Source organism: Orcinus orca, chromosome 10 (assembly GCF_937001465.1).
Source record: "Orcinus orca chromosome 10, mOrcOrc1.1, whole genome shotgun sequence".
Classification (NCBI taxonomy): domain Eukaryota; kingdom Metazoa; phylum Chordata; class Mammalia; order Artiodactyla; family Delphinidae; genus Orcinus; species Orcinus orca.
This window is the reverse complement of record NC_064568.1, coordinates 65,874,969-66,014,972: the sequence shown is the minus strand read 5'-3', so window position 1 is coordinate 66,014,972 and position 140,004 is coordinate 65,874,969. Positions and strand designations below refer to the sequence as shown.

Sequence of the window (140,004 nt, the reverse complement as noted above, 5' to 3'; positions counted from 1 at the left end):
CCTTTGGAGCACCCAAGGCCTATGTGATGTCCCTCAGGGCCCAAGTCTCTGGGCAGAATCGCATACCCCTGTCCTCCCCAGAGCAGCCTATCCCAAAGGCCCACTAATTAGGATACACCTGTTCAGCCCAGCATGCTCCCCCGCCATCGACGTGCTCACACACCCACATCTGGATGCTCACCTGCACCCGCCGGCATGCACACTCACACGCATGCACACTCACACACTCTACTCACACTCATACATACACACAAGTACACACATGCACACACTCACATGCATGCACACTCACACTACACTCACATACAGCCTGAACACAGCAGCATGAGAACAAGAAGTGTCAGCAGAAACAGAAAAGCTAACAAGAGAACGCAAGAGAAAAAAAGAAAAACCAGAGACAGAAAAAGCCAGGACAGCCCAGGTAATAACCGACAGGCAGGAAAAGGAGGGAGACGGAGAGAGACTGTGGAGGGGATCACGCAACGGAGGGTGCTTCTGCTCTGAGCCTTGGCATCCTGGCCTGTAAAGTGGGGCTCCTCACACAGAGCGGGGGCAGTGGGTAGACAGAGTGGTCTGCACACTTGTCTTGGAGGCTCCCACACGACCAGGGAGGGGAAAGGGGAAGAAGGGGAGGGTGGTGTGCTGAGCCTGGGTGCAGCAAGTGGGAGGAGGGGCTTTTGCCAGAACCTGGGCAGCTCAGCAGCTCAGGCCACCATGATGTTTACCCTGTGGGAAGAGGGTGGTGACATGTCCTGGAACACAGAGGGTTGTTGTTGTCTCTAGAACAAGAAAACTGGGTCATGAGGGGAGCTGCTAAGGAAGGATATCACAGTGACCAGGCCAAGGACTCCATGTCCAGGGCCAGGAAGAGAAGAGGAAATCCCCGAAGGCTCATGACTCCACACACCTCCAGCTGTGAAAGCCAGAGACCCAGAATGAGTTCATGCATTCATTCATTCATCAAACACATACTGGGAGGCTGGCACTGTGCTACATGCTGGGGACATAGTGTGAAACAAAATGAGCCAAGTCACTGTCCTCAAGGAAGGGAAACACACAGGAGCAAATAATCACACAAGTAAGAGTGAGACCACATCTGGGATAAGTGCTTCTAAAGAAAGTTACTGGGTGGGTGACAGTGTTGGAGAGGTCAGGGAGGGCTTCCTGGTGGAGGTGATGCTTGAGCTGGCATCTGAAGGGTGAAGAGGAGTTAACCAGAAAGAGAGGTGAAGGAAGGGCATCCCAGGCAGACAGGACAGCAGATGCAAAGGCCCTGTGCAAGGTGTGGTTGGACCACAGAGGCAAGATGGGGCTGGGGAGCTGGGCCCTGGGAGGCATTTGGACTTTATTCTTAGGACCAGGAGCCACTGAAGAGTATTAAGCAGGTAAATGACATGATCCAAATTGTTCCAAAACATCAGTCTGGAGAGAATGGCTTGTGGGAGTTGAGGAGAAGGGAGGACAGCAGGAGGAGCTACTGAAGCCATCGTGCCAGAGACAGCAGGGTGGTGGCCACAGAGATGGAGCAAAGGGGACCAGCTTGGGACGTGAAATCCACAAGATGTGGAGTTGGATGAACTGGTGTGGAAGGCAGCAGTGCAGGGATGGGGGTGGGGGTGTCCTAAAAGGTCAGTCGAGTCTGTGGGGGGAAAGGTCAGGGAGGGACCAGCCCACCCCTTTGCCTTGAGGATGGGCCCCAAATAGTTGGAGTGTGCTTATGAGCCCCAGGCATTTTCTGCCTTCAAATGGTGACATCTGAGAGCTAGTCTGGAACGTTCAGTGCACGGAAGAGCCTGGCTGCTGGTCAGGACTGATTTCCTGGAGGAGAGATAAGAGCCAGACCCAGTGTCACAGGGTCCCAGACGGGGTGGCATTGGAAAAAGGCGGAGCAGCAGGCATCTTGCAGGGGAAGCCAAGCTTCAGGGAAATGACCATGGAGAGAACTTGGCTGCAGTCAGAAAACAGAAATAGAGCAGCGTATCCAATTGCGTAACAGAAAGGACAAGATCATGGGTGATTTTGTTTACTGCTGTGTGTTTCGGATCACATACTGGGGGCTCCAAAATGTGAAATAAATGGGTGAATGAGAAGTCAGCGTGGAATCTTGCTCTTTACAACCGCAAAACAAAAACAGAAACCAGGTACTGGAAGGTGAGCCGACCCTCCTGAGGCCCTGCGTCCACCCAGCATCTGCCCCTCACCAGCCGTCTTGGGGGGAGGTCCCTTCCCCGCTGCCCCACTAAGGGCTTCCCGATCAGCCTGTGGTGGCTCTAAGTTTCCCAGAACAGGGATCTGAGTCCAGCCAGCAGGGAGAGGGGAAGTGGGGGAGGGCTGGGAGGAAGGGAGGTCACGGCCAGGTAACCAGAGCCCGGAGCATAGCTGGGCAGTGAGGGGCCAAGCACGCTGGAGGCTCAAGGGGCAGCCTGACCGTCTGCTTTCCCTAGTGAAATGGGATCGCCGGCCTGGGCCGGGCAGCAACTGGGGGTGCACGGGATCCTCGCTCCACTTTAAACCAGGCCTCAGGGCGCCCTGGGAATCCCTGTTCTGTCCTGCCCTGTCAGGGGGAGGACCCGTGGCGGGAACGGGAAAGGAGGCTGGCCACAGGAAGGGCAGCTGGGCTGTGGGCGGCCAGCCCCAGGCCCCTTCTTTTGCCGATAATACATGTATTGAGCATCACGTGCTGTACCAGGCCCCAGAGCGGGTGCGGTGGGCACTGAGTGGACAGTGACCTAGGGCACCTCTGGGACAGGGACCAGGAGACCAGGTTCTAGTCCTGCCTCCTCTCCGTGCTCACCTGCTCCGTGAGTGAGCAGTGACGGAGAGACTGCCCCGAGTGCGTGCTCCATGGACGCGTGGAAACTCGGGGAGGGGCGGGGCAAGCCATGTGCCTCAGTGCTGCAGCGACAGATCTGTAGGGCGGGCGGGGGTCCTTGTTAGACCAGGGGGTGGGGGAGGGGACCCTGGGGGATGCGGCCCAGAGTCAGAGAGAGGCCGGACGCCCCCAGGGGGAAGCTGGCAGAGCGGGCCGGGCAGAGCCTCTAACCCCAAGGCTGCTGCAGAGCCTCTGAAAACCGAGCACCCACACATGGAGAAGCCCCGAAGGGACAGGCTGGGGTCAGGGCAAGTGGGCTGCACAGAGCCCAGAAGAACGGCGGCCAGAGGTGTGGGGTAGCTGGAGTCACCTGAAGGGCGGACGCAGACCTTCCTTATACTTGGCCCAGAGTCACTGAGACCTGAAGCTTGTCCCTTGCTGAGTCTCTGCCCTTTGCCCCCACCCCGCCCCATCTCTCACTCGTCACCAGACCTTGTCAAGCCTGCCTTCTCAACACCTCAGGGACCTGCCCGCTCCCCTCCACCCCACTGCCCACTCTCCGCACCAGGCTGGGACTCACCTGGAGGACAGCACCTGGGGCCTCATCACCTGCCTGCCCACCTGTGATCCACTCCTCCCCAGTCTGCTCTCCTCAAAGCAGAGCAAGCCCTCTAAGCACACACCGGGGCCCCGACCCTCCCCCCAACCCCCGGCATAAAGCCCTTGAGGGCCTCCCGAGAAGCTGAAGACAGAGAACTGTGAGGCCCGCCTCCCCACCCCCTCCCACCCCCTAGCCTCATGTGTCATCACGCCCCACTCCCTGCCTGCTCCAGCCACCCTGAGTGCCTCCACCTCCCCACCCCCCACCTCCACCCCGGCTGCCTCTGGGCCTTTGCATGTGCTCTTCTCACCACCCTCCCCTGAACCAAACCTGGACGACCCTCCTTCTCCTTCAGGTCTGCACAGGTCACTTCTTCCAGGATGCCTTCCCTGCTTCCCCCAGGCTGGTGAGGGGCCCCCCTAAGCCCACTGTCCTCCCACCAAACACTTACCCTGGAAGTGCCCTTTGACTTGCTGAAGGCCCTGACTGTAATCTCCCAACAACAGGCACTGTTCTGGCAGGTTCCTGGGTCAGCCTAGCAGAGTATCGAGCACCCACAAGGGTCTCAAAAAAATGCTTGATTGCCCTCAAGCTGATTGTTGATTGAACGTCTTGCTGCGAGACTTTCCTTCTCTCTGGCAGCCACTGCTTGGGACAAACTGGCAGTGAGGTTGTAGGGAGTGGGGTGGGGGCAGGGAGACAGGGCAAGGGAGAACATGACCCCTACCCCAGCCTTACCCCCTGGACAGGGAATCAAAAACTAACCAGGGGCCTGGGGCAATTGGCTCTCAGTGCACAGGGCCTGACATCCATCCAGACAGCGGGCAGAATACCTCCTCCTCTTCCTCCTCTTCCGCCCCACACCCTCCCACTCTCTGGCCCTGCCCCAGAGCCACCCAACACCAGCTGACAGTTGGCCATGCCAGCCAGCCCCTGCAGGCCCTTCCCGAGGGTCAGGTGACCTCTCCTCCCCAGGCCTCTGCAGCCCAGCCCTCTGGGCAGACCTGAGTCTGGGCAGACCTCTCTACCAGTGCTATAGTGGACGGTGACTTCTCCACGCTGGGACCCTGGGAAGGGCCTTTGCCCAACACCACAGACAGCAGGCACTGAAAGAGAAGATTACTTTCCACCGGACCCCCTCTTCCACACATTCCCACAGTCCTGCCACTAGTGAGGCTCTGGTGAGTTCTGCCGCGGGGGATAGGGATGGGCAGGGAGGGCCCTGATGGCGCCTGAGCGAGGGGAGAGAGGGTCTCACGGCCACAGGACCTGTTCAAACCATGGGGACCGAGGGGATGGGCCTCATCTCTGTCCAGGACCCCATGACTAGGGCTCCGCTCTGTGGAGGTGCCGGTGTGTCTGTGTGTGTCTGTACTTTGGGGCGGGGGGGGGGGTGATGCTGACACAGTTCAGCAACACAGAAATTCTGTCATATGCTCTTCCCCCGTCTCTCCGCTTCCTAGGATGTTCTGGAGTCTGGAACTTTCACTCCTGAATGAAGGTGGGAGGGCCAAGGCGAGCCGGGACTATAGGGGAAGCTGTGGGGTCAGGTGCAGAGGTTGCAGCCATCCTTTCCACGCCACTCTGGGTTTAACCCTTCACAGAGGCAGCTGTCCCAGGAGAACTGGGCAGCATGAGCACTGGGAACGGCATGTCTTGTCCCAGCAGCCCTACCCTTCCGCCTGAGAGGGGCCATAGGGCTAGATGATGTCAGCACCTGCAGGCAGCGCCTGGGGCCTGGGTGCGGGCGCCCCCAGTGGAGGGAGAGTGTGGACGAAGGCCATCAGAGATGTGTCACCACTAGGGGCCCCCAGTGCCCTGGGCAGTGGCAGAGTCTTTAGGGTCACCCTCCCCATGGGCTCTTCTACCCCCCCTCCAGTAAAACAGACTTGAACTTGAGGCTGCCAGAGAGTCCTCAGACTCTCTGGGGGCCTTGAAAACATCCATGGTGTGCCCCTCCCCAGGGATTCAGATCGCACAGGGCAAGACCTGGGCTTCTACAGTTTTTAAAAGCTACTGGTTTATTTTTTAGCCTTTTTACTATGAAAGACTTTAAGCCTACAGGAAAAAAGAGGGAATGACACAATGAAATTTGCATAATCTCAGTCTGGATTTTCACAGTTGTTTGAGTTTTGCCATATTTGCTTCACTGTATTCTCTAAAGCTAAAGTATTTTGAAGTAATCTATGGACATCACCGCATTCCCCTCAAAGACCTCAGTACGGGTCCTTACATAACCCCAGTGTCTTACCCCACTGACAAGATGATTGGCTCTCCAAAGACGGCCACATCCAGACCACATTCCAATTTCCCCAATTGCCCCCTAAATAGTTTTTAATGCTTTGGACCAGGATCCAATCAGGGGGCGTCAGGTCGGTGTGTCTTCTGAGCCTCTTTCAATCTGGTAGCATCTCTGCCAACCTCCACTCTCCGCTCCCCCATTCTCCCTCCACCACAATGACTTGCTGAATTGAAAGGCCAGCTGTCCCACGGGAGGGTAAGAAGAGGGCTGGGTCAGCAGCTCTCACTACAGAGAGTGAAACTGAGTCCCGGAGAGGAAGGGATGGGGAGTCTAGGCAGAACCGCGTCTCCTGCCCCCACTGTGCAGTTTTCCTGCACCCTTGCCCCGTAGTGCTCCCACAAAGCCGGCTCCTTATCAGGGATCTGAGAAACTCCTCTTCTGCAAAGGGGCTGTGGTCCCTGGGGCCGTCCCAGCGCTCCGTCCCAGGGCATCCTGGGGGCGGCAGGCCAGGCTGAGCCCACCCATGGCCGGCAGCCTGCCCCTGCTTCCTCCTGCTCTGAGCAGGGTCCCTAAGGAAATCCTTCCCATGTGGCTGCTGTCTTGTTCATCAGCGGCCGCCAAGGGAACAGCAATCAAGTTTGTGAGCGTCAAGCATCGGCTTGTTCAGGGACCTGGGGGAGGGGGAAGCTGGCCCATATGGCCAACGAAAGGAGTGTGGGGTCCACCCACCCCCAGGGGAGGAGCTGGTGGGTTGTAGGTGCTGAAGACCACTTCCGCTCTGCTCAGATGGACCCTCCATCACCCTCGCCCCACCTCCTCCGCAAGCCCCTGTCTACGGTTTTGGGGTCCCTCCCCTGTGAATCGAAACAGGCACCCCACTCCTCACAGTGTGCCTCACCCATGTCAGGAAGCTCCCCGGCCCCTGCCAGACAACCTTTAGAAAAAGCAGGCAGGTGACAGGAAGAGACGGGATCGTGGGGGGACGTCCACCTTGATGGTAACTTCTAAGCTCTTTAAAAACAGCCATCTGGGAAAGGCAGGGGCACTTCAGCCACCGTGCAGGCTCTCTGAAGACAGGCCTGGCAAACCCAGGGCAGCTGGGGAAAGCGGGCCCTGATCGCTGGCCCAAGGGCCACCTCTCTGGGAGGTTCTGGCCCGTCTGCTGCTGCCCTCTGCTGGGCAAAGGCTCACCCTTCAGACTTGGCCAGCTCAGCCCCGTGGCCTCTGGTGACCACACACTCCCAGACAGACAGACAGACAGACACACACACACACACACACACACACACACACACGCTTCTCCACCCCACTATTGTGTTTTGACCTTAAAAAGCTGTTTTTTCTTAGAGTCCTAAAGATGCCATACTAACGACTGGCAAGACCGTCTCTCTGGCTCGTAAGGCAGGTGGCTGGTCATGTGACTTAGAGAAAGGTGTGGGGAAGGATATCAGAGGCTGGGAAATGTGCAGGTCTGGGTGTTTAGCAGTATCCAAGACCCTGGGCACAGCTTCCAGGTGGAGAGGTCCCCAGGAGCCAAGCCTGCCCGGGAGGGGCTGTTGGAGTTGTCCCCAGCCACGGCCAGGGGGGGCCCAAGGTCCCAAGGTGCTGTCATGAGGTCTGGCTCTGTCGGAGTTGGGAAGGGAGAAGCCCTCCCCCGGAGCAGCCCTTCCAGGGCGCTCGGCTTTTGAGTCATTTTTACACCGTGCGTCTCCCGCCCTGACAGCAAGCTCAGAACATCACTGCTGCGGCTAAGGGCATTTGTCAGGAGCTGAAGGGCTTCTAAACTAATAATCGCTGTATTAAAATCGCATTTGGTCCTCAAGCTGGAGGAACATTGGAAGATTTTAAATGTTAAGAGAAAAGGAGAGGGGGAATAAAACCTTCCCTCAAAGGATAACATCAGCTTGGAAATAAGTCAGGAATATGAAGTATTGCTCTGTGATTCTGGAAATCAAGCCTTCCCCAGGAAACAGATGCTCTCCAAAGCCTCATCTTTCAGCCATGGCTGAGAAGGTGATGTGTGAATTCCCCCAGCGTTCAGTATTGATCCTACCAGGCTGGGACCGCACAGATGGAGGGGCTCTCCACCCCACAGCCCTTGAGTCATTCATAGGATGGATTTTAAAACTTGATTCCCCCCCACCCCAGAAAATAACCTTGTGCCTTCCAGGCCCTGATGGCCCCAGATGATACACAACCCTCTGCCCTATGAGAAACTCCAAAATTCTCCTGCCCATTACGACCTCGGCAGTTTTAAATGGTTTTCTGGTCCTCTCGTCTCTAATAGATTAAAAAAATGCTCCCTTCGGCATCACAGATACACTGAATGGTACTTGTACCAAACCTCTGGCTCTGAGCTACCTGCAAAACGTACCTTAGAGCTTCAGAGGCGAGAGGGCAGGCCATAAACCATGCTGCTTCTGAGTCTGCAGCCCAACACATTTTATTTTGCAGTCTTCTTTTGCTGCAAGCCGTTTCTCAATTATCTCCTCCCCAGAACGCACCCCTCCCCCTCGGATGTACTGGGATGCGGTCCCGAAGGCTTCCACACCTTGGCGATCTCAGGCAACCCCCCTCCTGCCTAGACTGATGAGGGGGCCAGACAGGCACCTCCGGTCCACGTGGCCCGACCTCCTCTGCACCCACTCCGTGCCCAGACCCCCAGCAGCATTCACCTCGGCCTCCCCACTCAACCCTCCCTCTAGTCCCGTCTCCCTGCCTGTCCTTGCCTTTCCCTGTTGCTCCCTGCACACACACGCCCCCAAACAGGCCTTCCTCAAGTTCCCCCAGGCTGAGCCTCCACCTCTCCCATATCAGACCCCTTCCTGGACCCCTCACTCCACCCCTGTCTTGGCCGACAGCAGTATCTCTTCTAACCTTTTCAACTAGGACTCATTTTTCAACATAATTTGTTCCCTATGAGTCCCCCTGCAATACTCATTAGACTTTTAGTATCTGTTGATTGAGAAAACAGATGATGATAAAAAAAAAACTACTAGGAACTCAATAACGCCTTTAAATGAATTTGTATTTTGGTAAACACCAAAGCATTTAGATACATTTGAGAAATGATCGAGCTCCGTGGGTATTGCTTTTCTAGTCTGCAGTTAATGCTGGCGGTGGTGACGTGGCTTTCGGTCAGGGCTCAAGAGACCCACGGATGGGAGCCCTCCACCCATGGCACGTGAAGCCACACGACCCCCCGAGGGTGGCGCTCCCGCCGCCCAGTCAAGGACAAGTCTCCCGTTCCTGATGGGCACAGCTGAGACACACAGCGTAGAGAGGGCCTCAGACAGGACCCTGGCCCCCACTTAGGGCTCAGGACTCCCAGAAGGAGCCAGAGCGCCTGCCCCTCCCTTACAAGGGAGACCGCATGTTGGGGGCAGAACAGGCATCGGCTTTAGAATGAGACAGACGCACTGTGGCTGAATCCCAGCACCAGTGCTCACTGGCTCTGGACCCCAGGAAAGCTCTTCTACTTGTCTCCATCTGAAAATTATTCTCCTGAGAAACAGAGATGGGCATTGTAAGGCCAGTGGTCCATAGTTGATGTTTCATAGGAGTAACTATGATCGTAGAGGATATATTTGTGCAATGAAATATTGGAGTGCCTGAGGTTGCTCCATCCAGGGTATCTGGCTGTGAGTTGGTGAATTAGTCAGGATGGACTAGGTTGAGCTGCATAACAAAATACCCCCAAACCTCAGTGCCTAATATAGCCCAGATTTTTTTCTCTGTCATGCATAGTCACTCAGGAAGTGACTGTGCTTCCAAAATTACCTTGGCCAGGGAAGGAGAATTTAGGACACTGCTTTCTCTAAAAGCTCCCACCAGAAGTGGCATATGTCACTCCCCTCCATGCGATGTCGGCCAAAGCAAATCACACTTTGGCCAACGTACCTTCAAAAGGAAGTGAAATCATACCACGTTCCCGTAGGAAAAAACAGAATATTTGTGAACGGTCTTGACAATAACCACAGTCAACCAACTAGTTTCCAGATATAAGGAGCTGACAGCCTCTGATAAGATAGAGATCATGACTCATTTAGTCCAAGCTGAACCCTTACAAGTTTGATTTGTGGTTTCACCTGCCACCTTCCCTAAAATGGGAGAGGCGAGTTCTAAAAGAGGTGTATCTTCCGTAATTTTTAATGAACTCTGGTTTAGCCTGTGGGGAGAGGTTGTATATACAGAAAGGATCTCAGGAAGAGGAGCTAAAATGTGCCGACTGGTGGTGACGAGCCTTCGTCAAGACTGTGCCTTCATTCACCTCAGCTTGATGGGTGACATCTGTCACTGTGCCTGACGTCACTGGTACTGTCACCCGTCCCCACTCTGGGAGCCAAATACCACTGCAGGCCCTGCTGTCCGTGACCCTCCTTTCAAACCAGGGAGTGTCTTGCAACCCAGCGCAGGCTGGCTGTCACTCAGGCCCTGCAGGGCTGCACTGACACAGACGGTCCAGGGCCTTATTTAACGACCAGCTTGATGGCCGGGCCCCATCAGAGAAATTAGCCCTTGAGTCTCCTGGGGTGAGGCCCAGAGTCATTTCATTCGGGACTTGGCAGGAAGGATGGGATGAACGGAGGACTTCTCTAGCTCAATCCCACAGCAACAGACAGGAAACCTCAGCTTCCTTGGGAATCCAAGGTCAGCATCAGTGCCAAGGGGAAGCCGCAGAGTGCTTCTCCGAGCAGCAGCAAAACCCACCTGCCTGCCTCAGGCAGGTACCCCGAGGGCTGAAGCCACTGCCCATCCGTCCTCCTTCCGCCCCTTCCCACAACCTGCCTCAGAACCTCAGACCACACAGCTCAGGAGCTAGAGGACCTTCAGATATCCCCTAAGCTAGACCCTAAGATGACCCTTGAGTGGAAGGGCCTCACTTTCCCCAGATTCAAGTCCAGCTTTTTTTTTTTTTTTCAGTATGCGGGCCTCTCACTGTTGTGGCCTCTCCCGTTGCGGAGCACAGGCTCCGGACGCGCAGGCTCAGCGGCCACGGCTCACGGGCCCAGCCGCTCCGCGGCATGTGGGATCTTCCCGGACCGGGGCACGAACCCGCGTCCCCTGCATCGGCAGGCGGACTCTCAACCACTGCACCACCAGGGAAGCCCCCAGCTTTTTTAAAAGTACAAACTGGTTACCCAGCAGACACCCCACCACTGCCAACCCACACCAAGTGTGGGGCAGGAGAGTTTACGTTGCTGTGTGTGAGCCGTCTCAGAGGCCTGGGGCCTTCTGGCTGATCCTGGCTCCCTGAGAAGGTTTGGCCAGGGCTCCTGAGAACACCAGACCCTGGGGGTGGCAGGGATGGGAGGCAGAGGCACTAGAATGACACCCCCCCAGACAGAAAGCCCCAAGCCGGTCAATACCAAGGCCCAGCTCCGGGGGGCCTCACCTGACCCCTCACGATGGTTTCTGCAGCAGTGTGGATCCCAGCCACCACTAGGACGTGCACTCACTGTCATCAGGTAGCAGGAGGGCAGGCCAGGGGGCATCAGGGTAGGAGAACTCAGGCCTGAGGACAAGAAAACCTGAGTCCCTGTCCCAGCACAGCCAGTGACTTGCGGGTGACTTTGGCCAAGCCCCAGCCTCCTTGGGGCTCAGTTTCCTGACTCTCAAAGTAGAGAAACAGCAGACCCCAACCCCTCTGCATCACGGCAGGGAAGGGTGCTCTGAGCTAGTGTGCCTGGGTTCAAATCCCTGTTCTCCCGCTAATAGCTGGGCACACACACGCAAGTTACTTAACTTCTTTGTGCCTCATTTTCCCCACCTGTAAAATGAGGCCGATAACTAATAACCTCGTAGGGCGGTTGTGAGGCTTCCATGGGTTCATCTATGTAAAACTCCTGGAACACTGCCTGGCTGTGTGTTTGTTACCATTTATTGTTATTTTCTCCCCATGCCACCACTGGTAGGTGACATCCGTGTCCTTAGAGCTCCTCGGGGGGACAGGGGTTGTGGGGAAAGAAGGGTGGTGGGCCGCCCAGCACAGCAGCACGAGGGCCGGACTGGGACTCCACCTGGACGCCGCCAGAGCTGGGCTTGCAAGGGTGAGGCCAGGCCTGGTTAGCGCCAGGCGCTGGGGAGACAGCGTGGTGCATGGGGCCTCGGCTCCTTCCAGGAGTGGCTATAAATGAACTTTACAACATGGCTGTCCCTCTGCTTACCAGAAGCGCCTCTTCCCCCCTTCCCCGGGGACAGGTGAGCTGGCAAAGGCCGACACACAAGTGAGCCCGGCCAGAGCAGAGGTGTCGGGCTGCCCTGGTTTTTCTCTTCCTTCCTCCTCCTGCTTCGGCCAAGTTTACAAGGAGGATTGGGTTTGCCAAGGAACTGTGATGTCTTGTCTGATAACCAGACTGAAGGTATCAACTCATCCTAGGGCTGATTCCCGATTTTCCTCGCATCTAGATGCCCCCCAACTTCTTTCCTCAGCTCCTGGGGGCAGATCCCAAGCAGGGCTCACCTCTGGGTGGACTCAGAGCAGGGCTGGGGGGAGCCCCTCGCCATCAGGCCCCAGTCCTCCTCGCCCCAAGGCCTCGCCCCAGCACCCACAGCCTCCCCAGTCATGCTTCAGCCACGCACCCGGCAAAGCACATGCACACACCAGGCAGAAGCCACCCCCTTTCCCTTCCTAAAGGGGAGCTCTATGGCCTGCCAAATAGTAGTCAATTCGGGAGCGGCGCCGTGGAGGGGAGTGTCGGGCCAGGCTGAGGCTTTCAACTCCGCCTGGTGCTGGAGATCCAGGTGGCTGGTGGGAGCTTCTCTGAGCTGGAGTCCTGAAGCAATTGACAGGTACTGCTGTGTGTGGAGCCAGCCAGCCATGCCCATGGTCTGGAATGAAGGTCAACAGAGGGTTAATCATGCCCAGCACTGCCTAGCCTAGTTGCATCCTTGGCCGGCCGGGAGTCCAGCAGAGGAGAGGGTATTAATAACTCCGTGGTGACAGGCACCGCTGCGGGAATGTCCTCTCGAACAAGCTGAATACGACCACAAGAGCCTCCCCTTGCAGTGTCTCCTTGGCACTCTCCTGAGACAAAGTCAGGATGTCTTTAGGGGCCATGTTTCCAGCCCAGAGTTCCAGCATTTGCCTGAGGTCCGGCAGGCCCGCTCTTAGGGAGGGTAAAGGATGCACACGTAGTGGGGGACCAGACGAGGAGCCCCCGCTTAACTTCTGCCTGTGCTCCTGGCCTGAGGTGGGCCCCAGCAAGCCATTGAAGGCCTTGCTTTCCTCATTTGCAAGCAGGCAGTGATAAAGCCGGCCCTCCCAGGGCCGATAGGAAAATATGACCACCATGGCAATAATGCTAGAAATAATCATGGTAAATCACATTTATTGAGCACTTAGCTCCGGGCACTGGGCTAACCTTTTCATGGGCTTATATCTTATTTCCCTTTTTTTTTTTTTTTGCGGTACGCGGGCCTCTCACTGTTGTGGCCTCTCCTGCTGCGGAGCACAGGCTCCGGATGCGCAGGCTCAGCGGCCATGGCTCACGGCTCCAGCCGCTCCGCGGCATGTGGGATCTTCCTGGCCTGGGGCACGAACTCGTGTCCCCTGCATCGGCAGGCGGACTCTCAACCACTGCGCCACCAGGGAAGCCATGGGCTTATATCTTAGTTCTGAACCCTAAGTCCACGAGATGGGTATCATAATTATCCTGTTCTATGGATGGGGAAACTGAGGCCCAGAGAGGTTTAGTAACTTCCCCAGGTCACACAGCAATAATGTTGTGGAGTCATGATGGTGCACAGCAGATGTATATGCAATATCAAAATGAAGCATTCCTATACCCCTCCAGCCCCTGCAGGATGGTAAGTCCCCACCAGCAGGGACTCTGCTCTCTTCTCGTTGGGTTGGGATCAAAGTTCCCAAAGAAAGGCAGGCAACGGGACATGAGAAGTTCAGACACACTCACTGCACTCTGAAAGCTTACAGTTTTAGGTATTGTTTTTTGAACGTTTTAATATTAAAATTCAAAAGGCATAAAATGGTATTTAGTGAAAAGTCTCCATCTCAGCCCTGCTCCCCAGAGGCGGTAACTGTTACCAGTTGCTTGTAACAGATTATTCCAGAAGAAATCGATGCCTATTTAGTCTTGTTTAACTACCTGGGGGTCGTGGCTGGCGACTTCAAGTGCTGCCCCCACCAGCACACCACCTCCCTCACATCTTTTCCCCTCCTCCTCTGCTTTCCAGGGAACCCCACCAAGAGCCCTCAGCCAGGAAGACACCTGTGCTATGACAGCGACAAAGGCCAAGAAGGAGAAAGTTGAGGACTGCTGACAGCCCCGCCTTCTGTCCGGGAGCTGCTACCTCGACCTCAGGCCCTCCCTCCTCTTGTGGATTTGCGAGTTGTCCCCTTCCCACGCTGAAGCATGGTGGTGCAGGACAGCATGGACACCCCTGGCGTGCCACTGGAGCCCTTCCTGCACCAGGTTGGAGGTCACCTGAGCGTACTGAAGTATGATGAGTACACGGTGTGTAAGCCCCTCATCTCCCAGGAGCAGAGGTTCTACGAGTCCCTGCCACTGGCCATGAAGCGCTTCACTCCGCAGTACAAAGGTGAGTGTCTGGGAAGTCCCCTGTGCTCAGTATCCCCGCATGGGGCCAGCACGGGGCGGGCGCACACACCTGCCACCTCCTCCAGCACAGTGTGTTGAAGTGTTGCCATGGAGACCTGCCCCTCTCCACAGCCCAGCTGGCCTTCACAGCCCCAGTTTCTCTAAACTCTTCGAGCCTCCAGGCCTGGAGTGTTATGCCATTTGGCGTCCTACAAATTAGCTCAAGCCATCAGGCTTCGAGGAACTGAGAATGGGATAAAGTGATTGCCCAGCCCCACCCCGCCCCGATGGGGCATCCCGGTCTGTGCTTTGGGAGTGCCATGGCTGGGTCCTGTGACTGTGGTTGGTAAACACAGGACAGGTGGAGACCTCCTTCACCTCCCTCAGGTGACCCAGGTGCATGGCAGGAGCCTCGGGTCTGAGACAGGTTATGGAGGGGCTGGTTCACAGTGTGTTTGGGAAACCAGAATTCCCACCCTCATCCAAGGGCAAAGCCAGGGCATTTCCGCAGTGTAGCTGGGGAAACGGTGCACGGAGCAGTGTGTGTTCCGGATCTGAGCACAGAGTAGGTTCTGGGGAGAGAAGGCTGGGGTCGGGGGGGAGGGCTGCTGTGTGCTGACCTCCAGACAGGGGCACTCTGTGGGCCGCCAGCATCCGCGGAGCAGGCTGTTTTGTTCACATCCAGCCTTCGGTAAAAGCGGTTCACAGGGCTCAGGGCAGGACTCTGCCAGCCGCGGGCCCACAAAGGGATACATACTCAGAGAAAAGACCTCCTTTAGAGGATTTTAGACCTCTAATAAGTCAGTTAAAAACTTACCTGCATTTCAGTGATGTGGATAACTGGGAAGGATAGGGCCTGTCTTCATCGGTGTTTCTCAAAGTGGGATCAGCCAACTTTACCAGAATTGCTGGTGTGTGTGTGTGTGTGTGTGTGTGTGTGTGTTTAAATGCAGGCTCCCAGGCCCCATTCAAGACCTCTGAATCAGAATCCCTAGGGTCAGGGCCTAGGAATCCGTATTCAGCCTGCTCCAGATACAGACCCACTGAGAGGGGCCCAAAGCCTTGAGCCCTGGGCATTGCTTCAGTCATGGGCTGCCAGCACCTCTGAGAGTCTGAGATAAGACAAATGAGAGACAGGGGCAGATGGCTGGTGTACAGCCTTTGCAGGCCTCCCCGGGGGCCCTCTGGGGCCGCAGGCCGGTGTTGCCCATCAGCTGTGGATCACTGCCCATCTTGTCTGAGCACCCACTGGAGCTAACATCTGGCCCTTCACAACTGAACTCAAGCCAGCAAAGGGGCGGCAGGATCTCGGGTGGGGTGGCCTCCTGCCCGCAGCATTTCACGCTGGTTTGACACAGCTCTGGAGCTGAGACAGGCTGCCAGGGCAGCCCCAGGCAGCGCGGGGAAGTGAGAGAGGCCAGTGGGTTTCCAGGACCACATCCCGGTGCCCTCCCCGTTCCCTGTCTGCACAAGCCATCCTCCATTTGGCGGGGGGCGGGGGGGCGCGGGGGGGTTAGGACCGCACCACTCTGGGGAGTCTTGGGCACTGTCGACTCTCCAGACCCCTCCTCTGCCCTGCTTCCCTCTCAGGTTGGGCCCATCCTGGTACCACCGCCTTGGGGCCCTGCTAACTTGATACATTAATCTGAGGCATCACTTCACGCATCAGTCTTTGCCTGGGGCTTCATTCAGGAGATGATGTTTGCAAACAAGTCGGGAGGGGCCGGGTCAGGGAACCACAGGACGTCTCGCAGGTGAGACCACGCAGCCTGGCTGAGGGTGAGGGTGAGGCAGAGCCCATGGGCTGGCGTGACACCCAAACAGGAGGTTTCGATGATGCAGAAACGCTGACTCCCTCGCCTGCCCGAGCACGGCCGGCATCCAGGCGCCACCCAAGGAAGCGCACGTCTGAGGAGACATGAGAAAGGCCCAGAACTGGGAGCCTCAAGCCCTCAGACGCCAGGGCCAGGGAGCTGAAGTCAGGTTTGGGATGGGAAAGGGTCCCCCGAAGAACCTCAGGCTGTGCGGACATCTTGTTTCACCAGAAAAGAAAAGTAATATCGGCCAAACCTTAGTGTTCACTCAGTGCCAGACACACTGGAAGCAGTTTCCATGACTGACTCGTTTAATCCTGACAACAGTCCTCTGAGGAAGGTGTTTCTATCATCCCCATTTCACAGGTTAGCAAACTGAGGCACAGAGAGGTTACCCAACTTGCCTCAGGCCACACAGCTAGTGAGGCAGAGCCAGAATTCAAGTATGGCTCCCAAGTGTGGGCTCTCAGCCCCCCAGGCCGGCTCCACCAGCGACTATCACTGAAGAGACAACTCCTCAGATGCCAGTGCTCTGGGGTCACCCAGCCCAACGCGGGAGGGGATGTGACTTGCCCAGGGTCACTCAGCTAGTGACCTCAGGTCAGGGGAACCCGAACACCCACAAGGCTGCCACAGGGGTCTCCCTTTTCTTGCTGGTGGGAACAACCCAGAAAGAGAGGCTGTTCCTGACGTGGCCGCCGCACGCCCCAGAGCCCACCCTCTTCCTTCTCACTCCCTGCACGGTGACGGCAGCGGACTGCTGGGCAGGCACGTCATTCCCAAGGGCAGCTTCCCTGTGCCAGGAGCTCATCTTGGACCTTTTGCTGGGTTCCTTGGGCACGACAGCGTCTTGAGGCTGTGTCCGTCTGCCTCCTAGTCTGCCCATCGGCTTTGGGTGAGTGAGGACATACTCCTAGGTCAAGTTGGTAGTGGATGAGCCAGATTCATATTACAGACGGCGGCAAATAAATGTTCTCATGAGCTTAAAAATAAGTACATGACGGAATATTCATGGAAGCTGCTCGGCCAAATCGAAATTGCTGAGATGCTCTGGGCACGTCAGCCAAGGCAGCGAGCACTCCTGTCTGCCCAGCTGACATGGTCACAGCGGAGGTGCTTGGGGGGACTGGTGAGCAGGCAGACAGGGCCGGGGTCCCCCACTCTCCTGGCCAGGCAGGGGCAGCAGAGTGTTGGGAGCCCGTGGGCCGCCAAGTCCCCATGGACACCCAAGGCAAGCACAGAGACCAGCCAGCTCCCCCTCTTCTCACACCTGGAGGGTAGGCTCTGGGGCCTGGGGGTGGTTCCCAGGCCAGTCCTCCTCCCTGGAACAAGCACAGTGACCCTCCCGCCAAGAAGTCTAGGCTGGAAATGTAACACCGTATCCTTGGGCTTCTTGGCGCTTCCGGCCCTCGGCACTCTCACGAGGTGGTGGCATCGTAGCCTCTCCGTTCGCTCCTGTGGAACAGAATGACCAGAACAAATGTGACTGGGGACGCAGCAGGAGTGTGCCTCGTCCACACACGGGTAAACATAGCGTGATGACACAGGAGTCTCCCGATTAAGTCCCAGGCTCAGTGCGACAGCCTGTTGCGTCTCCCACATTCACGGCTGGCGTGGCCTCCATCCCTTACCAGCTGTGTGACCTCGGGTGAGTTATCAATCTCTCTGAGCCTCAGTGACCACAGTCAAGTGCCTTGCAGGCTTAGTGACCAACAAAATGCACATAATGCTGGCACACAGTAGGTGTAAAAGACCAAGCAGTGGTTATTACCACCGTACTTGTGTCCCTGACCTGCCATCAGCCCCCTGCTCTCATGAGCAGGACAGCCCTCGTGGGCTCGGTCTAGGGATGCAGGCTACTGTCCAGGTAAACTACAGAATCCTCTGTCATGATTGCTTCACGGGACACTGGGGCCTGGGATGAGCTAAGGAAGAGCAGAGTTTTTTAAGGAACTGGAAGGAACCGAAGGTCACGCTCAGGCTGCAGAATTAGGGCACTGGGAACCTGAGATGACAGGCCTGGCCCAGGGAGACCACTGAGCTAGGCACAGATGGGCCTGGAGCGTGCCTCACTGAATTATAGAGCAGCCCTGAAAATGAGTGTCTGCTCTGAGCAGCCCAGGAGGGCCGGGCAGGGCCGCACGAGGGGAAATCAGCTGCCTTGGCAGCTGGTTCAGCAGAAATGACCACTTAAACGCTGAGAAGGTGACCAAGTGGCCGGGGGAGGAAAGCAACACCTGGGAGGATGTGACCACAGACAACCCTCCCATCTGTCAGGGTCCCAGCGGAAAATGAGCAGTACATGCCAAGGGAGTTAAATAAGGAGAATTTGTCAAGGGACTATTCACAGAATTGCACACAGGATTAAGGGAACAACTGGGGAGACTTCCCTGGCAGTCCAGGAATTAGGACTCCATGCTTCCACTGCAGGGGGCATGGGTTCGGTCTCTGGTTGGGGAACTAAGATCCCACATGCCATGCAGGGCTGCCAAAAAGAAAAGGGGGAAACAACTGGGGATGGTGAGGCAACCAGGGAGCGGCACGACTGGAAGACTGTAACCAACCCCAGGCCTGAAGGGCCAAGGTGAGGGCGTGGTGGAGTTGAGCAAGAGGGAGGCTGCAGAGAAACACAGCCACGGCAGAGCCACGCCGCAGCAGGGAGGGAACAAGTGGGATAAAGCCCCAACCTTTCTCCTCCCCTCCCCCCATCTCCAGCCAGTGTCCCTCATTGGCCCAACTGTCAGGCAAAAGAGCCATTGGTGCAGGCTTCCCTGGTGGCGCAGTGGGTGAGAGTCCGCCTGCCGATGCAGGGGACACGGGTTCGTGCCCCGGTCCGGGAAGATCCCACATGCCGTGGAGCGGCTGGACCCGTGAGCCATGGCCGCTGAGCCTGCGCGTCCGGAGCCTGTGCTCCACAACGGGAGAGGCCACAACAGTGAGAGGCCCGCGTACCGAAAAAAAAAAAAAAAAGAGCCATTGCTGCATGCCAGAGTCAGCCCCCAGGCACAAGATGGATGGTGAATGGGTTGGTAGAAGAAGGAGCAAAGAGAGGGTCCTCACGGCATCAGCTGCAGGAAGAACAGGGAGCAAAGGACTCTGTAGAGAGCCGGTTCTCTCAAAAACATTCGTGTGGCCGTCTCCCGGGCCACGACCATGAGTATCTTCCACCTTCACCAGAACTCTGGCGAGGCTGGGCACCCACAGAGGGAGGGCTGGACCCTGCCACCAGAGCGAGAAGTCCAAAGAACACCAGAGAGCCATTAACGTACAGGCCAGAGCCAATGACCTGACCTGGTCAATGTCCTAAAGGAGAAGCTCGGCTAGCGCATGGGTTCAGTGGGTGTCCTCACATCCTTCGCTATCACAGCCAGCGACTGGAGTAGGACGTCATGCCTGGATTACAAACACCGGTGGTTAGGAGGTATCATTGGAGAAATCTCACACGCCTTCTGTTTTCTATCAAAGAACCACATTCTGTCCATAATCTTCACGTGCTGTGCGTCTAACCGAAGGCAATGGCGAACGTCAGTGTGAAAGCCAGGGATGGGGGGAGGATGAAAGAAAGGGCAACCCGAGCACCAGGAGGCTGTTAGAGGAAGGTTTCCTGGAAGAAGCTGCTCAGATACAGGTTAACAGAGGGGAGAGCCAGGGTGTCGAAGGAGGCAGAGGACAAGGGGCAGGAATGAGAGGAGGCCCCGGCTTCCCTCACTGCCACTCAGAGGCGGGGGCCCTCTTTGCAGAGGACCAGCTCGGATGCCCCCAGGTTGGGCCCCGGTGGGGTGCTGCGGGGTGCCTGGGTGGTGTGCTTGCACACAGAGGAGTGGAGATGTGAGGACAAAATGTACGCAGCTGCTTTGTTTCAAGCATGAAGGGGCAGGGAGAGGTAACGAAGCAGAAGCTGTACCAGCATCCACACGAGGCCATTTCCGCAGGCTCCGCAGCTCTGGGCTCATTCTGGAACAGGATTGGGTTGAGGCCAGTCCCCGTAGCTCTTCCTTGAGAGACGAGCTGGGGAAGGGGCGCAGTTGACCACTGCCATTAAACTATAGTTCAGAAGGACATCACACTGCATCCACTCCGTAAATGTCATCTGGTTTCTCCATCCCTCCCCTTCTGCAGGCACCATCACCGTGGACCTCCGGAAAGACAGCCGAGGCCATCTCAGCCTGGTTGCCAACCCACTGAAGGAGATCCGGGGGCCCTTCCAGGTCTCCACGGAGTCAGCGGCCGTGGCCATATGGCAGACCCTCCAGCAGACCACCAGCAGCGGCGGTGCCCTCCCCCTCCCCCAGTGGCAGCACACCCAGCTGGCACACTCACTCAAGGAGAGGTGAGGGCCACTTGGCAGGATGACAGAACCCGGGCAGCACGTCCCTAGCAGGCACCAGCACTGCTCCCACCTGTGCCCAGGCCGATGGCTCCCCCTTAGGGCCAGAGCCGAGCAAAAGAGAAATTCAGATGAAGTCTCTGTCTAGAATAAGCCACGTGACCAAAAAAAAAAGGAATGCATTTTCTTTGGTGCCCCTTCTAGAGGGAGGATTTCAATGCATTTCATCTCGGAAGTGGATGCACACACCGAGTCCTATACAGAGCAGACATGTGTATATTTGTTTCATTAAATACCTGTTTCACTGAGACCATGAGGTGTCTCTGGAGGGGGAAAATGTGCAGAGCAGAAACCCCAGAAGAGTTGACATAAAGGAAAAGTGGGGCTAATGCCTCTCTAAAATCATCTTCTGTAGTGGTCAAGACTGGAGAGGAGAGAGGTCAACTGCAGTGCTCCGTGGGGCTCAGGATGCCCAAGGTCCTTGGAGAGTTCTCAGATTAGCTGACCTTTCTCAGATGAAAAGGATCCCTGGGGATTTTTTAAACTCTTATGGGAAACAAAAGGGAGCTAATACAATGAAAGTACCTCCCTTCCCCAAGGATCTAATTAAGCCTCCTGGCTTGGCGTCAGGAAGCGGTGCATATTATCTCCATGTTACAGACGGGGAAGCCGAGATGCAGAGGGCAGGAGAGGGTGGACCAAGGACCTATGATTCTTCCCCCCATGGCATCTGAAGCCACAGTAACAGCCTAACCTCCAGCCTTCAGATTCCAGGCAGGGTCGCCACCTCTATACTGTGTTGCCTCCAAAGGGAGGTAATGACCCAGATCATTTACAAGTGAATTTAAACCGCCTCAGCACCCTGAGGAGGTGACATGCTCCAGTGAGTTATTCCGGACTTTATAGACCCCTGCGAGGCCTGCAGCATGGCCTGATCTGGTGCCCCGGGGCCTGAGCAGGGCCGGCAGGGCACTCCAAGGTCCTGCAGGCATCCTGAGAGTAGCCAGGGAGAGTCCACATCAGGGTTCAGCCAGGAGAGCCCAGCCAGTCACAGGGGCCCTGACTGTCGTGTGCTCCCCTCGCCCGCAGCCCAGCCACAGCACTCCTGATGTCCGAGCTCCACCTCAAGGCCCAAGTCCCCTCCCTGGTGGAGGATGTGAACGGGAACCAGACAGAGAGGAGAAGCTTTAACCCGTGGGGCCTGCACTGCCACCAGGCCCACCTGAGCCGCCTGTGCGCTGAGTACCCTGAGAACAAGAGGCACCGTATCCTTGCCCATGACCCGCCCGCCCGCCCAGCCACCACTGCGCACGGTGCTGTCAGGGGCGCGGGGCGGTGAAGGGAGTGATAGACAGACGTTTCGGGGCAGGGCCAAGGGAGGTGTGGGTAGGGAGAGACAGCCTGATGTGAGAGAGAGTGGGAGGCACAAGCCCTCCCACCTGGGACCTGGGAGAAAGCAGATCTCTCCAAAAGAAAAGCCAGAGGCTGGGGAAGGAGGACTGCGGGAAAAGCTGAACAGAGTAACCCTGTTTGGGCCACTGGCTGTGTCTCTGCCACCTGGGCAGTGGGGATGGACAGGGCTGGGGTCTCTGTGGGCAGATAGGAAAGATGACTGCCACGCTGGGTGGGGGTAGGGGTGCGGGTTCAAAGGGAGGGTGGGTCCCTGCACCCATCCTCCCTTTTACACCTCCCACAAACTCAGTGAGCAAATTCAGGCTTGAAATGCCCCCCTTTTGTCACCTCTGGGCTCCTTCCCGCACACCGGTGGCTGGTTTCTCTGTATTTACTAAGACACATCTGCAGCCCTCATCCCTAAGAAGCTTTTGCAGGATAACTACTCCGCTGAAATTAATATTCCTGCAACTCATCTCTGAAGCTAATATCAACCCACTTCTCCCCAAAAGGTATTGGCCCATTCAGTGACTCGAGGTTTTAGCCTTATGATTTTCTGCCATAACATGTAAATTGGGCATGGCCTGCCAGGGATTTCACTCCTGAATTTAAATTACAACCTCAGAGCAAAAAGGAAAAGGAAAAAAAGCTCACATCCTCATCAACTCCCCCTAAATAAATGGACTTATGAAAGCAGCCTGCAAAGTTAATACCTTGAATTCTTCACAGCGACTGACAGGCTGGTCTGTAATGAAAGAAATGGGAGTGAAGGGATGGGGCTCAGAGAAGGGAACCTCCAGCCAGCTTCAGAGGCCTGCTAACCGCCTCCTGTGGGGCAGTGGCCTTTATGTCCTCAGAAGCCTTCCTTAAAGTAGCATGACCAGGGTTCCTGCTGCTGGAAAATGTCGTGTCACAGTACAAGCATCCCTGCATCTTAGACCTGAAGATGGGGACCCGGCAGCACGGGGACGATGCGTCGGAGGAGAAGAAGGCCCGCCACATGAGGAAGTGTGCACGGAGCACCTCGGCCTGCCTGGGCTTGCGCATCTGCGGCATGCAGGTAGGTGGGGGACGTCTGCGGGGCTGGGCATCCTGGCATGTCCGCTAAGGGCAAGGATGTCTCCCATCCAGATGCTGCTGCCCCCCGCAGGACCCTTCATTTTGTGGGAGCAACAGAGACGGCGGCCAAGCACCTCTTTCACCAAGAAAACGTGTATCCTGGTCTAGGACACACTGGGTTTTTTAAAGAGTGCCTTTCAGGATAGTGATATCAAAACCCCACCATTTTGGGGGAATGTAAATTGGTGCAGACACTATGGAAAACAGTGTGGAGGTTCCTCAAAAAACTGAAAATAGAATTGCCATGTGAAAAAAAAAATTAGAATTGCTATATGATCCAGCAATCCCACTCCTGGGCATATATCTGGACAAAACTGTAATTCAAAAAGATACATGCACACCCTATGTGCGTAGCAGCACTTTTCACAATAGCCAAGACATGGAAAGAACCTAAATGTCCATCGACAGATGAGTGGATAAAGAAGATGTGGTATATATATATATACAGTGGAATACTACTCAGCCATAATAATGCCGTTTGCAGCAACACGGATGGACCTAGAGATGATCATACTAAGTGAAGTAAGTCAGACAGAGAAAGACAAATACCATATGATATCACTTATATGTGGAATCTAAAAGATGACACAAATGAACTTCTATGAAACAGAAACAGACTCACATAGAGAACACACTGTGGATGCCAAGTGTGGGGGGAGGGATATATTTGGAGTTTGGGATGAGCAGATGCAAACTATTATACATAGGATGGATAAACAACAAGGTCCTACTGTATAGCACAGGGAACTATATTCAATATCCTGTGATAAACAATAATGGAAAAGAATGTATATAACTGAACCCCTTTGCTGTACAGAAGAAATTAACACAACATTGTAAATCAACTGTACGTCAATAAAATTTAAAAAACCACCATTTTTAAACTCATCTCAGGATCTCTGGCAGTTGGAACTTTCCATGTGACCACGTTGGTCCTGCCCATGTTGAGAGCAGACCTTTGATGACAGTGTGCGGGCAGGTCTGGGAGAGAACTGAGAAAAAGCTTCTCTGCGTGCTCCGTTGGTTCCTCGTTCTCTTGAACCATGAAGCTGAACCCTCTCCTTCTCAGATGCTGGCAGGCAATCTGCTCTTTGAATCCTTATTGGCCATCTCCTGTTCTTTCTCTGCTTTTTCTGCTGCTTCTTGCTACCTCTTCTCGTTAACGAAGTGGGAAGGTCGTAACCTGCAAAGCCCAGCAAAGGAATGGTTAATTTTTTATTGCCCCGACTCCACACTTCATTTTTGCTGTTCTGATGTGGCTTATAGCCAAGGCTGCAGGAAAACAGGAGGAAATAAACTTCCTCCAGTGGCTCACTCTTAGAGTCTATCTACTAAAGCAAAACCAGACACGGATTTGATGGTAATCGTTATAGCTTTCCTTAATTGAAACTGCCACCCCTTGAAGCTGGAAGTTGAGTCTATAAATGTGTGGCACAGATGTCCCTAGGAAGGCTTGGAATACAGTCCTCAAGAGAATGGAGTGTGACAATTTGTGGAGTACATGGAATCTCTCTCTGGACCTCAAACCTTCTGAAATTGATCTGATTTATTTACAAAGAGATGCCTGTCTTGTGCTTAGGAAGGCTAATTGTAACAGCTGATCTCCAGCCCTCCAAAGGCAACACCAAGTGATGGTATCTTTCTGATTTTTTTTTTTTCAATTCCTGTTTTCTGTAAACATATCATGTAATCTGAAGGCAGGGAAGACCTGAGAAACTGTCTTGGTCAGGTACGGGCAGCCCTTCCCAGGTGTGCCAGGCAGAGGTGTGCCAACTCACCCTCTGGCCATGCCAGCCACTGACCTCCGTTCAGCCTCTGCCCGCCTCTGTCATCTGAATGAAATGGGAGCGGCTGCCACTGTCTCCCCCCTCGGCATCTCTCCTCCATCTGCTCCCTTCCGGTGGCCAAGACGTGACAGGGGAGGGGAGAAGGGCTGATGCTAAAGAGAGGAGCCACCAACCCCGCAGAGCTGCTGCAAACCTTCCCTGCTCCATCCAGGCTCCCCTCAACCTCACTGGCTGCCTGAAAACTCCATCCACACCTGATCTAGCCTGTCTTTTCATCTCCAAACAATTCACCCCACTCTACCCCCAGAGCCATTACGGTTTTCTTAGAATCTGCAGAGAAAGGACTTCATAAACTTTGTTGGGGGAAATTTTAATCTACTTGGCTTTCCAAGGCCATTGGCTGTGATTTCAGATTCCCACTAAAGCTTTCTCGCTTGGGTTTGCTAATATTTAAAGAGGGCCAGAAGCCAGGGTTTAAATCATGGTTTGGAGGTTGACATTGGAAATTCACAAGAAAGGAGATCCAAACCTTTTCCTGGTGGGCGGAGGGTCACCTTCATAGGATGAAGGATCTTTAGACCTTGGATTCCTATTAAAGGCTTGCACAGAAAGCATTTTAAAATGTAAAAGTTACACTGGTGCTTGATGAAAGATCATCTTGCCAGTCATTGCAGCCATTCTTGCCCTGCATCTCTAGAAATCTGTTTATATATTAGGTAGTTTGTGATGCTGCCACTGTAGCAGATGTGATTTTTTTTTTTTAAGTTTGCAATTCTTCACATTTTCTATCTTCTTTTTAATGTAAGGTTTATCAAACCGATAAGAAGCACTTTCTCTTCAAAGACAAGTACTACGGAAGAAAACTCTCAGTGGAGGGCTTCAGGCAAGCGCTTTATCAGTTCCTACACGATGGGACCCGGCTCCGGATGGAGCTGCTAGAGCCCATCCAGCGCCAGCTCCGGGCCCTCCTCTCAGTCATTAGGAGCCAGAGTTCATACCGGTTCTACTCCAGCTCTCTCCTCATCATCTATGATGGGCAGGAGACTCTGCAGACGCCCCACGGCAGCAATGTCGTCAAAGTTGACATCCGGATGATCGACTTTGCTCACACAACATACAAAGGCTCCTGGAATGAACACACCACCTACGATGGACCAGATCCAGGCTATATCTTTGGCCTGGAAAACCTCATCCAGATCTTGCAGGATATTCAAGAAGGAGAATGAGACTTGTTGGGTCCATCCAGATTTTTCTGGAGGATAGCTCTCCAAAGGGGCCTGTTGGTAGCTAGGGTAGTCTACACACCCCTGAGATGTGTCTGTAATAATTATACCTACACTCAAAAGCCATCTCTATACATGGCAGGCTATACTAACAGCTGCTAAGGAAACCAGCTCTGGAGGTGATTCACGTAGCCTGGCATCTTGCACTCATGCCAGTCGTCGTAGGCTGCACAGCAGGATGAAATGGTGCCTTTCTGGAGTAAAGGGTGGGGTGCAGAGGAGTTACAGGCCAGCATTACAGTGAGATTCTGGAGTATTTGCATTTAAAGATGCTTTCTTTTTGTCATGCTGCAGTCTCACAAGCTGTAAGGCAAAAAAAAAAGAAAAAAAAAAACCTTACTTGAGGAAGCCTGGAAGAATGAGTTCCCTAGTTATCGTTTTTCTGCTCACATGGGCTGCTGGCTCCCAGGGCAGACAGAGCTAACGAATGTCTCTTACCTTCCTCAGAGGCACTGTTGGTGGGGCAGGGTGAACTGGGACAGATCTGACCATCTCACCAGCTTTGTCCCCAGGTTCTGAATGGACAAGGACAATCCCAGACACAGTGCTGGCAAACCAAGACCCCAGCTTCCCCATTTTGGCCCGTGGAGAGGCGGGTCCTATGGGAAGTGATGATTTTGTCAGATTCTGACCATGAAATGCAGCTTCCGGTGGGGGTGAACACATAAGGAAGATGTGAACTTCTACTCTCCAGTTCTATTTATTTATTTAGGGGGTGGGGTGGGGGAGTCAGAAGAGAGGAGCCTGGAGGACCCAAGAAATCAGGTAATGTTTATGAGACGGGTAGACAAGTGTAAATACTTGTTCTAATTAATTCCTTCTTCTGCAGCGTGGAAACCTATTATAATGGCCTGGAGTCAAGCCTGAGATACATTACCCAATTAGGGAAATAAATGTGTTAATAAAATTGCTGAGGTCACCAGTGATTATTTGGTGTGCATTATTACCCTTTCTGTTTGTTGATTCTGATCATCATACTGTATGGTAATTCCAATTTATGGGTGATTAAAGTATACACAGCAAGAACACTTCACCGATTTCCTTGTAATCCTTCAGGGAACCTGGGTGAGAAATGGTGGCTAATAAAATATCTGCGTGTATCACAAGGCGGGCACCATACCTGAGAAATAAGTGGTCCTTTCACATGAACCTTATACAGTGCAAAATGAAACCATTTTTGTATTCTCATAGCTAATTATCATCAACTTTCAAAAATCCGCACCAGAAAAAAAAAAAAAAAAAAAACCACACCAATAGAAGGAAAGAGTGCCTGCACAATAAAAACTTTTGTTTAATTTTAGTTTACATTATATGGATTTCCAAGCAAGGTAACTTGCCTACTCATGTTTGGCCGAGGTAAAGATGTGAGTGATTTGCATGCCCTGCGTCCACGGTGGAGAATTGAGTCAAAGCGCGCTGAGTGGCAAAAGGAAGTCAGCCGAAAACAAAAGATTTGCTCATGATGAAAGGGAGCCCGACATACTGCTTTTTCTGGGTCACTTCCTCGCTTGAGAACCTGGTACCACATCAACCAAGTCCAAAGCTCCCTGGCTGAGCTTCTGATTTCTGTCCCCATTCTCTGCCTTTTGTGCTGTGGGAGCTGCCTGAGGCTGAGGGGAATGTCAGCTGGAATCTAAGTCTTTTCGGACTGGCCACCCATGTGGCTAGCCATGCGGCCACTGCTCTCCGTGGCTGGCTGCATCTTCCTGCCCATGTGATGACCCGCTACCCCTTTACCCCACGGTGCCCTTCACGGGCAGCCTTTTTCCTCCTCTGCAAATCTTCTGAGGTTCAGCCCAAATGATTCTCTCCTCCTCCTGAAGATATCACCAACAATAGTGCAGTTTGCTGCAAGGGACAAAGTTGGCTACCGTTTTAGACTGTTCTTCCTAGACTCCTGGACTCAGAGGGGCAACTGTGGTCTGGAAGCTTGTGTGAGGCTTTGTAGATTCAGCAACTTGGCTGAATGAGTCCACCCAAGTATTGCAAATCTGGGTAGAGGGAGAAGAACAGAAAGATTCAGAGAGAAGAGAAAGTGATGGGAGTGTATGTGTTTGCTTTCCAGTCTGAGTTTACTGAAAAATGGCCAAAGGGTGAGGGAGCCCCAGGTATCCAGCAATCGGTGAGCACAGCCCTGTCCTGCTCAGCTGTTCCCTGCTGATCTCTTTGCTAAGTGCTACGGATGACCCAGCTCTTGGGAGCTTAGATTCTAGTTGAGGAGGCAAGAAAAACACAAATGAACTGACCACAAACCACACAGTACATACCCAAGGATACAGCGGATTAATCCACATGGTACAGATGATCAATCCTGTAATAAAGTTGAACAGGTTTGCGGAGAGCTGAGTCATCATGGAAACTTGGAGGAGGTGAGACTTCATCTGGGCCATGAAAGGTGACAGGAGTGGGAAGGGGCTGGGGCGTTGGTGAGGGGAGGGGAATGGAAGGAGGGAAAAATCCAGCAGGCTCGTGAGTCTGGCGACAGACCAGCGCAGTCAGGGTGGGGGTTTTGTGGCTGGGAGTAGAAGTGAGCAAAAAGATGGAGTGAGCCCAGATGGTGGAGACCCTTGGAAATCTGGCCAAGTATCTCATTCATTTGTTCGCGATTTCATTCATCTGTCCTTCCTTCCTTCCATTCATCCACCCAACAGATATTTTCCGAGTGCCTGGTGCCTGACGCACGGTGCCAGGGCCTTATAGGAAACCAGGAAGTGTGAGGATTGTGATGTTATCCTTAAGAACCTTATGACTTAACAAGAGAGTAAAGACCCTCATGTGAAAATATCACGGGTGCTTCAACAGGGGATGGGGCCCGTTTGCTTAGCAGTGCAGAGTGCTACACAGGAGAGCAGAGGCAGTGAGGACTCCCTGCACATGGGGTGATCACAGAGGTGAAGCTGAGCCTTGAAAGGGAGGCAGGTCTGAAAGGTGATCAAGAAGGGCGGGTGTTCCAGGAAAAGGATCAACAACTACAGGAACGGGGAATCAAGCATTCTGCTCAGGGCACAGCGAGTGGCCTGTGTTGACCACAGAAGGATGATGTACGGGGCACCGAGGGAGATTAAGATGGAAATGGAGAAACCCCAGAATGTGAGAGTTAGAAAGGGCCTCTGGGGGCTTCCCTGGTGGCGCAGTGGTTGGGAGTCTGCCTGCCGATGCAGGGGACATGGGTTAGTGCCCCCGTCCGGGAGGATCCCACATGCCGTGGAACGGCTGGGCCCATGAGCCATGGCCAGTGAGAGGCCCGCGTACCGCAAAAAAAAAAAAAAAAAAGAAAGGTCTCTGAACCTTCTACCTCTCTGCTAGCTCTCACCTGGAACACTGCAAGAGCCTTTCTTCCCCAGACTGGGGAGCTCTCTTCTTTTTTGAACTGAGAAACACACAGGTAGTAGTCAGAGGAGGATAACTATTTGCAGACAATCTCCAAATATCAGTGGCTTCACATTTCGATCCACTTGGGTTGGCAGAGAGTCTCTGCTCCACACAGCCATCCAGGGATCCAGGATCCTTCCATCCTGTGACACCACCATCTTCAACCACAGTCCTGAAATTTAGACAGCATGGAGAAGGCAGACCTCACATCCCATCCTGTGGCCCTACCCAGATGGAGTCGGGGGGCTGAGATTACTTTAATTGTGTGCACAGGATGAGGAAATGGGCTTGATGAGAACCTAGCGTGTCTCTACTGTAACCTTTCTCCATAAACTTCACGTCAAATTGATACCTGACTTATGGGGGGAGAAACAGAGACATAAAGAGCAAGTGGGGGGCGTGTGGGGTTAGCAGGGGACTGTTAGCACCAGAACTGGGGGTTCTGACTCAGATCCTCCCCCAGGCTGTGTCCTCACACAATGAGTGTGCCCAGAGTGCTGGCAGGTTGGCTTAGCCTCTCCCCAACCTCAGTTTCCTCATCTGTCCCACGGGACCTCTGACTCGGTCCTCAAGACAAGTGATGGGGAGAAGCAGCTGCTCCTGACCCCCCCACACACACCGGCTGGGGTGCAGGGACAGGGGCAGCCTGGGAGACAGTCAGCCAGCCCCACCTCTGTCCCTCTGGAGTCCCCTGTGTGATTGAAGAGGAAGCTCAAAAGCAGAGTGTTATTACAGCTTTTCCATAATGCAATGTCATCAGGAAGGCCTGGGCCTCTGGGCAGCACCCTGGCAGCCCCATCACTCTTCCCAGCTGCACAGAGCCTTTTAGACCATGCTGGAAAGGGCAGGAAGCAGTCTAATAAAACACATGGCAAGGCAAGACCACTCTCAGCATCTCTTCAGAATGATCTAAACTTTGGACTTTTGATTTAAATCTACATCCTCTGTGGCCAAAACATAAAACAGAAGATGAGGGAAAGAACAAAAGTGGAAGTGTGGGTGCCAAGAATCAGAGGGGAGGGAGGGAGGGAGGAAAGCAGCTCTGGGATGACACCAAGTCAGGCGCCGGACAGACAGGCTGACTTGCACCCAGGTTGGCTCCTTTCCATTAGGCATTGCTCAGAACCCCCCCCCCTTCTGTCACTAAGCTGCCCTGAGATGGGACAGGAAGTTTGAGAGCTCATCCTAGAACAAACTCCAGAAATCTACCCACCCCCGATTTGCCCTTCACCTTTCTCCCTCAGACCTTTAAAGAGGGGGTGGGAATGTTCATTGCAGCTCTATTTACAATAGCCAAGACATGGAAGCAACCGAAGTGTCCATCGACAGATGAATGGATAAAGAAGATGTGGCACATATATACAATGGAATATTACTCAGCCATAAAAAGAAACGAAATTGAGTTTTTTGTAGTGAGGTGGATGGACCTAGAGTCTGTCATACAGAGTGAAGTAAGTCAGAAAGAGAAAAACAAATACCGTATGCTAACACATATATATGGAATCTAAAAAAAAAAAAAGGTTCTGAAGAACCTAGTGGCAGGACAGGAATAAAGATGCAGACATAGGGACTTCCCTAGTGGCACAGTAGTTAAGAATCCACCTGCCAATGCGGGGGACGCAGGTTCGAGCCCTGGTCCAGGAAGATCCCACATGCCGCAGAGCAACTAAGCCCATGTGCTACAACTACTGAGCCTGTGCTCTAGAGCCCGTGAGCCACAACTACTGAAGCCCATGAGCCACAACTACTGAAGCCTGCGTGCCTAGAGCTGGTGCTCCACAACAAGAGAAGCCACTGCAGTGAGAAGCCCTTGCACCACAACGAAGAGTAGCCCCCGCTCACTGCAACTAGAGAAAGCCTGTGAGCAGCAACAAAGAACCAACACAGCCATAATTTAATTAATTAATTAATTAATTTTAAAAAAAAGATGCAGACGTAGAGAATGGACTTGAGGACACGGGGAGGGGGAAGGGTAAGCTGGGACGAAGTGAAAGAGTGGCATAGACTTATATATACTACCAAATGTAAAATAGATAGCTAGATTCCATATATATGTGTTAGCATACGGTATTTGTTTTTCTCTTTCTGACTTACTTCACTCTGTATGACAGACTCTGGGTCCATCCACCTCATTACAAGTAGCTCAATTTCGTTTCTTTTTATGGCTGAGTAATATTCCATTGTATATATATATATGCCACATCTTCTTTATCCATTCATCCGATGATGGACACTTAGGTTGCTTCCATCTCCTGGTTATTGTAAATAGAGCTGCAATGAACATTTTGGTACATGACTCTTTTTTTTTTTTTTTTTTTTTTGCGGTACGCGGGCCTCTCACTGCTGTGGCCTCTCCCGTTGCGGAGCACAGGTTCGGGACGCGCAGGCTCAGCGGCCATGGCTCACGGGCCCAGCTGCTCCGCGGCATGTGGGATCTTCCCGGACCGGGGCACGAACCTGTGTCCCCTGCATCGGCAGGCGGACTCTCAACCACTGCGCCACCAGGGAAGCCCTACATGACTCTTTTTGAATTATGGTTTTCTCAGGGTATATGCCCAGTAGTGGGATTGCTGGGTTGTATGGTAGTTCTATTCGTAGTTTTTTAAGGAACCTCCATACTGTTCTCCATAGTGGCTGTATCAATTTACATTCCTGCCAGCAGTGCAAGAGTGTTCCCTTTTCTCCACACCCTCTCTAGCATTTATTGTTTCTAGATTTTTTGATGATGGCCATTCTGACCAGTGTGACATGATATCTCATTGTAGTTTTGATTTGCATTTCTCTAATGATCAATGATGTTGAGCATTCTTTCATGTGTTTGCTGGCAAACTGTATATCTTCTTTGGAGAAATGTCTGTTTAGGTCTTCTGCCCATTTTTAGATTGGGTTGTTTGTTTTTTTGATATTGAGCTGCATGAGCTGCTTGTAAATTTTGGAGATTAATCCTTTGTCAGTTGCTTCATTTGCAAATATTTTCTCCCATTCTGAGGGTTGTCTTTTGGTCTTGTTTATGGTTTCCTTTGCTGTGCAAAAGCTTTGAAGTTTCATTAGGTCCAATTTGTTTATTTTTGTTTTTATTTCCATTTCTCTAGGAGGTGGGTCAAAAAGGATCTTGCTGTGATTTATGTCATAGAGTGTTCTGCCTATGTTTTCCTCTAAGAGTTTGATAGTTTCTGGCCTTACATATATGGAATCTAAGAAAAAAAAAAGGTCATGAAGAACCTAGGGGTAAGATGGGAATAAAGACACAGACCTACTAGAGAATGGACTTGAGGATATGGGGAGGGGGAAGGGTAAGCTGTGACAAAGTGAGAGAGTGGCATGGACATATATACACTACCAAACGTAAAATAGATAGCTAGTGGGAAGCAGCCGCATAGCACAGGGAGATCAGCTCGGTGCTTTGTGACCACCTAGAGGGGTGGGATAGGGAGGGTGGGAGGGAGACACAAGAGGAAGGAGATATGGGGATATATGTATATGTACAGCTGATTCACTTTGTTATAAAGCAGAAACTAACACACCATTGTAAAGCAATTATACTCCAATAAAGATGTAAAAAAAAAAAAAGAGAGAGGGTGGGCACAAGTAGGCTGGGAGACCTCGGTTTATTCTAACGTCCTTTCTCTTCAGATTCCTTTGGTGAGAGATGACTGGTTGCCAGGGCCTGTTGTCAGATAGTGACTAGTGCTTGGAGGGAAAAGGGGACCAAAACTGAGAGGGCTGCTACTTTGAATGGGGACCAGGGAAAGCCTCTCTGAGGTGGCACTGAGTAGAGAGCAGAGTGAAGGTGGGGAGGCAGGTCCCTGGGGCAGATGACAAGATATCTCAACAGAGCTGAGGGGTCTGGATGTATTAGGCTGAAATTTAAGACCCCAGCGTCTCCCAGCACACCTCCAGCACATACGTATCTTGAAAAAAGCTCACCTCCAGAAAAAGGCAGCAGTCTGCTGCCAGCATGACCCTTCCAGGGGCATTAAATGACTAGGTCCTCCAGTGCAAGTCCGGACCCACTTTTAATGGTAACATATCTGGGTACTGCAGCCAATCATTTCCTCCAGTTGAAGAAGCTGAAAGAAGAAAAATCAGGCAATCGTGCCCCACAATACAGTTAAGTATTTAATTCGGTTTTAATGTTTACATTATTAACAGCAGCATTACAGAATGATATTTTTACTTTCAAGCGATTTAAATGTGCGATTCGGTGTTTCAATGACTGGGATCATTATAATTTGAAAAACTGAAGCAGCGCTCCCTCCCTCCACTCTCCTCCCCCTGATGGTGCCTGGTTTCTATAAAGAGCTGGTAGGGCTCCATAAAGCCCAGATACCCATCCTAAATGGATCGGGAGGTGCAGCCCCGCTGGAGTTTTTCAAGGAGCCAGGGGAGGCTGCATTCAGTGTGGAATGAGCGACAGTCAGCAGGTGGGTGTTAACATGGTCATCGACTTCCGGAGGGGCTGGCACTGCCAAGCCACATTCCAGGCGACGCCTATTAACGTGCACAGAATGGCACCCGGTGACTGACAAGCCAGTGAGCCCAGACTCAGGCTCCAATCACCCGCAGGCATGGGGGGGCGGGGGTGACAAGGTAAAACAAGGCCAGAGATGCCCGCAGTGCCCCCTGGAAAAATACAGAAACACACCATGCATGCAGTTCACAATGATAATGCTGCGCGGAGGCCTGAAGAGGCATCTGATGGAGGGGTAAGTGCACGGGCTCTGGAGTCAGTCCGCTGGGGTCCAGGTCCAGGCTCTGCCACTTACCCACCCGGTGACCTCGGCAAGTCCTTGTCCTTTCTGTGCCTCAGTTTCCAACTCTGTAAAATGGGGATAAAAGTGGTACTTTTCTCTGAGATCCATTGTGAGGACCAAATGAGTCAATAGGAAGGCCTTTAGAACAGTGCCAGGCACACAGCAAACACTCAGTACGTGTCAATTTATCATTATAATTCCCATTTTAAGATGACGAGCTGAGGCTCAGAGTGATTAAATAGCCCACCCAAGTTTGGCTGCTCCAAACGCCTTTGCCTTTGCTGCCGCTCTACCTGGAAGTCGCTTTTGCCCCTCTTGTGACTCAGGTCTCTCTCAAACACAAGCGCCTCCAGGCCACCCGGGCCCCACCCCCACCCCATCACTGTGGATGTAGCACCCTGACTTGACCCCTCCCTGGCACTTATCACATATGAAATTATCTTGTTCATTTACTGAAGGACTGAATACGTATAAAGCATTACGATGATTATTGTTATTGTTATGGTATGTTTGCTTGGTTGTCGTCTGTTTCCTCCCACTTAAATGTAAAACCCGTGGGATCAGGGCCCTCACCTGTTTTGTCCACCACGTGGAAGGAGCTCAGGGCTGGCTTCGTGCGTTTGTGATCTGAAGGCAACCCCCCGCCCCTCGCCCCCGGGTTAATGCTCTGCTGTTACTGTCTTGAACTTTTTCATAATTTTTAATAAGGAGCTTCACATTTTCATTTTTCATTGGGCCCCCACAAATTGTATAGATAGTTCTGGATGAATGAGCGAGTCCACATTCCAACCCACGTCTATCAGCCTCCACAGCCTCACTACTGAACCATCAAGTCAGACAAGCCTGCAGTGGGGGGAAGAGAGGTGGGCGACCACAGGCTGATCCGGAAGATGCTGTGCTGGGGAAAGGAGAGCCTTAGACAGAGGCACTGGTTCGGGTTTCCCCTGCTCCACTTGTTCTTCTCAACCTCTCCTTGTGCTTCCGCTTGTGCCTCAAGTTAGGTGAAAGCCATGTTACTCTTTCTCTTGCTGAAGACAGAGGGACCTCTGTCCCTGCCTCCCAAGACACCTGTTGGCCAGCCAGGTGCTCTTCAAAGCCACAGCTGTGATGGGGCCTCAGGCAGACCGACAAGGCCTTGGGGCACCCAGCACAGCCCTAGGTGCCTGGAGCTTGATACTGATAGTAAATAGATATAACCCTCCTCTTTGGGCCTCCGGACAGCCATCAAAACTATGTGGTTATAAATATGTTACCCAGTCCAAGCTCACTGCACGACAGGCCAATAAATCGAGAGACGAGTTGTTGGGGCATGGAACAGTGACTTCATTCAGAAAGCCCGCAGACTGAGAAGATCATGAAGTAGTGTCCCAAAGAACCACCTTCCCAGAGTTAGAATTCAGGCTTCTTTTATACTAAAATGGGTGTGGTCGGTTGCTGCAAACTTCTTGGTGCCGGAATCCTTTGTTCTTGCAGCAGTCCACATCGGTCCAGTAGTAATGCTCCTGTAAACCTCCAACAAGACAAATGGTATTCTCTGTTCTGCAACTTTTTATCTCTGTATGAATGGAAAGTGTTATACCTTTAAAGGTCAGAGCCTTGAGAATGGGCTATCCTGTATATCTCAGGCTATAGGCAACACTCTTGTAGCAAAAGCAATAGATACAAAGGTTAAAGTAAAAGAAACAGATCCAACATGGACTCAGATTTGTTCTTCCCCATTACAAATACAGCTGTGGTGAGAGTGAAGCAGGTAGGTACTGTTGGGCTGGGAATGCGTTGGGGGTGCCCTTGAGCACCTTGTTTTCCACTCCCCCTGAACTCACCTCAAGTGGGCATCACACACCCTGGGTCCCCAAAGGTTCTCATTCATAGGTCTTTACCCTTAAGGACTTCAGACAGTTCAGAGCTGTTCTCTGTTAAAACCACCCACTGATTTTTCCTCCTCCCTCTTCCACTCTCCCATTCTGCCCCAGGCCTGGCTCTTGCTATGGAAGGGATGTCCCTCCATTCCCACTTATCCAAATTCTAACCATCCTCAAGGCCCAGCCCAAATGCTATCTCCTTCGGAAGCAATCCCTGATCTTCCACCTCCTTATCTCCTGAACATCTAGAAGTACTAGTTCTTTCTCCAAACTCCTAGTATTCCCTAACACTTCAATGAAAGCCCTTGTCACTTTTAACTTTGTGTTTTGGTTATGTATTCACTTCCTGACTCAGGGCAGGAGTCTCCTGGACTTATGAATTAGGCAAGGTGAGAAGGAAGAGGTTTGCGGGAAGCCAAGTGTGTGCACAGGATGGTCCTGGCTAAATTCAGGCAGTAAAGATGCAAAAGGGGGCTGAGACTTTCTTAAGGAAAATCTGGAAGGTGGGGGTATCTTTTGAAAAGAAAAATCAGAGCATCCCACATGATATGCAGCTGGAGATGTAGAAGAGAAGGCTTGGTAAGACAAGTTTTTCCAGGCTGAATCAACCCAGATGACGTTGCTCAAGCAGGGAAAAGTAGCTGGCTTGGGGAGGGGGCGCTCCAAAGGATACTGAAAGAAGCTGGGGAAAGAGGGACAGAGCTGAGTAGCACTAAAGAAGGAATTGTGGCAGATCACCAAATGGTAGCGACAGGTACAGGGACTGTGAGAAAGGGGAGGGGGGCTGCGAACCACGTGTGCATGCTACGTGATTAAGTTCAAACACATCTTCATCGAATAACCACTTGTATTTACATGCAAATGTAGTCGCTTATGCAATTAGCAGAGGTCTCAGAGGAGGGTTTTTTAGTCTGGAGCTTGTGCAGTCACTGAAAAAGAGAAGCAAGCTATCCCCGGTGTACTCCACGACTGACTTGCCCCTGGGAACCGGGCTGGTTCCAGGAGGACGAAGACTGAATCAGTCGGCCCTGCAGAGACAGGGGAGCAGCGACCCCGCCCGGAAAGCGGCAAGGCGCCGGCCAAGTGGCGCATGCTCACTCCTCCCTCCCACCCCACCTCTTCGGGAAGCCGGCGATGCTTAGTGCGCAAGCTCCACCTGTCCCCGCCGACTCCTCCCTCAGGGGTGGAGACAAGCAGGGCCCAAAATGGCGGCTAGCCGCTACAGGCGCTTTCTTAGACTCTGTGAGGAATGGCCAGTGGACGAGACCAAAAGAGGCCGGGACTTGGGCGCTTATCTGCGGCAGCGGGTAGCGCAGGCCTTTCGGGAGGGAGAGAACACCCAGGTGACCAGACTGTGGGGTCCGCCTGCGGCGGGGAGGCGGTTGGGGCGAGGGGAGGAAAGGAGGAGGCAGGGCGGGGCCCACGAGCGGGCTGGCGGCGGGGCCCCGCGCTTGCGCGCGCCTTTCCTCCCTGGCCGCGCGTACCCGGGGACCCTCTTAACGCCCGGGGAAACTGCGGAGAGCGGTGATCCTATCCGCTACTCAGTACTTTCACCTGGCTGCGCGTTGGAGGTTCCTGAGGGGCTTTTTAAAAATCTGGATACCTGGGACCATACGACCTTATTGAATCAGAATCTCGGGGGGTGAGGCCTTGCCCTCAGTGTTTTTAAAAGCTCTCGATGATTCAGGGTGCAGCCAGGGTTGAGTCCCACAACACCAGTCCTAGGTGGTGACAGTCATAGGCTTATTGCTCCCCTGACACGATGCCATTACCTCGAAGTGTTGTGCAGTGATTGAGCTGATGCCCAAGGACCTATGCAGGGTCCCCGCTAAGCCTTGGTGTGCTTCCTGGGCCCTTGTAAGCCCGTGCGGCAGGTTTGAGTCCTCACCCCGTGCCCATGTGTGTGAGTAGTAGACCTGTGTTCTTGCTGTCCTCCAGGTTGGTGCTGCACTTCTGGGATTTGTTCATTCGTACAGCACAAACTTACGGAACACCCACCATGTGCCAGGAACTGTTCCGGTTGCTGGGGAGACAGTAGTTAATTAGATGAGGTCCTGCCCACATGAAATTTAAGTTTACGTCCTAGTTCAGGACACAATAAGCAAGTAGACACACATAGGGCAGTGCAGAGAAGTACTATGATGGATACGAAATAGAGGAGCATGGTAAAAGGGTAATACTAGTTATGATAGATAAAGGCTTACTGAGGAGGTGACACATAGATGAGACCTAAGGGAAGACGATGAGCCAACAATGAACACTTGGTGTTCTTTCAGGCAGTGCAATGGTCCTGAGGCAGGAAGCAGAAAGAAAGCCCAAGTGGCTGAAGGGTAGTGAGTGAAATGCCGTTTTCTGAGAGTTGAGTCAGAGGAGGACAGGAGTCAGGCACGGTAGGGTTTTATAGGCAGGCTCTGGTTAGGGGTTGGATTTTATCATAAGACCAGTGAGAAGCCTCTGGGGAGGTTTAGTCAGGGGGCTGATGTGACCTAGTTTACTGTTTTTTTTAAAAATCACTCTGGCTGTACCAGTGAATGGATTATAGGGAGGCAAGAATAGAAACAGTCACTCTGGTAGCCCAGGCAGGAAATGGTGGTGGCTTGGATGAAGATGGCAGCACAGGAGATGGAAGTGGCCACTTTGGGGTTGCAATGTGAAGGTTGCATCAACAGGACTTGCTGACGTATTGGATATAGGATAAAGGGAAAGAGGAACCAAGGATAACACCTAGATTGTTTTGGCCTGAGCAACTCGGTGCAAGGTGGTGCAGTTTACTGAGATGGGGAAGACGAGATGAGGAACAGGTGGGGTGTGGGAAGAACAGCTTTAGTTTGGTGTTAAGACATGTTAAACTTGAGATGCAAAGTGGATTTACTTCCAAGTGGAAATGTCAAAGTAGACAGTGGGATATTTGAGCCTGGGGCTCAGGCAAGAGGTCAGACACATGAGATGTGACACATACACACACAGCCTGAAGAAATGACTTTTGCGAAATTTGGCCACAACCTGTCAAAGCAGGAACATGGCTTTTTGGCAACTTAGCCCAACCCAGACCCAAAGCAGCCCACCTAATGGAGCAAGGACAACATGCCCAGTGGCATCATTGAAACCAAGTGCTGACTGGGTGGTGGGCATGGACGGAGTGTCTGGCTCAGGGCTTTGTTGGGGGGGTTTGGGGTGCCACACAACACTGAGGGCCTTCACACTTCTTACAGTGGTCTTCACTGGCCCGTAGTATAAAGATCTTGAAGGCAAGAGTCATAGTCCCAACTCTGCAAATCCCATAGCCCATAGACTTTCTAGGGCTATGCTCCCTTCACATTTTCAGTGTGAGCTTCCTGAGAATAGAGACGGTGCTATTTTTATCTTTCTCCCCACAGTGTCTAGCATAGTTCCTGGCACATAAAAGACACTCGGTAAATGTCTGAATGAATGGGTAAATAAATGATTGGTTATGGCTCATGAGACAAAAATCATTTGAATATAGTTGCAGATGTAGCAGAACTAGATGGAGAGAAGTAGTGAAGAGTGAGAAGGGAATATGTCTGTGCCCTGAGTGGTGAGAATTAATTTGTGAGCTTACTCTGTGTGGGGAACTGCAGGAACTACAGAAGAGGGACATAACCTGGTCCTTACCACCAAGGAGCCTACAGTTGGACAGACACGTGACTTGCTTTAATGAAATTCGAATGGTGAAACCAGCCAGCAGAGAAGCTGACAGAGGCTAGATCCCTGGGGAGGTGAGAGTATGACATTCACCTGCTTGACTGTTAGTGTAAGAGGAGCCAGAAAAGGAGGGTAGAGCTTTCTCTTTTGCAGTTGTCATCTTTTGTCATCACCTAGGCAGATAGTTCTGATGAGTAGAAGGCCCACACGAATTTGAGTCATGGCTGCAGATGCAAGTCATGGCTCGGTTGATGGTTCCAGAGCAGCTCATGAGTGCATCCCTGGTAGAGTGAACCAGTGCATCATGATGGCAGCAGGCACATGACTCAGGACCACCGTTGTGGTACCTCATCCTGATGTCGTCCAAGAATGCACCTGGGCTTAGTAAATCTTGGTGGTAATTTTTAGAAGGAGCAGTCCCTTGCTGGAATTGAGAACAGTGCTGTGAGTCACTCCCACTGACACCCCCGGATCATTTATAAAGAACTTGAGAAAGCTGGCAGCCAGGGGCAGGCACTCGACCCAGTCAACTGATCGATGCGGAGCTCCCCCTCGGTTATGCCATGTGCCAGAAAGACAGGACTAGAGGGGGAGGCAGCTCTCCTCCGCTGCGTGTTTGTTCCTGTAGAGGAGAGGAGCAGGCAGTCCTGCTCTCAGCCTTGTGGCTTCCTGCATCTGAACAATAACGCTGAACGCGTGCATGACACACTTGCATGCATGGTCTCATTTAGTCTATTCCTTAGTGCAGCTGAGTTGAGGTCACCATCGCTGTTCCCATTTTACAGGTGAAGAAACAAAATCTGAAAAGAAAAACAACTTATTCGGGGTTCCCCAGGAGTTAAATGGCAAGACAAGTGAGCGTTGTCTTCTTTGTGCCTGAACTATCCTCAGCTCCCATTCCTCCCAAGTTATTTCTTCTTGTTAGAAAGGCCTCTTGTTCCGTGAACTTCAAGCCCTCCCTTCCCCTCACTTCCTGCTCAAGACCTCTTTGGACCATGGACAGTTTTGGCAAAGAATTAAACATCCTTCTGTTTACCCACCTGCTTTTCTTTGGCCCAGCCCCTACCTACCCAGTGTGGATGGGGAGAAAGATGGTCCTCAGGTGGGACACCAGCACAGAAAAGCCAGAACCACTAGAAAGCAAATTAATCATTCAGACTTGAAACCAGGGTACAAAAATAACTGCCTCCATTTATTCCACCACAGATTGCCCTTTGGGGAGTCTCACAGTCCACCTAAACCCACCAAGAAGGAGGTGGGAAGCAGAAACACACTAAACACCTCTTACACCCTCTATCCTATTGTGCAGTTTTTTAAAGCTAATGTTTATGGATTTTGCCCCCTTTCAGTTCAGCTTCCCTAAGAGAACGCATGTTCCCTGCAGCCCCAAGAGCTTAATAAAAGAATCACAACACGGAGGAAGGTGGCAAAACAACAGTAACTGTTGACTTAAGTACAGGGGAAGGTGCAAACTCTTCTAATGAGTTCATGAGATGCACAGGCAGCTTCCTAAAAGGTCCGTGGCAGCACCCACTTATCCAGCGCAGGGCACAGCTCTGAGGAGCCACCCAGGAAGGGGCTCGCCCACCAGGGAGTTCTTGTATTAAATACCCAGGTTGAAATAATATCGGCCCCGTTTGAAAGGAGTTGAACTTTGTCTTGGATTGGCAGTAATGTACGTGATACGTCCAACTCCTCAGAGGGGAATTCAAAGGTTTTCTGTGATTCTGTTTTCTCAGTCATCCAGTCGGGGCCTGGTCTGTGGCTCAGTGTGGCGGGTTGTAGACCTGTGTGTGTTGGCAGTGGTGATGCCATCCAGCGTTACCCATCCCCGTGTGTGGGTCCTCTGAAGTCCAGTTATTGAGGAAGGGCCTGAGAACAGATTATGTGATTTTTTTTTTTTTCGGTAAGTGGTCCTGTCACTGTTGTGGCCTCTCCTGTTGTGGAGCACAGGCTCCGGACACGCAGGCCCAGCGGCCATGGCTCACGGACCCAGGCACACTACGGCATGTGGGATCTTCCCGGACCGGGGCACGAACCCGTGTCCCCTGCGTTTGCAGGCGGACTCTTAACCACTGCGCCACCAGGGAAGCCCAGATTATGTGATTTTTAGTTGTAATATTGAGCCCACTGCAAAACAGCCATTGTGAGGAGAATCATGTCAGAGAGGGAATGCAGGCATCTCCATCTCTTTTTCTCCCCCAGTTCCGGATGGAGCTGGAGGGAGTTAAGGTAGTGTTTAGACCAAGGCATGGCAGTTTTCTAGGCATGTTTAGAGATGTAGGTGCTCCTCCTGGAGGGCTAGATTATCCACCACTTTCAGTGGGTTACCACTTAGAGATCTTTGGGTCTGCCTGTTGCCTTCTGGAGTAATGCAGCTTTGTGAGGCCTTCACTGTTGTCTAATCCAGCCTGTGTCCCGCCGCCTCACCACACTCCAGCGTGTGCCCCAGCCCCAATGAGGGCTTCTTCTCATTGCCTCCCAAATTGGTCATAATGTAAATGGTTCTTTTTTTTTTTTTAAGTATATTTGATTTATAGTGTTGTGTTAGTTTCAGGTGTACAACAAAGCGATTCAGTTATATTGGGTTGGCCAAAAAGTTCATTCAGATTTTTCTGTAAGATGTTACCTGTTACCCCCTTTATACTATATATAAACTATATATGTATATACTATATATATGTTCTTTTTCAGATTCTTTTCCATTATAAGTTATTATAAAATAATGAATATAGTTCCCTGTGCTATACAGTAGGTCCTTGTTGTTTATTTTATATATATTAGTGTGTATCTGTTAATCCCAAATTCCTAATTTATCCCTCCCCTGCCTCCCCTTTGGTAACCATAAGATTGTTTTCTATGTAGGTGAGTCTGTTTCTGTTTTGTAAATAAGTTCATTTGTATCATTTTTTAGATTCCACAAATAAGTTATATGATATTTGTCTTTCTCTGATTTATTTCACTTAGTATGATAATCTCCAAGTCTATCCATGTTGCTGCAAATGGCATTACTTCATTCTTTTTTTATGGCTGAGTAACATCCCATTATATCTATGTACCACATCTTCTTTATCCATTCATCTGTCGACAGGCATTTAGGTTGCTTCCATGTCTTGGCTATTGTAAATAGTGCTGCTATGAACATTGGGGTGCATGTATCTTTTCTAATTAGAGTTCTAGTCTTTTCCAGATATATGCCCTGGAGTGGGATTGCTTGATCATACGGCAATTCTATTTTTAGTATTTTAAGGAACCTTCCTACTGTTCTCCATAGTGGCTGTACCAATTTACATTCCCACCAGCAGAGTAGGAAGGTTCCCTTTTCTCCACACACTCTCCAGCATTTGTTATTTGTAGACTTTTTTTTTTTTTTTTTTTTTTTTTTGCGGTACGCGGGCCTCTCACTGCTGTGGCCTCTCCCGTTGCGGAGCACAGGCTCCGGACACGCAGACTCAGTGGCAATGGCTCACGGGCCCAGCCCCTCCGTGGCATGTGGGATCTTCCTGGACCGGGGCACGAATCCGTGTCCCCTGCATCGGCAGGCGGACTCTCAACCACTGCGCCACCAGGGAAGCCCTATTTGTAGACTTTTTGATGATGGCCATTCTGACTGGTGTGAGGTGACCCCTCGTTGTAGTTTCGATTTGCATTTCTCTAATAATTAGTAATGTTGAGCATCTTTTCATGTGCCTATTGGCCATCTGTATTTCTTCTTTGGAGAAATGTCTATTTAGGTCTTCTGCCCATTTTTCGATTGGGTTGTTGGTTTTGTTGTTGAGGTGTATGAGCTGTTTGTATATTTTGGAAATTAAGCCCTTGTCAGTTGCAATGTTTGCAAATATTTTCTCCCAGTCCATAGGTTGTCTTTTTGTTTTGTTTATGGTTTCCTTTGCTGTGCAAAAGCTTTTAAGTTTGATTAGGTCCCATTTGTTTATTTTTTCTTTCATTTCTTTTGCCTTGGGAGACTGACCTAAGAAAACATTTGTATGATTTATGTCAGAATGTTTTGCCTGTGTTCTCTCTTCTAGGAGTTTATAGTGTCATGTCTTATATTTAAGTCTTTAAGCCATTTTGAGTTTATTTTTGTGTATGTTGTGGGGAGTGTTCTAACTTCATTGATTTACATGAGGCTCTCCAGCTTTCCCAACACCACTTGCTGAAGAGAATGTCTTTTCTCCATTGTATATTCTTCCACCTTTGTCGAAGAGTAATTGACTGTAGGTGTGTGGACTTATTTCTGGGCTCTCTATTCTGTTTCATTGATCTGTATGTCTGTTTTTGTGCCAGTACCATGCTATTTTGTTTACTGTAGCTTTGTAGTATTGTCTGAAGTCAGGGAGGGTTATGCCTCCAGCTTTGTTCCTTTTCCCCAGCATTGCTTTGGAATTCTGGGTCTTTTGTGGTTCCATATAAATTTTAGGATTATTTATTCTAGTTCTGTGAAAAATGTCATGGTTAATTTGATAGGGATCACATTAAATCTGTAGATTGCTTTGGATAATATGGCCAATTTAACAGTTTTAATTCTTCCAATGCAAGAGCATGGGATATCTTTCCATTTCTTTGAATCATCTTCAGTTTCCTATATCAGTGTTTTATAGTTCTCAGCATATAAGTCTTTTACCTCCTTGGTCAGGTTTATTCCTGGGTGGTTTTATTTTATATATATATATTTTGATGTGATTTTAATAGGGATTTTTTTAACTTTCTCTTTCTGATATAGAGAAATGCAACTGATTTCTTTATGTTAATATTGTATCCTGCTACCTTGCTGAATTCATTTATCTGCTTTAAAAGTTTTTGTGTTGAGTGTTTAGGGTTTTCTGTATAGAGTATCATGTCATCTGCATATAATGACAATTTTTACCTCTTCCCTTCTAATTCGGATACCTTTTATTTCTTTTTCTTGTCTGATTGCTGTGACTAGGACTTCCAATATTATGCTGAATAGAAGTGGTAAGAGTAGGCATCCTTGTTTCATGCCAGATTTTAGTGGGAAGGCTTTCAGTTTTTCACTGTTGAGTATTACGCTGGCTGTGGTTTTGTCAAAAAGAGCATTGATTATGTTGAGATATGTTTCCTCTGTACCCACTTTGGTGAGAGTTTTTAATCATGAATGGATGTTGAATTTTATCAAATGCTTTTTCTGCATCTGTTGAGATGATCATGTGGTTTTTGTCTTTTCCTTTGTTTATGTGGTGTGTCATACTGATTGATTTGCATATGTTGAGCCATCCTTGTTAACTTGGGATGAATCTAACCTGATCATGGTGTATGATCCTTTTTATATGTTGTTGGATTTGGTTTGCTAGTATTTTATTGAGAATTTTTACATCTATATCAATCAAAGATATTGGCCTGTGATTTTCTTTTTTGGTGGTGTCTTTGTCTGGTTTTGGTATCAGGGTGATGGTGGCTTCATAACATGACTTTAGGAGTGTTCCCTTCTCTTCAGTCTTTTGAAGAAGAGTTTGAGAAGGATCAGTTTAAGTTCTTTGTATGTTTGGTAGAATTCCCTAGTGAAGCCATCTGGTCCTGGACTTTTGTTTGCAGGGAGTTTTTTTTTTTATTACAGATTCACTTCTAGTGATCAGTCTGTTCAAATTATCTATTTCTTCTTGGCAATTCCCTGGCGGTCCAGTGGTTAGGACTTGGCACTTTCACTGCCATGGCCTGGGTTCGATCCCTGGTCAGGGATCTAAGATCCCGTGAGCCATGCAGCGTGGCCAGAAAACCCCCAGATTATCTATTTCTTCTTGATTCAATTTTGGTGGGATGTATGTTTATAGAAACTTGTCCATTTCTTCTGGGTTGTCCAGTTTGTTGGCATATAATTGTTCATAGTATTCTCTTATGGCTTCTTGTATTTCTGTGGTATCAGTTGTTATTTCTCACTTAGTTTATTTGGGTCCCCTCTTTTTTCTTCTTGGTGAGCCTAGCCAGAGGTTTGTTGATTTTTTTCTTTCAAAGAACCAGCTCTTGGTTTTATTGATTTTTTTTCTTTTTTTTTAAAATCTCTATCTTATTTATTTCCTCTCTAATCTTTATTATTTCCTTCCTTCTGCTGACTTTAGGTTTTGTTTGTTCTTCTTTTTCTAATTCTTTTAAGTGGTAGGTTGGGTTGTTTATTTGAGATTTTTCTTGTTTTTTTGAGGAAGGTCTGTATTGCTATGAACTTCCCTCTAAGAAATGCTTTTTGCTGCATCCCATAGATTTTATATGGTTGTATTTTCATTGTCATTTGTCTCAAGGTATTTTTTAATTTCCTCTTTGAATTCGTCATTGACCAATTGGTTTTTTAATAACTTGTTTAGTCTCTGTGTAATCGGTTTTTTTTCTCATTTCTCTTTCTGTGGTTGACTTCTAGTTTCATGCCATTATGGTCAGAAAAGATGCTTGAAATAATTTCTGTCCTCTTAAATTTATCAAGGCTTGTTTTGTGTCCTAATATGTCGTCTACCCTAGAAAATGTGCTATGTGCACTTGAAAAGAATGTGTATTCTGGTTTTTTTGGATGTAGTGTCCTGAAAATACCAAATTAAGTCTAACTGTTCTCTTGTGTCATTTAGGATCTCTGTTGCCTTATTGATTTTCTGTTTGGAAGATCTGTCTGTTGATGTCAGTGGGGTGTTAAAATCTCCTACTTTTATTTTATTCCCATCAATTTCTCCCTTTATGTCTGTTAGTATTTGTTTTATGTATTTAGGGGCTCCTAAAGCATATATTGGGTTCATACATGTTAATGAGTGTAATATCCTCTTCTTGCATCAATTGTTTTGTCATTATATAGCATCTCTCTTTATTTATGGCCTTTGTTTTGGGTTTTGTTTTTCTTTTAAATAAATTTATTTATTTATTTATTTTTGGCTGCGTTGGGTCTTCGTTGCTGCACGCGGGCTTTCTCTAGTTGCAGCAAGCAGGAACTACTCTTCATTGTGGTGTGCGGGCTTCTCATTGCGGTGGATTCTCTTGTTGCGTAGCATGGCTCTGGGCATGCTGGCTTCAGTAGTTGTGGCACACAGGCTCAGTAGTTGTGGCTCTTGAGCTCTAGAGTGCAGGCTCAGTAGTTGCGGCTCATGGGCTTAGTTGATCCATGGCATGTGAGATCTTCCCGGACCAGGGTTCAAACCCATGTCCTCCGCATTGGCAGGTGGATTCTTAACCACTGTGCCACCAGGGAAGTCCCTATGGCCTTTGTTTTAAAGTCTATTTTGTCTGATATGATATTGTGACCCCCCCACTTCTTGTGATTTGTGTTTGCGTGAAATATCTTTTTCCATCCCCTCATTTTCAGTCTGTGGGTGTCCTTCGCCCAAAAGTGGGTCTTTTGTAGGCAGCGTGTTGTAGGCTCTTGTTTTATTATCCAATCTGCCATTCTATGTCTTTTGGTCAGAGCATATAGTCCATTGACATTTAAGGTAATTATTGACAGGTATGTATTTATTGCCATTTTAAATCTGGTTTTCCAGTTGATTTTGTATTTCTTCTTTGTTCCTTTCTTTTTGTTTTTCCTTTTGTGGTTTGATGGTTTTCATTTGTATTACACTTGAGTTCTCTTCTTTTTGTTTTTTGTGAATCTGTTGTATGTTTTTGATTTGTGGTTTCCCTGGTTTTCAAGTATGTTAACCCATTACTGTATCTGCTTGCTTTAGACTGGTAGTCATATAAGCTTAAACACATTCCAAAAAATCTACATTTTCTTACTCCCCTCTCCCAAGTAAGAACAATTTGATTCTGATGTCCTATTTTACATTTTCATGTTTATCCTTTTGCCATTCATTGTAGTTATAATTGCTTCCACAAATTTTTTTTGATTTTTTTTTTTTTTAATGTATGTTCTGGTTTATTTAAGTGATCTACAATCCTTTCATATATTTGCTTTTCCTATTGTGATTTTCCCTTTCCTATAGATTCTTTCTTCTTTTCTATTTAGAGAAGACCTTTCAGTATTCTTTTTAGGTTAGGTCTAGTATTGCTGTATTCTTTTAGTTTTTGCTTGTGTGAGAAATTCATTATCTCTCCTTCTATTATAAATGATAATCTTGCTGGGTAGAGTATCATAGGTTGCAGGTTTCTCCCTTTCAGGACTTTGAATATATCTTGCTACTCCCTTCTGGCCTGCAAAGTTTCTATAGAGAAATCAGCTGATAGCCTTATGGGGGTTCCCTTGTAACTTACTCTTTGTTTTTCTCTTGCTGCCTTTAAAATCCTCTCTTTTTAACTTTTGCCATTTTAATTATGATATGTCTTGGTGTAGGTCTGCTTGGGTTCATCTTGTTTGGGACCCTCTGTGCTTCCTGTACCTCAATATTTGTTTCCTTCTTTAGGTTTGGGAAATTTTCAGCCATAATTTCTTTAAATACATTTTCAATTCCCTTTTCTCTTTCTTCTTCTGGGATCCTTATTATGCCTAGATTGGCACGCTTTGTGTCCCATAGGTCTTTTATATTGCTTTCATTTTTTTTTTTCATTTGTCTTTTTGTCTGCCGTTCTGATTGGGTGATTTCCATTATTTTGTCTTCCAAATCACTAATTCATTTTGCATTATTTAGTTTTCTATATATTGCCTTTAGCTCAGTTTTCATCTCGGCAATTAAGTTGTCTGATTTTGATTGCCTCCTCTATAGTTCTTAGTTGCAGTGATCTGCATTGCTGTCGATGGCTTTTCTTAGCTCCTTCAGCATTTTTGTTACCTTCTTTTTGAACTCAGCGTCTGGTAGACTGGAGAGGTCTGTTTCATTGTTTGTTTTTTTAGGGGATTTCTCTTGTTCTTATAATTGGGAGTGGTTCCTCTGCTTTTTCATTTTACTTATATTACTCTGACTCTATGAATTTAGGGGAAACATTATCTACTGTGGTCATGGAGGGCTGTTTTTACGTGGAAACACCCCTGTGTAGCCTGTGTGAGTCTAATATTTTTGGTGCAAAGGCTGTTTTTGGTGTGGATGCCTGCCATGTCTTTCCTCAGGGTGTGCTGGCCCTTCTCCCCTTGATAGGGGGTGTGATTGTTGTGGGGACCAGAGCCTGCACTGGATGTTGGACAGGGCCTCCTCTTTGCTCTGTGGTTGTCACAGCCCTATCAGGGGCAGGGTCTGCTCCCCAGTTGTTGAAGTAGAAGCCCCCAGATCCGGTCCTAAACTGTGGTGTGAGGTAGGTGGGACAGGAGCGCTCCCACTGCGAAAGGAGCTGCTGTGTATTCCTCCCCAGGAGTTGTCTGCCCGGACATGCACTCTGTAACATCTCCTGTCACCTGGTGTGCGTGCTCAAAAAGTACACTGTTGTTGACACTGCCTTCGGCCCCACCTCTGCTGTGGGAATACCAGTAATCAGCTCAGATATCAGCCGTGCTTCTGCGTGTGCGTGCCCACAAAGTTTGTTTTTGCTGGCCCTAGACCTGCCTCAGCTGGGGGAGTGCCAGTAATCAGCTCAGATGTCCTGTAGACGCTGCCGCTGGCGTGAATTTGCTGAAGTCACGCACCCGCCAGGAATCGGTTCAGATTTCAGCCCTACCTCTGCGTGTTGGCAACCCACTGGCGCTTGTGTGCTCCCAGAGCTCATAATGGCGGAGCCGTGCCTGCCGTGAGCACCCAGAGAATGAGGCCGCTGTGGTGGGGTTACGCCCCGCCCGCTTCACACGCACGTTGACAGTAGACCTGGGCTCCATCCTGCACACAGCACCCCCAGCCTCGCCCCGGACCACACTCCAAGCACTTCAGGCTGTCTCTGCGCAGCCAGAGTGAGTCCTCTGAAGCCGAAGTTCCAGCCCCCAGCCGCTCCGCACACCAGCAGGCATGTGTCTTGGGCTGGGAAGTGCAGCAAGGTAGCGTGGACTGTCTGTGCTGGTCTCCCTCTGTCCTGCCTGCCACAGGCCGGCTGCTGTGCTCTCCTCTGAGGCTCCCTATCTGTCCAGTGGACCTCCCAGTCAGTGAAGGGGGTTCCCAGGGTAAAGGAACCTTTCCCCTTTGAAAGCTCCCTCCCGGGGCACAGGTCCCGTCCTGATTCCTGCTTTTTTTTTTTTCTTTCATCCTATCTGGTTATGTGGTGATCTTTCTTGCAGCTTTGGTTGTATGAGATCTTCTGCCAGTGTTCAGTGGGTATTCTGTGAGAATTTTTCAACATGTAGATGTGTCTTTCATGTATTTGTGGGAGGACGTGAGCTCCACGTCCTTCTATTCTGCCATCTTGATCTCTGCTCCCAGGTTCTTAACCTTTGAGAACCTAGTGCACTGTGGACCAAAGCCCAGACACAGAACTTGTCAAGAATCTGGTGGCTTCCCAGGCCTTGAAGCACTCCTTGGCGCAGCTTAAGACCCTGCCTGCCTGGACCATCCTTGTCCCCCTGCCTTTTCATGCCTCTTCCTCCCAGTCCCTCCTCTGATCCCCATTCTGCCCAGCTCTGAAGTCTACACTCCTCAAAGTGAGAGACTCTGACTCCCCATCACTCTGTGACCTGTCACTGCAGTGAAACGCAAACCTGCCCTGTAAGGGAACCACACCTGCCATGTGAGCCAGGCCTGGTAACTAGCTCCTGCTCCTGATCTCCTGTAACTCTTGGCACTCAGTTACACTCTGTCCTGGTCATTTTTTATTTTCCATGTGTGTGTATCTTCTTGTCTCAGCTTGATTGCCAACTTCTCTGGAGCCGAGGCTGAGTCTTTATGTCCCCTCACAGCCGCCTAGCAGAGCTCTCTACATAGTAGATGCTCAAGAAATAGATTTTCAGTTGAATTCAAGGGAATAGACTCCCATAATGGAATGAACTCATTTCAGAAGTTCATTACCAAGTCATGAAAACCTTTCCTCATAGATCCTTCTGGACTGAATCCAGCTGTACCTTAATTAGCAAAGCAATTTGCAACACGTTCCCAAAAGTGCTTATGCATCCCTTTGTGTGACTGGAATAGGGGCCACTGTACCACCCAAAATTCAATTTTGAAAATCAAAATCAGTGCCTGCGGCAGTGATGTAGATTTGTATGTATAAAAGTTTAATATGGTAAAGAGAAATTTACTGACGACTGAGCAGGGGAAATGCAAAAGGAGCCAAAAGAGAGCCGAAAAGGACACTTTGTCACTTGAACATCTATTTTATTCAAATTTAGGGAGCAGAGCTGAATTTTTCATAATATCCCACTGCTGCCTTTTTTAAACCCAGCTTTGCTATTAGTCCTAAAATGTCCATAATCTCATTAGGTGTGAATGCAAAATCAGGTAGTTTAAAGCTTGTATATAAGAATATTTCTAAAAGTGCACAGTACACTTCATCGGGAAAACTGTGTATTTCAAAATTCAGCGATGTTTGCGCTGGAGTCTGTGAATAGAGTGTAGGATGTAGGTATGTGGTGAGGCTTCCGGAATTAGACAAGTATTTCTATTGATGTACTTTTAAGTAGTAAATAAGACAATTTTGTAATTGCTGAGCTTGGATTGGGTGTGACTAGGAACCCAGAACTGGCTTAGGCAGTAATAACTTGGCTTGAAGTTGCCGTACCTCAAACTCTCATCACCTCCACTGAGCTACTTTTACAGCCTCGTACAGACACCTTCTGACCTCAGATGAGAAATTGGGTGACAAGGTCCTTTTTTGGTGATTTGTTATTTATAGGTGCTTCTCAGATTATTCTTTGAGGCTCCAGGCTTTATGGAAAGTATCTGGGAGACTGTCTCTTTAATACTGAAGGACTTTTGAGAGGTTCAGGGAACACAGAGGGTCACTTTGGTTTTTGAGTAATGCTCTGTACGGTGACCCCATCCTCTCTCTCTGTGTCCCTCCCCTCTGCCCTACTTTTCTGTCGGAGGTGGGAAAAGCTGAGCAGGAAGGAGACACCCTGCTCGCCCCACCGAGGGTACAGACGGAGGTGGCTGAGCAGCCCTCCGGCCAGCTCTCACCGTTAGATTTGGAGGAAAGGCAGGAGGGGACTCCTTTTGGCAGCATCTCTGAAGGTGAGGATCTGGTGGGAGCGCGGGTCTGGTGAGGACGCGATGTGTTGGTGGTCTGCCGGCAGTGAGGGAGCCCGGGAGAGAGGCGCTGGGCAGAGGCAGTGCTGTGAATGCCTTTCTTAATTAAGAGCTGGGTTGGGAGGGTGGTCGGTGGTGGTGGGAGGGGAAGGTCGGGTTGCACGGCCATCAGGTGGAGGACAGGTGCTGCAGAGAGCCACTCGCTCAGCAGAGACCAAGGGTCAGTGCGTGATCCCCACCAAGCTGATCATGAAACACTTGGGGACCACTGAGAGCCATCAAGCTCAGGGCCGGAGGTCCAGTCAGGGACAGAGTGAAGCTTCGGTGATTTTCCATCCATCACTTCACCTCCAGCCATACCCGGCAGTCACACCAGCAGCACTGATCCGCTGATGTGTCCTAATTGCTGTCCCCTGGGCGTGTGCATGAGCTGGTCCTGTGCCTGGAGAGCCCCACGTCCTACTGGTAACTTCCGCCCACCCTCGCCGTGACCCTTGGCAGGGCTTCATTGGCTCCGCTGATGGTGTCAGGGGCCCTCCACGCACCCCTCATTCCGCTGTCACCGGGATCGTCCTGAAGTCTTCTTTCGCCTTGTAGTTAGTGCAGTAAAGGCCTGTGTTTACTATAACTATTTACTACTAATAGTAACCAAGACTAATCCCTCACATTCATCAGTGTTCCTGGCCCTGAATTCAGAGCAGTCCAGGCATTACCTTACTTATCCTCACATCGCCCTCAGAAATAGGGACAATTATTATCTTTTCTTTTAAAAGAAAAGTTAAGTTGGGCAGTATGTTTCAAAAATGTCAATGCTGGGAAGACAAAGGCCGAGGAGGTGTCCTGGCTGCAAGGAGAAAGAAATGTGACAGGTAGTGCAGGAGGCGATCCTGGGCCTAAAGGACTGTTTTTTGCTATAAAGAGTTTTACTGAGACAATTGACAGAGTTGGAATATGGACAATGGAACAGATAGAAGTGTTGTATCAATGTTAAATGTCCTGAATTTGGTCATGGAACTGTGGTTATATGAGAGAATGTCGTTCTTAGGAAACATACTGAAATATTATGTATATATAGATATAGAGAAGGATAAAGGAAAAGTGGGAAATTTTTTTTTAAGTGTTGGGGGCATTGGGAGATGGAGTGATTTGCCCAGTACCCCTTAGCTGGTAAGGGATGAGATCCAAATGCAGGCAGTTGGACTCCACAGCTCCCCACAGCTATGCACACCTGCTCTTACATGGGCTGGGCACACTGTAGGTTCTCTTAAATTTATAAGCAGACACATCTGTACAGGTATGAAGAGGGCAAGCAAATGATGAAATGCACAATTATCTTTTGATAATCTACATAATATTCTTTAAAAGTTTGGCTGGTGTTACCCTCTTTTTCCTTTTGCATCTTGTGCCTTCTGTTCGTCTATCGTCTGGTTAGCTCTTAGTTTTGCATGCCCTGCTGAAGACAGAACATTCAAAACGCTTTCCCCCAAAGTGTATGCTGCAGAATTATGTTCCAGCTGGACTTTCCTTGGAAGCGCCGCCCGATAGGGAGTCAGACTCATGTGTTAATATCCGTTCTTCTTTTTCAGCCTTTAGCCCCAGTGCACTCAAATAATGCCTTTGATCATTAGTCAACAAACACTGGCTGCCTCCTCAGCCCATCACCCTTTCTCTTCTGATGTGGCTACCTGGGCGTTCTCATGATGGGTGGCCTGAACCTGGGGATGGATTGAGTGGAACTCAATGACAGGATTGTCTTTTTTGTTTGCTGTAAAGTGGGGACCTTATTTGACATGCACACGGAGGCAGAAGTGGAGCTGCCTATTAAAATGCTTAACTACTGATGTATTTATGCTCTGCCTTCTTCGAGAAAGGATTTAAGTTGGAAAAATCCATCATTTGAATTCTGGGAAAAAACATTGAAGAGAAAGTTTCATCCTGGGGAGCTTTCAGAATTCTTGGCAGAATAATATAAGGAACTGTAGCTAAATAGTGGCAAAGGCAGAAGGAAGGGAAAACTTTCTAAGAGGTATGAGAGGGAAAAACCCACCTCTCATCTGCATGTTGCCCGCGTTCCCTGGAACTTCCAGCAGGGCCATCCGGAGTATTGCTTTCTTTTCCCCTTTCTATTTGCAAGGCTTCCTAACAGGACCTAACTGGATTCTCCCTCTTGGTTCTCCTCAGTTCACCTGTTTCATCCTAAAATACTACTTTCTTCATGTTTCTTTCCTTGTAAAATTCAACAGCTCCCCACTTACCACAGATGAAAGCTCAGATGATTTTTTTTCCTTTCATAAAAGAATCTTTATTTAATACATTTCATATTGAAGGTTTAATTCAAAAAGCTCTTTCTTTTTCTCCCACCCAGGCTCTTTTACCTGCATGTTCAGGCCCTCAGCCAGATGGTCTGGTGTGAGGCATAGGTATAGATAGCATCCCTGCCTCCTCTGCCCTGCTCATGCAACCGCCCCCACCAGGAAGGCCCCCTCCACTCTCCCCAGCTCCTGTGCATCCTTCAGAAACCAGCTTAGTCTCACGTCCATGATCCGCTGACCTCCTCTGACTTCTTGTGGCCCACATTGCCCCTAGCACTCCTGGAGTGTTGTGTTTTTACCGCAGTGCCTCCCACCGCGGTGGCTTGCTGGTTCACAAGTCACAGGTGTTCAGCAAATGTTTGTTTGCCAGTTGAGTTTTCCTGCAGGTTGGGGAGCTGCTGAGGTGGAGCCATTATTCCAAAAAGGTGATTTCTGACCGTGGGACCTGTGGTCAGAGAAGCCAGCTCTGAGCTGCAGGCCTGCTTCCTGTCCTTCCTGGAGGCATACGGTACAGACCCGTGTGGGGGCAGGGCTCATTTGCTCACTTTCTTGGAGGTTTTGTTTTTCAGGTTTCAGAGCCTGAGGCCTGTGATCAGATGTACGAGAGCTTAGCACGGCTCCATGCAAACTACTACAAACACAAGGTGAGTGGGCCAGTCTTTTGTGTTGTCCCCAGCCCTCCGACTGGAGATGACCAATAAGAGTGAGTGAAATCTGATTATACGATGTTCTGTAAAGAATTGTGGTTTTGCTACTTTCAAATGTAACCAGTAATTTCAACCAAGCCGACTAAGGCACCTGGTAGAGGCTTTTAGGTCACCTAAATGAAAGCCGTTTTTAATTTTGAAGAAAAGCCATGTGTTTTATATGCCAGTGGATGCTTCCGGGTGTATCTGACAACTCTTGGATCTCACACATATTTTCCCACCCCCTCTGACAGAACTGGTCTTCCCCACGCTCCGGTGATAAAGATGGGGTGACTGGGAAAGTCCTGTCAGACAAAGCTGGACCTCTGCTCGGCCCTGACATGATTGCTGCCAAATTCCGTTTAGTGTGTTTTTTCCCCAGGCTTGAGAAATGTGCTCAGTAACCACAGATTTACACGGCCAAATGCCTAGTCTGTATGAAGAGGGGATTTCTTCTAAATCCTCACTGCTCAAAGTGTGGTCTGTGAGCAGCAGCATGGGCACCACCCGGGGGCTGGTTAGAAATGCAGAATCATAGGCCCCACCCAGGCTCCCGAGGCCCAGCCTGCATTTTCCAGAGGGTTCAGGTGCGTGTTCACGTCAGAGCCGCCTCTCCAGACCGGACTGGTTTGGCCTCCAGGTGGCGTTGCGCTTCTCCTTCTGGCCTCCAGACACCCATGGCCTGTGAACTGCAGTTAGAGCGTGGCTTCTGTCCAGGATCATCTAGTCCCGGGTGTGCTGCAGAACTAATCTTCTCTCCCCTCCCTCTCTCTTCCCCTCTGCCCCGTGTGACCAGTACCCTCGCCCCAGAGACACAAGCTTCAGTGGTCTGTCCCTGGAAGAATACAAACTGATCCTGTCCACAGGTATGGAAAGCACAGCTGCTGCCCTTTCTGGTTGGTTTGCAAATGAGTCTTTGTGTTTGAGCGGCCAAGGGGAATTGTCTAATAAGACAGTTTTGCCTGATGGAAAGTCTTGTGGAATAGCCCACAGGAAATTCTGAAGCTACAGGGCTCATGCTTTTTTGGCCACAGAACATGGAGAAGGTCAAAGGCATTATTTAAAAAAAGCAAATCCATCTTTAGAGCTTTTAAATTCAAGGCTGGGCAGCAGGGAACAGGGGAATATGTATTTGCCAAATGGAAGTAGTTGAAATCAGGATGGAAGGAAAATAATTTTATCTTTATGGCCCTAAGGGGGCTTTATAAACATGAGGGTTTTAATTAAAACAAAAAGCCATTCAATAGACGTGTATGGGGATATCCGCCTAAGAGTTATCTGACCCAGGGGACGTGGTCTGTGGGTTAGATATGGGTTTAACTAGGTATGGTTTGGAGTCCTTGATAGACCGATTAACAAGAAAGGAAAAACCCTGTCTAGCCCGGCCCCTCCTTACTTCCCCATCTCCATTGTCACTGAAGGGGGACGTGGCGGGTGGTGGCAGGGGAAGCCTGGGTTGAAACAGGCAGGTTCTGGAAAATTATTTTTATTGCCAAGGATACCACATATAAAAATAGGCTAACCTTTTCTGGGAGGGCACGGCCCTGAAACATTGCCTCCTGGTACTCTAGAAATTTCTCTTTCCTATTCCTCTGGCAGCCTTCAGCAACTAAGGTTTGAGAATTTAGGCTTCCAGAAAACTCTTAACCTTCTCAACAGATTAAAACCTGGTGGTGTCATCTGCTATTGTATGTTGACTGATACTATTTTTATATTTACTCTCTGGAAAACTGGGGTAGAGATATTTTGGCCAGGCAGAATCACTTTATTGGCAATTTTTTTTAAAGTGTGTATGTGTGTGTGTATACACACCCACATACACATATATATAAACAAATGGTACCCCCATGTCCCTGGGCTCATGTAATTACCAGCATCGATGCACAGTGTCATTGTGAGGACCCCGAAGAGTTTGAGCAAAGTTTGAACTTGAAATTAGAATGGAAAGAAGTTCCAGAGGCTCAGCCTCTGCCTCTTGGTTAACTTCGGGACGTCTGAGTTCGGAGACAACGGGCCATAGCCAAGGAGGGGGAGATGTACGACTCCCCACCACTGGCCTGTGCTGCAGCTTGTCGTGGCTGGGAGTTCAGCCTTAGGAAATTAGCTGATAATTTGCTTTCACAGCAAGCCTCTTATTTTTGTTGTGACTCTGTGGAATAAGCTTACTGAGTGTTTCCTCTGACAGGGCAGGACACCTTGCAGTGTTTGTCATGAGGATTTGAGGGCCTGGCAAGTCAGAAATGTGGCCGCAGTCTAGGTCCCGAGTGTGTCCATCCTGGCTTGGGGTCCCAGGAGTCTCTGAAGGAGGCCTCGGCATCCGTTTTGTGCCCCACGAAGGAAGCTGGACTTCTGGAAAAGTCCCAGGGTGGAATGCTGGCCGGGGTACAGTGCATGTCCTAATTTAGTCAAGAGCCCACTGACAATAAATGTTAATAGATGATGTAAGTTACCTTTTTGTTCAGAAAAGCTATTCTTTTTCTCCAGAAGTTTTATTAAGAGATGAAAATCCAGGCTATGAAATTTAAATAATGTGAAAATCTAAACTTAAAATACAAGTAAAATTAGGTATCATAGAACTTTAGCCCTGGACAGACTTTATACCAGTGGTTCTCAACCCGGGAGCGATTTTGTCCCCCAGGGACCTGTGGCAATGTCTGGAGACCACTTTAGTTGTCACAGCTTGCGGGGGAAAGGGCAGTTTGCTACTGACATCTAGTGGGTAGAGGCCAAGATGCTCCTGCAGTGCCAGGTCAGCCCCACAACAAAGAATTATCTGGCTCCAAATGTCACTGGCCTCAAATGTCACTGAGAAACCCTGCCTTTAGGGGGGAGGGGGGAGGGGTGGATGTATGTTTTTAAACAGAGGCCCCACTGGCTCCCACCAGCTCCCGCTGCCTTCACGCCTGTGAAGATGGCTACGTTTTCTTGAGTGTGGGCCAGGTGCCAGGTACGTCACCTCCATTATTTACTTTAAGACTCACAACTTTTGAGGCAGGTGTTTTGATCTCCACTTTGCAGATGAGGAACCCGAGGCTCAGAGAGTTAACTGATTGCTTGAGGGGACCCAGTGTGGAAATGGTGGGCAGGGATGGGGGCCCAGGTCCAGCTCCCTCCCGGGTGCCTGCTCAACTCCACAGCGTGGGGTGGACCCAAGTGTCTGGGGTCAAATCCCAGCTCCACCACTTCCTAGCCGTGTAGCCTGCTCAAGTTCCTTAACCTCACTCTGCCTCAAGTTTCCACATCTGTAAAATGGACAGTAAGGTCTGTGTGGCTCAGGCCAAGTTTTGAGATAAGCCTCTGGGCCTGTGCGTTGTGTAGCTGATGCTACAGCGCCTTTTCTTTGCTCACGTGGAGCAGAGCGGAGAGGGCCCTGCTTAGATGGTGAATGATAATTGGATGTGAACAGAGGCCACTGTAAGGACGGTCTCTGGTACACAAGTGCTCATCCACACTTGCATTTATTTGTCTGTTACCCTGCCTGATTTGCTGATCAGAAGTTGGGGCTACACTTCCCTTTCTTAGGAACATACTGTGAAAAGCGAGACATGCCTGTGTGGCGAAAGCCCTGTGGGGCCAACCTGTGTAATCATTTTAGACTTCAGCCTTTTTTCGTTGTCTTCTCCTTTTGCAGATACCTTGGAAGAGTTTAAGGAGATGAATAAAGGCATGTGGAAGAAACTGCAGGAGAAGTTTGCCCCCAGGGATCCCGAGGAGAAGCATAAGGCCTGGGCTCGGGCCTTAACACGCCCACATACCTAAGCGTAAAGTCGTGGACGTTGCCATTATCAATAAAATGCCCTGATTTCACTTTCCTTGTAGTTCGGGAATCTCATCTGGCCTTCACAAGAAAGGAAGCCCTTGTTGCTGTAAAGAAAGCTCTGGCCTGAGGAGGGACGCCAGTTGAGCATCCGCCCGCCCACCAGTCAGGCTAGGATGTCCTCCAGGAGAGGAAGTGCGGGTCTCCGTCTGGGCCTGAGAAGGGATGGTGACGGGCCCTCTGGGCAAGGTGCTTCCTGCACGGCCACAGGAGCCCCACCTGCCAACAGAGGTCTGGCTGGCTCCTGGCAAGATTCACAGGCTCTCTTTTGTTTTAGGAGCTCCTGGGAGAGAGCCAAAAATAGCATTCAGTACTGAAGAAGGCGTCCTGTTGCAAACAGAAAGCAGCAGGAGGTGTATGACAGAGGGATGAGAAAAGCCTGCTTGGCCCTCCTCCCCACTGACTCAGAAGGCCAGAGCTCAGTCCTCTGCCCCTGACCTTGCAGAAAAGCCATGTTCCAAGTTGGCTTAAGGGGCAGAGTAGAGCTACCAACAGGCCAGGCAGGGCCCCGGCTTGAGTCGGCTTCAGCACTCGGGGCGGGTTCTGTGGGAGGCCACATGGCAGGCCCCCTCCCCTGGCCGGGGACACGCACAGGGTCACCTTATTACTCCACGGGACCTTAGCTCTTACCAGTAGATGTTTACATTCCCTACTTCAGGTTTCTTGTCAAGAACAGAGCTGAGAGAAGGGGTAGGGCAGGGCTGACAGCACCCCTTGTTGGGAAGAAGTGGAAAGGGTTCTTAACCTCATTTTACCTGGACTCCTCACTGTGTTTTGAAATGCATAAAATAAAATTCATAGGATTATGATAGAAACCAGTTATCCCGTAGTACAGTTCTGTCCCGGAATCGCTGCAAGACAGGACGGCATTCAGCATCTCCCAAGAGCCCAAGGTTAGGCCAGCAGGCAGGGCTCGTATTCTGTCCTCCGCCAGCGCCACGTTACCACCCACCCCAGCCCCTGAGGAGCACGGGAGCCAGCCTCCCTTTCTAACGGACTAGATTTATTAATTTATTTAAGGTAATTAACGTATTAGTTGTCGGGCCAAAGGATTTGTAAAACATTACACCAAAAGGAGAAAACACAAGCAGTCAAAACCAGCCCCTGTTAACACGCCCCAGCCCTGTCACCTGGGCTTGTGACTTGCCCAGGAGGTGCGGGAGGAGGCAGGTCTTAGGACCAAGCCTGTAGTCACCAGTCCAGCCAGGGCTGTGCGGAGGGGGTGGCGTGGACTTGGACACTGAGGTCTACGCACTGTATACGGCAGTTCTGAGGCACAGGGGGGCTGCACGGCCCTGGCCAGGGCTGAGCCTGGCACCGTGAATAAGTTAAATAACAAAGCCCTAAAATCACTAGCGACAGCATCACCGCGCCCCTCCAGAGGCGGCAGTAACCAAAATGTAGTGCTTGGAATAAAATGGAGACGCCACTCCTAATCACCCACCAGGAGGAATACAAAGGCACGTCTGTCATAAGGGACAAAGCAATAGTCCTTTAAGAGGACTTAGGCATTAAGGTACGCCGAGTCCCACTGAGTTTCTGAGTTTTTTTTTAAGAGCTTGGTCTGGGCAGCACTGTCAGCTCTAGTTTCCCCTCTAAGCTGTTCAGAGTCTATGTTGGCCCGGGGCGGGGTCTGGCAGAGGTGGAGCTGGGGGTTGGGTGGGGACCTGGCCTTGAGGGGCGGTGTTCCCACTCTCAGCTCTCCAGTGTCGCATGTGGCCTGACGGGCCTTCCGTGGCTCCACTCAGCGGCTCATGCAGTTCTGGACATCCACAAAGCCCAGGCGTTGCCTGCGTTTCCGCTGCTCCGTCATCTAGATTTAAACAGATGCCGTCAGGTTGGATCAGGCTGCCCAGAACCCCCCCTCCCTCCCAGCTGCGGTTCAGCCCTGGCGGCAGGCCAAGACGCCCCCAGGGTGTAGCAGGGATGTCAGCCCCAAACTCTTGTCCTCAGCGCGTCACAAACCACTGATTTGGTGCAGCTGGGAAAGCACCCCACCTAAAAGAGGGGCTGCCGATTTCATTTAGTCACAGCCAGATGGAGCGGAGGATGCTCTGGGCAAGAGGGGCTCTTTCTTGAGAAGCGGAAAGAGGTCTTACCCTGCCATCACCAGTCAACGCCTGAGGGGGACTCGCTAAAGCAAGGGAGGCCCCAACACTGGCACGAGGTTCCACTCAGCCCTGTCTTTCTGGGGCGCAAGGATAGGGGCCACGACCCCGTCTAGCTTTCCACAGAGGGGAGAAGTGTGTTTGGAACATGTTTTCCACCCCAGACCCAAGAACAGGAGCCAGCAGGAAAGGGGGCAGGGGAGGCGTGAAGGCCCCAACATCCTCCCCCACGCCACGAGGCAGGCCCTGAGGCTGCCGGTGTCCTGCCAGGACAGGGCTAGGGGCACACCTGCTCCTTGAGCTCGTTGAGCTGGGCAGTGAGGTGGGACACCAGCTTCATGGTGGAGTTGAGCTTGTCCTGAAGAATTCGGATCTCGTTCTGCTCCCCCTCCCCCTCGTTGCTCACCAGTGACATGGCCCGCATCCGGGGGAACCAGTCCAGGTTCTTGTTCTGAAAAACATCACCAGTGGGGTGAGCGAGCTTGGGTCCAGCCTAGGAAGGCCTTGTTTAGAAAAGCAGTTGTGTGGGGGGAGCCTGCTACCACACCCTTGGCCAAATTACTCCCCAGGGATGTGTCACGGGAAAATCTGAATTGACCTGTGTCCTCCCCGGGGCCAGAGTGAGCTGGCAGTGACCCTGAGGGGGCGGGGAGGCCACAGCAGAGACAGGCCAACCTCCGTTAGACAGCCCGAGTCTCCCCCTGGTACCAACACCACCTGCTTACTCTCCTAACACCCTGCGAGCGGTGGAAGGCAGGCCTCTGCACCCAGACCCTGCCTCTCCTCCCTCCCTTCCTTCCTTCCTTCCTCCCGCCCCGACAGCACACCCCACACCCCAGGAAGATGCCAGTCAGACAGATGGTGCGTTGAGGGAGCAGAGCTCTGCTGAGGGTGGCTGGCATCTGACACGTGAGGCAAAGCCACGTTTCCCGGGACAGAGGCAGAGCGGGAGGGGACACCGAGCAGCTTTCTAGTTCCTTGTGGCAAGCTCTGAGTTCTCAGATCAACAGATAACACCTGCGCTCAAAGACCAATCCAAATACAGACTCAAAAGACGCATAGAACCTCCCCCCACACCTTTCTTTCCTTTTAGGCTGCATTTTCTCTAATGTGCAATAATCTTAAGATGCACTACATCTGATGGGACTGATGGCATCCTTTACCCTCAATGCGCCCAGACCTTTATTACTCACTGCCTTCACTCCCTTCGCTCCTGCATTGGAGTGACGGTTGATTTCTCCTAAGTTTGACAGTTTATAGTTCATCCAGACGCCCTCTTGGCCTGCGACCACCCAGGCTTCAGAAAGCTGCCCTCCCTCTCACCCAGCTAGAAAAGGCCCCTCAGAAAGGGCCACCGAGCAGCCGCCACAAGCAGGGCCACCTCGCCTCAGGCACCCACGGGCCCCGGACGCCATGCGCGTCCTCTGGGGGCTTTTTTCCGGAGGCACCCCTGCAGCACAGCAGCTGGAGGGGCTCCTGAGTAGCCGAGGTCGGCTCCAGCTGTTCCTTGTCCCCTGCTGCCTGTTAACAAGTGTCCACAGCTGTCCTGACCACCCCCCTCCCCGGGCCCACACCTTGATCATCTGGGCCACGTAGCTCTCGGGCCCTGTGTAGTCCGTCTTATTCTTCACACGGACCAGCACAATGAAGTACAGGTAGTTCCACATGTTGTGCTCGAACTTGATGTGCTCCTCAAATGACACCGTCTTGTTGTCAAACTTGTCCCTCTCCAGACCTGCGGAGGCAGGAGGTGGGGTGAGGGTACAGCAGGCACGGCCTCCCGATGCACTGGGGACGTTGTTCTTGGGCTGAAAGTTCTGATGAATGCAGGCGGCAGCCCACTCTGGGCTCTTTAGGTCACTTCTATTTAGAGCAGCAGCCACACAGCCATGGAGCCCCCGCCCTGCCGCAGCACAGAGGGGACCATGGGAGCAGACGCCAGGATCCCGGGGGCCGGGGAGCCGGAAAAGCTTGGATGAGGGTCCTGTCCTACAGGGGCCCACCTGCTTCTTTGCCTGCGGTGGCTGTGAGGGGACCTGCACCTCATACCTAGGGGGTGGGGAGAAAGGCCCTGGACTGAGACCAGAGGTTTGAGGCCACTGACCAGGCTCGTTTCCTCATCTGAGACCCAGAGAGTTTAAAGGGAGGATTTCTGAGGCCCTTTCCCACTCCCTTCTATGACTCCAAGTTCGGGTAGGGTCCTGTTCTCCCCAGTTCTGGGATGAGAGAACAGCCACCAAGCCGTTGGCCCCAGGGCAGGGCTCCCCGGCGGCCACAGGAATCTGGGAAGGGCCAGACTGAGGCCGACAACGACGGCCACGGCCTCCTCAGGCAAGAGCCCAGCCTCACCACAGATGAAGCACGTGGTCTTGAGAATTTCTTCCTTCTTCTGCTTCTCACTGCGCAAGTCGGCAAAGGTGTCGATGATCACCCCAAAGATGAGGTTCAGCACGATGATGATGACAATGAAGAAGAACAGAAGGTCATAGACCACGCGGGCCGGGAAGAGAGACTCCTACGGGGGGGAAGGCAGGGAGGCTGGGGTCAGCAGCCCCCATCGGAAGGGAATAAGGGCATCTGGCTCCCAGGGCCCTGAAGACGGCAGAGAGGACCCAGCCTCACCACACAGAATGAGAATCACAATCAGAGGCCCTGAGTGTGGATGAGGACTCAGCGGCCGGGATGAGGCCCTCGAGGAGTCTGGCGTGGGGAGCCAGGCCTGCGGGCATGGCCCACCCCTGACTGCTGGTTAGGGGAAGAGCAGCTCTGAACTCCTCTGCCTGCCCTCAGGACACCTGGTCTCACTCGTTCTAGAAACCCTCTGGCCAAGGAGAAGCTTCTCACCCTTGTGCCACTAGGGACAGACTGACATTCTGAGAACGTGGGGCTGCCCGAGCCAAACCCTGAGGCCTCCTTATGGAGCCAGCCCGGCTTCCCCACCCTGCCTACCCTGGCTGCGGGCCAGGGCTGCCTCTCAGATGAAGCCGCTGTGGCCGGGGACCCGCCCGCTGCCTGACTCACGGCTTCCCTAGCCGGGGAAAGCCGGGTGCCAAGGTCTTTCCTCAGAGCGTCTACAGTGAGCTGGTGGGGATGCCTGGGTAGACAGGGGCCTGGATAGCTCAGCTACACCGTAACCGCACGGGACTGGGCGGGACAGCGGGGAGAAGGGGACGCAAAGGTGCAGGGACTCGCAACCCCGAAGATGGAGGGAGGCCAAGCTGCTCTGCTGGCCATGACCTGAAGGCAGGGCTGGGCCCCCGTGGACTGGGGAGGGGGCAGGGGGCGCTCACGTCTTTGGAGGGCTTGCGGAGAATGTCGCCCACACCGCCACCATTGCGCAGCCCGTGGTTCATGACGGTGACGATGCACATGAGCAGGGTGTCACAGGCCCGCTCCGTGCTGTCCAGCTCCTCATCCTCTGCAAGCAGGGTGTGTGCTCAGCCCCGGGCCAGGCCACCTGCCTCTGCCCCCACCGCACCTGACTCCCAGGACGCACTGCCCTCACCTGCCAGGACCTCGGGCACCACGACCCCTGAGACACAGTCCATGTTGTCCCCACTGCAAGTGTCCACAAATGTGGCAGCTCCATGTGGCATCCCCAGGGGGCTGGCTGGAGGGGACAGGATCAAGATCAGGAGGTGCAAGGACTGTCCTCATCATCTCCCCAGTTCTGGGCCCAACATCACATCCTCCAGGAAGCCTGCCCTGATCCTACCAGTTCCCCACTGCCTGGCTACAGTGAAGGGTCTCCATGTACCTGCCCCCGCCGGGCTGTGCTCCAAGGACCAGGAGGGGGGTCTGCACCCCTAGCCCTGGCGCACCGGCAGCTCCCACAAGTACCGAGTTTAACATGAACCACAGGATCTTCAAACAAGAGCAACCCAAGGCGCTCCCACTCCCTCAGTCTGTCCAGGGAAGAGGGAGGCAGTGAGCTAGACCCCCACCCAGAACCCAAGAGGAGAAACTGAGGCAGGGGGCCTGGTGGGATAAGCTTCCAGGCCCTGGTCCCAACTCCAGCCACTTGTGCAGGCCCCTCATCCCCACATGCCCGCCCAGGAGAGGCGCCCCCAGACCTCTGGAGTGGTTGCTGGGCAGCCGGTCGACCTCGAGAATGAAGTCATCCTTGAGGAAGAGGAAGCCAACAATGGAGAAGAGGTAGACCAGGATGAGGGCCAGCAGGGCGGTCAGCAGGATGGAGCGGCCGTTGCGGGTCACACTCTTGATGACATTGAACAGCGTCTCTTCGCGGTAGATGAGGTCAAAGAGCTGCAGGGCAGAGATGGGGCCGCCGCTGGACCCACGGGCTGCCTGCCTACCAGTGGTTCCCCCCGCCTCCCCCAGCGGCATCTGCTCTTGGGCAGGCGGAACCAGGCTGGCGGGCCTGTTGGGGCCGTCGTCTCTGAGGAACCTGGAGTTCCAAGGCCCGGGAAACGGAGAGGTCCAGGAGAAGGCTAGAGGGTGGAATGGCCAGCGCATACCACATGCAGCAGGAGAAGGATGGCCAACACTTACGGTGTGCTTGCTATGTGCCAGGACACACTCTACACAACTGTTGTGTGTTAGCTCACTTCATCCTCACAGTTATTCTAAAGGGCAGGTGCCGTTAATTATCCCCATTTTACAGATGAGGAAACTGAGGCACGGGCAGTTAAGAAACCTGCCCAAAGTTACACAGCTAGGAGGGGCCACACTGGGATGTAAACCCAGATGGTCTGGCTCAAGAGTCCAGGCTTGGACCCCCACTGTACAGGGAAGATGGGGCCATGAGTAGATATCAGGGCCTTGAAGGCCAGGCTGGGGTCCAGCGGAGGAGGACACTGGAAATCCACTCCTCCCAGCCCAGCAGCAAGAGGCCTGGGGATGGGGAACTGTTAGCAACTGGCAGGAAGCCCCAGCTGCCTGCCCCTGCCCCTGCCCAGCCCCACCCACGCCTCACCAGGATGCTGTAGAAGAGCTCATGGGCAAAGAGGCCCAGGACACTCGTCAGGATGTAGCCCACGTGGTACAGGAACTCCATGTCCATGACCATGGCCTTATAGCCCCGGATGAAGGTGCCACGGTTGCCCACGAAGCTCACCACGAACACGATCTTGTTGGTCAGCTGTGGGCAAGTGCAGGGCATGGGGGTCAGTGCCCTACCACCCACCCTGAATCTCTACCCCTGTTGCCAGGCCCAGCCGGTGCCTAGAGCAGAGGTGAAGGCTGGGTCTTCAGGGGAGTGGATCTGAGCTGGTCCTGCTCATCCTGGCAAACACAGCCTTAATGAAAATGCTTCCTGAAATGCATCTGGGCTTCTGGGACTAGAATAGAGGAGAAGCCCCTTGGGTCCCCAGCTCCAGGAAGAAAGTGAGATGCAGATAAACGAGAATGGGTCAGAGAAGACCGTCCTTAGCCTTTACGGTGACTAGACAAGTTAGGAAAAGGCACCCCCCACGTGCTCGAGACACTTTATTTCTACCTGTCAGGAAACTGTCATAACACATAAATCTTTGATGTCCTCAATATGCCTTCAGGCAGTGCACAACTAACACTGGGAACCCAGCAGCCCTGAAGCTGGTGCTCCAAAGCGGCTCCCGGCTGGCTGGCTCTGAGTGCCTGCTGCCCCGAGTTGTCCAGGGGAAAGAGGAGACAGAGTGGTCCCAGCCTCGGGTCTATAATGAGCTTGGGATCCCAACACAGGGACCAGGGGGAAGGGGCAGAGCAGCAGGCCAGCTTCGGGTCCAGCTGCGTGACAAGCCCAGGAGGGGTTGGGGGTGGGCGGTGGGGGCCCTCTGGCACTCACGTTGAGGGCACCCAGGATGTTGAGCGTGGGCCCAATGCCCAGGTAGTAGATGGAGCGCAGAATGAGCGCCACGATGAGGGGGCGGATGCTGTAGCGCTTGGTGAACAGGGCCGCGATGGAGAAGCAGATGAGGATCCAGAACAGCAGCGAGATGAGGGGGGAGCCCAGCACACCTGGGGGCAGGGAGCAGGGACAGGGCGGCTTGCTCAAGCCCACCCACCCAGCAGACCCCAAGAAGCCACCCCTTTCTGGGAGCCTTCCCTGTAAGTTCCTGCTCACCCGGCTGTAGGGCCCCGCCCATTACACCTGCATCTGGAGGCCTAAGGTAGGAGGCCCTCTCCATCTGCTGCTACCGTAACTGGTCTCTGCCTTGTATGTGTGTGTGCTGTCTCCAGAGGTCAAGGACCCTATCCATCCCCGCGATGAGGTGCAGAACCCAGAGGCCAGTGAAGGGGCTGCTTCTCCCCACTCTGCATCCAGTCCCCTCAGAGCCTGGCCGGCTCACATCAGAGGAGGGAGCATGGAAGGCTCAGGGCCGCCACCTGCCAGCCCTGTGGCCTCACCTGTGGATGCACCCTCCACGTAGGGGTAGAAGAAGGCGATGATGATGTTGATAAAAACCGCCAGGTTGAAGGAGATGCTGCCCCACAGGGTCATGCGGCGGGAGAACCAGTAGATGAGTGGCATGCCTGGGGGAGGAGGTGGCAGGGCCAGGGTAAGGGGGCACCTGATTAACACCATCTGCCCACCCCATACCAGGCTGCAGAGCCTGCACGAGCTCCAGGCCCCACTTCAGGAGGAAAACGTGATCGGAGCCCTCCTTGGGGCAGGGGTGGGACCCCCACCAGTAGGCGAGGGAGGCATCAGGGGCATCGGTGAGCGGCTCCAGCGCCCCACCCCCGCCCTCCTGCCGGCCCGCAGGGTCCTCACTGCGGAGCTTGCGCTGCCACTCCATCTCGTTGTGCAGGAAGGAGGACTGGTCGAAGAAGTCGCTCACTTTGCTACCCTGCTCATCCTGCTCGGTGGTGGTGAAGAGCCGGTGCTTGGTCTCCTCCGTCAGGAACTGGCAGATGCCAGGCACCGGGAACACGATCTGCTCCATGCTGCGGTCCTGCCGCACGATCTGGACGCACATGGGCACCTGGTCACATCTGAGCTGTGGCCCCCAAGGGCCCAGCCCTCACTCACGGCCCCCAGCTGTTCTCAGGTCCCACCTCTATCTGAGACGTGTGGTTCTCATAGTAGGCCAGGGGGTCCTCCTCTTCCTCCTGTGCCGGTGCTGAGGACTTGAGCATCTGTGACAGCTGCTTGTTGTTGAGGCTGAGCTGGGGGCGGGGGGGGGGGGGATGCCGAGGTCAGGCCCACCCCCACCTCCATGCTGGGGCCCAGCTCTGAACTACACCCCACTGAGTGACCCCCAGCTAGACCAGATCCAGCCCCAAAGTGGGAGACAATCCTATAGGACAGTCAGCACCCTCCACAGTCCTGCCCAGGTGCACCGGTAGGTCCTGCTCCAGGCTGCCAGACGCCCCAGACCCACACCACAGCCTTGCTCCCACTCCTCTGTCCCAGTGACATCCCTGGCCACCAGGCCGGCTCCCACCGGTCCTCAGCCCCGCCCCCCAATTCTGAGCTGGCTCTTTACTCAGGTTCAAGCCAAGGCCTTGGGCCACAGGTCTGCCCTAAGTTCCTGGCCCTGCCCCCAGCCTCATCCCAGACTCCAGCCAGGATCTGAGGTCTCAGCTCTGCCCTCAGCCCCGCCCCCGAGTCATAGCCACGCCCTCCAACTCCTAGCCGCACCCCCAATACTATCCCATCCAATCTCCCACCCAGCCCCGCCCCTAGATCTAAGCCCCGCCCCACACCCAGCCCTATCCTCTGGGCCCCCACCATGGAAGAGATGCCCTCAGCCTCCTCCTCTTGGATGCGCTTCACGGGCTTCAGCAGGTGCTGCAGCTGCTTGTTGTGCCTGGAGAGCTGAGTGAGATGGCAGCGCAGAGTCACTGGGTCGTGGTTGCTGGTGGGAGCGTGGCCGCTAGGGCGGGGCCGTGGGGTGGGGCCGGTACCTGCAGCGCCAGGATGTAGATGTTGTGGCCCACTTCACGAGGGCTCACGTCCGAGTTCTCACGCTCCTCCTCCTGCAGGTAGGCCTTCTTGATGACGTCCACCTGCCGGGGCAGGGGCTGCTGAATGCCCTCTTCCTGGGGCGTAGGGCGGGCTGGGCTCTGATCCCCAGCCCCGCACACCCCACCTGGTCCGCCTCCCCACCTGACCGCCAGCCCAGCCTCACCAGCTCCTGGGGCCGCAGGCTGATGAGGATGCGCTCGGCGTTTTCACTGTCGTGCCGGCTTTCCATCAGAGCCAGGAGCAGCTTGGAGGCGTTGTCCTGGGGGAGAGGAGGGAGGGACAGGCCACAGTCTGAGGGCCCCCGCCACCGCTCCACTGACTACTCCGTAACAGCCTCTCTTGGCCCGTAAGTCCCATGGCCTTCTTGTTCCCCACTTATCCCCAGGGCTTGCTGTGACAAGGATGCTGCGTATCTAGTCCACCCACAGGCCACCTTCCCCCACCCTGTGCACCCCCCAGACAGCAGACACGGACACAGGAGGCCCTCGGATAAACCCAGAACATGTCTGCTTCTAGAGCAAGTGTACATCCAACACGTTTGCTCACACATGCACTTGTGTGTACAAACATGCACACATCACACAACTGCACGTCACCCATGCTTGCACACGTGATGCCCAAACTGCGCGCGCGCGCGCGCACACACACACACACACACACACACACAATGCTAACATCACACACACCAGCATGTACACTCAACACGCGCATCACATGCACACCCACGCATGCTCACGTGGGTTGCCAAGGGCCCCACCTTGAGTTGCAGCACCAGGTCCATACGGTACTTGCATAGGGGACTGATGTCATTGAGAATCAGCGCAGTGATGATGTCTATGCCATTGGACTCGTGCGTCACGATGCAGGTCTGGCGGGAGGCAGGGGTGGCGGGTGACACGGGGCCTGGGCGCCCTCAGAATCGTGGCAGCTCCAGGGGCCTCGGTCTGTCCCCTGCCCGGCCTGCTCCATCCTCCCCCATGTCCACGCTGCCAGGCGCCACTCCGACGGCTCACCTGGTTCTCGTGGCAGGGGCCCTGGCAATACTCGGTGAGGGTCTCCAGGGTCTGGATGACGAGGCCCACGTTGTCCTCGTTGATGTAGAGCCCCAGCAGCCCCAGACCGCCCGTGGTGCTGCCGCACATGATGTCCAAGAACTGCAGAGTCTCGCACACCAGGTTGTAGTTGGTCTTGTTGTTCTGGCAGCGCAGGAAGTTCTGAAGAGCACAGGAGGGGGGGGCGTGGCATCGCTGCAGCAGGGAGGGAGGGGCCCGCCTGGGGACCGTGATGCTGCAGGCTGCAGGGGTGGGGGCCTTGCCAGCCTCAGAGCAGTGGTGTCCAGGCCGGATGCGGGGCACAGAGTATGGGCGGGGTCGGGAGGTGGGGCAGGCCCGGGGAGGCGGGGCAGGTGTCGGGAGGCAGGGCCGGGAACAGGGAGGCGGGGTCAGATGGGGCAGGGCCTCACCTGCAGGTCCCGGTTGTGGTTCTCACACAGCAGCTGCAGAAAGCGCAGGATGGGCTGCATGATGAGCACGGACGTGCCCATCTCGTTGCTCTGCACGCGCTCGCCCACCTCATGCCCCTGGCGCAGGCTGGGGCCCAGCGAATAGCGGGATGAGGAGCTGGGCATCCAGAAGGAGGCCACGCGGCCTGCAGGGTGAGGCCTGGTTAGGCTGGGGCTGCGGGGAGCCGCCAGACCCTCACCCTCACCCTCTGTTCCCACCCTCAGTCCCCAGCCTTGTGCCCACGTCCTCATCCCTGGGGCCCGTGACTCCACTCACCCTGCACCCTCTGAGCCTGACCTTTGGCGGTGGGGTCTGCTGGCTCCCGGTCCTCGCGCGGCTGGCTGCCCAGGTCGCTCATGTTGACGGCCACCGTGGACTTGGTCTCCTGCTGGGCCCGCTTCATGCGGTCGTGCAGCACCTTGAAGAAGCGCTCTGACTTCTTGTCGCTCGTCATCAGGTTGTAGAAGGATTTCTGCGGGTGGACAGTGAGACGGGGGGCAGCCTCAGCACCAGGCCTGGCTCTAAGCAGCCCTCGGCGAGACCCGGGGGGCTCAGTCCTGTGCTGCAGGGACAAGGTGGCGGAGACAGAGACGCCCCTGTGCCCTGCGCCTAAGGCTGGGGTGGGGGGCAGTCAGGACCAGCAGAGGTGGAGGAGGAAGGGCCAGTGATGCTGGAGGCCTGCACTAGCTTCCTACCCACCTGCATCTGCCCTTGACCTTCCGTCAGTTCCCCACACAGCAGCTAGAGGGGTCTCTCTGAAGTCTAAGTCACGTCCCTCCTCTGCTCAAAACCCTGGATCTTCCCCAGGGGCAGGCCTGGGCCCACAGTGCCCACGAGGCCACGTGATGGCCTGCCACCTCCCTGACCCCAGCTCCTCCCATTCACCCCTCCTCCACCCCCTCCAGCCACATCAGCCACTTCCCCTTCATGGCCTTCTGCTGCCGGCTCTGCCCCGTGCGCCCTGCCCCACTTCACGTGCTCACTTCCGGGTCCTCATTCAAACGGTCCCCTCTCAGGGGTCTTCCCCATCACTCTTTCTGAGATACCCCCTGCCTGAATTATCACCATCCAGCATGCTCTCCGTATTACGCAGGGATTGCAGTTAGGGACTGCTGTCCCCACTAGGATACGAGTACCAAGAGAACATGGGTTTTGTCTCTTTCCTTCACTGCTGAATCCTTAGCGCCTAGAACACTGCCAGACACACAGAAGGCACTTACTAAATGCAGACTTATGGGAAGGATGAATGAGTGAGTAAGTAAATGAAGGGAGATAAAATAATCAGAGAGGGCTTTTGGAGATAGTCGGCCTTTACTTGGACACCAAAGGCTGAGGATGTGGAAGAGGAGGGAAGGAGACCTGAGCAGAGGCTGAGAGGCAAGAATGGTGGACTAATAGGGGGCGGGATGGTGGGCGACAGGTCCAGGCCCGGCTGGAGCAGGGCGGGGGTGTGGGATAGAAAAGGGCCACGTGACCCGGGGGCAGATATGGGAGGCAGAGCCTCCCATGCGTAGCCGGACTCGCACTGGACGCCAGCACCCAGCCCTGCAGCCCCACCCCCATGGCCTGGGGACTGGCACACTGTCCCCCTCCTGAGCAGAGGGCATCACCCAAGGAGGTGAGCCCCCCGCAGCCCGGCCCCCCTCCACACCTGGATCTCGGTGTTGCCACCGTCCAGCAGGCGGATGGCCAGGCCAATGCTCTCCTGGAAGATCTTCTCGTTCTTGGTGCTGGTGATGAGGTCACACACCAGCTTGGTGGCCCCCTCCTTGTCCAGCCGGCACTGGGTGGCTGCGATCGCTGACCAGTCTTGGTCCAGGCCTGGAATGGGCAAACTCGCTTAAGGGGGGAGCAGGTGGAGGGAAGGGAAGGAAGGGCCCAGAGCGAATGGGCCTCCCGGAGGCATAGCAGGGGAGACGCGGGACTGACCGGTGCCCATGGGGTCTGGAAGGTCCCCCCGCGAGCTGGACTTCCGGTTCTGGAGGTAGTTTTGCAGCAGCATTTTGCGCAGCTGGTTGCCCTGCAGGGAAGGGAGCAAGGCCTACGGTGGCCCATTTCACCCTCTACCCCCCAGCCCAGCGGCCCTGGTCCTGAGGCCCTGGACCTCGTGGCCAAGCCCGCCCGGCATCCAGCCGACCTGGGCACTCACCCGGTCCCCATACTTGGTCTTCTTAAGCAGCATTTGCTGCAGCGTCCTCAGCACCTTGACACACAGCTTCTCCTCCGACTCCATGAGGTCCTTGGTGTGCTGGATCAGCCTGGCCGGCGGGGAAGGAGGGCACACTTGGGGCGGACCCATCCCCCCTCCAGCTGCTGTTCCTGACCACGGCCCTCTGACCCCATGGGCTTTCCCCGTCCTGGGCCGCTGTGCCCCTGCCACCCCCATGCCCCGGCCCCGCATCCCACTCACTTGGACAGGAAGCCTCCACTCTCACAGCGCTGGTGGGCCTCACTGCCCTCCAGGAAGAGCAGCTCGGGCCAGTGCAGGACGTCCACCAGCACGGACAGCTCGGCCTGCACTAGGGGCTTCAGCCGCTCCTCCAAGGCCGTGATGATGTCCTGGGGTGGGTGGCGTGGGGAGGGCAGGGTCACCGCTGGGCGAGATGCAGGCCACCCAGGCCCAAGGGATGACCAGGGTGTGACTGCCGTTCCCCCAACGCCAAAGCGCCCCACGGACTGGCCTGTGCCTGTCTGAGGGGCCCTGGGCCCACGGAGCCACCCAGGACAGAGCATGATGTCTGTCTGCTCAGAGGCCCTGGGCATACCCTGGCTTTCCTCCCATCCCCTTCTCTAGCTCTGTGTGACCTTGGGCAAACCCTTTGCCCCCTCTGGGCCTCGATTTTCTGCCACATGGGGATAGTAACTCACCACACCCCCTCTAGAGGCCAGTGAGACAGTGGACAGAGTGTGTTCTCTAAACACAAAGGTGCTGTTGGGAGCGAAGGGTGTACCGGCCCCCTTCACGAGCACCAGCCCTGGAATGGTGCCCCTCAGTCCCCTGCCCCTAGCAGCCCCCAGGAGTGGACGAGCTGACCAGCCCCTTCCCAGGGAGCGTGGGCAGCACAGGGAGGGACACTCCCCAGCCCCACGCCCACCTGCAGCTTCTCGATGATGTTCTTGTAGTCCCACTGGTTGGGGGTGGGTGTGACGCGGGGGAAGGCCCGCGGGGCCGTCTTGTAGTTGGAGACGTTCCGCTGGGCGGTAACTGTACAGCTGGCGCCACTGCTGAGCAGCGAGCTGATGTGGGCATCCAGGTCCATGGGCAGCGAGATAGCCCGGCCTTTGGCTGAGGGGAGAGGGGACGGGGCGCTGGTGGGGGGTGAGGGCTCAGCCAGAGGGGCCAGGCTCAGGGTCTGCTGCACTGGGGGACAGGGCCTGGGGTGCAGGGGCCCCCACTTGAACTGAGGTGCCCTCTTCCCTTTTTAGGGTAAAAAGAGGGAATTTTTGCCTCTTCGTTTCCAGCCTGGCTCCACTCTGACCCCTCACCCCTCCACTCTCCCGCCTCCCCTCTCCCCTTCCCTAACTCTCCCTAACAATCTACAGCCTCCCTCCTGCCTGAGACCATCTGTAAGCCCAAGAAACTCTGCTCGGGGGATGTCACCCAGCACTCTCCTCCAGGGAACTGCCTCAGAGGAGAAAACAGCCTTTCTCAATTGCCAAGACGCCAGTTAGACACCAAGAAGGACTTACTGAGCACCACCTAGGAGCAGCTGATGGGCGAGCTTCCGGATAAGGTGTTTACTTTGAGGGCGGGCATCCCGAGGGAGGAGAGAGAAGAGGAAGGGAGGAGAGAGAAGGGGAGGGGAGGGGCTGGCCAGTGCCCCAGCACACTCACCCACCATGGCGAGGGTCCGGATGCAGGCCTCCACGGAACCCTTGTGCTGCTGCTGCAGCCATGGACACTCAAGCAGCCGTGTGGTGGACTGCAGCAGCTGCACCACGATCGTCTGGTGTGTCTGCAAGAGGCAACGTGCCTGCTGTCGCAGCCCGGCCCACACTCCACCCTGGGCAGCCCCAGGCTGGTGACCAGAGCCTACTGAGTCTGGGCGTGGGCGGAGGGATAAGGCCTCCAATAGCTACCATGGGCTTTTGTGCCAGTTGGAAAAAGGCACCTCCTTTCCTCTCAGCAGTGCACAACCTGCGCAACTATACGTGGCAGCCCTGTGAGAACTCCCCAAGGTCCAGGCCTGGGGCTTATAACCCTATTGCTGACCCTTTTCTTCCTTTAAAAAAATTTCAGATAAATTAATATTGTGGAAAGGGGATATATTTACATGGTTCAAAAACCAAAAGGTTACAAGAAAGAATACTTCAAGAAGTCTTGGGGACCTCCCTGGTGGCGCAGTGGTTGAGAGTCCGCCTGCCGATGCAGGGGACACGGGTTCGTGCCCCGGTCCGGGAAGATCCCACATGCCGTCCAGAGCCTGTGCTCCGCAACGGGAGAGGCCACAACAGTGAGAGGCCCACGTACCGCAAAAAAAATAATTAATAATAAAGAAGTCTTGGGACTTCCCTGGTGGTCCAGTGGAAAGAATCTGCCTTACAAGGCAGGGGACGCAGGTTCAATCCCTGGTCAGGGAACTAAGATCCCATGTGCTTCAGGGCAACTGAGCCCTCGCGCCACAACTACTGAGCTCATGTACCTCAACTAGAAAGACTGCGTGCCACAAACTACAGGGCCCACGTGCTCTGGAACCTGCGCGCCACAACTAGAGAAGGGAAAACCTGCACTCCACAACTAGAGAGAAGCCCGCGCGCCACCACGAAAAATCCTACACGCCTCAAAGAAGATCCCAAGGGCCGCAACTAAGACCCAACACAGCCAATAAATAAATAAATAAATAATAAAATCTTAAAAAAAAAAGACGAAGTCTTGACCCCGTCACCCCCATTCTCCCATGCTCTACCCTGTGGCTAATGAGAGGTGGGGAAAGCTGATACACATCACCAGAGTCCCAAAGGGGTCCCAGGGCCCAAACACATATGTGTCAAAACAAGCCCATCCTGGCTGGGAGGGCGGGACCCAGTGTTTTTTCGCTCAGAAGCACTATCCCCGCTCCACCCTCAGTCCCTCTACCTATAGGCAGCCCTTTGATTGGTTTCTTGTGTGTCCTTCCAGTGTTTCTTTATGAATTAGGTGGTGTAGCAGGGTCCTTCCTCAAGGGAACCTGGGTCTCTTCCTTTCAAGGGGCTCTGGGCTGTGACCTGGCTCAAGTCTGGGAATTTGGGGATTGAGGGGCTGTGACTCTCAGGGATTCAAGTCCAACACCCGTTCACAGCCTAGAGCTCTTCTGCCTCTATGGATAAGAAAGGCTTTAAGAAGACTGTCTACCTCTTTCAGTTCTAGGGACACCACGACCAGCTAGCCAACACTGATGATTCTGCGCGTCAGATTCTCCTGCTTCGGCTCTGCCATCCACTGCAGTAATCGCCACACGTTGTCTTCAGTGCATAAGGGCTGCCAGGTGTCCCCGGCTACCCTGGGACCCATCGTACCAAGTGAATTTAGGAATTCCTGTTCTATGGTAATTTCCCCTGTAATTCCCAACCCACGGAAACTGTGAGATAATAAACGTTTGTGGTTTTAAACTGCTATATTTGGGGATAATTTGCTACACAGCATTGATAACTAATATATGTTTATATTCTTCTGCTGTATCTTTATAAGCTACAAGCAAATACGAATATATATATTCTGACTCCCGCCCCACCCCTGCCCACACAGAAGCCGCCAGCAGCTGGAGCTCACCTGCAGGGAGGTGCTGTTCTCAGAGAACGGGGAGCTGAAGAAGGCGTTGATGGTGTCCAGCACGACGGTCAGCACATACTTCTCCAGGGTGGGGTCAGACAGGCGCTTCTCACGCTTACTGCAGACCTGGGGTAGGAGAGGCTGATGCCTGGGGGCCCCTCCACTCCCACCCCCTGGAAGACCGCTGGCCCCCCGCCATGGTCTGTCTGCCAGCCCACACCCCGACAGGCACGGACCCGAGCCATGTCCAGGGTGAAGTTCTCAAAGAGTGTCCAGATGTGGTTGCTGGTATAGATCTCCTTCATCTCCACCTCCGTGTCCACGTAGCAGTGGTTCACAAAGTTCACGTAGGCCATTTTCACCTGGGCAGGCGGGGCCGGGAGGTCAGGGCACGAGCCGGGTCTTCCTCTCTGCGCTTCCCTGATTCCTCCCGACCCTCCCCTTGCTCCTCTGCCCGAGTTCCCACCACCTCCCCACCTCCCGAGCCCTGTCTACTTCCCCCACTTTCCCTCCCTCCCTCCCTCCCCCTGCCCCACCCAGCAGGGCTGAGGGGCTGGCTCCCCACCCCCGCACCCTCCCCCAGCCCCCCGGGATCCCCATGTGCACACAGGCCCCACCTCGGTGATGCAGTCCTCGTGTGTCACCACAGACACTACATCCTCCAGGGGCAGCAGGGACGTGCACTTGATCTCGGTGTAGACGTTCTTGCCCTCGGCGCAGGCGGCCAGCAGGTCCACCAGGGAAATGTGGTACATGAGGGGGCTGTGGTCCTCCACGCCGTCCCGGGCAGTCTTCATCATGTCTAGCAGGTGGGCCAGCGAGGCCTTGTCGTTGTAGAACACGACCACGTCGTCACCTGCGTTGGTCAGCTGTGGGTGGGAAGGGGGCACATCAGACCCCCTCAGTCCAGCAGGCTTGGGGCCCCAGCCCTCTCCTGTGCTTCCCAGGGAGAGACTGGGACTCTGGGACTCTGATTCCAGCCCTCACCCGACACTTAGGAAAACCCTCTCGTGCTTGAGTTTCTGGGGTTCCCTGACCCTTGGGACATCCCTGCCCGCTGCCCGATGTCTCAGGCCCTCTGCTGTTAGCTAGGACACCGAACCCCAGACTCAGGAAGTCCCCCCTCCTCTAAGGAAAGAAATCCCACTTGGGCTTGTCTCAGAGGCGCCTCCTCCAGGAAGTCCTTTGTAATCCCCCCCTCTCCCGGCTCACCCTCTCTCTCCCCTGTGCTCCCATAGCTGTAATTTAAACCCTCGAGGAGCATACACTGCATCCCTCTGGTGTCGGCGATTAGGTTAGTCACGGTAATTTAATAATAGCAATTAATAATTGACACTGCACAGCACTTCCAGACACGACGTCTCATTGATAAGTCCCTCATCTCACTTGAGTGTTTGCTCCTTTCTCTCCCTGCTTCTCCCCACTCTGAGGTGCTCCAGAGCAGAGGGCATGTCTGTTCCAGATTTAGATTCAGCCCTTCACCCCTTGTTTGCTGAGTACCTACTATGTGCCAGACCCTGGGGCCCAGCAATGAGCACAAAAGCTGTGATCCCTGTGCCCCCGGCACACTGCCCTCGGGGCTTTCATTTGACTGATTTTCCCCAAGGATACTTGGTCCTTGGTACATAGCAGGTGCCTCATGATTTGTAAATAAACGACAACAAATGATAAACGACAATAAATGATAAATGAAGGAATGAGTTCTCTCAGGCCCGTTATCTGAGTTCTACAAGGCGCCTAATTTCTCCTGGGCCTTGCTTGAGTCCTGTTAGGCCGCAGCCCAAGTTCTGCTAGACCAGCCTCTGTGTCCTCAATTCTCCCCCAAGTCCCCTCCACAGCCCAGCACCCCAAGGCCTCTCTATGACCCACTGTCTGACTCCTCCAAGTCTGGGTCCTGCCTGCCCGCTGCCCGAGTTCCCCGAGCACCCCTCGGCCGCCCTCACCTCGGTCATGATCATGTCCTGGCACTTCTTGACGTACTTGCCCTCGGCCTTGATGACGGTGTGCAGGAAGTCCAGGTACTGCACGTGGCGCCCGTGGGTGGCCAGCAGGTGCACGAAGTGCTGCAACACGGGCTCGCCGATCTCAGAGCACAGCTGATAGTTGTTCAGGAAGATGTGCTGCATGGTCTCCGCCTCCAGCAGCTGCAGGGGGGCAGGACGTCCGTCAGAGATGGGGATCCCGCAGCCCAGCCCTGCCCCGGAGCCCCGGGCCCCGCGCCCTCACCCCTGGCGTGAGGAAGAGGTGCAGGTGCTTGTGCAGCAGGGCCTGGTTGCCGGTGTTCCCAGCGCAGAACTTCTGCAGGAACTGGTGTGTGTAGCGCAGGATCTCCATCATCTTGGCATCGCCCTGGACGCAGACAGGAGGGGAGAGGGTGCTGGGACCACCACAGGGTGAAGGCCGGGCCGGGTCTGGGGCCAGAACGCAGACGGGTGTGGGGGTGGGTCAGGGCTCAGGATTGGGACCCCAAGGTGGCCAGGTTCAAGGTGGGTCAGGATATGGAAACGTGTGAGGGACTGAGGGTCAGAGGCTGAGATGAGGCCGGAGTCGGGGAGCAAGGCTAATGGGTCGGGATCAGGTGAACACTGAGGGGGTGTCAGGGTCAAGAGTGGGGTGAAGCTGGAGAAATATCAACATCAAGATCAGTCAAGGGGAGGGGTCCGTGGTGGAGATGAGGCCATGTCTGCAGTTACGGGCCAGGGTGGGCATGGGGACAGTCAGGGTAAGAGGTCAGGGTGAGGCTGGGGTACAGAATCCAAGTCATGGGCCAAGGAGACTGGAGTCAGATTAGGGTTAACATAGGTCAGGGTAAGGAAGTTGAGGGTCAAAGGTTAAAATGATGCTGAGAGTATGAGGATTAGACCAGAGAGGGAAACAGAAGCTGGGGTCAGAGTCAAGAATCAGGGTGAGACTGGAGTCAATTCAAGGTCAAAGTGGATCAGGATGAGGGGTGGAAGGTCAAAGGTCAAGATGACACTAAGATTGGATTCAGGGGTCAAGGTATGTGGGGCAGGCCAAGGTAAAAGGTCAGGGTGAGGCCGGGTTAGGTCAGCATCAGGGGTTAGTGTGTGGTTTGGGTTGGGTCAGGGTTCAGGGTGAAGCTGCCCCGGGGAGTCAGAGGTCAGAAGTCGGGTGTCACCTTGTCATAGGGGATCTGCAGCAGGTCCAGCATGACCTTGTGGGCATCCATGTTCTTGAGCAGCCGCTGCTGTTTCTTCCTCATCTGCTCCCCGACGCCACACATCTTGTTCAGCCGCTCCAGGATCTGGGGGAGGGGAGGGTGAGCCCAGGGCCCCTTCCCACTTCCTCAAGCTTCCCCTCTGCCCGACCCACCCCTCAGCCGACCACAGCCAAGCCCCAACTCACACCGGGGACAGGAAGAGGGAAGGAGGCCATGGCCGCTGAATCAGATCCCTGCAGCAAGGCAGGAAAGAACTAAAAGCCCAATTCCACCCATCAAAGCTAACACAACAACATGACTGTAAGATGGAATTTCATTAAGTTCCTTCGGCTTTAAAATAATTCCATCTGGACCTTGGCAGAGTTGTTTTCAACACTCAAGGAAAGCTGGAGGATATCTTCCAAGGCAGCGGGGAGCGGAGGCGGAAGAGGCCGGCCCGCAGACCCACGCCCAAGGACCCGGCCACTCACGCCCTTGACGATCTGGTAGTTCTCGCTGCTCTTCTCCCCAGGCGGGTGCAGAAAGCCCTCCTCGTCCGCGGGCCGCTGGGGGCACAGGGAGCGGGGTCAGCCAGGCCCAGCCCTCGCGGGGGCCCTGCCCCCACTCCCGCACCCCGCACACCTCCTTCTTGTCTTTGGCGGCGCCTGCCTCCACCTCCTCGCCCTTGCCGCTGCCCTTCTTGTCCACCCACAGCTCCGACTTCTCCACCATGGTCCGCAGCCGGTCCAGCTCCGACTTGATCACCTTATAGTTCTCCACGTCCTGGGCTGAGATCAGCAGCTGCACCTGAAGGTCAAGGACAGGCGTGCCTGGTGAGAGAGCACCCCCAGGTCCACTGCCTCATAGAGACTCCCAGCGCTGCACTATCCCGGCCTCTCTGCTCCCGGCATCTCCACTCTACAACTGCTCCTCTCCACCGAGCCAGATCCTACTCGGAATTTATGACTCTGTTCTAAGTCCACTGCTTCCAGGAAGCCTTCCCTGATGGCCACAGGCTTCCCTGCACCCCCGGTCATGAGCTGCGTCATCAGCTGGCTTCAGTTATTCACTGACTCGTGGCACGTGCTGCTGTGGCCTGTCAGTTGTTCACGCAAAACCTGAACAGGGCGGGGCAAGGCATACTGACATCACTGCATGCTGGGAACTGAACCCTGACTCCTATCCCACCTTACCCGCTCTGGGTCAGTGGGTAAGGGAAGAAAGCTAAAGCCCCCTGGGCCTCAATTTCTCCCACCTGTAAAACAGGAATGAGAGTAGAAACCACGCTGTCGGGGCTGCTTGGAGAATTACATGAATGCAAGCCCAGGGCTCAGTGCCTGGTACACGGCGCTCGCTCATTAAATACCACTCCCCTCTCACAGGGAGCGGTCGAGACCACATGACATCACAGTGACAAAGCCAGTCCCCTTGGTGAAGGCTGAGTGCGCACTAGGCATGATTCAAAGCACTTATTAGCAAAGGTGCACGTGATAGAGTGTGCCATCTGTAAAGTGCTGTCCACCTCATAAGACATGACAGGCCTGGAGCCAGGCTAAGAGGAGACTGAGGTGGCCAAGACGCAGCTCCCCCTTTAAGGGGCTCGGCAAGGCCAAACACCCCAGGGAGGCATCTCGAGCTGCCCCGGGGCTGTGAGCTGCTCCGTCCTGGCATCCCCACCTAGCGTCCAGTCTGCAGCCCACCTGCTCGGTGCCTGCTGGCTCCCGAGAAGCCCCCTCGGGCCTTCCTCCCACTCCCCAAGGGCCGGGCGCTCTGGCAGGGGAGCCAGCACCTGCTCGAAGGTGTGCATGGCCTCCTGGCGCTGGCTGAAGTGCTTGAAGAGCAGCTGCAGGGCCCCCGAGACCAGGGGCGCGTAGTCGTGCATGGTGAGGTGGATGAGCACACGCAGGAACATGCGGCCACCCTCGTCGTCCACCTCCAGCATGCTGCTCGTCCTCCTGGGGGGGGGGGTGGGGAGGAGGGTGATGGGGGGCACGGCCGGCGCCTTCCTGGGGCCCAGGGGACAAGCAGGCTCCCTGCCACCCATTAGGTAGCCGTGGTGCCCCATGTCACGCTGGCTAAAAATATTGATGTTTCCTCCTCACTTTGCAAACAGCTGTCACCCTGAGCACCCCAGGGATCCCTGTGTCCCCTGAGGTCCCACACAACAGCTGAGGCAGGGACTCTTCACAGGGGACCCACAGACACCCCCAAGGGATTCATGGCTAGAGGGTGGGGCTGTGAACAGAGGTGGGGGGAAACATCCATCTTTCTTTTCACCAACCTCTCACCAAAACGTAGCATTTCCTTCAGTGAGAAAAAATTAGCGGTACCTGTGACTTTGTCACCAATAAAAAAATCACAGATGTTTTCCCATCACCTAAGAGTTGCTATAGAAATTTGCAAAATATCATTTACAGTCATCAAGACTTCAAAGTAATGGTACTAATTACACCCCAGGCACGGATTGTTATTTAATGTGCTAATAGAGAGGCACACATATATAACTGTCACTTCAAATTTGTTTTCTCCAGTATTTTGATAACTGCATCTCAATGCCATTGGTTTCCTTTGTAATTTTGTGTGCACTATTTTATGAATTTAAAAACGCCATTCTGGGAATTCCCTGGTAGTCCAGTGGTTAGGACTCAGCGCTTTCACTGCCGTGGGCCCGGATTCAATCCCTGGTCGGAAAATTAGGATCCCGCACGGCACAGTCAAAAATAAAAAAAAAATTTTAAAAAGGGCTTCCCTCGTGGCGCAGTGGTTGAGAGTCTGCCTGCCGATGCAGGGGACACAGGTTCGTGCCCCGGTCCGGGAAGATTCCACATGCCGCGGAGCGGCTGGGCCCATGAGCCATGGCCGCTGAGCCTGCGCGTCCGGAGCCTGTGCTCCGCAACGGGAGAGGCCACAACAGTGAGAAGCCCGCATACGGCAAAAATAAATAAATAAATAAAAAATAAAAACGCCATTCTGAGAAGGGAGCCAAAGCCTTCACCAGACGCCAAAGGCATGGCACAGAAATAGTTAAGAGCCCCCAGCTCCTGGGGTGACCCTCCCCACCCTGCTCCAGCCCTCTGAAGAGCAGGCTGCCCTCCCTGCTGTGGGACACAGGGACATCCCTCCAGCCACCTGGCCCAAGTCCTGACACACAAAGGCACAACTGCCCTGAGGGGAGGCAGGGGGATGACCAGGATGACAGTGGGGCCCAAGTGGTCCCGATATCACTGGGCCTGGGCAGGCAAGGGAGGGTCAGAGTGCAAAGCCGGGGCACCCCCACCCCAGAGCCTGGTAAGGGTCTGCAGGAGGATTAACCGAGGGGGGAGGGGTCTCAAGCCTGTGTCCGCATCACCCACCCAACCCCATCCACAACCCCCAGCCTCAACCCTGGCCTCACCCCACTCCAAACATGGCCTCCGCCTGCTCCCCGATGCGGTCCAGGTTCATGTTGGCGGCTGTGGGGAGCAAGAGGGCGCAGATGAAGGCAAGTGGCTGGTCCATGTCCAGGAAAGATGGGGAGCACTGGGGAGAGGGGGCAGGGAGACGCCCAAACCACCCCCTTCCCCACACTGGCTGGTTGGCAGCCCCTCTGCCTGACTCTTCTCGCGGCAGAGGTGGAACCAACCATGGCAGGGACCAGATCAGCCACCCTGCCCTGCCGGGGCGAGCAGAGCTCTGGGCTGGGGGTGCTGGTCCGGCTCAGCCTGTGACCAACTGTGGCCTTGGGCAAGTCCCTGCCCCGCTGTGGGCCTCAGTTTCCCCATTTAGGAAATGGAGGGGATGACCCCTGCCCCGTGCCCTCATTGGGGCAATTAAATGAGACAATGGAGAGGAAAGGCCCTTGCAGACCGGGAAATGGGGGCAGGGCTGGGGAGCTGGCCCGAAGTGACCCCAGGCCGCAGCCCACGGCTGTGTACCCCTGGGCGAGTCACACAGCCTCGGCATGAAGTCAGGGTGAAGGGAAGGGTGGGGGCTCACTGGCGGAGTCGAAGGCTGGGGCTGTGCCATCAGCCCCGTTGTCCTGCATGGGAAACACCTCCACAAACTCCTTCTTGAAGACGGACAGCAGGTATGAGATGCGGTAATCCAGGCGGACATTGAGGATGAACTGGAGAAGGAGGAGAGGATGGGGTGAGGACCGGTCTGAGGTCAGGAGGCCAATCTCGCTCCAGGAAGAGTGAGGGGCCACCCTGAACGAGTTCCAGCACTCCGGAGGCTCAGCATTGATGTTCAGGACCCTATGGGACAACACAACCAACAACATCAAGACTCCCCTACCCAGGGAAGGCATGCTGGTGCAGCCACCGTGGAAAACAGTATGGAGGTTCCTCAAAAAACTAAAAATGGAGCTGCAGTATGACCCAGCAATCCCACTCCTGGCATATTATCTGGACAAAAATATAATTCAAAAAGATACCTGTTCCCCTATGTTCATAGCAGTACTATTCACAACAGCCAAGACATGGAAACAACCTAAATGGCCATTGACAGAGGAATGGATAATGAAGATGTGGTACATATACACGATGGAATATAAGTCAGCCATTAAAAAGAACGAAATAATGTCATTTGCAGCAACATGGATGGACCTGGAGATTATCATACTAAGTGAAGTAAGTCAAACAGAGAAAGACAAATACCATACAATATTACTTATATGTGGAATCTAATGTACAACACAAATGAACCTACCTACGAAACAGAAGCACACTCACAGACACGGAGAACAGACTTGTGGTTGCCAAGGGAAACAGGGGTGTGCGGGAGGGAAGGATTGGGAGTTTGGGATGAGCAGACATAAACTATTACATACAGGATGGATAAAGAACAAGGTCCTACTGTTTAGCACGGGGAACTATATTCAGTACCCTGTGAAAAACCATAATAGAAAAGAATATTTAAAAAGCATGTGGATATATGTATAACTGAATCACTTGCTATACAGCAGAAATCTAACACAATGTTGTAAATCAACTATACTTCAATAAAAATAAATAAATAAATAAGGACTCCTCTTCCCAGGGAGGTCCAGGGCGCCCTCTCCCCAGCTCCTGCCTCAGTGATGGTGAATGGTACCTCCTCTCAGAATGAGGCAGAGACCGCCCCCCGTCACAGCCCACTCAGTCCCTCTTTCCCAGGCTGGACGCTAACAGGGATGGGAAGGCAGCTCCCCAGGTCCAAAGGCCGACTCTTGTCCTCCTATCCTTCTCTGCCAAACAGACCCTGGGGTTCCTGGAAGTAGGAGGGAACCAAGGACTATGGGGGAGCAGGAGAGGCGGGGTGGGGGGTGAGGACACAGGGTTTGCAGACACCCCTGACTGACCTCTATCCTCTGTCATCATGGGGCACAGAGCCTCTGGCCACACCCAGGACTCAGATCTGGAAGCCCCCAGCCCCCAGAATGAGTTAGAAGTCCCCTCTTCTGACTCCCCTAAACAGACCCTGCCCAGACTGGGTCCCCAGGGACATCACTGCATTACCCTTCCCATCCTCTGGTGGAAGCACAGCAAAAGCAAAGGGTCCTTATCCCTTCTCAGGACCCTATAAAGCCCCTTCCCCAAGTGCTGCTGAGGAGTCTCAGACCCAGAAGACACCCAGAAGAAGGATGACTGTGTCCACCCCACTAGGAAACAAGCTCTCAAATCTCTAGCTCTGCTTCAAAACCTGTGTGACTGCAGAAGAGTCCCCTCCCCACTTTCCCTTCCCTCATCTGGACAATGAGGGGACAGCGCGCACCAGAACCACTAGGAGGGCTTGTTACCGCACAGACAACAGGCCCCACCTCCAGTGTCTCTGATCCGTAAGTCCCAGGTGGGGCCCAAGAACCTGCATTTCTAAGTTCCCAGGTGAGGCTGATGCTCCTGGTCGGAGGACCACACTTTGAGACCCACTGGGCTACCCACTGGGCTAGACGGCTCATCGTGGAGCCTCCCAGCACTAGATACTAATCTGAGGGGGGTTCACCTCACCAACCTCCTCATACCTGCCCCCCATTCTCCTGCCCTGTTCCTAACACCTCCCGCCACGCTCCTGGCCCAGCCACCTGCAAGATTTCCAGAATCTTCAGTTTGGTCTCCATCACCACAATGTTCTCATTCTCCTCAAACTTGCTTCTGTCCAGCGGCTCAGGGGCACCGGTGCCGGCAGGCAGGCTGGGGGCGCCAAAGACAGACTGCTTGCGGTTCAGCACCATGGTGGACATCATGTGCCCCACTCCCTGGATGGACCGCCGCACGTTCTTGCCTGCAGAGCGGCGAGCAGGAGGGGGTCACAGAGGACACACGGCAGGAGCACCTGGTCTGACTCTGTCTCTCTCAGCTGCAGGGCAAAGCCACCCTAAGGAAGGGGCAGGGCTTCCTCCACCCCAGGAAGACTTCCTGGGGGAGGTGAGCTTTCAGCCAAAGCTGGGAAAAGAAGGGAGGGCCAGGGCAAAGGTGAACTGTGTGGGGAGATCAGTGAGAATTCTCATGTGGGAAATCACGAGAGCTGTTACAGAGCACGGGGGACTCAGGGGACACTGTGTGGAGAGCACTAAAGGCCAGGGGTCAGCCTCCGTGCACTTTTTGTTTGAATGATTTTTTGCCACCAGTGGGTGCCCCTGATGGCTGGGCTGTTTCCTCTTGATAGCAGGGTGTGTCCCCCCATCTGACTGGGAGCTCCCCTGCAGGGTGTCATTATCTCCCTCAAGACCAGGCTATGTAGGAAGGCAACTCGCCCAGACCCCAGGGTCTCCACAGTGCCTAGGCAGGGGGCCTCTCTGGTCCAGCCAAGGCTGGAGGAGACTGGGGCTTAAGACACTCACTGGCAGAAGAGCCAGGAGGCAGGAAGCACAGGAGGGTCGATGGGAAAGGTAAAAGGAGACTGAGAAACACTAGGGTGGGTAGCGGATGGCCCGGCGGAGCAAAGCCTCACCGCCTGGGTCCTCATAGACTTGCAGCATGGCTGGGGGGCCCTGCACGCAGTCGATGATGCCCAGCAGAGTGCGTGTGAGCCGCAGCAGCTCGCTGAAGCTGTAGAAGCCGAAGTAGATGAGGTTGTGCGCCAGGCTGACCACCTGCGGAGAGGGGTGGGGCCGAGGTGAGTGTGGGTGGGGCCAAAGTGTGGTGGGTGGGGCCTCATGAAGGGCGTGGTCTTGTGGGTGAGGCCAGCCCAGGGAGTATAATGAGGGACAGATTCCTCGGGAAAGGCTCTAGGATGTCAAGGCTGCATGGACACGGAACCAAAGAGTCCCAGACAAGGGCAGCCTGACCCCAGAGGGTTACCGAGGAAGAGAGGCCTGCAGAGGAGGCCACTGTGGGGAGGACAGGGCAGAAATGCAAGAAGTGGCGGGTGGCTCCTGCCAGGGGCCCGTGACCCAGCCCTGGGCTGATGTGGTGAGTGGACGAGGGGGAGGCAGCCCTCTCCGGGGCGTCAGGAGAGAAGCCTCCCTCCCAGCAATCTATGAGGTGTCCCTGCAGTGGCGGGGGCACTGAGGGAAGTGAGGTCGTATATCCCACACCCTACCCTGGGGAGTGACCAAGACCCAGGAGGGGGCAAGCCAGCGTGCTGCTGACCCCAGCCCACCTCAAAGGTGAGCTTGTTCTTCTCCTCATTGGCAAAGGGCACGGCCTCACTGACCACGTTGTTGAGGTAGTCCTCCACGAACTCCATGGTGCTAGCAAACTTGTTCTTCTTGTCATCTCGGGAGGCATTGAGGTTGGAATCATAGCTGGAGGTGGAGGCAGCGAGGCATGAGGGTCCCCTGAGATCCTCCCCCTCCCGCCGAACCCTGCCCACCCTCCTCCACCCAGCTCACTCCTTGATGGTGATAGCCGTGGGGATCTCAGTCCAGAGGCGGGCAAACTTGACGGGCGTGACCAGTTCCTGGGGGTCACGGTCCACGTGCACATGCAGCATCAGGTGGCAGAAGGAGGCACGCAGGTCAAAGGGCAGCATCTCGTCCGCCATGCACAGGAAGATGAGGTCAACGCCCAGCTGCTGAGAGATCTCATCGATGGCCAGGTACTGCCGGTCCAGGCACATGCGGGCAAAGAGCTTCAGCTGGTACCTGCGGGACAGGGAGGACGGTGAGGACGTGGCAGGTGGGCTCGCAAGGGCTGCTGGCACAGGCCTGGGCCTGCTGAGGACTTGAGAAAGTGGCAAAGTCTGGGATTGAGTAATAGCAAATCTCCCCTCTTTGCTAAGGAGGAAGGTGCTTCTGGCTCAGCCAGGACAGGTCTTCATGGGAAGAGGGATGGCACAGAGAAAGGCTGGGAGGGGGAAGGAAGGATAGCTCGGTAAGAGGAACCCTGCTCGGGCAGGGGGTTGAGGGCAAGACTGGGAGACAGAGGAGGGGAGGGTGCAAGACCAGGGTGGAAGAGCTATAGAAATGAAGGCTGTAGGAAGCTTTGTTCTGCACCAAGTCATGCCCTCTGCCTCCTCCTCGGAGGCCTGCATTACCTACCCCAGGCTCCATGGCCAGGCAGCCTGGGTTTGGATCGTGGCTCCCTGCTTACAGCTGTGTCACCTTGGGCAAGTTCCTTTACCTCTCTGTGCCTGTCTCCCCAACTTTATAATGCAAGTAATGATAGTCTCTACTTCACAGGGTTGTCGTGAGGCTGAAATGAGTGATTGGGTGAGTGTTTTGACCAGTGCCCAGGAGACAGTGAGCCCTTGATGAGTGTTATCTAGTATTCTTATTTTTTAAATACGAATGTATGGGGACAGGTGTGGGTTTGTTTCAGGCCTCACCACTGTGCTGAGCCCGGCCTCAGGCCACCCAGTGCTCCTCGGGCCGCCCAGTCACCCATCACTTAGCCTCCCTGGTGAAGGCAGAGGCAGGAGCCCCCGCGAAGCTGCTGGGGCTCGTCCCGGGGCAGGGCCTGGCGAGGCCCCCTGGGAGGAGCATGAGGCACCTGTAGTAGCTGAGCACGTTCTCATCGTGGGCGTTGCCGGCCCGTGCCTCCTGGGCCAGCTGCCTGATGCTCTTCTCATGGTGCTCGTTGTTCTTGTCGGTCCACATGAGCCACACTTCCTCCTCTGAGTACTCGATGCTCAGGTACTCGAGGGACTGCGCCATCTCCTTCACGGGCCGAAGCCTGCAGACCGACGGAACCCATCACAGGGAGCGGGGCCCAGAGCCCTCCCCGAGCACCCCCAGCCACACAGACCTCCCCTCCCAGAGCTGGGCTGAGGGCCAGTCAGGCTGCCTCCCCTGTGGAACCCACCTCCAGCTTGCGACCCCAGACAGACCATGAGCTTCTGGAAGGCAGGGGCCTGGGCTCATTCTCCTCTGTGCCCCCATCCCCTCCCCCACACAGTGCCGAGCTCCGAGCTGGCCACACAGCAGGTACTGGGTATCTGCAGAGAGCCTGCAGGTTCTAGCGTGAACCCAGACAGGGCCCCAGCTCTAAGGCAGCGGGGGTCCGGGCAGGGTGGAGGCCTGGGGGGGGATGTGAGCTGCGGGTAGGAGACAGCGCAGCCGGCTCACTCGGTCTGGATGAGAATGTCACTGTTCTTGGGGTCCAGCACACACTTGCAGATGAGCTCCTGGGTGACGGGGATGGCGATGTGGTTGGACACACACAGGTCAGAGAGGTAGTCCAGGAACCTGGAGTGGTGACAGCAGGGGTGGGGTGAGGGACTCAGAGGTGGCCCCCCAGTGGGGACAAAGCCCACCCTCCTCCTTCCCCAGCTGGCAGCATCAGCTCCCTGGCACTTGGAGTTTGCTGCTCCTGCAACCTTCTCAAAGCTTGTAGACAGGGATATGGACTCCCGGCTCCCTGGGGAGGGATGACCCACAGTCATCACCCTGGGGCTAGATGGGAGTCCAGAGGGTCAGAGGAAAGGAGACACAAGGAAGGAGTGATATTCAAAATATTTAACTGGTCCAATGCAGGCACTGGCTTGGCCGCTGGAGAAGGGTCTGGGGGCCTCCTGCTCTACCAGGAGTCAACCCCCTTGTTGCTAGGTTGGGCCAAATATGGGAGGGGACATAGGGAGGGGCTGGGGGGGCCAGGGCCTCAGAGAGGTGGCAGTTTATCAACAAGTGCAGAAGGATTTCAATATTTAACAGCCAGCACCAGCAGCTTTCTCCCCTGGGCAGCAGTGGGAGGGGGAGGGGGGTGGTATGGCGGGGGAGGGGGGCCCACCTGGGCTCCCGGTTCTTCCGCACCAGGCTGACGAAGGTCTCCACCTCCGTCTTGGTGATGTGCTTCTCCAGGAGCTTGCGGTTGTTGTGCAGCAGGGCCGTGATGGTGTCTTCGGCCAGGATGTCATAGCCAATCTGGGACTGCATCATCCCGAACTGCTTGGCGATGTGCTCCTGGGGGGTGGCCGGGCTGGGGGTCACAGGGAGCCCAGCTCTGCTCCAGAACACCGGTCCCAGGGCCCCAGACAAGGACCCGACACCGGCAGGGGACCCCAACCCTAGGAAGCTAAGGGGTCCAGGAGAGGATGCCAGCTCCGGGCAGAGGGCAGTTTTATGTAATATAGTTATTTAGCTCACCATCCATCTCCCTACCAGAGTGAAACCCCCACGAGGGAGGGACCCTGTCTGTTTGGCGGGGCCAGCTACATGATTGGTGGGGCCCGGTGAAAATGAAATAGCAGGACTCTTCCCAGAAATAAGCCCACACACCTACAGTCAATTACTCTTCGACAAAGGAGGCAAGAATGTACAATGGGAAAAAGAAGTCTCTTCAGCAAGTGGCGTTGGGAAAGTTGGACAGTGCGTGTAAACCAATGAAGTTAGAACACACCCTCTCACCATACACAAAAATAAACTCAAAATGGTTTAAAGACTTAAATATAAGACATGACACCATAAAACTCCTGGAAGAGATCATAGGCAAAACATTCTCTGACATAAATCGTACCAATGTTTTCTTAGGTCAGTCTCCCAAGGCAAAAGAAATAAAAAAATAAATAAACAAATGGGACCTAATCAAATTTAAACCTTTTGCACAGCAAAGGAAACCATAAACAAAACGAAAAGACAACCTACAGAATGGGAGAAAATATTTGCAAATGATGCGACCGACAAGGGCTTAATTTCCAAACTATACGAACAGCTCATACAACCCAACAACAAAAAAAAACAACAACCCAATCAAAAAATAGGCAGAACAACTAAATAGACATTTCTTTAAAGAAGAAATACAGATGGCCAATAGGCACATGAAAAGATGCTCAACATCACTAATTATTAGAGAAATGCAAATCAAAACTACAATGAGGTATCACCTCACACCACTCAGAATGGCCATCATTAAAAAGTCTAAAAATAACAAATGCTGGAGAGGGTGTGGAGAAAAGGGAACCCTCCTACACTGTTGGTGGGAATGTAAGTTGGTGCAGCCACTATGGAGAACAGTATGGAGGTTCCTCGGAAAACTAAAAATGGAATTACCATATGATCCAGCAATCCCACTCCTAGGCACATATCCAGACAAAACTATAATTCAAAAAGATATGTTCACACCTATGTTCACAGCAGCACTATTTACAATAGCCAAGACATGGAAACAACCTAAATGTCCATCAACAGATGAGTAGATAAATAAGATGTGGTATATATATGCAATGGAACACTACTCAGCCATAAAAAAGAACGAAATAATGCCACTTGCAGCAACATCGGTGCAACTAGAGATTATCACACTAAGTAAGTCAGAAAGAGAAAGACAAATACCATATGATATCAGTTATATGTGGAATCTAAAATATGACACAAATGAACTTATCCATGAAACAGACACAGACTCACGGACATAGAGAACAAACTGGTGGGTGCCAAGGGGGAGGGGGTTCGGAGAGGGACAGAGTGGGAGGTTGGGGTTAGTAGATGTAAGCTTTTATATATAGAATGCATGAACAACAAGGTCCTACTGTAGAGCACAGAGAACTATATTCAATATCCTATGATAGGACTGCCCTGGTGGAACAGTGGTTAAGAACCTGCCTGCCAATGCAGGGGACACGGGTTCGAGCCCTGGTCCGGGAAGATCTCACATGCCGTGGAGCAACTAAGCCCGCGTGCCACAACTACTGAAGCCCACGCGCCTAGAGCCCATACTCTGCAACAAGAGAAGCCACCTCGATGAGAAGCCTGCACACTGCAACAAAGAGTAGCCCCCGCTTGCCGCAACTAGAGAAAGCCTGCACGCAGCAACAAAGACCTAATGCAGCCAAAAATAAATTAATTAATTAATTAATTTTTTAAAAATATCCTATGATAAACCATAATGGAAAAGTCTATTAAAGAAAGAATGTATATGTATGTATAACTGAATCACTTTGCTGTATGGTAGAAATTCATACAACATTGTAAATCAACTATATTTCAATAAATAAATAAACTAGAGGTAATAGTAAAAAAAAAAAAAAAATAGCAGGACTCTTGTTCAAAAATTAAGAATTTCAAGACAGCCACAGTGGAGAGTTAAACCCAGCATGAGGCCCCTCTCAGGATGGAGCCAGGTTGTGCGCTGTGAGGACAGCCCTACTATCTGGTTTGGTTCCCTGCAGCATCCTCATCCTTGGGGCCTGAGACAGCGCTTGGCACACGGCGCTTAGCACACCGCGGGTGCACCTTGGTGAACACGTGCTGAGTGAATGAGAGCAGGAGTGAGGGAGGGAGCGAGCCGGCCAGCAGGTGAAGGGGCAGCAGTCCAGGCGGCGGGCAGCCCACCTGGTTCTTGCGGTAGTCCTCCTGGGAATGGCGCAGCACGCGGTAGCACAGGCGAAACATGTGCTGGTAGGGGGCGTTCTTCTGGTCCGACAGCTCCTCCAGCCGCACCAGGGGGCCCTCACCCGCCTTGTCACGGAACGGGGTCTTCAGAATGCCAAAGATCTAGGGGAGCAGGGAGAGTCAGGAGGGATCCCCACATCTGCCTGCACCCCTAATTGTCCCGAGAATCCTAAGCCCCAAACTGACCCTGCCTGGAAGCCACCCTGACATTAACCCTGAGCTGATTCTAAGCTAGACCATGACCCCCGCCCACCCCTTACTCACTCCCCTCTCCTGGCTGGAATCCCAACGCTGGCCTCAGCCTGTCCCTCCCCAACGTGAATTCTAATCCCAACTCAGATCTTGGGCCTGGCTCAGCCTCTGGGGGAAGAGCTGCGGCTCACTGCAGCTCAGGGGTCTGAAGCTAAGAGAAAAGGCAGGCCAGGCCCGTGTGGCCAGAGCTTAAGAGACCAGACACAGGCCTGCCTTGTCCAAAAGGATGGATGTGGGGATGTAGGGTTATATAAAGCCAGGCTGGCAAAGTGGTAACAAGTGAATTCAGGCAGTGTTTGTTGTACTATTCTTTCAATACTTTCCCAACGTTTGAAAATTTTCATAATAAAAATTTAGAAAAATTTTTTTTTTAAAAAGCACAAGTTTGGGCTTCCCTGGTGGCGCACTGGTTAAGAATCCGCCCGCCAATACAGGGGACATGGGTTCAAGCCCTGGTCTGGAAAGAGCCCACGTGCCGCAGAGCAGCTAAGCCCGTGCACCACAAACGCCAAGCCCGCGTTCTAGAGCCTGCGAGCCACAACTACTGAGCCCGTGTGCCACAACTACTGAGCCTGCGTACCACAACTACTGAAGCCCACGTGCCTAGAGTCCATGCTCCGCAGCAAGGGAAGCCACTGCAATGAGAAGCACGCTCACCGCAGCGAAGAGTAGCCCCCACTCGCCGCAACTAGACAAAGCCCATGCGCAACAACAAAGACCCAACACAGCCAAAGATAAATAAATAAAATAAATAAATTTATTAAAAAAAAAAAAAAGCTCAAGTTCTCAGCCTGATATCTGAGTGCAAATCCTGGCCCTCCTGTTTCCTAGCTGTGCATTCTCGGTCAAGTTACTCCAACTTCTGCGTGCCTCAGTTTCCTCATGGGTAATATGGGGATAATGATTAATAAATAAGCTCTCCCCAGGTTGGGAGGATCAAATGAGTCGATTCATGTAGGGCACTTAGGGCAGTGCCTGGTACATGGTAAGAGCGCAATAAATATTGCGGGTGTTGTTTTTTTTTTTTTAAGAGATGATAAGATCAACCATACCTCCATTTTTTTAAAATAATAATAATATTTTTTTTAATTTTTAAAAGGAATTGATGAGAAACATCAGGGAGACTGCAGCTCAGCTGGAGATGGGAAAAGGCAAGCTCACGTTCACAAAACGTCCTGTTCCCAAAATTAAAAAAAAAAAAGCAGGAGTGGACTTCCCTGGCGGTCCAGCAGTTGGGACTCCGTGCTTCCAATGCTGGGGGCATAGGTTCAATCCCTGGTCAGGGAACTAAGATCCCACATGCCGTGCGGCCAAAAAAAAAAAAAAAAAAATGTCCTGTTCCCTGGTCACTGGCCTTTCCCCGAGGCCGCCCACCCCCCATGCATGTGCATGGCCACCTGTTTGAGGATGTTCTGCTCTCTCATCAGCTTCTGCCGCTCCCGGTTCGGCTTGGTAACCATGATGTCCAGCACGTTCTGCCCGTTGTTGGGGACGTCGCTGACGAAGAACACCAGGTCCTCCAGCAGCTGGATAACAAATCTTCACGAAGGGACGCCAGGGGTGACGAGTGTGAGGTGCTGACCCTGGGCACCCCCCAGGACCCCCGCCACATGCCCCCTGGGGCAACCAGCCCTTCCGCACGTGCCAGCCTTGCTGTCACAGCACAGAGCCCATCATCTGCCTTCCATTTCTCTCCCAGCTTCACCCCGAACTGCTTTCCAAACACACCCCTCACCCCACCCACCCTGGATCCAAAGTGCCCTCTAGACAAAGAATCTCAGGATACTCCGATCTGGAAAGAACCAATAGGGCACAGGCAGGGTGTTTGATGTGAAGGGCTCTGCATTTCCATCCACCACTTCCTAGCTGTGTGACCTTGGGCAAGTCTCTTAACCTCTCTGAGCTTCAATCCCACCATCAGTAAAACAGGGGTAATGATGGCTCCATCAAAAGGCTAGTTCTTGGAGTATGTGAGCAGTGAGGCTGGGGTCCAAGGTCAGCCAGGGCCCCGCAGGGACCAGTCCCCACCTCTGTCACCCTGCCCCCACCCAGCCTATCCAGATTCTGCTTTGTGACTCCTTTGTTTGTGAAACACAGGCCCCAGGAGGACAAGGGCTCTCAGGAAACCTCGGCAACCCTGCCCCTGAGGCCCACCTGCGGTCATTCTGGCTGATGAAGCCCTCGTTGAGTTTCTCCACGGCGCTGGCCAGCATGGAGCTGGCGTCGTTGGCAAAGTCCAGGTCTCGGATCTCGGACACAGGAACCGACACAATGGCGAAGGCTTCCTTGTCCTCCTTGGTGGGGCATGTGCCCAGCTGCAGGGACAGAGGTCAGCAGGGCACTCAGGGACCAGCCTGGGCCCCAGCCCAGCCCCCAGCCCAGCCCCCTAGCCCTGATGGGCCCCACACCATGAGCCGGATGGGTCGCTCCTCCTCGACATCAATGGGCACGTTGGTGCTCTGGATCCACGTGTTGGTGCAGAGGTGCCGCAGCCGGACATACGAGTTCCTGCGGGCAGGGGGGCGGACAGAGCAGGGGGAGTGCACCACGGAGCGTAACCCGGCAGTCTGCCCACTCTAACCCCTGGGGCTTCCCATCTTCCACCTGCCTCCACACCCAGCAGCCGTGGGACAGAGGCACAGGTCCCCTCCAGGTGAGGAGCCTGAGCCAGAGAAGAGAGACCAGCAACACGGCCCCCAGGTCCTGTACTAACTGCTGCGCTTTGCCAGGCCCACATGCCTTGCCCAGTCTCCCCAGAACGAAGCTCTGAAAGCCCAGGCTTAATTACAAGCTCAGGACCCAAATTTATTGGGACAAATGAGGCTATTTAAACTATCCCACCTAGTGTCAACTACGCATGTAGTATTTTCACGGCGGAAATACTCCTGTCTTTGATTATGAAATACAATTAACATTCAGAAATGAAAAATAACCTGAATCTCCAAGTACACCTGGCCCCAAGTTTCCGATAAGGGATCGCGGGCCTACAGTGATTCAATGAATTCTCCCATCAGCCCTGCTGACGGGCAACTTGATAGTCTCACTTCACAGGTGAGGAAGTTGGGGCAAAGTGACAGAGTCAGCTGCCTGAGATCAGCCAGCCAGTCAATGCTAAAGCCTGCTTGACACCCAGGAAGTTTCTTGATGTTACATTTTAGAATCTCGGGGTTGGGGGGGCCTTAAATGTCAGGAGGTCCAGCCGTCACATCCAATGCACCCTGGACAAGCTGTCATGCCGCCCGTGCCTGAGCCCCAGGCTGAGTGGCTTTAAAGAACACTGGAGCAAAGGCTTTTTTTTTTTTTTTTGGTATGTGGGCCTCTCACTGTTGTGGCCTCTCCCGTTGCGGAGCACAGGCTCCAGACGCACAGGCTCAGCAACCATGGCTCACGGGCCCAGCCACTCCGCGGCATGTGGGATCTTCCCGGACTGGGGCACGAACCCGCGTCCCCTGCATCGGCAGGCGGACTCTCAACCACTGCGCCACCAGGGAAGCCCTGGAGCAAAGGCATTTTGATGAAGAACTAGCACAAGGAGGCACCCAGGGTGCAGGGCCCAGGGCCGGGCACATGGCAAGCATTCAGTGGTGGTGAGCTGCCTACAGGCCTCAGAGCTGCATCCCCAGAGGGGCAACTCATGGCAGGTCCTGAGGCCAAAGGACCTCAGAAGGACAGAGGAGTGGGGGGTGCAGGGAGTCCAGGTGCCAGCCTGGGCACCCCCGCCGGCGCCCAGGCACACAGCGCCTACCTACCGGGGCACGAAGGAGTCGGTTTTCTGCAGCGTGGTGGGATCCAGCTCGAACAGAGAAGCAATGTCGTTGCCGTGGGGCACAGCAACCAGGCGGTATTTGATCTTCTCCCCAGCGTTCCGGCGACCTGCGCGGCCCTGGGCACCCTGTGGTGAGGACCTCAACTCAGGCAGGAGCCCCTTCCTCCTCTCAGGCCCCCTGAAACCACCCAGGATCCCACCTGAGAGGCCGTCTCCCTCCAGCCCACCTCCCAGGGTTTCGCGGCCTCCCCGGCCCCACCCCCGCCCACCCCAGAGCTGTGCACAGTCACTCTTCCCGGCCCTGGAACCCTTCTCTGGTCCTCACCGTTCCCGCTGCCTTGGGATCAGAGGCGTCACCCTTGTAGCTGGGGTTCTCCTGCTCAGAGGTACAAGATAGGGGGGCTATCCACATGACCCCCACTCCAAAATACAGTCTACATGTGGCCCTGGGTTGGGGCAGTCAGGAACCCCCCCAACCTCCCAAGGGTGCCCATCCCAGCCCCCAAACTCATGCCACTCCTTGTTGACACGGAGGAGGCACCAACTAGAGCCCCAGGCCCTGCCCTCACGGCCCCTCTCCAAAGACCCACAGATGGACGCGGACACACACACATGAATGCCCCAATATACACAAGCCTGTGCGTTACGGACAGACAAGGACGTGGAATGTAAGTTCCACAAGGGCTGGGCGTCATGCTCACTGCTGTATCCTCAGTGCCTAGAATAGCTCCTGGCACATAGTAGGAGACAGTCATATTTGTGAGACTTATTCATAGTCATGCACGTCTTTGACAATATTTGTTAAGTAGATGCATGAGTGCAGAGAAGCCAGGGTCCACAGACACATGTATCTCTGTGCAGACGTGTGCCAGGCACACATGCTCGTGCACGCACGGCCTGAGCTCCCAGGATGCCCTCTGCCTCCCCACTCACCTCAGCAGCCAGGTAGTTGCCCGTGGCCAGGTGCTTGAAGCGGTACAGGCCGTTCCAGTGGCCAGCTCCTCCACGGCAGGGGTCATGGTGGACCACCTGGCGGGTGCAGGGGTGTCAGGCTGGAAGGAGGGGCTGGCTGGGGAAGGGGAGGCATGGCGGGGAGGGGCACCGCAGGCCTGGAGAGCTCTGGGTGGATGGCTCTGGGACCCTCTCTGGCCCCTTGGCTGCAGAGGGGCTCAGACGAGAGACGGATGGGGGTGGACCTCCCACCCTAGAGGGGGAGGAGGAGCGGGGGAAGCCCAGGGCTGCAGAGGAGGGCTGGGGCCCAGGCGCCGGAAGCAGGGATCTAACCTCCACCTCCCAGAGGGCATTGGAGCTGGTGGCCGAGGTGGCGGACTGGCGCAGCGTGGTGCGCAGGAACACCTGCAGCTTGCCCTTGTACTCATCGCACGTCAGGAACTTCTCCTGCTCCGCGTGGAACAGCCGCACCACGTCTCCCTGCAGGCGGCAGGGCGTGGGCTCGTGGCAGACAAGGACCCTCCCGGGGGAGGAGCCCACCTGTCTCAGATACTGGCGCAGCTCCTTCTTGAGCCAGCAAGCCAAGGGTGGGGTGCACACCTAGCCCTCCGAGAGGGCGGCCCCTCCTGCCAACCCCTTATGTCCTACAGGCCCCGACCCGACAGCCTCGCATCCTTGTCCGAGAGGGCACAAAGGGCAGGGGGCCTGGCCTAGAACCGTGGAGAGGTGTCGAGGGCACAGGGTGCTCAAAGAATCTGGGCCCACCCCACGGTGGGGGGATGGGGACCCCCACTCCACTGCCACCCCCTTAGCAAGACAGCAAAGTGAGAGCAGCCAGGACTGGGAAAGGATGGACAGGGCGGTTGTGAGGCCAGAGACAAGAGAAGCGGAGGACCAGCTGGGGCCGCTGGGTAGGGCCCTGTGGGAGTGGAGGGAGGCCGGATGGGGGTGCAGAGGCAGAGAAGGGGCAGCATGGAGGGGAGGGCCAGACAGGGAGCAGAGCTGGGTGCTTGGAAGGTGGGGGCAGGCAGGCAGGGGGACCTGTGGGGGTAGGGCGGGGCTGTTTCCGGGGAGTTCCCAGTCCTTACCCCTTTCAACACCTCCTCCAGGTGGTCTCGGAACTGCATAAACAGGTTGATCTTCCAGCTGGTGTTGCAGTTCACAGAGTTGACCTGCGGAAGCGCACAGAGACCCGTGAGGCCGGGCAGGCCCCCAGCCGCTGGGGAGTGGGCCTGTGCCTAAGACCCGAAGCGGGTGAGGGGAGGCCAGCTCAGCCCCCATTAGAGCACAGGGGGGTGTCTTCTCCCAACCAGGGCCCCCAGACCCCAGCCCAGCTGCCCTGGGGCCGCCACCCAGTGGGGTGGAGAATGTAGGCAGACACTGGGAGACAGGCAGGGAGCAGGGAGCAGGGAGGCCCACCCAGCCCCTCCAGCTGTAGACAGGACTGGAGGAAGCAACCGGGGGGGGGGGGGGGTGGCTACGTGGACACCCATCCGCTGCCGGGCTGGCCCTGTTATCAACCAGTGTCCTTGGACTCTAATCAACAGAAATGAGTAAGAGTCCAGATGAAAATTTCAGCCAAGGCTTTAGCAGGACTCCTACTTCAGCACTAGGGAGGGAAAATAAGACACAGGTGGCCCTGCTCACTCTTCTTATATGGCGGGGTGGGGGGCAGGGGACGGGTTCATGGATGGGGCCGGAGGGGCGATTTAGGTGGCCTGCCCGCCCCCTTGGTGGTGCCCGGCACAGTACCCTGCTTTTGCTCCCAGCACCTCAGAAATGGCAGTTGGTTTTTTCCGCCTTTTTGTACCTTACTGTTCACAACTTGCCCCAACTGTGCACGCGTGCACACGCGTGCAGTTCCTTTTAGTCTCTTAGAGTTTCTTTGTATTTTGTTGCCTGAGGAGATGTTTGTCCAGGTGCAAGGGCAAGCACTCCCATAAAGGGTCCTAGGTCCCAGCCTATATCAGCCCACCACCCTGTTACCACCCCAGGTTCTTGGCCTCTTTAATCAGGAGAAATAGGTAAGAGACCAGATGAGAAATTCAGGCAAGGCTACAGCACGAGGGAGTGAAAACAAGGAACAGATGCCCTTGCTTGCTCCCTGAGGCCGGGGAAGCTGGTCCCTTAAATGGGCTGAGGTCAGGGGCGGATCCATGGGTTAGGTCGGAGGCGTGGCTTAGGCGATCTGCCCGCCCCCACGGTGGTGCGGGCATCATGTGCAGTGCCTGGCTTTTGCTCCTGGGACCTCAGAAGTGGCAGCTGGTTTTTGGCGTTTTTGTATCTTATTGTTCATCGTTGCCCTGACTGTGCATGGGTGCGGGTAGGTTTAGTCCCTTACAGTTTCTTTGTATTTTGTTGCTCGGGAGACACTTGTCCAGGTGCAAGCACTCCCGTGAGGGGCCCCTGACCCCAGCCTATCTCAGCCCAGCACCCCGCTCACCTCCTTGCAGCCAGCATTGTCGCTGAGCTCATAGTTGCTGGCATGCAGAGGCTGCCCAGCGTTGACAGGGTTCAGGATCACCTTGTCCCCGACAACCACCTATGGGGACAGAATGCAGCAGAGTGAGGGTGGGGACGGCCGGGCCCCCAGGCTTCCCTCTGGCCAGTCTGCCCCCTAAGAAACAGGCATGAGCTCATGCAGCCCCCACACCAAAGACCCTGGAGAAGCCCCCCTGGTGCTGTGGCCTGCGCCTTCCAGCAGGCCCCTCCCCCCAGCCCTGTCCTCACATTGTCCCCGTTGCTCCGCAGCTTCCAGAAGGGCTGGATAAAGAGCCAGGAGCCCTCGTTGCCCGTGGCATCCAGCGTCACCCGCATGGCGTTCTTCTCCAGCAGGGCCGGCAGCCGCTTGTTCACGGTCAGGTACTTGTTACTTTTCATGTGCAGGAGCTGAGAGGCGGCGGGGGGCCAAGCAGTGGGGGGGGGAGTGAGGTCACCCCAGGAGGCCAGCCCATCAGAAAGCGGGGGGCTGGGGGACACACTGGACCCTTGGACAAACAGACCGAGACAAACATGGCCACACGCACAATCACACACCCAGTCCAGCACCCGGGTGATCACTCAAAGAGCTAGCGCTGTTCTAAACACCCTAAGAGTAGTAGCTCGAGGAACCTTACAGCAACCAGAGGGAAGTACTGTCACTGGCCTGATTGTCCAGTTGGGGAAACAGAGGCCCAGGGAAGTGAAGTAGCTGGCCCAGGTCACAGAGCCAAGATGTGAACCTGGACCTCGGGGCTCCAGATCTGTGCTGGTGGCCACAGTGCTGAACACACACCCGTGCACACAGCCATTCAGGCCACACGGCAACGGGCACACGTAGAGGCAGACGCGCAGTCACAGAGACAGTCCCAGGTTGGCTGGTGCCATGGCACTGGCACCCCTCACCCCCACACCTGCCCCGGCGTCACACCTGGATCACACTGCCGTACTTCACGACGTCCCCATGCACCTTCTTGTTCTCTGTGTCATTCTGCTTCTGCTCCATCTGGGCCGCATGCTGCACAGACATGCACAGAGGTGGAGGGCGGGCCCAGAAGCCTGCTACTGAAGGGACACATCTTCCCACCCCCCACACAATGCAGGTCCTGGCACTGCACCCAGAGTGACCCTCCTGAGGCCACCTGGCCTGTTCCTCCCACTACCGACGAGAGAACGAGGCTCAGAGTGTGTACAGCACACAGCCAGCGGCACCAGATTCCTCCCCTCAGGCCCCTCCTCGCCGCCTCCCTCTGGAGGGGGCAGCCAGCAGGCCTGTGAGCCCCCTACGCCCCAACACCCCCAGCAGATAACCTACAGTTGTGCCTCACTCCCCTGCCTCACCAGACCCCTGGTGCCCCAACAGGGGACCCCTGGCCCAGCCCAGACACCGGCAGGTGTGCTTGGCAGCATTTCCTCCTCCCCTCCACCCTCACTCCTCTGTGACCCTCCCTCCCCAAACTGTGTGTGCTCCTAGCCCACCGCCTCCAGGGAGCCTTCCCTGACGAGCCACATCCAACTCTGACAGATCCAACCCTGATGCCGCCAGGATTTGGTTTGCATCCCACTGGGGACACCATTTTAGGTTCTTCTGTCCCGTTAGACTGGAAGCTGCCCGAGGATACACTGTGCCTCCTCCATCAGACGGGGGGGTCCTGGAGGTGGGGCTCTGTCTCCTCCGTCAGACCGGCTCTCTCTGAGGGCAGTGGCCCCTCTGCCCCTTTCATCTCCTCAGTCCCATTATCCGGGCCTCATGCCGGAGGCTGGTGGGAGGAGGGCTGCTGGGGAGCCACGCCAGGTACCACGTGACTCTCCCCAAACCTACAGTGTACGGCTGTGTGACCACGTGTGGTTCTGAGTGTCTGCGCACGCGTGAATGCCCTACGCCCAGTCAGATCCACAGCTCAGCCTGGGCCTGTGGCGGCAGCAGGAAGAAGCTGCGACGGCCCCCAGCCCAGGATGAGGGACGGCCTTATTTATAACAGAGCTCAGCAGCCCACACCCAGCCCCCTCTTTCCAGCCCAGTTCACAGCTGTGGGTGGGGCCCACCGGGCCCACCCTTTCCCCATTTCACACCACCTCCTCAGAGAAGGGGATACCGGGAAGCAAGGTCTGCCTGATGGGGGGCGGGGCCCCAGGTCCGGGGGAGGGTCTCAGAAGCAGGCTGCAACGTTGCTGACCACAGCCAATCCTCCCACTCTCTTTTCCATGGGGATTGGGCTGGACGCCCTGAGCTCTGTCCAGAGAGAACCGCCCAGGATGTAAACTGAGAGGCCTGAGAGCAACCACCAGGCCCTCACACCACACACCAAGGTCGGCCAGAGACCCAGGGGCCATCTAAGCCCCACTGCCAACTCGTAGGATGAGCACAATGGCCCGGTCCCCTTGAAGGGCCCCAGGCTCCAACTCTATAAAATGAGGGGTGAGGTTAAGACTAGTTCTTAAATCAGGTTCGCTGTAGCCACCGTCTCTAGGAGCCCCTGGTAACTCCATGTACAGCTGCACAGGTCGTTCACTGCGCGGTGGTGTCCAGCTGAAGGCCCGGCTGGCAGCTGAAGTGCAGTCCACAGTTCACTGAGGCATGTGGCCTGGGACAGGGCACACACACCTGCGCGTGCACACACCTGTGCACACACACCTGTAACTTCTGCAGCAGCACCACGTCGGCAATCTTCTCCTTGTCCTGCTTGGTCTGCTTGGCCTTCCAGTACTGCTTCTGGGCCGAGTAGCGGTTCATGGGACACACCTTGAAGAGGCAGTCTGAGGAGGGAGGGCAAAAGGAGGGAGCTCGGTTCATGCGGGGCTCAGGGGAAAACCCTGGCCTGCAGCCCTGCCCCCAAAGCCCACCTCTGCTTTCCCCACCCCTCTCCACCCCGCCGCCCTTCTTGGGTAGAGAGGCAGTGGTCAGAAGACCCCCGTGGAACTGGGAGCATCCTGGATTGTGCTGAGTAGAATGGAGGGGCCCAGAAGCAGGTCTGAGAGTGGGACCCCCCCTGGGAGGCGGACGCGTGCCCTCTTCCCCACGGGAGATTTATCAGAGGCCCTTGGGCCACCACCCCATGCCCTGTCTGTGTCCAGGTTTTGTGGACATTGGCAGCTGACCATTCACATCAGCATCCTTTCTCTGGCCCACCCCCATCTTGCCCACAGATGCCTGGGAAGTTACATTCCCCCCAGCCCCCAAGGGGTGTCCTCCATCCACTGGCAGCAGGAGGGGACCGCCTGCAGTGGTCCCTGTGGGATAAGCCTCCTAAGGTCTCTCTTCCCCCGAAACCACCTCCCTGCTCGGCGCCCTCACACTCCTCCTGGGACCCCTCCTCGATAATTCTCCCGCTGTAGACTCTGCTTCTAGGGAACTCAACCTAAGAGAGTGCCAATCAGAATTCCAGAAACAGGTTCTTTATTACCTGATTTTTATTCTGGACACAGATAAAGCATCAATGATTTTCACAAGCCCAAACTCCAGAAAGGATGTCAGATTTTTCTACTTCTGGAAAGGAGGCATGAGTTGGAAAATCCTATTCTAAAGTGTGATGTGAAGAGATAGAGGATTCTGGATCCCTGTGAAACGCTGGCACGGGGACTGGGCCTGACGATAGCATGAGCCGTGCTGGGAGGCAGTGAGCTCCCCGTCACAGGAGGGAATCCCAGGAGGGCACAGGGCTGGGCTCACAGCCTCTAAGACCCCTCCCAGGCCGCAGTGCCTCCACAATCAGCAGTGCTCCCGCAGCAGAAACACAGGAAGACGGTTGTGCTGGGAACCTGGACAGGGGTCCCTGGGGGAGCAGATCACAGAGACGGGGCCCTGCCTCATGCCTCCTTTATATATATGTCACATAATGCTTGTTGATCCCACTCCTGGGCTTATATCAGGAGAAAACTCTAATTTGAAAAGATACATGCACCCCAGTGTTCACAGCAGCACTATTTACAATAGCCAGTACATGGAAGCAACTTAAATGTCCATGGACAGATGAATGGATAAGAAGATGTGGTATATATACACAATGGAATACTACTCAGCCATAAAAAAGAATGAAATAATGCTGTTTGAAGCAACATCGATGGACCTAGAGATTATCATATTAAGTGAAGTAAGCCAGAGAGAGAAAGACAAGTACCATATGATATCACTTACATATGGAATCTAAAAAAATGAGATAAATGAACTTATTTACAAAACAGAAATAAAAAAAAAAAAAAAAAAACAGAAAGAGACTCACAGACACAGAAAACAAACTTATGGTTACCAAAGGGGATGGGGGGTGTTGGGGGGAGAGATAAATCAGGAGTTTGGGATTAACAGATACACACTACTATATATAAAATAGCTAAATAGAAGGAAGTGATCACACCAGATGAGGTCATGGCCCACCTTGGAGACTGCCTTCTGTCCATCAAGCCCCAGGAGAAGTCAGAAGGACTTCAGCTTAATTTTCAGCAGAATGTGGACGATGCAATGACAGTGCTGCCTAAACTGGCCACAGGTCTGGATGGCAATGTGCTATTCACAGGTGTCTCTGATTTTGAGTATACACCCGAGTGCAGTGCCTTTGACCTACTAGGCGTACCTCTGTACCACGGCTGGCTTGTTGATCCACAGAGTCCTGAGGCTGTGAGTGCAGGTGGGAAACTGAGTTACAACCAATCATCACCTGCAAGCACCCCGGTGACACCAACCTCGGGACAGAAGGCCTGACTACAGAGCAGTTCCTGGAGACCACCGCCGCGCAGCGGACCCACCATGGTCTGTGTGAGCTAACAACACTGCCAAGGAGGGCGAACTTAGCATCTTTTTCCGGAACGACCACTTTAGCACTATGACTAAGCACAAGGGGCACTTGTACCTACTGGTCACCGACCAGGGCTTTCTACAGGAGGAGCAAGTGGTGTGGGAGAGCCTGCGCAACGTGGACGGAGACAGCTGTTTCTGTGACTCTGACTTTCACCTAAGTCACTCCCTGGGCAAGGGACCTGGAGCAGAAGGTGGGAGTGGCTCCCCAGAAAAGCAGCAGCAGGTGGACCAGGACTACCTGATCGCCTTGTCCCTGCGGCAGCAGCAGCCGTCGCGAGGCACATTGGGTCTTAGCGACCTGGAGCTGGCCCAGCAACCTCAGCAAGAGGCGTACCAACAGCGCCAAGCAGCCCAGCCCGCGTCAGCACGGGCCCTGTCACCGCAGGGGAGAGGAGCCGCATATGGACGCCCAGCTGCCGAGTGTCGGCAAAGGCCGAAGCAAGAGTGCGACTGTGTCCTCCTGGAGCCCCGCTCAGTCCCAGGCTGCCCTGCCTCCGCTTTCAGAGGTTGGGGCTATTCTGCTTGCTCCCCAGCTCAACTTGAGATATGCAGGGTAACTTATTTATGGAATGTTGGGGATCAGAGCAGGCAGTAAATGCCAAGGTCAGACTTGGTGACGTCTTTGCCCCAACGTGCTGCCTCCTCTTCCTCCCAACCATCCCGGGCAACACTGGGGTTGGTGGGGTGAGGATTTCTGATTCCCAACTCCCCTTCCCCAGAATAGTCACATTAATATACAGACTCAGGCTGCAGGGTGAGGTCCCCGTCTAGAACACATCTCCCCTACTTTCTGCTCCTGCAGGCCCACCCGTATCCAGCCATCTGTTTGTTTCAGGGTTTAATTTGGGTTTCTATCTCCATTATGTGTAATGCCTTCCTAGGGGTTTGGAAATAAAACTTCTTTCCTGAGAAAAAAATAAAAAATAAAATAGATAAATAACAAGGACCTACTGTATAGCACAGGGAACTATATTCAATATCTTGTAATAACCTATAATGCAAAAGAATCTGAAAAAGAATATATATACACACACACGCAGGCACGCACACACATTATGTATAACTGAATGAATCATTGTGCTGTATACCTGGAACTAACACAACATTGTAAATTAACTATGCTTCAATTTTTAAAAATGGTTTAAAAAAAAGAAGAGAAACACAAGTCGAAAAAAAAAAGCTTGTTGAATGAATAAATGATCTGAGCCCTCTAAAATGTTTGTGGCCCACCCCTATGAGCAATGCACATCTCCATGCTTTTACTCTGCTGTGCTCTTTGCCCAAAGGCGGCCCTGTCCAAAACCCAAGAGGGGCCAGAATCTTCCTTCCCACCAAACTGTGGGGCAGAAGGGCAGAGAGGACAGAGGGTGAAAGGGTAGCCAGGAGACCGGGCCCACGCAGGACCAGCAGCAGCAAAGGCCAAGAGAAAAGTCTGGGTCCAGGGGGGTGTCCTACCGTAAGGACTGTGTGTGCTGGGGGGAATGCACCTGTGGGTGCGGGGGCACAGGGCTGGTGAGGCTGCAGACAAGAGGATATTCCTTTAGCAAAGTCAGCTGACATTCCCTGAAACTAAGGTATGCAATACTCCAAAAACTCACTACCACTGCACAGAATCATCCGGGGCGGGGGAAGATTTAAAAAATACAAACTCTCAGCTCCCCCATAGATCTTGGTAGGGGTCAAGGCCTGCAGATATGCATCATGAAAGGCACACCCCACCCCCACCCCCGATCCCAAATGGTTCTGCTGCCCAACCAAGGCTGCAAAGCACTAGCAGGGGATTCGAGACAAGAACAGAGCACAGGCAATAAAGTTATCCAGCCACAATTACACGTAAACTCTGTATAAATCATGTAAACATCTGTTTCTAATCTTTAACATTTAGACTCAACTTACAGAACACTGAAGACCCCATTGCGGTTACAGAAGAGAATGCAAAGCTTATTCAGTCTTGATGTAAAACTAAAAGGGCGCGTGGTTGGTGGAAGGCAGACGTGAGGCAGAGCACTGCAGGACTTGACAGGATGAGAAATTCAGGTGTGACTATGATACTTGGGTTAATAAAGGTGACCGTGGAGAATCTACAACAGCGACAGCATGCTGCTGGGGGCAGGGGGAGGGGAGAACGTGGAGGGATGGGCCGAGAGAGAAACTCTCCCGGAATAAGCAAAACCTGGGGCAGCAAGCAGAAGAAACGATGAGAAGGGTGACTGGGTTTGCTTTCTCTTATTACACTGTTGGACAAGGCGCAAGACAAAAGATCAGAGCCACGGACGCCCCCTCCCTTGGACACAGCAATCTCCCCACGGGTCCTTCATTCCAAGAGCACAGCTGCATTTGTACAAAATGACAAGGGACAAGGGTCTTCACTGCACTGTCGGGAATGATAAAGATTAGAAACAGCCCACGTGCCCATCAGAGGGGACTGGTTAAATAAATTACGATGGAGCCATATGAAGGACAGCTATGGAGCTGTGAGAGGGCGGGGTGGTCAGAAACCCTGACACAGGCTGCAATCCGGGTAAACCTTGAAGCCATTATGCTAAGTGACATAAGCCACAAAACGACAAATAAGGTACGATTCTGCTCATGTGACGTACTTAAGACTAGTCGGATTCATAGAGACGGAAAGTCGGACGGTGGTTGGGTGAGGGATGGGTTGGGAATGGGGAGTTATTATTTAATGGATATAGAGCTTCAGTTTTACAAGAGGAAAAGCAGTTCTGTGGATGGACGGCGGTGATGGCTGATGAGACTGTGCTTAATGTCACCGACCTGTACACTTAAAAGTGGTTAAGATGGTAAACTTCACGTGGCTATTCACCACAGTTGAAAAAAAATATTTTTGAAATGCTTAAAACTATGTAAACCATAGGAACACTGTTTTCACAGTTGTCCAGGATATGGACAAATATGAGTTTTTAAGTGAAAAAAAGAGAGAGAAAGAGAGCTCAAGACCTCTATATACTAATATAGAAAGATCTCCAGTAGGATCTATCCACAGTAAGACTCATAAAGTAAAAACAGCAAAGAATAGAACAGTGCATATAGAATGCTACCCCAGGGTAAGAAAATCGGGGAAGTCTGAACATATGTTTGCAGTTGCATTAAGGACCACGGGAGGATGCGTAAGAAACTAAAGAAAGTGGTTACCTGGAGGGACAACAGTGGAGATGGGAGAGGGCCGTGGGAGCAGATTCTCGATGGATGTTTGCACAACGTTTTGAGGTGTAACCGGATGAATAAACTACCTAGTCGGATTCTCTAGTAGGGTTGTCCCTGGAGATGGGAACAGGAGGTGAGTGAGGGTGGGATGGGATGCTCCCATCTCCTGGATCCTAGAGCCTGTATTTGTATTACTTTTTTTTTTTTTTCTCGGTATGCGGGCCTCTCACTGTTGTGGCCTCTCCCGTTGCAGAGCACAGGCTCCGGACGTGCAGGCTCAGCGGCCATGGCTCACGGGCCCAGCCGCTCCGCAGCATGTGGGATCTTCCCGGACCTGGGTACGAACCCGTGTCCCCTGCATTGGCAGGCGGACTCCCAACCACTGCGCCACCAGGGAAGCCCTGTATTACTTTTATAAAGAGGAAAAAGAAAAGATGAAGAACAAGATTTTAAGCGGCTCATAAACGTATGAAAAGATGTCTCACAAGTAGTCAGAGGAATGCAAATTAAAGCCACAGTGAGATGGCATTTCACACCCAGCAGGCTGGAAGACAATTAAGTGGGACAAAACCAAGTGTAGCCAGGATAGGGGTGCAGCAAGGGCACCCCCACCCCATGCACCCACAGTCTGGCAGGGGTGAACGGGGGCAAGGGGTGGGGGTAAACACTCACAGCCCCCATGGAAGGCGGCAGGGCCGTTCCTAGCAAGACAGGAGAGATGCCTCTCACCCAGGTCACCCTCCCTTGGAACACACCCAAGAAACTCTTGCCCGCGAGCCCAGGGAGACATACGTGTACAGGGGGCTCACTGCAGCATTGTTGGCAATTACCAAAAGCTGCAAATGAGATAAACGTCCATCAACGGGGGAACCAATAAAAGGACTGCAGTTTACTCACTCAGTGGAATATTACATAGCAATTAAACAGATGAACTAGAGCCATGCGGGTCAATACAGATGAGTCTCAGAGACAGTGCAGAGGACTTCCCTGGTGGCGCAGTGGTTAAGAATCTGCCTGCCAGTGCAGGGGACACGGGTTCGAGCCCTGGCCTGGGAAGATCCCACATGCCGCGGAGAAACTAAGCCCACGCGCCACAACTACTGAGCCTATGCTCTAGAGCCTGTGAGCCACAAAATGCTGAGACCATGTGCCACAACTGCGGAAGCCCACGCGCCCAGAGCTTGTGCTCCGCAACAAGAGAAGCCACCGATGAAAAAAGTGCAGAAAGATTTGTACAGAAGGCTACCTTCAACATACAGGGTTGGAAAAATGGAAAAGAATACCCTATATAATTCATCATAGAAATATCTCTACGTATTAAAGAAAAAGCATAAAAACAGGCCCCTGAATGAGGCATACCAATTTCTGAAAGTGTCTGCCTCTGGGGAGGGGGAAGAGAAAGAGGTCAGGGGAAGGCACAGGGGGCTTTGGCTACATGCATAAGATGCTATCTCTTTAAAAATGAAAAAGACCTGAAATAAACACAGGAAAAAGGATTTGAGAGAGCTCAGTAGTGGGTGCATTGGTGTGTGTTATCTTTCTCTTTACTTTTTCGTTTTAGTAGTTGAAGCGGATCTTAATAAAAGTAACAATAAACCAGACTTGGAAGATGGGCAGGTAGAGCAGAGGCATGAGGCTGGGGGCGGAGGGCACCCAGGGTGCAAGCACAGGGAGGTCCCCTCATCAGCCCCCTCCCCGGCACCTGCCGCCCACTATGTGGGTAAGTGACTGCTACACATTTCGTGGGGTCGCCTTAGCCGGGGGTGTGAGCACTGAGCTTCCCAGGTGGATGGGGAGGTGCGTCCTTCTGCAATGGGTCTCCCACGCCCATGCTGTGGGAGGGGACCTGCCCATACCTGGCCTGGCCAGGAGAGCAGGATTCTGAGCAGCCATAACCCAAGACCCCTACAACAAAGCGGAGGTCGGGGAGGCTGGGCTGGCGTGGGGTGCCCTACACATTGGGGCACTGGCAGCCTGGGTCTCCCAGGGCCCTGCAAACTCTGGAAAAAATTCCCTGAACATGTCGGGGCTTGGGATGGCCTTGGAAGGTGCAGGAGCTGAAACCACAAACAGGGAGCTAACCAGAGGCTGATGGAGGTAGGGCGGGGGCTTCACGGGCTTGGCCGACCCAACCTGGGGGCCTCCGGGGTCAGCAGGTGAAGGAGGCGCGAGCCGTGCAGGGAGAGAGGGAGACACCACAGTTCCCAGCCAAGGCCGGGCCCACCCCAGGGTGGCCTCAGAACACCTTGGCCATCTCTGATGAGCTCCGACCAAGTTCTAAAATGCCTGCCATGGTCCCCATGCCCTTGCTGGGACCTCCCTCCAGGGAGGGGCTGTTTGCAGGAGAAACATGGAACAATGAGAACCGGGACTCCAGGGTTGGAGGCCAAGCTCAACCTTTCTTCTCTGGGCTTCAACCTCAAAGCTGAAGAGGTTGGAGTCTGTGTCTCTTGTCCCAGGTTCTCACGCTCCAACTTACCCGCCAGCCAAGGGGCTGCACAGAGACCTGGTTCTGTCCCAGAAGGTGGGCTCTTCTCAGGTCCACGCTGGGCCACAGGGGGTCCAGAAGGGCCTCTGCCCACCTCAGCAAGACACCCAGGCCAGGCCAGGAGCAGGGTGGGTGGGGAGGAGGCTGGGGGCTGAGCCCCTCTGGCATCTCCCGGAGCTGGGGGGGCCCAGCACAGCCTCGGAGACCACGGAGCAGCCCCCGACGCTGGGGTGGGCCCTGCTCACGGGCTTTGGGAAAATAAAGAGGAAGAAAAAGGAGGGAGTGGGAGGCAGACAAGAAGTCAAAGGAGCACTTGTTCTGCTAGGTAGCTGTTTTGTTGTCAAAAATTGGCCCCAAACTCTGTCTACCGGAACTCGAGGGCAAATATTCCTCTGCCACACCCACCTCCCTGTCACCGCCAATCACGCCACACAGCTGACTGCACACACCGAGACACACCACCCACCTCCTTTCAGCCCCGGTCCCCTCCCTGCCCTGGCACAGCCCAGCCTCGGGACCTCAACCACTCTCTTCCGTTCTATGTTCTTCCCAAGAATTCACCCAAAACCCTCAGCTAGAGCAGAAATCAAAGCTCTCCTATTCCTGGCTCCGGGAAAGTGCTGGGGCTGTACCTCCAAGCGGGCAGCCCACACGACCCCCCGAAACCCCCATCTCTACCCAGAGCACGGCTAATAAATGTGAGGAAAAGCAGCGGGCCTGGTGTGGCGAGAGGGAATGAGGGAGGGCCAGGGGTAGGGGATGAGGTGAGAGGCAGTGCGGCCAGATGGGGCAGGACAGAGGGGTGTGCGGTGGTGAGGAAGGTCCAGTGCCAGAGGCGGGCCCCACAGAGCCAGGCACGTCCTGACCTAAGACCCCACTCAGAGGCACACGATGGAAGCAGAACAGTAGATGTGGGGCCCCCCTGCAGCCTGGGAGGAGCCTCCTATCTCCTCCACACTCCGACAGATAGGCAAGGCCCCCAGCAGACAGAGAGCGCCGAGGATGCCACAGGACTGTGGTAAATCCCACTCCCCTCCCTCAACCGCATCCCTCTCGAGGACAATCCCAGCTGATCTCTCCCCAGAGGGGCAGCCACGTGGGCAGCCAAGGTGGCACGGCCTGGCGTGTTCCTGCCTGCTCCCAACCTGCCCACCACGCCCAGGCTCCGTCTGCCCGTCTGTCTCAGCCTCACAAGTAAGCACCACAATGACACCTTCTCCTGCAGGGCGCAGCGACAGCAGGATATCACTTCATCCTCACGAGGGCCCCCGGGCCTGTGGGGCGGGGCTGAGGCGCCCACTGACCTCGGAGGACACAGAGAGGGAAGGCACTTGCCCGGGGACCATGGGGTCCAACCCCCTCACCATGCAGCACAGAGAAGGGCTCTCACCCTGGGCCTCCTAACACCTGAGGAGACTCTCTTTTCTTCCCCTGTTCCCTCAGAAAACGCCCAGTCACACAGACAAAGAAAGCCTTGTGGGTGGTGGGGCGGTCAGGGGAGAACGGGCCCCCAGCCAGAAGTGGGTGTGCCCCTGAGAAGTGGGGTGTGGCCCCCGGAAAATGAAGGCAGAGGCCATCCTGCCGAGATGGCATCGTTCAAGCCGATGGGGGTTCCACAGGCAGCAGTGTGAGGGGGCTGTGGGCGGCACCTTGCCTAACCCGCCCACTGGGCCCCTGGGTTGAATGGGTTCTATCCGAGGTCCATGACTCAGCAGCCAGGAGGGGGAGGGGAGTTAGTGGGGGGATCAGAGGTCTCACCTCGGAACTTCTTAGGAGGGTTGTCCAGGTCCCCAGCCGCGGGCTCCACGACACAGCGGTCATCCACCAACCTGGGCGACAAGGCAGCTGGGTCAGCAGAAAGAAGACACCCACCTCCCCAGGTGTCCCTCCCTCAGGGCAGGGGTTTCCAGGGCACCAGGGAGGCCCCCAAAGAAACCTCTCAAGGGATGGAGTGGGAGGTTGGGATTCGAAGATATAAGCTTTTATATGTAGAATGGATAAACAACAAGGTCGTACTGTAGAGCACAGAGAACTATATTCAGTATCCTGTGATAAACCATAATGGAAAAGAATATGAAAAAAGAATGTATATATATGTATAACTGAATCATTCTGCTATACAGCTATACAATTAACATAAAATTGTAAATCAACTATACTTCAATTTATACTTTTTAATTGAAGTATAAAGTATACTTTATACTTCAATTAAAAAAAAAAACAAAGAAACTTCTCCATCACTGACAACCCCCTGCCATCAGGTCATCCCCTTTCCTGGCACCACTGTTAAAATGCGAGGTGTCCTGGGTGGAGATAGGGGAGACCCCACAAAAAGCTCAGAGACACACCCAGACCACCCCCGACCCCCCAGCTGGAGCTGTCCCATGGGGACCTGCTGCCAGTCTGGGCTGTCACACACTGCGGATATAACTCCTGTCATAGCCCTGAGACCCTGCCCAGACCTGAAAAGGCAGCAGGTGATGGAGGAAGAGAGAAGGGGACGGAGAGACAGAGAGGAAGAGAGAGACAGAAAAGACAGAGTCAGAAAGATAAACAGGATAAGAAACAGAAACAGAGAGAGCCTAGAGACAGATGAACAGATGAGAGAAGCTTATGAGACACCGAACTACGGGGACAGGCCTCCGGGTCTCAAAGACAGGACAGTGAACCTTGCACCTTCCCGACCTCAGTCAGGCCCATTTCATACTCTCTGCTTTGGTCACCCTTGGGCTTGAAATTCCTCCCTTCCAGCCATGGCTGAGGTTAATCTTGAGTCTCTGGAGGACACCCACTCATCCATCCATCCCCCCATTCCTGCATTTAACATTCTTCAGTGCCACCCCAGCCTCCAGGACAAAGTGATGATGATGACCTACCATTTCAGAGGCCAACTCTATCTCAGCACTTCACAACCACTTCCTCTGAATTCTCACCAACTTCCCCCAAGGGGCTAGTCATGAGCACCATTTTACAGAGGAGGAAACTGGGTTTGAACATTAAATAATTTGTCTGAAGCCACAGAGCTAATTCCAAAGCCTCCTTCTGCGCCTCCCCTCCTTGGATTGGCCAACAAGGCCTTTTGTGATCTGACCTCCACCCACTCCCTAGCTAGCCTCACAACCTCCTTGCCCCAGCTGTGCTAAACCTCCGGTTGATCTCAAGGTCCCTGGAGCTCTCGTCTCTACAGAGGTGGTCCCAGAAGCATGGGGGTGCAGGGGTTGCTGTGGGGGACCTCTCCGTGACAGGGAGGGGAGGGGAGAGGGCAGCTTGCTGCAAGGACTCACTTGGTCCCCTTCCCCATCCCCAGCCTCTAGCTCAGTCCTTAGCCCTCTCCCCTTCTCCATCAGCACTGACCCTTGGTCATCTCGGCCACAAGCATGGGTTCAAAGCACCACTTATACATTCACTGATGACTCCCACCTCCACCTCTGCCATCCCTCTTCCCCCAACTCCAGATTCGTAGATCTAACTGCCCACTCCACGTCTCCACTTGGATGTCCGCAGGCATCGAAAACTCAGCACGTTACAAGCTGAGCTCCTGCTCTCCTTGAAGTCCTCCCCATCTCAGCTGATCCATCCTCCCAATTGCTTGGGCCCAAAATCTTGGGTCAATCCTTGGTCCTCTCTTCCACTCGTGCTTCAAACCTAATCTGTGAGGAAACCCTGTGGGCTTTATCTTCAAAATATGTATGGAATCTGACTTTAAAATATGGCACAAATGAACCTATCTACGAAACAAAAACAGACTCACAGATATAGATAACAGACATGGTTGCCGGTGGAAGGGATGGAGGAGGGGTGGACTGGGAGTTTGGGATTTGCAGATGCAAACTAGTATATATAGGATGGATAAACAACAAGGTCCTACTGTATAGCACAGGGAACTATATTCAATATCCTGTAATAAACCATAATGGAAAAAATAGGAAAAAGAATATACATAGATAACTGAGTCACTTTATTGTACAGCAGAAATTAACACAACATTGTAAATCAACTATACTTCAATAAAATTTTTAAAAATATATACATATGATGGGACTTTCCTGGTGGTCCAGTGGTAAAGAGTCCACCTTACAATGCAGGGGACGCGGACTCGATCCCTGGTCAGGGAACTGAGATCCCACATGCCGCGGGGCAACTAAGCCTGCACACCGCAACTACTGAGCTCACGCGCCTCAACTAGAGAGCCTGTGTGCGACAAACTACAGAGCCCACGAGCCCTGGAGCCTGCGTGCCACAACTACATAGGAGCCCACACGCCACAACGAGGAGCCCACGTGCCGCAGCTAGGACCTGAGGCAGCCAAAAATAAAAAATTAATTAATCAATTAATTTAATTAAGTAAGTTAAAAAATTAAAAAATATATATACGTATGGAATCTGACCTCTTTTCATCGTGCCGCCACCACCACCCTAAGTCCCCACCAGCTCTCACCTAGATGTAACTGCCTCCCCATTAGTCTCCTGGCCCCCCCTCTCATCTCCCTACAGCCTGTTCCCCACTTAGCAGCAAAGGGATCCCTTTAAAAGGTCAGTTAAATCAGGGCAGTTCTTTGCTCAGAACCCTCCAGAACCACCCATCTCAGAGAACCACCCACCCAAGAACTCACTATGGCCTGAAAGACCCCACATGACCTACCACCTTACCTCTCAGACCTCATCTCCTCCCCAAGCCCCTGGCCCACTCTGCTCCAGCCCACAGTCCTCCTCCAGGCTCCTCAAACATTCCAGGAGATTTGACCCTGGCTTCTCCCTCTGCCTGGAACTCTCTGCCCCAGACACCCTCCTGACTCCCTCTCTCACCTCCTTCAGATCTCGCCTCAAATGACCCATTCCCATGGACACTCTCCCTCCCTATCCTTTTAAAAACTGTAAACTGTTCTCTCCCACACTTCTCATCTTCCTCCCTGTTCTCCGTATCACCACCCAGCCTGCTATATATTTTATTTATTTTGGTTCCTATCCTCCCCAACCTGAGATGGAAGATTCATGAGGACAGGGATGTGTCTGTTCTGCTTCCTCCTGTATCCTCAGCATCTGGACCACCTGCCTGGCGCAGAGCGGGCACACACGACATACATATTGCGTGAATTAATCATTTTACTAGCTGCTGTGGGAAGTCCACAAGAAGCAAAAGATAAGGTCCCTAAGAGAGTTTAAAATCTCATCAGGAAGACAAGTCACATACTCAGAAGAGTTCATGATATAAGGAATATGCATTGGTGCCAATCTGTGGATTTCGTCCAGGGAAGGGTGAGGTCAGAGCTTGGCCAATCAGACAAGGTGTGAAAGAAGAGGCAGAAGCTGTGCAAAGCCTCGAATAATTCATAGAATTTCCTGTAAGAGATTAGTGAATCAGATTAGCTGGTTGTCTCTTGGCAAAGCCCTGAGGGGAGGAGACACAGGATGGTAAGTTTTGGTAGGGAAGGGGATGAAGCCTCGGCCAGGGCCTGGCACCTGGCACTGCTGGGGGTGCTGGACAGCCATAGGGCATCATGGAAGTTGGTGCAACTGAGGAGAGGCTGGCGTAGTCCCCACAGCCGCCATCTTGACCAGTGCACAAGGCCCTGTGTAGGCCACCTCCCCAGAGACTCCCTGTCTGAGGAAAACCCATCCTCACCCCAGACCCCCTCCATCCCTCCCCTGGGTCACAAGTGCAGGAAAAAGACATGCAAAAGTGGATGCCTGGCGTGCTTTTCCTAATCCCCCTGGCACAAATCTGCCTGGTCATTATGTGGATGTCCTTCTGTCCCCGCCCACTCTGGCACAGCTTCTGAAACCCTGTGTCTCCAGCTCAGCCCCTCCCCAGTGCCCAGTGGTTTACAAAGCAGGGCACTGCTTTGGGACCGCAAGCTGAAGCCACTTAGAAAAGGGGAGGGACTGGTCAGGAGGGGAGCATGGCCTCCAGGAGGAGAATTTCAAGCAAGGTTGGGAAGGAAAACATCCCAGACCTGCAGCCAAGGGGGGTCAGGAATGGTAAGAACAGAGAAGCAAGCCACGTGGACGGTTAAAAAAAATGGCAGGGGGCTCCCACAAGGTATCGGGAAAACAAGGTCAGGAAGATGGGACTTTCAGAACCTCCTCCTGGATCCAACATTCCACCCCCTCCCTCCTCCAAGTGTGGGTTCTGGATGAGCAAAATCGACTTCCCTGGGAACGTTCTGTACCCCTCCCCTGCAGCCTCTAAGGGATGGCGCCTCGCCCCTCCCATCATTTCATTTCCTAACTGTAGCTGAGGGCAGCCCTCCACCAAGTCCGTAGGCAAAGAAGGCAGCCAGCAGCAGGATGTTTAGAGAGTCCCAAAATGTCCCCAAGCGCCCCCTCACAAGCCTCCCCTCCATTCCTCTGAACCTACTCCTTAGGACTGAGGCATCCCAAGAAGGTGCTATTGGGCGGGAGGGGATGGGAGGAGTGTCCCGTGAAGCCATTAACAGATAAGCAGGAAAGCCCTTATCAGATGGGCTGCAAGGGCTGGGACAGCAGACAGGTAAGTTTTGATGGAGGAGAAGCCTCAGAGGGCGCGGCCGGGACTTCTGTCCCTCTGGGTAGAGGGAGAGGCAGCGAGGTGGTCGTCGAGCGCCCCGCCCCCGCCCCCGCCCCTCCGAAACCCCGCCCCGGCCCGCCGAGACCCAGCTGACGCGCCCAGCTGACGCGCCGAGGCCGCAGTGCGCTTTCCGTCCGCCCGCCCGAGCCCCGCCCCCGCCAAGAAGCGAAACTCGCCTCCCAGTGTGTGGCCGTCGCCCCAGCCGCGTCGCGGAGGGGATGCGAGCGCGGCCTCGCCCCGGCCTGCCTCCGACTGCCAGCCACTGCCAGGACGCTGGGCCTGTGCCAGGAGCGCCCGGGGGCGGTGGGAGGCGGGCGCGAGGGGCTGGGCGCGGGACAAGCCACCAGCGCCCGCGCTTTCCTCACCCCGCGCCCGGGAGCCCGCGGAAGGCGGCTCCGAAGGACCCCTCCCCACCTGGTGGCACCTATATCCCGGGCCGTAGCTCCCCCGTTCTCCCTCACGGTGAGGGTATCTGTGTGGATTGGTGTCCGGCTTCCGGCTTCCGATGCGCACCTGGCGCTCTAATCAGAGCCGGGTTCTCCTGGGAGAAGTTGCCGCGTCGCTTCACTGTCCCCCTCCCCTCCCTAGCGCGTCCACCTCCGCCCAAGATCCAGGGAAGGGCCTACTCCCGCGCCCCGCCAGTCCTCTGATCTCGCTGTCCCCCCCTCCACGCCTCTGCACACGCAGAAGCTCCCTCCGAGTCCTGCCATCTTCAAGGCTGCGCTTAGGCTCCTGCAGAGCTCCCTGCCCCGTTTCCACCACATGAGGCATCGCCCCTTAACTAAAGGCACCCCAGCCAAGATCATCTTAGAAAATCCGACGCTCCGATGTGCAGAACACTTTAGTTTATAAATTACACCCGATACCTCGTTCCATTCTTACCACAGTCCAGTGTGGCCACTGGGCCACACAGCTGGTCAGTTGATGGTACCTGTACAATCTAGGTCTCCATCGGTTCAACAAAATCTTACTGCAAAGGGATTATGTGCTGGGTGTGGTCCCCACCCTCTGGAAGCTCACGTCCACCATGCTGTGTGCTGTGAGGACAGGAGCCACGACCTTCACCTGTGCAATCCACCCCCCACCCCCCACCCCCCCAGCCCAGTGGACACTCAGGAGCCCTGAGGACAGTCTGCTGTAAGCCTTCTATCCACTGGGTGACACGAGTTTGAGCCTGCACTGTGCAGGGCCCAACAGGGCATCAGTAGAGTGGGCAAGGGGAGGGGGTAGTAGGTGTAGGGGGGGTTGGGCAGGAAGCCTGTGGGCAGGCCTGCCCTGGACCCTCTGAGCAGGAGTTGGTGGACATCTCTGCTCTAGAAGGATGTGGAGAAGGGCGCTGTCCCTGAAATGCCCCCGGGGTCTGCACCCCAAGACCTTGGTCTGAAGGAAGAGGGAAAGGCACATGCATCCAGGGGCCTGGCTGGCCCCATTCTGACCAGGGTGGACTTTGAGATCCAGGTGGGAGCCATGGAAAAGGCAGTGGGGCAGGTCAGTGCTGTCCGGAAAGATTAGATAAATAGGAGGAAGAAGGGAGCTAGAAGTGGGGCAAGTGACTATCAGAGGAGCAGCTAAGGGAGGAGGACACCAGACTAGGGAAATCCCAAAGGGTCCCCAGACTGCCCCTCCCTGATCTAGCCTGGAAAAGAGGGTGGAGGGGGAAACTGACGAGCTCAGGTCACACGACAATTAAAGAAGAGCCAGTTCCAAACCCCAGATCCCCTGACTCCCAGCCCAGGGCACTGGCCACCACCCCACAGATCTAGGCTAGACCCACAGAAGGCCACGCCCAAAGCAGGCACTGTCAGAACACTGGGATTGGCTGGTAGAGGATGGGGGCCTTGGATTCCCCCTCCCCAAAAAACCAAAGTCACATCCACTAGGTAGGGGTGGGGAGAAATATTGGGAGAGGAGCCCAGGTTCACTGGCTGGGATCACTGGCCCGTCGGAGAAAAGAACTTCACTTCTGCATCCCTGCAAAAACACCCATTTACTTGACCTCTACAGGTCTTTACCAAGGATCCACCTTGAGCCACCGAAGGGACCAGTATATGGAATTTAAAACAAGCATGGCTCCTCCCTTCAGAGAGCTTAAGTCTAGGAAGGACAGTAAGCCACACACTCAGGGAACCCCCAAGAGCCTCTCCAGTGAGGAAGAGAGGCAGCAAAAGTGACTAAACTTGGCCCGACAGAAATAAGGGCCCCTGGCCGGGGCACAAGCCTTCAGGGCTCTGCCTCTGCCGCAGGCCTGGGTTGCTGGCTCTCAGGACTGGGTGGGCTCTGGCGAGTCCTGGGGTCTCTGTTAGGCCAAGGAGAAGAGGGATGGGGAGCAGGAGACACAAGAGAGAACTGAGAAAAGGCCGAGAAGAGGGGCAACCCTGGGCCACCTAGCCCACCCTTCCCTCACAGGTCAGCCTTGCCCTGCCCAGGCCTCTCTCCTGCTCTCCATGCGGGGACTGGGCTCTCAGCCCCGCAAACCTGACATAGTAACTGAGGCTGGAGGAGCCTTAGCAGGGCAGCCCTGAAACCCAGGCCGCCCTCCTCCACATCCCTGCTTGGCTCTCTGGGAAACAGAGCAGCAAAGCAGCCCTGATGACTCCAGAAAGTGAGACAAGTCTACAGCCTCCCGCTTATCGGGGGAGGTAGAAAGAGGTGGGGGCCGGGCGTTGCTTTAGATTAAAGGCGACGTAAGAGACATAAGAATCAAATTAACACGTGGACCTTGAGTAGATCCTAATTTAAAGAAACCAGTGGTCGGGCTTCCCTGGTGGTGCAGTGGTTGGGAGTCCGCCTGCCGATGCAGGGGGCGCGGGTTCGTGCCCCGGTCCGGGAAGATCCCACGTGCCGCGGAGCGGCTGGGCCCGTGGGCCATGGCCGCTGGGCCTGCGCGTCCGGAGCCTGTGCTCTGCAGCAGGGGAGGCCGCAACAGTGAGAGGCCCGCATACCGAGAAAAAAAAAAAAAAAAGAAACCAGTGGTCAAGGCTAGACTGAGAACAATTGAGTGTATTATTGGACTATGGATTGAGCATCGGACGCTATTAGGAAATTACTAATTGGCATGATAACAGCACTGTGGTTACACAGGAACATAGCCTATTTCCTGTAAAATGAAGGATGTAGAGGTGAAAAAAATGCAATGCATGTAATCTACCATAAAATACTTCAGCAAAGAAGAAACAGCAAATATGGCAAAATGTAAACAACGATTAAGTCTAGGTGGTGGATATGTGGGTGTTCTAAATGGTTCTATTTTTTTTTTTTTTTGGCCGTACCACGTGGCACGCGGGATCTTAGTTCCCTGACCAAGGATCAAATCTGTGCCCCCTGCATTGGGAACATGGAGTCTTAACCACTGGACCACCAGGGAAGTCCCTCTCTCTACTTTTATAAATTATATATATGCCTCCGGTTGGTGGTAAGGGGTCAAAGGGACAGCACAGGCCAGAGCTGTAAACACTCGGTGAAGTCCGTCTATCATCAGCTGCAGCATCTCTGAGACACAGACTTAATTCTCCCTCGCATGACCTCTATCACCCCCATCACCCATTTCTAGACTCGGACCCTGGAGAGCCGGCTCTCCTGCAGGCTGGTAGAAGCGGGTGACGGCTGGCTGGCTGAGTGATGGGAGAGGGATCTGTGAACCAGATATGCACAGGTGTCTGCCTCAAACACCAGCAGCTGCCCCCGGGCTAAGATTTATGTTCACTGTCTCTCCTGGCTCTGCCCACTTGCCGGCGAAACAATTATGTACCTTTACACACCACAGTGATCATTTTACTCCCCCACTCAATCCCCTGCAAGGAGTCCCTACTGTCTGTCTCCTCAGGTGGGAAGCCCTCTGCAGTGTGTCCTCCCCGCCCCCCAGCCCACACCCCAGGCGCACTGTGCTGTCAGCGCCCAGTCTCATCTCCGCCCTGGTGTGAAGAGTCCTGCAGCCTCCTCTCTGGTGGCGTGGCGCGCAGGGCTCCTGCTGGCTTACGTCCCCCACCCCCACCCCAGCAAATCGCTTAGCCCCACTGAGCCAGGGGTCCTCCCTGGAGCAGGCTGGCTACAGGCACAACCGCTGGGAACCATTGCCACTACTGGGCATGACCCGCGTGATGCACTTGGGGGAGCTCAGAGCTGACATTTAGAGGCCTGTGATGAACTTACTGGAGATTTGGGGTCTGCTCTCCTCCCCCTCTCCCAGGCCTCCTTCCCACCTCCCTCACAGCCCCCACTTCCAGGCAGGAGCCCCCCAGCTCCACATGGGGTGAAGTGTGGCGAGCAGGCCTCGGGGTAGACTGCAGGAGACGTGTGCTCAGGGGTAACTCAAACCCAGACACCTGCCCCTAAACTGGCAGCAGAAAGCTCCTGTGGCCCCCCCCTAAAATCCAGCACAGCACCCCACCCCCAACCCAAGCCTCCACCCCACAGACCCACTGGGCCAAGTCAGGAAGGGGAGGGGAGGGGACACGGGGTCAGGAGCGTCGGGCAGGACAGAGTGTGAGCAAGTGGCTACGGCAGGATTCTTTAAGGCCCAGGAGCTGCATGCAGCCTGGGTCCCTGGAGTCCCTCGGTGGGACCTTGGGGCTGATCCTGTCCTCAGGCAACCCACACACCACCCCTCTCTCTACTTCACCCCCTCCCCACTGCAGCCGCCACGCCCAACCTGGCCCAACCTCGAGGGCAGAGGCTGGTATTACTCCCCACACCCCTAGCACAACACTCTCAAACTCGTGATGTGAAGTGGGCTAGACCCCCCGGGGCACAGGGTCCCCGTTTCCACCTCCTCCGCCACCAGAGAAATGTGCAGTTAGAGAGAGCCAGCAAGGTAAAAGATGTGCCTTGGGAATTCCCTTGTGGTCCAGGGGTAAGGACTCTGAGCTCTCACTGCTGAGGGCCCAGATTCAATCCGTGGTCAGGGAACGATCCCAAAAGCCACGCAGCCACGCGGCGCAGCAGGAAAAAATAAATAAAGATGTGCCTTCCCTTTGATCTCAGAATTCCACTTCTGGGAATCTATCCTGAGAGGATAACTGGACAAGTGTTCGGGCATGTATGGACTAGGATGTTCAGGGCAGATTGTTTGGAACAGCAAAAAATTTAGAGACCAGCTGAATGCCCAATACTAGAGTTGCTTAAATAAATGAAGGTACATCATACCAGGGGATGCTCTGTGGCCACAACAGTCATAGGCTGGCACGCATGGGAAAATACAGGTTAATGTATTCCCCCCAGAAAGACAGGATACAAAGCCAGATGTGCAATGTGATACTGTTTTGTAAATCTTTATTTGTGTGCATAAAAGGCTAGAAAGCCCATGTAGAGGCTGTCAATATAATCACAGTGGTATTACAGATCATTTTTTATTTTAGTTTTTCAAGTTTCCTCCATGGAGCATATATTATTTTTTAATCAGGAAAAAAATATGTATTGGAATTTCCTGGTGGTCCAGTGCTTAGGACTCGGAGCTTTCAATACCGGGGCCTGGGTTCAATCCCTGGTCAGGGAACTAAGATCCCAAAAGCCACAGGGCACGGCGAAAAAAATTTTTCATTTAAAAAAGAAAGAAAGAAAAATATATACATTTTCCTAAAAAAACATGAGTTGCATGGATTGACCTAGTGGAGGCTGAGACCCTGCCTTGGGGCACAGGACAGGGCTAAGTCCAACATCTCATTCCAGTGAAATCACAATTAAGTGAAAGCCAAGGGCAGGTCTGAAATCTGCCAGTGGAATGTCGTCTGCACGGGAGGGGCAGCGCCCCCTCCTGAAATCACATGAGTCTCAGGGACTTAAGGCACAAAGGGCCCTTAAAGACCATCTCTTCCAGCTCTCCGCTGTACAGACTAGAACAGGCTGGACTCTGTCTTGGTTACCACTGATTCCCCAGTGACTAGAACAGTGCCTGGCACATAGTAGGTGCTCATTAGATGTTTGTTGAATGACTTAATGAAGTCTGATGAAGGCTAAGAGATGGGCTCTCTGGACCAAGGGGCAGGCAGACCCAATAGCTAGGCTTCCTCACAGCCTGTCAGCCTGAGAGGGCCCTGAGAAGGGACCCCCCACCCCAGGTACACATTAGAAGCACTGCGGAGCTTTAAAAACCCAAACCTCAGATGCCTACCCCTAGAAAACTACAGTTGGTCTGACATGGGACATGGGAGCTGGAATTTTTTTTTAAAGACCCACAGGGAGGTTCTCGGGTGCAAACAGAGCACCTTAGAGGACAACCAGGCTGACAGAAACAGACTCTGAGAGGGAGGACCTTGCCAAAATCACCCACGCAGTTAGTGACAAAGCAGGTCCTGACCCTGAGGACCTGGGACTTCCTCCACATTTACCTCCACGTTTTCTGGGTCCTGACCTCCAATTACCACCCTCCTGGGGAAGCAGATCAGGCTGGAAGGTAGACACGGAATCCCAAGGTCACTTCTGACCCTACTCCCTGAGATCACCCAGCCCTGGGTGACACAGGTCCAGAGGCCCTGAGAGCCCCCAAACGGTGCTCCAAGGCCCAGCCATGTGCAGGCGGAGGCAATCTGACAAATCCTGGGAGCTCGACTGCAAGACCCAGTTCACCTGCACTCCCCAGCTTATCCCAGTGGTCTGGGGGCCACCCCTCTGGGCACTCAAAAGAGACCTTCTAGGAACTGGACATGAGATGCTGAGGGGCCTACCCTGCACGCTGGGCCGGTTTCCCACAGTCACTGGCCGGGAGCCATAGTAAATCCTTCACCTGAAGTGGCCCTAACCCGCCGCGGCAGCCCTGGCCTCTGCTGCCTCCCACCTGCAGTGAGGGATGAGGCAGTGTCCCCGGCCATGCTCTCCTCCCAAGAACAGGCGTGGGCCTGCTTTTCCTTCCCGGCTGAGGTCTCAACCTGCTCCAGGATCCACTCCCCAGACCCCTCCCATCCTCCCAACCCAGAGTTAATGTACAATCTCCACTGGGAGCTGTAATTACGCAGGCAGCTCTAATTGGCCTCCTCCACTTGACTCTGCAGAGCCTGGCTGGAATCTGAAGCTGCCCCAGACTCCCTCCTCCAACAATGCCCGCCCCCCTTTCCACTCCCCCAGCTGAGCCAGTCCCACTGTCCACCAAAGCTGCCCCTGTCCTCATCAAATTCATTTTCTCCAGCCCTTACTGGGCACCTCTTGGGCACCGAGCATTGCGATCGCCTGGGAACTCAGTCAAATCAGCCTCCAGGGTTCGCAGACATGGGCACCAACAGCCAGGATGAAGGCAAAGGGGACCAGAGCTGAGGATGGAGGCAGAAAGATTCCGGTGAGGCTGGAGCAGAGAGAGAATCACATAGAGCAATGCTTCTCTTTAAGGCTCCAAATCCCCTGGGGCTCAAAATGCAGATTCTGATTCAGCAGGACAGGCAGGGGTGTGAGATTCTGTATTTTCTAACAAGCTTCTCAGAGCTGCTGATGGTGCTGGACCAAGGACTACACTTTGAGTAGCGATGCCTTAGGGTGTTTAGAAACCATTCCTTCACTGAGTGAAGTTCTGAGAAGGTGCCCAGCACAGCGCCTGAGTGGAGGAATGGGGTGATTAATCAGTCAATCCTGGCAAAGTGCCCAGTGTTAGAGGGCTCTACAGAGAAACCTTCAACTAATTGTAAAACAACACAGTTAACACCGGAGAGGAATGTGTATAAAGCAGTGCGAAGCACGGGGGGGAAAAGGGGTTAATTCTGCCGGGGTGGGGGAGGGGGGTTGGATCTCACAAAGTAGGGCCACTTTGTACCAGGTCTGAGAGGGTGGGTCAGATTTACTCAGGTGGAGACTGGCTGAAGGGCAGGGGCAACTGGAACAAAGGTAAAGAGACGGAGACAAGACCACAAGAGCACACCAGACCGCAAAGGCGTGGGGAAGGTTCCAGGAATCCCAATCCAGGTGGTGCACCTGGAGTGTCAGGGTCGTGAAGGGGGTGGTGGAAAAAAAAAAAAATAGAAAGTTAAGTTGGGGCCAGCACACGCCAGTGCTAGAGGGCCAGGCTGGGAGGGTGGGAGTGCCGGGAGGGTGGGCGTGCGTGTATCGGCAGAAGTTGGGAGCTCCTGGAGATGTTTGCACTGGGAACCCACCCCTGGAGTAGAATGGCTCTGGGCGGTCACCAGGCCCTGCCTGAGAATCAAACTGGACTGGAGGAAGCAGCTTCCTGGGGCAGGAAGGGCCAGGGCGGGAGGGAGCTGTGCTAGGAAGCAATAGAGGGAATCCCTAGTGAGGGGATGAGGCCTGTGTAGACGGCCTTGGTTCTGTTAGATCCTCACAGGTGCTAAAAAAGCCCCCACAGGGCTTCCCTGGTGGCGCAGTGGTTGAGAGTCCGCCTGCCGATGCAGGGGAAACAGGTTCGTGCCCCAGTCTAGGAATATCCCACATGCCGCGGAGCGGCTGGGCCCGTGAGCCATGGCCGCTGAGCCTGCGCGTGTGCTCCGCAACGGGAGAGGCCACAACAGTGAGAGGCCCGCGTACCGCAAAAAAAAAAAAAAAAAAAAAGCCCCCACAGTGTGCTCAGCCCTGAGCCTGGCACTCAGAGCAACAGAGAAGATGGTCATTTCCCAAAAGTCCCCAGCACTGTTCAGACACCAGGCAGGGGGACACCGTCTGCCCCTGCATCCCCCACGTCCCCACAGTCTCTGCTCCTTCCCTCAGCTCTATCAGATGTGTTTACTATGTGCCAGGAATGCAGCTTACCCCATCCTCTGGTAAACTGAGCAAGACGAGTGAGATGTAGCTGGGAGGGAATGCAGGGCTGGGGAGTCCACATGTGAATGGGGAGGGGAATGAGAAGGCCTGGAGGGTGCTGAGATAAGGAGCGCAGGTATTCTGGAATTCCAAGTCAGCATCCATTCCCTGTTGGCTAAGCCAGACCTCCAACCCTCCCGATCTTTCCCACAGGACTAAAGCTAAACTCCCAACAAGACACCAAGGGAGCCAGGTGACTCCCACCTCCCCAGCTAAGGGCGAGCCAGCCCTGGGTTTAGAGTGCCAAGGCTGTCCTCCGAAAGTCCCCAGGGAGAGGACACCTTGCAGCTGGTTGGCATCCGTAGGGTCGGCAGAAGAGGGTGGGTTTACCCTAAAATAAAACGGCTGGGTGTGCTGGGGAAGATGAGACCATTTAACACAAGTCCCCAGACTGAAAATGTGACAAAGGTAACAGGCCCTGCCCTGAGGCTGGAGAGGTGGAGAAATCACTCTTACGTCCCATCCCCACCAGACTCACTCAACTGCTCTCTGAAGATGAAACCCATTTGCTCTAATTCTTGCCCTGTCCTATGCCAGCTTCAGGCCTGGCTCTCTCCAGGGACTTGAATTGATTCCTTGCTTATCCAGACCCTGTGGGGTGGCAGCCAGAATTAATTAATGTTGGTAAAGTGCTCCAGAGATCCTGGGACCAGGGACCCAGAGGCGCCAGATGAGCTACTCAGGAAATTGACAGGGAGAGGCGGGGAGAAGGGGGCAGCCGGCAGGAACCTGGGACGCCTGGAAGGGGAGGGCTGCGAAGACACTCCTAGTGATGGGGGCGGGGGAGGGGGGGCGCAGGGCAGAAGAGAGCTAGGAGGAAAAGGTGCGACCCTTCAAAGGTGCGACAGGTCTGTTACTAGAGGACTCCGGGCTGAGCCTGCCCACCCCGCCACGGCTCCGCCCCACCCCAGAGCCGGTCACGTCCAGGCCCGGATGCCTTTCCCTAACTAACGCCCCAGCCACCCACCTGCCCCCTTACAGGGACCACCTGCAGAGGAAGTCTCGGCCTCCCCGCCCCTTCTGAAGAAGGGCGAGAGCGCCAGGGTGGAGGCTTCGCGAAGGGGGGCGCCTCCTGACAACTCCGGCTGGGCGCCCGACTTTACCTGGGCAAACATTTCACTTCCTTTCTCTGAAAGAAGGAAGCGAGCCGTTCCCCCTCTCCTTAAAGCTGGGGACGTCCAGGTCCTCTGTCGGCGGGAGGCAGCAGGACGCACGCAACTAGCACCAGGGCCCACCGCGCCCCCCCGCCCCGAACTCGGCTCACTCACCCCAGAGTGCTGATGAAGCCATTGACTGAGCCCTCGGCGTACAGGGAGACGATGTCCCCGATGTGGAGGAAGCTGGACATCTCGCTCATGGCTGCGGCCCTCCGGGGAGCCCGGGCGGTGGGGGCGCCCAGGGGCGCGCGGCCAGGCTAGGTGCTGAGGGCGGAGATGACCGGGGAGGCCGAGAGGGGCGCGCCCCCACCTCGGAGCCTGGCGCTTGGCGCGGCCGGGGCGGGCTAGCAGCCCCCGGGGCGGAAGGCTGCGCGGCGCGGCCCGGGAGCCGGCGGTGGCGTCCCGGTGAGGACGTGCCCGCGTCTCGGCTCACCCGCCGCCCGCCCGGCCCGGCCCGCGCGTACCTGCAGCGTAGCAGAGCAGGAAGTCTGGGGCCGCCACACACACATGTAAATCTCGCCCGGGAGGCGGAGAAGCCACACCCCGCCCCCACCCCGCACCCGGCCACGGCCCGCCCGCCGGCACCCACGTGTGCCGGCCCTCCTCCCGCGCCCCTAGCGCGTCCCGGCCCGGTCTCCCGGACGCCGAGCCGGCCTCCTGCCCCCAGCGATTCCGAGGGGTCCCGGGGCCCCAGCGGGCTCCCGGGACAGGTTTTCAGTTCCGGCGAGTCACCAGCCAGACTCGCGGAACCGCCATCCCCAGGAGGCCCAGCCGTAGTTGGGGCTCTCCGCCCTCGAGGTTCCCCGAACTATCTACTCCTCGGCCCTCGGGTCGCCGAGAGCCGTGCAGCAGCCCGCGGAAGGGGGAGTCCAACGACCCCGCGGGCGCTACCTTGAGTCGCACGCGGAGGAGGTGCCTCCGAGCGCCCAGGCCGCGGTCGCCTTGCGGCCACCGCGCCGTCTCCGCGCCCAGCTGAGAGCCGTCTCGCGCCGAGAGGCGCGCTCATTCCTTCGCAGCGCAAATCGGGATTCATTTTTCTCAACGTGAAAAGCCTTTTCATTGCACAACAGAAAGTGCTCGGGCTTGGAGGGGGAAATGAAGCAATGGGGTGGGTTTTGTTTTTTTCTCTCCGCATTCCTGTGTACAAAGAGATCCAACTTCCGAATCAGTTCAGCCGTTCCCTCTCCAGGAGTTGGCTCCAAAACTCCCGGCTTCTTCTTTCTTTTCTTTTAACGGGGGGAGGGGGGCAGGAGTGAAAACTACCTTCGCTAGTTAATTGCGCACCCGAGCGCCAACAAGCACAAGGCCAGTGCCGGCCCCCTGTGAGTGACCCGCTGCGGTGTCGCCGCTGAGCTCTTGCTCACGAAGTCCTGCCTTCAAACGCACGTCCCCAGCTCGCCTACTTTCTGTTCTGTTCCCGGGTGCTTGGGTGTTTGCTTCCTAGTCCTTTATTTTTGCTTCTGGGATACAGTGCTCACTGCCACCGCCATTCGATCACGTTTACTCCCTTCCGACCCCACACCCCACCCCACCCTGACTTCCTGGGAAGGGGGAGGCTTGTCCCTGGGAGAAAGGGAGGAGGGGACTGAGGACTGAAGCAGGAAGGAGAAAGACCCGGGGACGGGTGAGGCAGCGAAGAGCAGAGAGACAGCTGCTGACACGCAGAGGGGGGGAGAGAAGAGCCCCTGGGCCTGTGGCTTTTTCACAAAGACCCCTAGAATGTTGGGGAGGAGGACACCTCCGGGATTGCTGAATTCAGTGTCTTACACTCTTTTCACCAGGATCCACAGTAGCAAATAAGTTTTACATCAGACCAGTCGGCACCTTCATCTATATATAAGCAAAACAATAGTTTCACAAAACAATACTTACCCTTATGACCTGTGATTGCACTCTGATATTTTCTGTTCTGTTTGTGTTTTGGTTTGTTTTTTAATACTGATTGTGAACCACTAAATTGCTCTTTTAAATGTACCAAATGGGTTGCAAATTGCAGTTGGAAAAACCTCACCCAGGCCACTCTGCCAAAAAGAGATGAGCAAAGCCCAGAGAAGGATGAACCAGACCTCTAGGTCATACAGCCGGTTCATGGCAACTGGAGCCAGAAGCCCAGCCCTTGACCCCCAGCTCCTGACTTCAGCCCAGTACTCTCTCCACTGCCTTACACTGCACTGGAGCCTCAGCTGTCCATCCCTGGAGCCCAGCTGGGAAGGGCCAGCAACTGGAACAGCTTCACTTGCTCCCAGAAGTCAGGCCTCCACTGCATTTCCTGCGGACAGAAGGGAAATATATGCATTTGTTGCATAAGCATTTATCAAGGGCCTAGTATGTGTCAGTTTCTGCTGGGCACCAGGCTCTGATCAAGCCACCAGCCTCAGCCCAATTGACTTTCCCCTTCCCCAGACAGTGATGATGAAGAGAAATGTGCTGGAAACACTCCTCCAGTGGCTTCACTCTGCACACGTGCCTTCCTTGCCCCAGCCATATCCAGGGGTCCATGTCCTTCCTCTCCTAAGATTCAAACGGATGGGGACTTCCCTGGTGGCGCAGTGGTTAAGTATCCGCCTGCCAATGCAGGGGACACGGATTCAAGCCCTGGTCCGGGAAGATCCCACATGCCGCGGAGCAACCAAGCCCGTTTGCCACAACTACTGAGCCTGAGCTCTGGAGCCCGTGAGCCACAACTACTGAGCCCCCATGCCACAACTACTGAAGCCCACGCACCTAGAGTCCGTGCTCCGCAACAAGAGAAGCCACCGCAATGAGAAGCCTGCGCACCACAACGAAGAGGAGCCCCAGCTCACCGCAAGTAGAGAAAGCCCAGGCGCAGCAATGAAGACCCAACGCAGCCAAAACTAATAATTAAAAAAAAAAGATTCAGATGGACGGTTCCACAACTCAGCCAAGGTCTTACAGCCAGGAAGTGGAGGTCAGGCCTATCTTGCCAAAAGCACATGCCGCTGGTTCTCCCTCCACCCCCAGATCGGGAGTGCTCTGAGCCTCTGTCCCTCCACCAACCAGAAGGACTCAGAGGAGGGGAACACAACTGTCATCCAACTGAGAAACCCTGGTAGGGATGCCCCTGGCAGCCTCCTGCCACACACACTGCTTCTGTGTATTCCTCGGAACCACGACATCCATGCTGTGTTCCCAGAGGAGCCACCCCTGGGCTCTAGACCCCTGGTCACCTGCCTCTGCAAAATCAATTCCACTGTAAGCGCTTTTATGTATCTGGGTTCTGAGTTAGAGTTTGTTTAAAGAAAGGTTCAGTTGGTCAAAAAAATAATAATAAAATTTAAGAAACTGATGATACAGCTCCAGTGAGTTCACTGTCCTGCTCCGCTGCTTGAAACCTTCCTGCATTTTCTCATCACCCACAGGATCAAGCCTACAGGCCTTAGCTCAACACACCAGACCCTGTCTGTCCCCGCCCCTCCCCACTCTGGCACCCTTGGCAGACACAAAGGTCACTCCTCAAGAACCGTGCTGTGAACCGTGCAGGCTTTGACTCTCATAGGCCTGGGTTAGAGGCCCAGCTCTGCCATTTTTCCAGAGGCAATTCTCTCAGCCTCCATTTCCATCGTTAAAGGCCTCTGTTTGCTTGTCTGTTAAATGGGGAGAATATTGTACCAACATGTGGGGGAAGTGGGATAAAGCCATCATCACAGCATCCCCCAGTTAAGAAGAACTGAGTATGTTCAATCTCATTTCCCTAGGACCACGTCCAGTCCCACTTCTGTAGGTTCCTGGGGTTCCCTCCACCACCCCCCTCTTTGTATTCCTATGGTCAGAATAAATTCTCCTTCCCTGATGTCCTGGAGCAGCAATCTTTTAAGTCTTATTATGAAATATTTTTAGAAATACTATTAAATTTAAAATAATATACCAAAAATATAGTGAGCACCCTGTATCTTTCCTCCAACTTTGTCAAATCTTAATATTCGGCAAAGTGGTTCCAGTATATATATTTTTAAACTAAACCTTAAAAATTCAGTTAAAAAGTGAAAAAAAAAGGGTTCCCCTGGTGGCGCAGTGGTTGAGAGTCCGCCTGCCGATGCAGGGGACACGGGTTCGTGCCCCGGTCCGGGAAGATCCCACATGCCGCGGAGCGGCTAGACCCGTGAACCGTGGCCGCTGAGCCTGCGCGTCCGGAGCCTGTGCTCCGCAACGGGAGAGACCACAACAGTGAGAGGCCCACGTACCGCAAAAAAAAAAAAAAGTGAAAAAAAATTCAGTTGAAGTTCCTTATGGATGCCTCCCAGCTACACTTCCCTCCAGGAAGAACCACTGTCCTGATTTATGCTTGTACCAGGTACAGATGTATCCATAAACAATGTACCCTATCACTCTTCAGGTTTTTTACCTTTTATATAAATAGTATCACCCCATGTGTATCCTTTGGTACTTGGAGCAGAGGTGTGACAGTCCACTTCCTGACCACATCACAATTTGTTTATCTATTTGGTCGGTGACCATGAAAGCCCTATCTAGGTTTTGGCTATTACAACTATGTTGTAGTGAACATTCTTGTCTCCTTGTGCAAACACATGAGTGTCTCTAGGGCAGAGTGTTTCAAACTATGGACTCAGATGTATTTGTGGGTCATGAAATCAAGTGAGTGGGTAAAGATCAGCATTTTTAAAAATTAATTAATTAATTAAGTTTTGGCTGCATTGGGTCTTTTTTTTTTTTTTTTTGGCTGCGTTGGGTCTTTGTTGCTGCGCCCAGGCTTTCTCTAGTTGCGGCGAATGGGGGCTACTCTTCATCTCGGTGCACAAGCTTCTCATTGTGGTGGCTTCTCTTGTTGCAGAGCATGGGCTCTAGGCATGTGGGCTTCAGTAGTTGTGGCTCATGGGCTCCAGAGCTCAGGCTCAGTAGTTGTGGTGCACGGGCTTAGTTGCTCCGCGGCATGTGGGATCTTCCCGGACCAGGGCCCGAACCCGGTCCCCTGCATTGGCAGGCAGATTCTTAACCACTGTGCCACCAGGGAAGCCCCAAGATCAGCATTTTTTAAAACTCATAATTGATTAGAAGGACTTCCCTGGCAGTCCAGTGGTTTTTCCCTGTGTGCAAAAAAAAAAAAAAAACACATTGATTACAAAATAATGTGCATCACATTATTTTATTATTAAGTAACATAAGTCACCATTAGGGTGAAAGGTGTGTGTGGCACGTTCTGGATCACAGTTCATGCTTATTGAGGATACCTGTCCAAAAGTTTGAAAAACTCTACTCCAGAGTGAGAACTTAGAAAGTGGACTTGCTGGGTCACAGGGAAGGTGCATGGTCAACTTCCTAGGAATCACCAAATTATGCTCCAAAGTGGCCTTTCTAAGTCACCCTCTCACCGGCCACTAGAACTATGCCCACTGAGCCATGCCCTCACCAACACTTGCTATTGTCAGGCTTTTTAGCCTGGAACTTCTTTGTACCCCCAGCATCAGAGAACATATCATGAGCCATCTTGAATTGTAATGATCTCTCTCCTTTTTGGCCTCCCCCTCTAGACCATGAATTCCTGGATGGAGGAGGCTGTGTCCATTTCATTTTGTGTCTCCAGACCAGGCCGGACATATCATAAGTGCTCACTAAATGTGAGTGTAATTGAACTGTCAAAGGAGCAGGAAGATGGGGAAAGTATATAAATTATACCAGGGGATAAAGGGAGACTGTGGGAGCCCCAGCTTGGGGTGTCGGACACCTGGGTCCCCAGGTGGGAGGTGGGAGCTTCCAGGGTGCTCTAAGCAGTTGGAAAGGAGAACCGATGGGCCGCACCCCTCCTGAGCGGCTTGAGTAGGATACTCTTAAGCTGGGGCCAAGTTCAGGCCCAGGAAGGAAGCCACCACCATCCTCATGGCAACTGGTTCAGGCCCCAACCTCCATGACTGGGTACCCCCAGCACCCCCTCCCAAGGGGGGCCTCTTCTAGAGGGAAAACAGATGGGATGGGACACTCTGGTCAGAAATTCCAAACTCAGGATTCCCAGGGAGCCAGTGACTGCAGGGGCCCCCAGGAGGGGGAACTGAGGGGCAGGGGCTGGATCGTGGGGAAAATTCCTTTTCACCGTATCTCTTTTTTCAACTTCTGAATTTTGGACTATGTGGATGTTTAACCTATAACCAAAATTAAAGAGGTTCAAAGTCTCACTCCCCAAGCTCCAAGCATCCGCAGGAAGACCTACAGGAAACCCACCCCTATTCTCCATCCAACCCAGACCTGAGGGGTCAAGGGGTGGTGGTGCTCAGACCCTTCCCCTGGAATCAAAGGGAACTTTGTGTGTGTGTTGGGGGCAGGGGCGATAAGACAACTGGAGGGTGTGGGGGGGCTGCCAGCTCTGAATCCTAGGCCCCCTTCATCAGCATGCTCCCCTGCCTCCCCACCACCACACCTACCTTCTGGAGACGTCTCCCCAGCTCTGCTGTGTGACTTTGCAGAGCGTACAGACCTCTCTGGGTCTCCGGTTCCTTCTTGTAACCAGAGTTCACATCACCTTCCCAGATTTCACCCTTGGCGCTGACTTTTCTTTGAGCTCTTTCTGGCCCTCCCTGCCTGGGATTGGGAGGGGCAGGAACGCCAGCCCCATGCTAGCTGTGCCGTCTCATGGTTTCGGGCAGATAACAGGCAGTTTGCAGGGCTTCCTCGGCCCCTTGCTCCTGATGTGGCAGCAGGGCCAGGAGGGGAGGGGTGGATTCAGGCCAGAAGGGCCGATTCAGTGCTGCAGCCACCCTGCCCGCTGCCGGGGTTCCCAGAGAATTCCTTCCCCATGCCATAAGCTGCCCTGGGCGGGCACCTCAGCCCTCAGCAAGCACTCAGCCACAGCCAGGGCTGCCGGCCCTGCCAGCCTGCACTCCCACTCACACACACACACACACACACACACACACACACACACACACACACAGTCACCCTCCCAGGGAGTCTGAAAGGAGACAGAACTTGCTCTGTTGGCCTTCCCCCCACCCCACCTCCCAGTCATCAATGCCATATCTATTTATTTCAGACATTCGCTGACCACTGACTACATGCAAGGGCCTGGAGAGGAAACCAACCGGAGGAATGTAGCGAGCTAACCTGAACACGTGGTCCCGGCCTGATGAAGAAAGAGATCAAAGAATCTGCTGCTGCCCTTCCCACTGGTCACAGAAGAAAGAGTGATTTCCTCCCACTGCTAATTTTGGCCTCTTGAGAGGGAAACCCCCTGGCTCTGGAGTCCTGAATCCAAGGGGCCCAACTCCAGGTCTTTCCTCTTCCTCTACGCAGAGGTGTCAGCTGGCAGGTAAGGTGACCCCGCCCTGGGCACCTTCACAAACAGTGAAAAGCAGAAGTCCTGGAGCAAGACCACGGAGTGCAGGCTCCAAGTGCTCTATAGAGAAGCTGCCCCCCCCTCTCTGGGCCTCAGTGTCCTTGTGTGTAAAATAAGAATAGAGAGCTGTGTTGGTGAGATCCTGGCAGGAAACTGGCAACACATTCCCAGTGGGTGATTAAAGAGAGGTTAATGAATGGATGGAATTGCAGAGGTGTGGGCGGGGCTAAGAGCCCCAGCCAGGGGTGATGCAGTGCCTGGAGCTAGAAACTGCAGAGAGCTGTTACCAGTCCAGTCCCAAAAAGGAGCCAATGGAGCAAACACCAAACCTCTCTCCCCTCCTGCCCTCCAGTCTCTTTCCAGTGCCTCCCATTGGCTCAGAGGACAAGGGAGCCTGGGTAATTCGGGCCATAGAGGTCAGCCTCCTAGGACACAGAGCAAGCACAGAAGAGTGGACAGTGTATCCAGAGGGGTGAATGGAGAATATCTAACATAAGTAACTACTTTGTAAAACATTTAGCTCGAGCAGCAAATATTCTCTATAATTGTCTTCGTTGGCATAGTCCTCAGGGTTCTCAATAAAGAGAAGTGCTTGTAGATCTAAAGCAGTGACAATCTAATAATGGAATTTTGTTTTATAAGATGACCAAGGAGGGGACATTTATGAGACAGAAGGTTTTATTGAGATTTCCACAAAGCTGACCTCTGAGTCCCCTCCCCAATAGAGTAATCAGCTATTGAGTACCCACTGGCCAGAAGGAGGAAGTACAGGGGGCTGGGCTGGCCTGCACGTGCCTTCCCCACCCCCACCCCCACCCCCGTTCTAAGTCAGAGTTGAACAGTGGTGGAGGTTCCAGTGGAGGCTGTCTGATTACAGTTCCCAGTCGCCCTCTGAGGTTACCCCGCTCCTGATGCCCAGGTCAGGACCTTGGCAGGACCCCTGGAGAAGAGGGAGGCCTCTGGCAATTCTCTTTCCACACTCAGGAGGGGGACCCTGCCCCGTGAGGGGAAGCTGCACAGGCCTCTACACCTCACCTGCCAACAAGGGAGGCAGGTTTGGAGGAGGGGGAACACCAGCGTGGTGATCCTGTTGAGAAAGGGCACCAGAACGAAATCCTCCCTGGGGCCAGGGCCAGGCAGGAGCAGCCTTTGTCTGGCAGGAGACGAACAGGATGATGTCAAGTCCACCTGGGCTGGGCCCTGGCCTCCAGTTGCGCCCCACGCCCACCTTGGCAGGACTGAGGCCTGCGAGCCTGGGCTGCCCGGCCACAGCTCGGAATGGCTGAGGTTTCACCCAGCAGCCAGGACCTGCTCCTACACCAGGTTTGCCAGCCTTTGTTTCTGGATCTTTCAGAAGGAAGAGATTTGTGCAGAGAGGGGTGTGTCGTGCCCTTCGGAGGGGGCAGGGAGGGGTCATGGTCAAGGCACTCCACTCTAGGGGGAGAGGGAGAGAAAGGCCTGCTGTTTGCCTGGGAGCTGAACAGACACTGGGGCCCTTGTCCTGGGGCAGTGGGGGAGGCTGCTGGCCAGATGGAGAGCAGTGGGGGAGTGCAGGGAGGGATTCCAGGGCCCAGCTATCAGCCTCTTCCTCCCACACCCCCACCCAGCTCCCTGGCCTGCCGGGCAAGAAGACAGGAGACTTACTGAGACCTGGTGAAGCCCAGCCCCCATTACCACCCAGACACAGACCCTCCGAAGGCAGCCCTGGTGCTGAGCAAGGTACTGCCTTCCTGAGGCCCGGATGCTGCAGAAACCCACTGAGCCCGGGCCCTTGAAGCTGGGCAGGCTTCTCTCTGGAAGGGGCTCTCCTGGTTGACTGTGAACAAACCCGGCCTCGGATCTTCAGGGCAGCGTTCTGGTGAGGAGGGCTGCATCCGGCCACCTGACAAACATTGATGGAATCTGTGCTGTGTGCGGGGCTCTCTACAGGGCAGGAGGCCAAGGGCTCCCCTGGCCCCAGCAGACCCTTGACCAACCCAGCTGAACCAACCTCAGCAACTCCCTCCTCTGGCTGGTACTGATGTTGTTCTAGGCCCTCTTTCTAAGCGTAGCCACTCCCAAGAGTGGCCCCCAGCTCATCAGCCGGCCCTCAGTACTTTCCCAGGGTTGGCTGGGGGAGCAGAGAGGAAGACCCCCCCCAAGGCTAGGCGCCTGGAACAGGAACCACAAAGGGAGACAGTAGCAACCACTCACTGCCGACACCTGGTTCCCACCCCTAGGTGGCGCTCTGGCTGCATTAGTGCACCTAGTCGGCCCTCAGCCCTGTCCCCATTTTATTACTGAGGAGGAAACAGAGGCTCACAGAGCTGAGGGTCTAGACAATCAAACAGCTAATGGATGAGGAAGGGAAATTCTGTTACCTAACAGGTCGGATGACGGTTGTACGGCTACTAAGGGTCTCCATTTTGCAGATAAAGAAAGCTCAGGGGGGTGAAGGGACTTGCACAATGTCACACAGCCAATAAGTGACATGAGGTGGGACTCAAACTCAGGCCTGCCTGACCCCAGAGCCTGTGTCTTCTTAATCTTCACCCTGCAGAAGGGTCACAGACAGGGAACCTGGGAGGGGAATTTGTTCACTCAGGAGTTATGCCTGGCAGAGGACTGTTCCTTTGCCCTCGCAGACCCTGCCCCGAATTCCTCCTTGGTGGTGGCCGGGGGGACCCTCGCAGCTGGCACAGGGACCCCACCAAGGCCTGTGCCTCCAGCCTCCACCTCCGGCTGCCACCTAGTTCTTTCCTGACTCCACCTTCCAGTGGGGCCTGGCCCAGCTCCCTCCATCCTGAGCCAGGTGGGCCTCCTTGCCTCTGGGCACCACAGTCTGTGGTCCACGCACAGGCTGCACCTGCCCCGATTCCAGCAGATTCCAGCGCCAACTACCACGATTCATTAGCTCCCCCTTTGTCCCGACAGACAAAATGCACAGCAGGAGGGAAAGTGGTTCCACAGCAGGGAGGATCTCCAGGTTGTTGGGGATGGGAGACTCAGGGATTGGGTGCCAGAGGAGGCGGGGTTCTTTAAAAGAGGAATATGCTAGGCTGCCTGAGTGAGAATCCAAATGCAGGGGTTCCAGACAAATTAACTTCCTGTGGCTCCTCTAGCTTCCTCCCCTCGAGGCCCAAGTGCTGGGAGTGGGAGCTGGAAGGTTGCCTCCAGAACCTGTTCAGACCTGCAGCCAGGACCACACCCACAGTGCACACTGTCGCATTCAGAGGCAGTGGGAATTAGCACTTACTGAACACTTACTATGGTCCCTTTATGTCTCTATCAGCTCATGTAATCTTCAAAGAGCCCGAAGAGGGCTACGGTCATTATGGTCATTATGTCCACTTGACAGAAAAGGAAACCGAGGCCCAAGGCCTTTTGCAGGACTCTCCATCTTCCCAATGTCTGTTTGTCCTTCAAGGTTCAGCTTAAATGCCCCCCTTTGTGCCAAGGACCTTTGCCCTCTGCGGGGCTGTACACGCATAAGAACCAAGGCTAATCGGAGCCCAGGCTCTCCAGGCCGACCTGCCACTTCCTAGTTCTTGACCGTGAACAAATGACTTCCCTAAACCTGTTTCCTTATATGTCAAATGGGGATAATGAAGCCCCAACCACAGAGGATGGTGGTGAGCATTCAACGAGATAACACACATTGTGCCCTATGACCAGTCCCTGGCACAGAAGGGCGCTTAACAGAGGCAGGTTTTCACTGCTAATTTTATTATGTACACTTTCTTATTGGCACCTCACCATCCTAACTCTGTTGATTTCACCTCTCAGGCCCGATTGTAAGTTCACTGAGGACTCATCTCAACATCTCTGTCTTGGTTTGGGTTCCCCAGGATGCAGACCCTGAGATTCGGGGACACGTACCTGAATGGAGGTGACCAAAGTGAACTCCAGTTAGAGGAGTGGAGAAGTGAGGCAGGGAAGGGACAGATGTCAGTCACGGAGGTATTGTCTACCAGTTCCCAATGTGGCGCCCAGTCCCTCTGGGGAGCTCGGGGAGCTAGGTCCGTCTCTGATGTACCCTTCTCACCCCGTCAACCTCAAACCCCACCCATGTCCCAGGCCCCAGCTTTCTGCAGCTCTGAGCCCTGGTGATGGGCTGTCGTGTGCTCATCCAGCTCCGGCCTTGTTCAGCTAACAGATTGGGGCAGGAGTCCAGGCCTTGGAGACAGGGTTCCAGAGGCTGAGAGCAGAGCCTGGTTGAGGGCCAGCATGGGCACAAAGATAGGCACCAGGGACACCCTGGTCCTGGCTAAACAGGAGGGACCGACCAGGGTGGAGGTGCCGCCCAGAGGCTCATCTGTCAAATGCTTGGCTGGTCACTGCTGTCAGCGTAAGTCAAACGCTTCCTCGGGAGAGGGTGGGGAGCCTGCCTCAGCTCCCACTTTGCATTCTCAGAGCCCAGGCCGCCATCTCTGAGGGCTTTGAGTCCAGACCGGGAGGGGTTCAGCCTGAGAGACAAGGTGGGAAGAGAACTAAGAGAAGAATTGGGAAAGGTTTGGGGACAATGTTCTGATCACTATTGCTACCTAACAAATTTTCCAAAACCTAGTCGTGTGAAACAACAGCCATTTCATTTTGCTCACAGTTTCGTGGGTCAGGAATTCGGAAGGGCCTGGCTAGGTGGTTGCTGCTGAGGGTCTGTCGTGTGATTGCTGTGGGGGTCAGACGCTGGCTGGGGCTGGAGTCATCTGAAGATGCAACTGAGCTGTACGTGCACGATGGCTGCTCCCTGCGCGGCCGGCAGGTGGTGCTGTCATGGCGGGGGTGGGGGTGGAGCTCAGCTGGGGCTGTGGATGAGACTGACTCCATGTGGCCTCCGACTTCTTACATGGGGGCTGCTTTATCCCAGAGCAAGTGTCCTGTGTGGCCTTTTCTAATGTAGCCTCTGCAGTCATATAGCATCACTCCCATGGTACTTTACGACGGAGGCAATCATAGCCCTCCAAGATCCAAGGGGAGAATGACACAGATCCCCTCTCCCTGGGAAGAGAGCCAAAGGATGTTGGGCCCATGTTTTAAAACTAGCACAGGTGGACTTCCCTGGTGGCACAGTGGTTAAAAATCCTCCTGCCAATGCAAGGGACACCGGTTCGAGCCCTGGTCCAGGAAGATCCCACATGCCGGGGCGCAACTAAGCCCGTGCGCCACAACTACTGAGCCTGCGCTCTAGAGCCTGCGAGCCACAACTACTGAGCTCGTGTGCCACAACTACTGAAGCCTGCGTGCCCTAGAGCCCATGCTCTGCAACAAGAGAAGCCACCGCAATGAGAAGCCCACGCAATGAAGAGTGGCCCCCGCGAGCCACAACTATAGAAAGCCCGTGCGCAGCAATGAAGACCCAACGCAGCCAAAGATAAATAAATAAATATATTAAAATTAATTAATTAATTAATTTAAAAGGTTGCTAAGGAAAAAAAAAACTAGCACAGGTGACATCTCAGAACGGGTCTCTCTCCCTGTACTACCTGGGATCTCAAAGGTTACAGGCCCTGGGGGACACCAAGAGACCTCAAGCCAGCACCCATCTTACAGATTCAAAGACTTGGACCCCAAGAATGTAGAGCCTGGCCCTCAGCACCTGCCTCGGCCCCATCCTGCCCACCTGTGACAGTGAAGGCCAGGGAGCCCTCAGGCCCTGAGGCCCAGGGTGGGTCAGCAACCTAGAGAGGTGTGGGGGGGTCAGGGGTACATGTGCCCGAGGGGTATTTGAGTGTGTGCGTGTGTGTGCAAGGACTCACGCATGCGGCTGGATGTGGGAGGGTTACCCTACCCCCTAGAAGATACTGTGCTCCGTCACCAAACTCCCCTCCCCCAGGACCCAGTTTGTGCAGGGATGGGAAAGTTGAGGCAGGACCACGGGGAGGAAAGGGCTTCAGGAGGGAGGGGCTGAGCAAGAAGGAGGCCCTGGGAGGGGCTGGGAGGGGCTGGGAGTCTGGTTCTGGGTTCTCAGGTTCAGGGCTCTCAAGAAGCGGGTGATAGTCAATCATCAGAAACCACTGACAGCTTCCTTTTGGCACTATCAACCATGGAAACACCTGCAGAGATGCGGGGAGGGGGACTTGAGGGGATCAGGGAAGTAGGATAAACCCGTCATCTCCAGCTCCTCCCCAAGCCAAGAAGTAAAATGTCCCTTCAGCACCCCACCTGTCCCCACTGTCCCCAGGGCAAGGTGCCCAAGGCAGGCCAGCGCCCCATGTCTGGCAGCCTGTCACCCAGTCTCTGCCATTCCTCACCCATCTCCACCAGGAACCCTTGTTCACAGCTGTGCTCCCAACAAGCTTGCAAGAGAGATTTGTTGAATGAATGAGAATGAGGAATGGGTGCGAGCTTGGGGTTGGTGGTGGGCAGGGGTCTGCCCGGCCCGCTGCCCTTGCTCCCCTGCTGGGCCTCTGGGCAGGGCGGCTGCTGCAGCGGCCCCATGCCCACTCCAGAGGCCCACCCAGGCCCTCAGGCACTTCCTAAGCAGCAGGATATGGCCTGCCCTGAGTGCCCCTAGAAGGAGGCAGCTTATCAGAGGGGAAAGGACACTTCGTTCAGGCTTGGTCATCTGCCCGGACTGGGGGTGGTGTGTTCAGGGCATGGCAGGTAGAGCCCGGCACTGCCTGAAGGACGATCCCAGAGAGTAGATGGGGGTGGAAGGCCTGGGGAGGACAGATGAACAAGGCTCCGTGCCCCAGACTGTGCCAAGACCTTGGCCCTTCCAGAGGTCCACTTGGGCCCTCCCTTCCCCTCCACAATTCTACATTCTCTCCATTCCCTTCCTACCTCTCTGAGTCCTGGTGGGGCTTTTCATTCACTCTGTTCATTCATTTAAGTAATGTTTAAGGGTATTTGGAAGGTACTAGTAAGGTCCTAGGCCCTGGGG

At 54.0% G+C, this 140,004-nt stretch overlaps 3 protein-coding genes and 1 pseudogene across 5 annotated transcripts; 3 read left to right on the top strand and 1 right to left on the bottom strand.

Annotated features, from left to right (window-relative positions):
* The first annotated feature begins 4,367 nt into the window (after positions 1-4,367).
* On the top strand, positions 4,368-26,854 carry IP6K3 (inositol hexakisphosphate kinase 3). The gene is made up of 6 exons (XM_004267721.3): positions 4,368-4,594; positions 13,849-14,214; positions 20,147-20,357; positions 21,444-21,619; positions 22,631-22,806; positions 25,459-26,854. The coding sequence occupies exons 2-6, from the start codon at positions 14,028-14,030 to the stop codon at positions 25,876-25,878; spliced, it is 1,170 nt and encodes a 389-aa protein (XP_004267769.1). The 5' UTR covers positions 4,368-4,594; positions 13,849-14,027; the 3' UTR covers positions 25,879-26,854.
* Positions 26,855-37,092: 10,238 nt separating this feature from the next.
* On the top strand, positions 37,093-58,353 carry LOC101280641 (ubiquinol-cytochrome-c reductase complex assembly factor 2). Its single transcript, XM_004267722.4, has 4 exons — positions 37,093-37,266; positions 54,425-54,499; positions 55,338-55,407; positions 58,173-58,353. The coding sequence occupies exons 1-4, from the start codon at positions 37,129-37,131 to the stop codon at positions 58,298-58,300; spliced, it is 411 nt and encodes a 136-aa protein (XP_004267770.1). The 5' UTR covers positions 37,093-37,128; the 3' UTR covers positions 58,301-58,353.
* Positions 58,354-59,340: 987 nt separating this feature from the next.
* Positions 59,341-126,340, bottom strand: ITPR3 (inositol 1,4,5-trisphosphate receptor type 3). Of its 3 annotated transcripts, none has more exons than XM_049716407.1 (58): positions 125,951-126,340; positions 111,164-111,234; positions 101,596-101,717; positions 99,892-99,978; positions 99,213-99,371; positions 98,926-99,024; positions 97,571-97,654; positions 96,816-96,962; positions 96,465-96,560; positions 95,857-95,907; positions 95,515-95,657; positions 94,174-94,273; positions 93,920-94,080; positions 93,163-93,304; positions 91,454-91,615; positions 88,914-89,086; positions 88,253-88,372; positions 87,678-87,860; positions 86,579-86,830; positions 86,347-86,491; positions 85,696-85,837; positions 84,827-85,026; positions 82,762-82,891; positions 82,181-82,238; positions 80,576-80,741; positions 79,429-79,593; positions 79,278-79,352; positions 78,766-78,891; positions 77,853-77,975; positions 77,570-77,770; positions 76,244-76,495; positions 75,863-75,988; positions 75,627-75,752; positions 73,713-73,833; positions 72,973-73,163; positions 72,288-72,436; positions 72,027-72,135; positions 71,807-71,918; positions 71,529-71,698; positions 70,175-70,349; positions 69,838-70,022; positions 69,389-69,589; positions 69,133-69,243; positions 68,539-68,634; positions 68,315-68,416; positions 68,139-68,225; positions 67,463-67,573; positions 67,179-67,371; positions 66,812-66,937; positions 66,249-66,421; positions 65,403-65,567; positions 64,540-64,732; positions 63,972-64,076; positions 63,757-63,884; positions 62,816-62,981; positions 62,041-62,201; positions 60,756-60,917; positions 59,341-60,171 (listed from the first exon to the last, which is right to left on the bottom strand). In XM_049716407.1, exons 1-58 carry the CDS (start codon positions 126,037-126,039, stop codon positions 60,103-60,105), a joined length of 8,037 nt encoding a protein of 2,678 aa, XP_049572364.1. In that variant the 5' UTR covers positions 126,040-126,340; the 3' UTR covers positions 59,341-60,102. The 3 variants fall into 3 exon arrangements, with proteins under 3 accessions (XP_049572364.1, XP_049572365.1, XP_049572366.1); XM_049716408.1 differs by having other exon boundaries at positions 71,807-71,897; XM_049716409.1 differs by lacking the exons at positions 111,164-111,234; positions 125,951-126,340 and having other exon boundaries at positions 101,582-101,708.
* LOC105747885 (ubiquitin carboxyl-terminal hydrolase MINDY-1-like) lies at positions 103,224-104,660 on the top strand (annotated as a pseudogene).
* Positions 126,341-140,004: the final 13,664 nt, after the last annotated feature.

Excerpts from the sequence above, each read along its gene's own strand:
- IP6K3 (XM_004267721.3), top strand. The coding sequence starts at position 14,028 with ATGGTGGTGCAGGACAGCATGGACACCCCTGGCGTGCCACTGGAGCCC. Across the intron at positions 14,215-20,146 it reads CTTCACTCCGCAGTACAAAG|GCACCATCACCGTGGACCTC; the intron begins GTGAGTGTCTGG and ends CCCCTTCTGCAG. Across the intron at positions 22,807-25,458 it reads TGCGCATCTGCGGCATGCAG|GTTTATCAAACCGATAAGAA; the intron begins GTAGGTGGGGGA and ends TTTTAATGTAAG.
- LOC101280641 (XM_004267722.4), top strand. The coding sequence starts at position 37,129 with ATGGCGGCTAGCCGCTACAGGCGCTTTCTTAGACTCTGTGAGGAATGG. Across the intron at positions 37,267-54,424 it reads GGGAGGGAGAGAACACCCAG|GTTTCAGAGCCTGAGGCCTG; the intron begins GTGACCAGACTG and ends TTTGTTTTTCAG. Across the intron at positions 54,500-55,337 it reads CAAACTACTACAAACACAAG|TACCCTCGCCCCAGAGACAC; the intron begins GTGAGTGGGCCA and ends CCGTGTGACCAG.
- ITPR3 (XM_049716407.1), bottom strand. The coding sequence starts at position 126,039 with ATGAGCGAGATGTCCAGCTTCCTCCACATCGGGGACATCGTCTCCCTG. Across the intron at positions 66,938-67,178 it reads GTGGCAGCGCAAGCTCCGCA|GCATGCCACTCATCTACTGG; the intron begins GTGAGGACCCTG and ends CTCCTCCCCCAG. Across the intron at positions 64,733-65,402 it reads AGCTCTTCTACAGCATCCTG|CTCTTTGACCTCATCTACCG; the intron begins GTGAGGCGTGGG and ends TCTGCCCTGCAG.